This window comes from Mytilus edulis, chromosome 9 (genome assembly GCF_963676685.1).
Source record: "Mytilus edulis chromosome 9, xbMytEdul2.2, whole genome shotgun sequence".
NCBI lineage: Eukaryota > Metazoa > Mollusca > Bivalvia > Mytilida > Mytilidae > Mytilus > Mytilus edulis.
Window position 1 is genome coordinate 78,775,195 of NC_092352.1, and position 115,056 is coordinate 78,890,250.

The 115,056-nt window shown below is 32.2% G+C and overlaps 2 protein-coding genes across 3 annotated transcripts; one reads left to right on the forward strand and one right to left on the reverse strand.

Annotated features, from left to right (window-relative positions):
- Positions 1–19,103: 19,103 nt before the first annotated feature.
- LOC139490447 (angiopoietin-related protein 7-like) lies at positions 19,104–28,998 on the forward strand. The gene is made up of 5 exons (XM_071277235.1): positions 19,104–19,591; positions 23,499–23,659; positions 26,195–26,291; positions 27,063–27,227; positions 28,557–28,998. Exons 2-5 carry the CDS (start codon positions 23,507–23,509, stop codon positions 28,796–28,798), a joined length of 657 nt encoding a protein of 218 aa, XP_071133336.1. The 5' UTR covers positions 19,104–19,591; positions 23,499–23,506; the 3' UTR covers positions 28,799–28,998.
- A 22,362-nt stretch (positions 28,999–51,360) lies between these two features.
- Positions 51,361–112,815, reverse strand: LOC139489126 (QRFP-like peptide receptor). 2 transcript variants are annotated; one of them, XM_071275257.1, is made up of 3 exons: positions 110,874–112,815; positions 57,211–57,432; positions 51,361–51,864 (listed from the first exon to the last, which is right to left on the reverse strand). In XM_071275257.1, the coding sequence occupies exons 1-3, from the start codon at positions 111,606–111,608 to the stop codon at positions 51,481–51,483; spliced, it is 1,341 nt and encodes a 446-aa protein (XP_071131358.1). In that variant the 5' UTR covers positions 111,609–112,815; the 3' UTR covers positions 51,361–51,480. The 2 variants fall into 2 exon arrangements, with proteins under 2 accessions (XP_071131358.1, XP_071131356.1); XM_071275255.1 differs by lacking the exon at positions 110,874–112,815 and adding an exon at positions 65,322–66,969.
- Positions 112,816–115,056: the final 2,241 nt, after the last annotated feature.

The window sequence follows — 115,056 nt, forward strand, 5'->3', positions numbered from 1 at the left end:
CATACAAATTACATAGAATCTCAGGTTTAAACTGCCTTCTACACAGCTCTTAGATGGATTTTGATATGTCCAAACACCTCTTCAATTGTTTCGGTTCTTATATTTACTTGACTTTCAAATAGTCGTTACATACAAACGTTCACCTAAATTGTCCCAGTCAATGGATGAATTTAATGTGTCAATCAATGGCCACAGCCACACTGTTTTGAATTTCATTCTATTCAGTTTTCAGCGTTCTGTAGGTAAATGCTTTACTTAAAATTCAGCGTTTAACATTGTCCTGGTTTTCAAGAGCAGCAATGGTGTATGGCCAAACATTTTTAAATCCATCATGCAGACAGCGTGGCACTATATTTACACACCCCATTCTGACTTAACGTAACTGTCTCTTTTTCCTTTGCTCAAAGTTAATTGTCGTACGATAACTTAATAATGCACAAATAACAAATACGGAACTATCTGTTTATACAAAAAAAATCCCATTTTCTTTTATTTGCTATTTAAAAACAGGGTCGGATTTAGGACCCCAAAGGGAGCTGCGTATATGATAAATGCATATATACTTTTTATAAGCATCAGTCCAAACGTTGTCTAAGGGAGCAATCATTTAACTTCAAAAGGTGGGGTATGGTTGTTTTGTCGATGTGAGAATTTTTTACGCGCTTATCGCAATCAATTTTTTTAAAGTTTTTCAACGCTATTAAATAAATTATTTGGTTCAAAATTTAACAATATACATGTACGGCATGGGGGAAATTTGAATACAGAATGATTATTTTTGTCCTCTGCTTGTACAGAATATCCCCCACCCCACCCCCATAAAATTTTGGATCATAATATTTTTTGGAAAAGAAACCATAGTTTACCCCCCTTTAGAAGTTAAATGGTCGTTAACTGACTAGGCTCACACCTTTTCAAATTCATTGTTCCGCACCTGAAAAATGTACCATTATTGAAGCCCCTCGTGGAGGTATCCAAGTCAAATATAGTGTCACCTTATTGACAATATTTATATTTCGGATTCCCAAAAAGATTACCATTTTCGTTGATATGAACTTTTAAAAATGAATTTCATTTTTCAAAATGCCGACACTTACAAATAGATAAATGGGCGCTAAATGTACAGCGGCAACTATTACACAAGTTCGCAGGCTGAAAATACTGTTAATGGTATAAACGATGAGTTGGATGTTAACGTTTACTTTATCTTGCCTTTTCAATTTTATTTGACTTAATTGGTCTTTTTACCTTGATTTGATTCGAGCATCACTGATAAGTCTTGAGTTGGAAATGCGAAACGACATAAAAGCGAAACGAAGTAACAAATTGACAGTGTTCTAATTCAATGTCATAATTCAGCACCCAAAGTTGAGATATAAAATATTGTGTTTCCATGAGTTTGCATGCATAACTAAAAATATTTCCATCGTTTTTATTTTAGTGTTACCTACCCATTCTACAGTTACTGTTACCTAAAAGTTAATGTATAAAATAATACAAGAGGAAGGCAGTTGTAAGCCGTTGAAAATTGGTTTAACAAACAAAACATCTTTCAAAAGAGGAGAATTCATGTTAAAACAAGAAGCAGGGTCTGATTATTATCATTCTTAGGTAGGAATAAAAGGCACGAAATATATCAAATCATTTTGTTTAAAAAAACACTTCTTCTTTAAATTATTTATTTTGCAAATAAAAATGATTTGACATATTTCGCTCAACTTATATTAGAGATTTTTTTAAAGGTTGAGCGTTTCAGATAAATAGTTCTGAACTATTTGGTTTCCCCACCACCCAACATGTAGGAGTAACAGTAAAACTGACCAACTCGCAGAAGGCCACTAAAGGTTAATTTTTTTTTCTTTGCTCTACGACTTCTTTCTATTTGCAATCATGTCGGCAGGTGTTCATTCTGAACGATCATCTAAGTTAACAAATTTATCAATTATTGGGTTGTTTTAAATTGTTGGCCTTTAAATATTTGGCTTTTGAGCGTTTCCGATAAAAGTAAATCCAGAAATAGCGCTTCGATCGGTAGCAGTCCTATAGCCGGAATTTCCAAAAAAAAAAGGGAGGGAAGGGAGTTTACTTGCGAATCGAGATTTTTACAGTAACAATTCAAACAGAACCTCGACTTCAACAGTGCTCTTTTCGTTTTCCGGGGGGGGGGGGGGGGGGGGGGGGGTCGTACGAACCTCTCGAACAAACCTTGGCTACGTCTGTGGGAAGCATGCAATTTTTAACGTTTTGTTGTCATTTTTTATCGTTTGCATGACAATCACATAATTATTGTCTTTCATCATTGATCTCAGTTCAAGGTAATGATACGGAAGGAATTCGAAATGTATGGTATCGCAATGAACGTTGTGCTAGACAAGAATGTGAGAGGTTAATGATATCTGTTTGACACTGCTTTTCACGGTATTAGAGTCAGGATACATTCATACCATATACATGTAAAAGTAAACCATAAACATTATTTTAACCCTGAAAATTTATGTGATAGTTGCCCAAGCATAACTATCCATTTGTAGGTGTCGGCATTTTGAAATAGTAATGTTAAATTTTTTTAATAAGTTCGAATTCACATCAATGATAAAAATTTGATGAAGTAACACATGTAACAGTAACCGATCGAGATAATACTCTTTCTGGGAATCGGTAATATAAATAGTGTCACTATGGTGACCCTAGTATATTTGACTTCTATATCTCCACGAGGGGCTTTAATAATGGTATATTTTTCAGGTGCGGATCCTTGAATTTTAAAATGTGGGGCCTAGTTAGACAACGTTTGGTCCGGTGCTTGTAAAATGGGTATGCATTTATCATAAATATTGCTCCGTTGGAATGGGCGGTCCCCTAAATCCGCTTCTGTTTTTAAATAATGACTTAAAGGAAACGGGATATTTTTGCATCAAGGGATCGTATTTGTTATTTGTGCATTTTAAACAGGTCGAGAACTCTAGATTTCATGACGTCAGCATATATTGGCATAGTAATTTCCCAAACACAATACCAGTGATGGTTTTGAACAACTGACCAATCGATTCGATACATCGTGGTCTACTATGAGTTTACTATCAATTAAAAACACTTGGAATTAGTAGAAAAAGTGAAAACAAATATAGTGTGTGGGATTCTCAAAATAAATGTTTTGTTCTGCGACTATGTTTATTGAAATATATATAAGATAATCATCAATTTGCATGCTCAGATTAAAGATATATTGTTTACGGGCTTCACAATTTGACTTTCTTTTTCGCCTTGTAAAAGTAGTTGAACAGGTTTTTTCCACATTTATGCATTGCACCTGTGCACTAATTTCACGTCGTGAAACAGTGAAATTTCAGATGAATTGACCATGTCCAGTAATGTTTTAGGCTCTTAAAACATGTATAATGTCATCTAAAAACATTTCTGCCTCGAAAAACATGAAAACTGGCACACGTCTATATGTACTGGATGTGTAAAATTGTTATCAAGACCTGAACTAAAAAAGTAAGAACATCATAATATTCAGTATGCTAAAAAAAAGCTTTATAAAAGTGGGTAGGAATTGTGCTTGATATTCGAGTGACAAAGACATAATCTTTCAATCAGTTTACGGCCGATTGCAGGGAAGGTAAACTGCCATCCTTTGAGAGTAGCATAGTCCGATTATAGCCAATTTACATGACTGTAAGTCTAGACTTATTTGAAAGGAGGGTAGTATACTTTACATAATAACAACTTTACGGTTCAGCTAACAAGCAAGCTAACCAAGGATTCTAATTTTCATTACACGCTCAATAAAATCGGCTGTAATTGAGGTCTGAAGCTGGCAGGTTAGTAACTCCTAGTAGTCCTTTGTTAATTTATGTATTATTGTCATTTTGTTTAGATTCTTTCGTTACCTATTCTGACTCGGACTTCTCTTTAACTGTGTTTTACTGTGCATATTGCTGTGTGTTTGTTTTTGCTACATTGGATAGATGTATAGAGGGAGGGTTGAGATCTTCAACCCCACTGCATGTTTGCGCCTGTTCAAAGTCAGGAGAATCTGGCCTTTGATAGTCTTCACTGATTTTAATCTTATTTTTTTTTATATAATTCAGAGTTTAGTATGACGTCGATTGTCACTGAACTAGTATACATATTTGTGCCAGCTAAAGGACTCCTCAGGCTGCGGAGATTCTCGCTGTATTTATCCCAAAATATACCTCAGAGGTATTTTTATCGTTCGCCTGCTGTCCTATTGACGTATGTGCAATATCTCAAATTATTTAAACCCTGTGGATCAAATTGGATGCTATATTACCTTTTAAGTTTTCTAAAAACGGGCTTTGTATATAGAAAGAAGAATATGAGGTATGAGTGTCAAATGAGATCTCCTTCCATCTAAGACGCAATCTACTTAAGTAATAAATAAAATTGAGAATGGAAATGGGGAATGTGTCAAAGAGACAACAACCCGACCAAATAAAAAACAACAGCAGAGGGTCACCAACAGGTCTTCAATGTAGCGAGAAATTCCCGCACCCGGAGGCGTCCTTCAGCTGGCCCCTAAACAAAATTATATATACTAGTCCAGTGATAATGAACGCCATACTAATTTCCAAATTGTACACAAGAAACTAAAATTAAAATAATACAAGACTAACAAAGGCCAGAGGCTCCTGACTTGGGACAGGCGCAAAAATGCGGCGGGGTTAAACATGTTTGTGAGATCTCAACCCTCCCCCTATACCTATAACCAATGTAGAAAAGTAAACGCATAACAATACGCACATTAAAATTCAGTTCAAGAGAAGTCCGAGTCTGATGTCAGAAAAAGTTTGTCTTTTAGGTAATTGTGTTTATCATTGTTGTTTATTTGCTGTCTGGTGGACGAATACATGAAATCTCCGTGTCATCATCAAACATATTTATGGCTATATATCGGTTACTCCAAACACTTGTTTCTTCGCATAGAAACAACTCTTCGTTACTCGGAGCATGGAACGAATACTTTATATCACGAACTATACAAAAACTGAAAAACTAAGCAAAATTGTTAATCCCGCATTGCACGAAAAAATGTGTTTAATTTCAGTAAATAACACGTGTTCTTGTTTGATTGTAATCACGTAGTAGTCCACCATGCATTGTTTCTCATTTAGTGGATTGGTCAAAAACCCAGGTAAAAATAAATCGCGTCACACGTAAATAAACGATTACATGTGCGTGAACATAAATATGCTAATTTATGCATTACCATGTAAGGTAGTGTTCCCGACCTGTTAAAGATTTCGTACGACAATCAACTTTGAGCAAAGTGCAAGTACATGTACGAAGCTACGTCCAGTCATAATGAGACATGTAAAGAGAGCGATTTTGCCATTTTGGGCATACACCAATGCTGCCCTTGAAAAACAAGAACAAAGTAAAACGCTAACATATTTTAAATGATTGATTGTTGGTTGCCAGTGGCAAATATTTCCTGCATGTTCAAGAAGATAACAAGCTAACAATATTTCAGCAGATAGGTCATGCAAGAGCCCGTTCATGATGATGATCGGCATATGTATATGCCACTGAAAATGAGAGTATATTGGATAGGGACAGAAATATGTCCTTACAACAAAGCAACGAGTTACTGCAAGGGTTCTAAACGTATATATAGAAGGCTTAGCCTAATTCTGACTAGACTTCGCTGCGTATTTTTACTTTGCTGAAAGTTGATACTCGTGAGTTAACTTAAAAATGCACAAATTACAAATACAGAACTATCCCTTAATACCAAAAAACTTCTGGTACCTTTTATTGGCTATTCAAAAAAGTGGCGGATGTAGGAACCCTAATGAAGCTACATATATGATAAATGCAGGGGTGGGGTATGGCTTTTGTCGAAGTGAGAAATTTCTTTTCGCGCTATGAGCGAACAATTTTTTAAAAGTTTTTCAACGTTATCAATAAAATTATTTGGTTCAAAATTGACCACTATAAACAAAATCTGGATTCAGAATATTTTGTTGTGCTCTGCTTGGATATTTTTTTTCATCAAATTTGGTAAAAAAAAAACGTACCCCTTTTTTGAAACTAATGGTTATTTCCTAACTAGGCCTAACCTTTTCAAAATCAGCACCTTAAAAATGTACGATTATTGAAGCCCTCATTGAAGGATCCAATACAAATATATTGTCACCTTAGTGAAAATATTTATATTACCGATTCCCACATAGATATACCATTTATCGTTGATATAAACTTTTTAAAACTTAAAATTTCAAAATGCCTTCACCTACAAATAAATAGATTGGCGCTTAATGTACAGCGGCAACTATCACATAAATAAGCAGGCTGAAAATAATATCTATGGTATAAGTTTATACAAAACTAGAACGATGAGTTGTTGGTAACCCTTAGTCTATTTGGCCTTTTTGACTTTATTTGATTCGAGCGTCACTGGTGAGTCTTTCGTCATCTACCTTCACCAGGAACGTTCAAAGCCGAATATTTGAAAGCCAATAATTTATTTAGAACCAAAAAAGTTAATTGAAGGTTAAAATTAATCGTTCAAGTATTGTTAAAGTAAAACAAATTTTAAAATAATGACAAAAACAAACAAAATTTAAAATTAAGAACAGAGCCATTTCATTGGTTAAAGTTCAGTTGAAAATATATATGCATATTTAACCCTACCATACTATTCGGCATAATGCAAATTGTCTAGTTTTCACTGTTTCTTCTAAATGATGGGCACTGGGAAACCGAATAGTTCTGGATTATTTATCTGAAACGCTAAGCGTATAAAGGTTTTTTAAACGTAAATGAACATGTTCGATATTCGATGCAGGTTAAAATAGGTTACAACTGCCTGATTCTTGTCTTATTTTATACATAAACTTTTAAATACTAGTAACAGTAACTGTTCATTTAATTTTGTTTTGTTTCGTTCCGCTTTTCGTCCGTTTCTCAGTTTACAGGTACCCCTCTTTTCGCCTCTTTTTTAATTTCTATATCTTCATCAAAAACTTAAAACAAGGAAACTGTATATCTGTACACAATTTGTATGTTGTGACTCGCTCCTGCTCTTCAGTATAAACTAAATAGCTATAATTATAAATGGCAAACAGTTGGATTCACTATTTGGCATTTTATTCGAAATGTAAAGCACATTTTCTGATAGCTACAGTATTTGCAACCATAGGCGTTACTATTTTCACGATCAATCATCGGTCATCGATCAGTCACCGATTAGTCAAGTTCTCGACAAACGCACGTCACCAATCCCTCAGAATTTTAGTAAAAATATTTGACTGACCCGACGCATCGGACCAATTAACCTATCTGACGAATTGAACTCTAAGTACGTCACATGATGAACTTGGATAATTTTAAATCTTAGCTTCGTTTCATTTAATTAAAATGGTGTCATGGAAAATAGCTAAACATATCCTTTATTAAATATTTAGCAAAGTTTTAAGAATTCAGATTTGAAAAAAAGAGAAAAAAATAGATATAATTAAATCTAAATATGGCGGTCAATAATTGCCATCAAAATGAAGAATTGATTACATTCTTGTTCATAATTTGATTAATTTGTACGTTTTCGGTTAATGAATCAGGCACCTAACGATACGAAACAAAACAAAATATAATCTATCATTCTAGAGGGGGGATAGGACCTTTACCGGGACTCCGGGATCGAGTGTTTTTAAGCTCGGGATTTCAGGATTGACCCTTTAGGGATCCGGGAACTCTTTTTTCGAATCTCGGGACCTCGGGATTTCGTGTTTTTAAGCCCGGGATTTCGGGATTTCGTAATTTTAAGCCCGGGATTTCGGGATCAGGACCCCTCCTACCCTCCCTCATTCTAACTCTGCAAATTATATTTAAAGTGCGACGTAGATTTTTGAATACATTTAACATACCAAAGATGTATTTTCGGCACTACCTTACCTTAGGAAAGCATAAATTACTAAGACGCTGGTAGGTTTTTAATAGTGTTTTTAAAATCAAGACACACCTTTTCAATTTAGATTTGTTTACCGCAATTATGGATTCAAATAAGAAAACTAACGTCCGTATTTATCAAGTTTATGAACATGATGTATAAACTAATGAACGACTATACAGCATAAGAATAAACTATCAAAATTAATAGTAAAATGTGTATCTCAATAGATAGATACAAACCGAAATATATATAACAAAAACACAGAGTAGACGTAGCAGGGTACTACTTAATATGCAGCCCCTCAACAAACAGACACAAAGTACAGATCTGAGAGTACTCGCAGTTACTGACAGCTATTACAAAGCCACGAACAACTAATACAACATGTTAGGCATCTAAGGCGAAATGCATGTTTCCCTGATTGTTAATTAAAGTAATATCATACTGATAAGGATGTTTGAGATCTTATTTTTGTACCAGTTCCGATTCAGGAATCTCTTACTTTTTTTAGTCTTGAACATCTAAGTTTTTTTTATTTTAGTTCATTTATATGTTTTGCAGTTTAGTGTGACGTTCATTTTTACTGAACTAGTACCCAATTTTATCTAGGGGCCAGCTGAGGCCCACCTCCGAGTGCAGAATTTTTTCGCGGCGTTGAAGACCATTTGGTGACCTTAGGCTGTTGTCTGCTCTTCGGTCGGGTTGTTGTTTCTTTGACATATCCCCCATTTCAATTTTCATTTTTATATCATTGCTTATTACACTGAGTCTTCCTACGAAATTATATGCACATAATGTGTTCGATTGGTTATGTTTTCTCGTTGCCATTATACAGAATAAAAAAAGGTAATGATATAAACAAGTTTGATGATCCTTATGTAATTTAGGATATGTGCCTCAATACAAATTTTAACTATATTGCAGTCTTCGAACACGAGAAATCAATTATAATATAAAACGTATCAAATTTGACACTTCGCAGATTTTGATAAGACTTTTGTTACGTTTTACTTTCAAATGTTCAACGTATTTGGCTGTTCAATTTGATAGAAGCTTTTTGTGCTTCTTTGTTAAATATTTGTTTGTTTTGATATTGTGACACAGGGATGACGGCTGTGCCCATGTCTTGACCATTTTACCTATTATAATGTCTGTTTTGTTCAGGCATTGTTGTAAATGTAATGAAATTTGATGCGACTGTCATACAAGTGAGAGGTTTAGCGCTATACAACCAGGTTCAATCCACCATTTTCTACATTTGAAAAACCCCGTACCAAGTCAGGAATATGACAGTTGTCGTTCATTCGTTTGATATGTTTTATCATTTGATTTTGCTATTTGATAAGGGACTCACTGTTTAGAGTATTCCCCGGAGTTCAGTGGTTTTGTTATTTTACTTTTTCCTCCTACATTGTATCTTCTATCAAACATGATGGTATACCTTAATTGAATCCGTAAGGTTTCTCATATATAGATATCAAACCGTAAGAAGTAGTGTGTTCTATCATTTTTCGAAAACAAATACAGAAACATTTCACTACACAGAAAAATACGACTAACAAAAATAGATATCAAAGAAAACCAATGTGAACTCTATTACCACAGGGGATGAACAATTTTGCTTTGGTTTGCTCATGTGTAACTCTGTCAAGCTGTGTATTGAGTGATTTCATAATTAAAGAAAAGGGAACATGTCTTTTAAAAAGAGAAAATATCCGTGGCACAGATCCCATAACAATACACATGTTGGACATATATATATATAATTAAAAACTACTTTTTAGCCAATAAGCATGATAAGGACACTTACTTCTATGTAATATGTAGGCAAATCTGTAGACACATTAATCTTTAATTCTGATGGTGTGTAATCTTTAGAAAGTTGATATTCAAATGTTGCTTCCTATCTATAATGATTGTCCTGTTGCCATGGTGAATTGTTTGTAAATACCAAAAGGAACTGAACGTTACCTTTTTGCTACATACACGAATATTAAAGTTTATTTAGTCCAAACGTCATCACTCTATTTAATGATAAAAGATCTATCCATATATGTTATTGCTCTGTAATCCATATATACATATGTTGAAGCTCATTTAAGGTAGCACAACACAAAGAGTTTACACATCCAATTCCCAAGTTTTAAAATGCTGCAACTTTCATTATGATGCTTGAAATTGTTTTCAAGTGGTATTTATGGATAGCTAACAGATACCTCTTTCAAATTAATGCAATGTTAGTATGCTTTTCCTACAGCCATTATCTACAAAAGGTTGTCTCAGATTTTGAATAGAATGTATAGATCAAATTTTACTCCTTAACAAACATCATCTACTTTTATGTGGGAAGGATGTTAAATATTACACTAATTAAAGGTTTATGAGAGAATGGAATATGATAGCGATCATATGAGACACACTTTTGTAGCTCCTGTTTATGGCAAGCCGTTCTCGTCAAAACTATGTTTAAACCCCTTTTTCGAAAAAAAATACACACTGAGATTTAAAAACCTAAAATAACACACTGAGAAATCGAAATTACACACTGAGATTTAAAAAAATAAAAAACCAACACTGAGATTTCAAAATTACACACTGAGATTTTAAAAAGACACACTGAGATGAAATAAATTGAAAAACACACACTGAGAATTGTTAATTACCCACTGAGATTTCAAAAATACACACTGAGATTAATATTCAAATTACTAATGAATATTCATGAGATGAATAATTCAACAGATTAATATCTTGATCTCAAGAACTCTTGTCATTATAATGAAATGCGATTCCTTCAACCAACATTCGTAATAAATTTCAAGACTAAACATCGCTTATATTCATAAGTTTGTTTGTTGCCTATAATTCAGATCATTACTACCAGTAATTAAACATGGGTCCCTTTTCAAAAGTCTTCCAACTGTTTCCCTGATTTCGCTGGTTAATCTTTTATATTTTTGTTACGTTTATATGCTATAATAGACACTTTCCTTGGACGAGAGGAGAGAGTAAAAATTGCACTGCATTCTTTTGCAGATTGTTCCAATTTTTTCTTATAATTTTAATAAAGTTTTTCACCATTTGGTTATATTTTGTAATAAGATTAAGTGGGTATTTTTCTTGTTCTTGTATTTCTAAAGTTTTTTTTATTAATAATTTGGAACCAAATCGAAGGACTAACGAGTTCTGTCCCCTTGTTGTTTTAAGCTTGTAATAGATTCAGATTAAGTATGCTAATTAGATATGTGCGCATAAAAAGTGCGCACAAATCTCAGTGTGTAATTTTAAATTCTCAGTGTGTAATTTCAAATTCTCAGTGTGTGTTTTCAGGTTATTTATTCTCAGTGTGTCTTCTTGAAATCTCAGTGTGTAATTTTCAATTCTCAGTGTGTAATTTTCAATTCTCAGTGTGTAATTTTCAATTCTCAGTGTGCGTTTTTCATTTTTGTAATCTCAGTGCGTCTTTATGAAATCTCAGTGTGTAAATTTTTAATTCTTAGAGTGTAATTTTCAATTCTCAGTGTGAGTTTTGAAGTTTTTAAATCTCAGTGTGCTTTGTTGTAATTCTCAGTGTGTAAATTTTTCGAAAAATGGTTTAAACATAGTTTTGACGAGAACGGCTTGCCATACCTGTTGTGTTGATTAAGATTTCGTTAAAATTTCCTGTATAGTTATAGAATTGATAGAGCTAAATTAATTCCAGTGAACTGACCAAGAATTTGTCATTAATTGCATAATAATTGATCAAATAATGGTTGCATAACAAAGTATTGCATTCATTTAAAGTATTAATCTTTTATCGATCTATGTATACTTCTCTTATTAATTTATATGCAGAAAGTAACAGCATTTTAAAGGTTCGAGATTGGAAGTAAAAAAATCTTTGTATTGTGCTACCTAAAATTGGTGCAGGAAAATTAGTTACCGTTAATGTTATTGCAGGATAATGTTAATGGCCTTTTTTATTTATTTTTTTAAACATGTAATCCTTTTTTTAGAACTTGTTGTTCATGGTTTTTTTTTGTATCATGCTGAAGACAACATAATATTTGCTATGTAATTTAATAATTCAAAATGCGTCTGCCTTTGCTACATGTCCTAACATTAGTTATTTGACAAATCCATAAATTAATTATTTGAGATTACAAATTCATTGGTCAAAGATTTAATGTATTAAATTAATGTGTTGACTTACCTACTGTTCTTTGTGTAGCTGTTTACGGTAGAATCTATTTCAAATGAAGTACGTGTTAAAGAATGAGTTTTTCTCAGATATTCTACAGATATTTCAAAAACTTAATTTAATTGTAAAAAATTCTATAACGTAATATTATTTACAACGAAAATTACTTTTGAATGTAAATAAAACAATGCCGGCTTCTTTTTGATTTATTATTTCTTGGTAACATAATTTAAAAAACAATCAGCTTGAGTATTTCATGTTGCATTTGCTTTCAATTAATTAAATTTGGTAATCTAGAAATATAGTAAAAATTTTCAAGCGGTTTATAATCAATGAAGTCAAGCTAATTTTGCATTGTTGACTCGTTTAATTATGTTCAATGCATTTAAAAATATTGAGGTATTTAGGTTATCACAACGAATCAGTACAGGTAATACACGTACTGAATGAAGGCAACAATAGTATACCGATGTTTTAAAGTCTTAAGGTTGCAGTCTTGTAATTGACTGTTCCATAGGCTTACATGCAAAACAGCTGCTCTTTGAAAATAAGAAAATAAGAAATGCTACATAGACAAAATATTTCATGTTCATATCATGTATGTACTAATGTGAAATTGTGATTAAATCGAAAAAAAGGGTGTCATGCCACGAAGAATAAAAAGTTACGCAATCCTGAAGTCAAAACATTTTTTTTTCTACTTTCTGATTGCTATTTTTACTAGGCCGCACCACTTCCAGTAAACATGATATCCTTCCACTTTCCTGGATTGATATCCCGAAAAGATGCTAGATTTTTTTTAAAGCCTATATATATATGTTTCAATTCAGCATAAACCTATAATCAAACAGAAGAAATTGAGTTCAGAAAAAAATTCAGAAAAAAATGCACTACTTTGTTTCCCTCCATGTTTTGACTGGAGTTGTTATACAACACAGGTACCTTAAATCGACTGAGAGAAATCAAATCCGGGTTACAAACTAAAACTGAGTCATGCACCGGAAACTGGAGTTGTAATACAAGACTGGTACCTTAAATCGACTGAGAGAAATCAAATCCGGGTTACAAACTAAAACTGAGTGAAACACACCAACTAAAAGAGGAAAACAACGAAACAACATAAACACTTAAATGCAACAAAACAGTTAAGGCGTTTTCGTTATGTTCTTTCATACTTGTCATATTGTTTTGATATGTTATTATCAGTGTTTCACATTAATTAATTTAATAAATAGTAAATAGACGTTTCTAGATAACAATTAGCTTGGCACAAATACGGTGTGCTTGCAAAATCATGTAACCTACAATAAGTCAACGTCAAAGCGTAGACTGATGCAGAATGGTTAAACGTGCCTATTGCAAAAAAAAAAAAAAAAAAACATAACCTTCTTTGTGTATATAGAAAGTGTAATTACTTTTTTTACAGCATTCGTTTAAACGTTGTCACTACCTAATACATGTAATATGAATTGTTGGACTCCGTTACTTTGCATTTTGTAGTTATATCTCCTGTATATATATTCTTTTTATTTAATATCGCCTTAAAATTTGAAAAAGTGTATTTCCGAAATATCCTTTAATTCAGTTTTGGCTTTCATACGTCCTCCAATTAATCTTATGTCTTACCTAAAAAAAACTCTAAATGAAATGTAATGGTCAATGTTACGAATATTCATAGTCAATTTAGTGTTTCTTATATCACACAAAAAATCCATGGAAAGTTCAATAAAAAAGGATACTTAGAGCACGCAAACGATTAACAAAATGGCACAAACAGCATTCTAAGAAATAAATAAAGGGCCATGAAAAGGTTATATTGCATTGTTAAAGTATGAAGTGACATTTGTTGATGGAATGAGAGCTCAATATATCAATCAATAAAAGTGTATATATAATGTTTTGAAATATTTCAAGTTTTTCAATTTTCCGCCGGTATTTGTATTAAAAAGGTCCCTGGAAATATGCCATGCATAACACTGTTATCGTTTATTATATGAACTGAACATATGATGGATAAATCTGTTTCTTAAAGTTTTAAAGTTAAGAAAAAAATCCATTTATAGATGTTCCTAATTGAGAGCAGGCTTATACTAAGAAAAATAAGTTAACCTCCGGTTTACTGGTTTACTACATGTATTGCTGAATGCTTAACAAGAAAGTTAGTCGAATGACCATTTTAAAATCTTTTCACAAAACGGTGTCTTGTAAAAATCGAAACATTCAAAGAATTTAGTATCTCGATTGATTTTGTTTAACAGAGTAAAACGATATCGATCTCTAATAAAGCAGATGAAATTGATAATCCATGGTACTGAGAAATGCTCACAATCTTTTTGTTCAAATACTTACGGCAATTTTTCATATTTTTGAAAGATTTAAAAGATTTGAATCACCATATGAATCAACCTGTAAATCGTTCATACCGCATAGAGGAGAATAATAATATAAAAATAACAATTATCGAGTTAAATAAGCAAAGAAGAAATAAGTAGGGACGCACGCGCAAGCCAATAGTCCATTTGCCAATTACCGAGTTGATTCTGTTATAATACACTTCAAACTACTCCCCTTTATCAATTGAGGACTGGTTTTATACAGGTCAAAATTGGCTTTTGACAATGCAATGCATGATCAATTGAAAGAGGGGCGAAAGATACCAGAGTCACAGTCAAACTCATAAATCGAATGAAAACGGACAACACTGTGACAATGACTATAAAAAAAAAAAAATCAAACAGACAAATAATAGTACAAACGACACAACATAGAAAACAAAGCAATACGAAACATATCAAAAACTCGGGGTGATCTCAGGTCCTCCGGAAGGAAGGGTAAGCAGATCCTGCTCTACGTGTGGCACCTGTCATGTTGTTCATGTTATTACGAACCCGGTAAATGGTCTAATTTCGGTAGGTCACATTTGTGGTGGAAAGTGAAATGGATTGTAGTTACGACATACGGAACATATCAGATATTATTTGTGAAACGATTATTCCATATCGGTCAACCAAATGGTGATGGCGTCACTTAAATTATCAAGAAGAATTAAGGAAGAAATTACAACTTCACTATTTGGAACTCTTGGTGATGTATCGACGGCTTAACTTATTTGTCATGAATTTCTGATGTCAAAATTAATTAGCCTTACAACAAATTAAATTAATAACAAGATTTTAAAAACTTACTTTACTCACATTACGCACTGGTAAAATTGCTCTTTCTGCTAGCTCTCCATTGTTAATACAAACTAATGTCCCTCCTAAGGAAGACAACTGAAAAGGGGATCTCCAAATATAGGGCCAATTACCTGAATTGGCAACTAGTCTATTCTGGACTTTATACATCCACTTTCTTGCATTCAATCATTTGCGAGACAATGGAATCTCCAAAAGAAGTAAAAAGTGGGCATGGTGTTATTTATTATGATAATTAAAGAATGTAAAAGGCATGGCGTCATTCAAAAAGAGCATGGCGTCCATCCATGCTAAACATTCTTTGGGGAAACACTACAATCTGTTAAGTCAATGGTGTTGATTTTTTTATGTATTTGATGTAGTTTCTCATAAAAAGCATAATAAGATGACTTTTATGTTATGTTGTGTGTCAATGTTCATACAATGTTTATTTTTTAGTCTGCAGAAATTGTGAATTTAATACAAGTTCCTAACGTAAACAGGTTGAATCTACGATTTGTTTTGGAAAACAACTGTCATATTCCTTTATTTGGTTCAGGCGTCTCCTGATGAAGACAATCGTAGATCGAACCTGTTTTAGAGTTATCTGTCCTTAAAAGAATCGTGTGTAATTTTAATTTTAAATTGAATATAAAAAAAGAAGATGTGGTATGATTGTTCAATGAGACAACTCTCCTCAAGTGACCAAAAGACAGAGAAATTAACAACTTCAGGTCAGCGTACGGCCTTCAACAATCAGCAAACGCCACACCGCATAGTTAGCCATTAAAGGCCCCAAAATGACAATGTAAAACAATTCAAACGAGAAAACTAACGGCCTAATTTATGTATAAAAAAATAAACGAAAAACAAATATGGAACACATAAACAAACGAAAACCACTGAATTACAGGTTCCTGACTAGGGACAGGCACATACATTTGTACATACAGAATATGGCGGTGTGAAACATGTTCGCGGGATCTCAACCCTCCCCATACCTGGGACAGTGGTGTAACAGTACAATATAAGAACGAACTATACGTTGAAAAGGGTGTAACGCATCAGATGGATAAAAATACAAACAATGAAGTCTTGTAATTTCGGATTTGTTCATGTAACAATGTTGATCGCCATTAATAAGCTCAATTTGATGAAAAAAAGGTAAAGTACCAATTTTCACTTCATTATAACGACCCAGTGGACTGATAACAAGCAGCTATAATTCGCATGCAAAGTATTCCATTGAATCTCCAGCGTTGATGTTTAAAATACAACTGATGTTTTATAGTTTACTGTTGCGTTGAGCACGTGTACTTCGTGTTTTATCGAAATTAGAATTTAGCTTTGTCAAGGAAGAAAACGAGTTTCCTATATAAATTCTTAATAAACTTCATATAGAAAATTATCACATATGTTGTACTGATATAAACGTTTTTGCATGGCCAATAATAGCCGTTAGGTCAAGGTTGGTGATCAGCCCTTGAGGCCAATATCGATATCATTCCTCGAAATCCATATTGAGCCCCCGAGTTTAACTTCCGGTAACCTGTCAATCAAAAACTATTTGTGAATAAGTTGTCATCCGAAGCAGCTACACGATCAGGAGAGATTTCTCACAGGTCAAATGACGATGTATGAAAATTCATATAAAAAATGAGAACACAATAAAAATTTCGAAAGTTACGAATCTGCTGTAGTAGAAAAAAATGTAAAAAATCAACAGTGGAAATCACAAAAGTTCCCGCAAAATTTTTACGTCATAATTTTTTTTTCGTTAAATGTTTTTCTTTTTAATTTTTGTTGAAATTGTCAAACATAATTTGGTTTATGTTATCTGTTTTCTCTTGCTTGAAACTATGTGACAAATAGATAATTACATGTCATTTTCCATATGGTCCGTGGTATCAGTCCAGTGAGTCTATGGCTGATACCAGGGCCAATATGGAAAATGCCATGTAATGATAACTAATATCGTAGTGAAACCTCATCTCACAGAAAAGTAGGGAAAGTCTAACAACTATATCACTACTAGGCCTAGGAGTCCTTTGTTGTCAAGGAAGAAAAAGCTCACAAGCCCAGTAGTAAGCACTTTTTGTTCTGACATAAATTATCATTGATATGGTTATATTTATAAATTAACTGTTTACAAAATTAAGAATGTTTTGAAATACTAAGGCTTTTCTACCTCAGGCATAGATTACTTTAGCTGTATTTGGCAAAACTTTTAGGAATTGGTCCTCAATGCTCTTCAACTTTGTACTTTATTTGGCCTTTTTTACTTTTTTGGATTAGAGCGTCATTGATGAGTCTTTTGTAGACGAAACACGCGTCTGGCGTATATACAAAATTTAGTCCTGGTATCTATGATGAGTTTATTTACAACCACTGGGTCGATGCCACTGCTGGTGGAGATTTATTTCCCCGAGGGTATCACAAGTCAAGTAGTCAGCACTTTTTCTGCTAACATGAATTATCATTGATATGGTTATATTTATAAATTAACTATTTACAAAATTTAGAATCTTTTGAAATACTAAAGCTTTTCTTCCTCAGGCCTAGATTACCTTAGCTGTATTTGGCAAAACTTTTAGGAATTTTGGTCCTCAATGCTCTTCAACTTCGTACTTTATTTGGCCTTTTTAACTTTTTTAGATTCGAGCCTCACTGATGAGTCTTTTGTAGACGAAACGCGCGTCAAGCGTATATACAAAATTCTGTCCTGGTATCTATGATAAGTTTATTTGTTTATTTATTATCACTTTCATTTTGTTTAGTTTCTGTTGTTACCTACTCTGACATCGGACTCTGACTCCTTTTAAACGGAGTTTTACTGTGCGTCTTGTTGTGTGTTTGTATTTTCTACAATTTGGCTAGAGGTATAGGGGAGGGTTGAGAACTTGAAAACATGAAAAGCATTGTTGCCCCAGTCCCAAGTAGATGTAGCCTTTGTAAGTCGTGTATTATTTTCAGTTTTCGTATCTTTTTTATATTTCAAAGTCCAGAATGACAGTCATTATTAATTGTATACATTTTTGTTTAGGGGTCAGCTGAAGCACGGGATTTTCTCACTGTATTTACGACCCACTGGTATTGTGTGTCAAAATCCCTGTGTTGTATTTTATTACATGAACTATTCTCATATTGATACTGATACCGAGCAACGTCAACTACTGGAGTACAGGCTCATTGCGTGGGACATACAGAACGTAAAATTGCAGTCATGTCTGTTGCATAAGCAAGAGACGCATTTTAGTGAGTGAATCAAACCGACAGATTTAGAAAAATAAAACTTTTTCGGAAACATATGTAGGACAATAGTAAAAAGAACTGAAGATGCAAAAATTATCAAATGATAAAATGGAAGAGAAACAGTCTGCATATGCAAAACATTACACGTTAACAAAAAAGTCTTTCCAATTAAAAAAACATTTGTTTTTAATGAACAGGAATCAAACCCATAAATATACGCTATATATAGTAACCACATCTTTACATGAACCAACACATAAGCATATATCTCATCCTGATTAAAAAATAAATTATTTTACTGTATAAAACAAACAACTGGTAACCTTTTCACAAACAATCTAATAAAGTTCAGCATTTCATATTCCAAATGACGTCAAGGCAGTATTGCATACAAACAAATAGTCTCTTCCGATAATTAAGGCGATAACTTTTATAAACATAATGTTTTCTTGGTGAAAGATTTTTGATTCATAATGGTCTATCCTGAAACATGTTATATATCTAACAAATTTTGATAAGAACTATTCGTCTTGTTTTTTCAAGCAATCATTATCATTATTGTTTCTGATATTTATTACAACAAAGTTGTGGAACCAATTAGTTACAAGATTGAAGAATTAGCTTATAGAGTCAGTGCACCTCTTTCAAAATCAGAGGAAATATTTGCTTTAACAGTTACCACACAGTTTACTAAAAATGAAGAAGTGTCTAATTTTTATAGGAGTAATTTATTCCATACTTCTGTCAGGAGTAAAACCAACCAATACCAGTGATGATATGGTAGAAAATCCTGTGGTCAATAACCAGAATGCCCCTTTGCTTGCCATGTTTGACATGACGAATGTGAACAAGCGAATCAAGGCGTACATTTCCGAAGCTTTCGAAACGAAAATGTCAGAATTAGTTAAAATGAAATTACAAGAGGTTTTGTTGTCGATGAAAATTGAAGATGATGTAAAACAATACATCGAAAATGTGAAAGGAAATTTAACGCTGGACATTAAACAAGAAATTAAAGAATATATTGATGATGTGAACAGAATGTAACCTTGGATACATCAGAAGGTAAATTAATTGCATTGTTCATATTTTCTATAAAACGATATTTTGTGGTGATATGGCTTATTGGCAATTATACCATTTGTAACCATATTTTCTTAGGCATCGACCTTTTTTTTTGGGGGGGGGGGGATAGGCATTTAATTGACAAACAGTTTGTCAACCATTTATGGTTAAAAAAAAAAGCACATGTTTTTAATATTATCTAATATTATTTAATGTTACAAGACATTTTTATTATAATTTTAAAGGCTTAAATTATACTTTTAAATGTCTATTCTGATACATATTTTTTTCTTTACAAGTTATTTAAAATCGAGCATTTACTTGTTAATACGTGTCTAATATGATTATGTTAACGCGGTCTAAATGGAAAATGTAAACACACGTTTACCCAGTTACCGTTTAGTCAGCAGTCAACATACGTTTATTTTTACGTGCACTCTATAGAAAATGAAAGAACCGTTAACTACTGATTTTACAAGTGTATTTTCTGAGTGCACTTAAAAGTATTAAGCGTTAACTCATTTAGGTATCTTCGTATACATGTCTTTATTTTTATAAAATTACTTCAACTCAATATTTTACATATAATTTTTTTGTTTTAATACAAAACACTTATCAATTGCATTAAGTCAGTTTAATTACTTTGAATATAGGATTTACATGTAATAATGTCAAAATTGAATACTGAAACTTTTTATCATTTTTGTCAATATGAAGAATTGTACAAATGTTTTTTTTTTAAAACAGTAGCACGAGAAGATGGTCAACATTCTTAACACCTTTTTTTACTAGGTCGTGCTTTATAAAATAAAACAAAAAACAACATATATCACATATATCAGAGCTTACATGTGCCATGCTGTAGATTACATCTATTCATTAAAAAAATTAATAAGACGTCAATTTATATATAGAAATACATGAATACAGTTTATAATAGGAAACTTGCAATCAGTTTTGATTTTGAAATAATGTACATTTCGTGTGAATTACTGGTCTAATTCGAAAATAAAAACCTTATAATTTTAATTATAAACTTAATTTGTTACACCGAACCTATTTATTCCAGCGACAAATATTACATGCACTTATATTAAACGATTGTAATATCAAAAACATCAAAAATGAGCTCGATGTTGTCTTTTTAAATAAATATTTCGGTTATGCAGATCTAGTTAAACATTTTCTTCAAATCCGTTGATAATCGCTATTAAGCCTAATGCATTTTGTGGCATTCGAGGCAAAGATTTTGATATTACGTAAACAAAATATGGGTATAAAGATCATATGGTCGACTTGATGTTTGATTATTTTGCTTACATCCTTCCGTATTTTGTTAAATTGTAACACCTAAAAGTAGAACCTTTTTTAATAGTTGCATTTCGGTATTTGCATTACTCTTTTTACACTTACAACATTGTCGCGATATTTCCTGATTTCTATAGTGAACTTGCAGATATTATTAAGTTAACGGAACTAGCTTTTCAGAAATTAAAATACCATCATGGTGCATAACATTGAATTTTTAATTTTGACACTACTTTTTTTTAATCTCTCGGTGATTCACTACAGAAAATACAAAAATTAATAGCAAATAAAAGTATGTAAAAAACAAGACACTTGATTAAATGAAAGCTCATTCTCTTATACCTTTTTTACACGTTTTTTTCTATTTATTTGCGTAGACATTGAGTTCCATTGACTATATATTATAAGTACTGATTGTTTATGCAATTTTAATAAACAACAATTTTACTTTTTGAACATAAAAATTAAAAGATGTTGTATGATTGCCAAAGAAAAAACTCTCAACAAGATAGCCAATGGCACAGACATTACCACTATAGGTCACCTTATGACCTTCAACATGAACAAAGCCTATACCTCATGCATGTACTTAAAAGAACTCGAAATAACAAATGTAAAATAATTCATCAAAACAATTAACAGGCTGAGCCTAATCTGTGTACAAATGAACAAAAAAAAACGTATGTTACACAGCAACAAACGACAACGACTAAAAAAAATAATTACAGACTCCTGCATACGGTGCTTATATCTCCCAATTGATACGATATTCCCGTGCTTGCATTTCCTATCATGATTTTCTTGATAGAGGGTTTGAGCTCACAAGGAAGCTATAAAAATCAAGAGTTCCCGGCCACGTCCACTTGTATTTAGGTCCATCTAATGAGTTAAGCCTTTTTCAACTGATATTTATAGTTCGTTCTTATGTTGCACTGTTATACCACTGTCCCAGGTTAGGGGATGGTTGGGATCCCGCTAATATGTTTAACCCCGCCACATTATTTATGTATGTGCCTGTCCCAAGTCAGGAGCCTGTAATTCAGTGGTTGTCGTTTGTTTATGTGTTACATATTTGTTTTTCGTTCATTTTTTAATATAAATAGGGCCGTTAGTGTTCTCGTTTGAATTGTTTTACATTGTCTTATCGGGGCCTTTCATGGCTGACTAAGCGGTATGGACTTTGCTCATTGTTGAAGGCCGTACGGTGACCTATAGTTGTTAATGTCTGTGTCATTTTGGTTTATTGTGGATAGTTGTCTCATTGGCAATCATACCACATCTTCTTTTTTATATTCCAAATGGTGAAGTGTAAATCATCTCTTCGTAAATTTTACGGACGCCATCACTAATTGGTTGACTGTTATGGAATAACCGTTTCACAAATGATATCGGATATGTTCCTTACGTCGTAACTACAATCCACTTCCCTTTCATAAATGTGACCTACCGAATTAGACTATTTACCGGATTTGTTATCTCATAAACAACACGACGGGTGCCACATGTGGAGCAGGATCTGCTTACCCTTCCGCAGCACCTGAGATTACCTCTAGTTTTTGAGGGGGTTCGTGTTGTTTATTCTTTAGTTTTCAATGTTGTGTCGTGTGTACTATTGTTTGTCTGTTTGTCCTTTTCATTTTAAGCCATGGCGTTGTCAGTTTATTTTCGATTTTTGAGTTTGAATTTCCCTCTGGTATCTTTCGTCCCCCCTTTGGGAACAGACATTTACAGAATGTGGCGGGGTTAAACATCTTTGAAGGCGTCAACCCTCCCATAACCTGGGACAGTGGTGTAACATCAAAACATATGAACAAATGATAAAGTTACAAGGGAGTTTTTGACGTCAAACTGTGACATAACGAAAAAGGATGCATTTTTTACGTAATAATATCAGTCAGACTTATTAAACTCAAATTCGAGTTCATGGAAATTTTTTTTCTGATAACATTAGTTTGAATTATGTATGAAAATTGTTTGTGCCAATTTTAATTAAAAAAATCACCGATGATTTTTATGAGTTGTTTTACATTTGTTATGTCGGGTCCTTTTCCCTACATCTATGAGATAAAGGCTTTGCTCATGTTGAAAATCCGCTTGTGTTAATCTTTTTGATAAGTTAGGTATGTCTATCCAGAGGATAAAAAAAATCAATTAAATATATAATTATATATATAGAATGTCAGCCCCATATATCTCTTAAAGTTTCAACTGTCGGAACATCTTTTGTAACATATTTAAATGGTTTAGGTAAACAATAGCTTGTATGCAAATTCTTGTCAACAATTCTCCATTGGATCTAAACTGTTTCGTATGCCCTTAACTCAACAGATGGAAACAAACAGAATACAACTAACATAAACACAGAGTAAACGTGAAATGATACTAAGTCTTATACATCAAAACAACAAAAAGACCATTACTTCAGATTTGAGAGTACTCGCACTTACTGACTAGTTAAAAGATAAAATGAATAACAACTGATGAAATTATTATGATCATGCAACATAGTCTTATTAAATACCATAAAACTAACAGCTAATAATGTGTATATGTATATAAAAATAATATGAACGCTTATTTTTAATACATTTTAATTAAGGAGACAGCATGCATAGCCAGAATAAATGCGAAAAAACATTACATGATTGTGGTGATTTAAAAGACACAGGCTGCACAAGCGGCATGTATTACATGCTGGCAAACGGTTTCTCACCATTCAGAGGTTACTGTGATATGGTTACTTCCGGTGGTGGCTGGACAGTAAGTTGTTTATTAGTTATCTGATTGTAGCAATGTTTATACAATTAGTATATATATGATATATGTAATTGATGTCTCCTTCATTTTCTTTTTTGTCCGTTGCTTATTAAATGTCATCTACCAACTTCAAGTTAGATTATTTATCATCGGGGTTGTATTAACATGGCCACTACGCCGGTGTCAAATGGTATTTTGAACCCCATGGTAAATTGACCCCGGGGTCAAAATACCGCTATGGTAAATTGAACCCCCCCCCCCCTGTATGGAAAATTGAACCCCCATGGTAAATTGAACCCCCCTGGGTTTTTTTTTCATCCTAGATGATTATAAGAACATTTTACATTATTCTAAAGCTTATCATAGATTAAAAAATCATTCATACAAAAGGGGAAGGTACATTTTCCATGCTTAATTAAAAGAAATATCTTTGCTTGGTACAAGTGCACTGAAGTCTTTACCAACAAAATGCCATTCAAAATACTTATTGACACATTATAACTAGACCATATGTAGCTTGAATGCTTTAACTATGTTAAGGAGTTTGTATTTATTAAACTTGCTGGAAAAGATATTTCGAAATTTTACTTTGTCATGGTATTTTGACCCCCCTGCGGTATATTGAACCCCCTACTATAGACCTTGAATTTCAAAAATTCAAGCTATTCTAACTCCTTACCATAGTTCTAATACTCCAGTAAGTAGTTTGTATGTATTTAATATACTGGAAACGACGTTCTGAAAATTTTACTTAGCCATAGTATTTTGACCCCCCTGCGGTATATTGAACCCCCTACTATAGACCTTGAATTTCAAAACATCAAGCTATTCTAACTCCTTAACATAGTTATAATACTCAAATAAGTAGTTTGTATTTATTTAATATACTGGAAAATATATTTTGAAAATTGTACTTAGCCATGGTATTTTGACCCCCCTGCGGTATATTGAACACCCTACTATAGACCTTGAATTTCAAAAATTCAAGCTATTCTAACTCCTTAACATAGTTATAATACTCCAATAAGTAGTTTGTATGTATTTAATATACTGGAAAAGATATTTTGAAAATTTTACTTAGCCAGGGTATTTTGACCCCCCTTGCGGTATATTGAACCCCCTACTATAGACCTTGAATTTCAAAAATTCAAGCTATTCTAACTCTTTAACATAGTTATAATACTCCAATAAGTAGTTTGTATTTATTTAATATACTCGAAAAGCTATTTTGAAAATTTTTCTTAGCCCTGGTATTTTGACCCCCATGCGGTATATTGAACTCCCTACTATAGACCTTGAATTTCAAAACTTCAAGCTATTCTAACTCCTTAATATATATAGTTATAATACTCCAATAAGTAGTTTGTATGTATTTAATATACTGGAAAAGATATTTTGAAAATTTTACTTAGCCATTGTATTTTGACACCCCTGCGGTATATTGAACACCCTACTATAGACCTTGAATTTCAAAAATTCAAGCTATTCGAACTCTTTAACATAGTTACAATGCTCCAATAAGTAGTTTGTATTTATTTAATATACTCGAAAAGATATTTTGAAAATTTTTCTTAGCCCTGGTATTTTGACCCCCTGCGGTACCATTGAACCCCCTACTATAGACCTTGAATTTCAAAAATTCAAGCTATTCTAACTCTTTAACATAGTTATAATGCTCCAATAAGTAGTTTGTATGTATTTAATATACTGGAAAAGATAATTTGAAAATTTTACTTAGCCATGGTATTTTGACCCCCCTGCGGTATATTGAACACCCTACTAGAGACCTTGAATTTCAAAACTTCAAGCTATTCTAACTCCTTACCATAGTTATAATACTCCAATAAGTGGTTTGTATGTATTAAACATGCTGAAAAAGATATTTTGAAAATTTTGCTTAGCCATGGTATTTTGACCCCCCTGCGGAATATTGAACCCCCTACTTAAAACCACAAATTAAAAAAAAATGATAGCCAATAAATCCACTAAATTGTAAATAAGATTATCTGCAATACTATTTATCAAAAACAAGGGGATTCAAAATACCATATGTGAAAAATGACCCCGGGGTCAAAATAGGATCTGCTTACCCGTCTGGAGCAAATGAGATCAAGCACAGATTTTTGGTGGGGTTCGTGTTGCTAAGTCTTTAGTTTTCTGTGTTGTTTGTCTGTTTGTCTTTTTTCTTTTTGTAGCCATGGTGTTGTCAGTTTATTTTTTATCTATGATTTTGAATGTCCCTCTGGTATCTATTGCCCTTCTTTTTTAAACATGGTAGATGATGAATAATTATATTTAATTTGGTCAACTGCATTTAATAAGGAGATATGGGGTATACGTTTATTCAAAACGTAACAAATTGTAAATAAATACATAAGAAAGAGAATAATTATTTTATCATTTGTTCTACGTTTTGATGTCACGTTAAGATTTTAAACATTAAACAAAAGCTTTCGCTCTTCATAACCGATGTTGTGGGATAACCATTGCAATATGTCAGCAGTTAAAACATATTTACATGTATCGTTGTTTTTCTAGGTTATACAAAGAAGACAAGATGGTAGTAAGAATTTCTACCGAGAATGGGATGACTATAAAAATGGTTTTGGTAATCTGACAGGAGAATTCTGGCTTGGTATTTGTTAATTTGTTAATTTTGCGTATTTTTTTTTAAGAAAAAGAGTGCCAAATTGACTGTTCAACATGGTAACTGTTTTAGAACTTTCAGATATGTTCCTTACATTGTACTTCGTAACTACAATCGCCTTCCCTTTCATGAATGTGACCTACCGAATTAGACTATTTACCGGATTTGTAATCACATAAGCAACACGACGGTTGCCACATGTAGAGCAGGATCTGCTTACCCTTCCGGAGCACCTGAGATCAGCCCTAGTTTTTGGTCGGGTTCGTGTTGTTTATTCTTTAGTGTTCTATGTTGTGTCGTGTGTACTATTGATTGTCTGCTTGTTCTTTTCATTTTTAGTCATTGCGTTGTCAGTTTATTTTCAATTTATGAGTTTGACTGTACCTCTGGTATCTTTCGTCCCTCTTTTATAGGGAATCGTTTTCAACCTATTTTCTTTTAATTGTATTTTATAAGCAAAGACACGGTTTTTAATTTTTCTGCTTTTAATCTTTTTTTGTTTATATACTATCAATTCATAACAAATTTTTGTAAGTGTTATTTTTAAACACAAGAGCGAACACCCGTTAAACGTACGGATTTAAACTGTATGAGTTATTAATTTAATTTTTTTAATTTTTTTTAAACATAATTGAGTACTGTCCTTCATTTAAGCACTTCTAAGAAATACATTATCAACAACTTGAATAATTAGATACGAATTAAGTTATGAAATTATTTCACTAAAATCGTCTAACAGTTTGTACACATTTATACTAGGTAACAAACACATTTACAAACTCACGTCAGAAGGAAGGTATCAGCTCCGAATAACACTAGAGAACTGGAATGGTGACACGGTGTATGCTACATATTCTACTTTCAGTTTGGGAAATGAAGATTCTAGCTATAAATTGACGATTGGAGGATACAGTGGTACTGCAGGTATGTAATCAGTCAAATAGATATTTTGTATTTACATTGTTATCATAGATAAAATTTCTTCGTACAGAGTGTGCCCACTTGTGTTAATATGTCTTTTGATTATTTAAATGTGTCTGTCTATGATGTGATGATACACTATAGTTTCAGATACGGGTGAAGGTTTGGTACCATTAAAACGTTTGAATTAACTCACTGCAATTATTTGCACCTGAGTGTCCTTTAAGTCAAGAATCTGATGTTCAGTAGTTGTCGTATGTTGGTGTGGTTTATAAGTGTTTCTCGTTTCTCGTTTTTTGTTTTTTATATTATGGATAAGACCTTTGGTTTTCCCGTTTGAATAGTTTTACACTCGTACCTGGGGAGGGGGAGGCTTTATAGCTTTATAGCGGCTTTATAGCTTTATAGGCTCTGTGTTGAAGACCGTACTTTGAACTTTTGTTTATTTTTATAAATTGTTACTTGGATGGAGAGATGCCTCACCAGCTGTTCTTTTTTTGTTGAATTAATTGTAATTTCTGTTTTATATAATTGTCCTTTAAATTTGTGCATTTTATTTTTACAAATAAATTATATCTATCAAATGTTCATGAATGTAGAAAAAAAAAATTCATTGCTCCCTGTATATTTATCAAATTTTAAAAAGTTGCACTATTGATTTTTTTTGAAAATTGATACAATTAATCTTCAAACGTAATCAAACCAAATGTCATTTCAAAAACGAGGGGTCCATGAACTCGTTTTCAAGCTAAATACGCCGGGTTAGAATGATAAAAATCAGTCTAAAAATGCATCTTTTCCCGATATGTGATAATTGGACGTCGCAAAAATAACATTTTACGTTAATATCAACGTCATTACATGTTGTAACTGTATCGTATGCCCTTTAAAAGTAGTCCTGTTTTTTTTGCAATATTTTGTAATAATAAAGACTTTAATTTGAGCCCAATTTGGCACACTGAATGGTCTGAAAGTTAATATATGATGTTAAAAAAAGGATTTAAAAATTCACTCTCTAGTACACATTTGTGTTTACTTACTTATGAATTAGTTTCCTTATTCCTTAAATCATACGGGTATTATAAATATCTTTAATCCGTAAAGAAAATAGTAAAATAATAACAACAAACATAAATGTAGATCAATCCAATGGCATGCTGTTTCTTATGCCATAATATAAAAGCAAAGTCAAGTTAACATTGAATTATTCAAAAATCGAACGACATTTCTCCTACATGTACTGTTTCTTCATCAGAAACAAAGATTGTAAATTGGCAAATGTAGGTGTTCCAATATTTAAAATTATATCATATTTGTTATTATTCTTTTTAGGAGATTCAATGGCCTACAGCAATGGTAAAGTATTTAGTACGAAGGACAAAGGAAATAAATGTGCACAACAGGCTGTTGGGGCTTGGTGGTATGAAAATTGTAGTTTCTCTAATCTGAATGGAGAGTATCTTCGAGGAACGACCAGAGATAAAGATGCACATAGAGGTGTTGCATGGTATTACTGGAAAAATAGATGGAACTATTCATTAAAGAAATCTGAGATGATGATCCGAAAACGTTAAATAAGCTTGAATATACTTAATTCCGTCGCAGGCGTCTGTATCAGGAGCAGTTATTAAAAACAATGTTTCTTAATTTGTTTTGGTCGCCTTGTACTGGCATGGCGTTACATTAACTTTTTTATAATCAATTTCCTTCGGTCAAACGATTACCAGAATTTGGTAATATTTCCAGTATACTGTACAATAAATTGAAAGAAAAAGTATGTTGTCTTTCTTCAAAATAACTATATTATCACTTCATATCACAACGATAAACTGGTTATAATTACATTTTTTTGTAGTTTAGTACTGTAACAGTTAAGAATATTTCAAAATCAAATGGATTTAATCAAATACTTTCCTAAAACAAATGTTACTAGTAGTTAAATGTTTTATGTTGCATTAAACATGATAACAATGAAATTTATTATAATTTCCAAAACGGCAACTATCCACAAGATATAACATAAAATGAAAATTTGCAGATGTCAGACAAGCAATAATTATTAATCCCTCAAATTTAGAACGTAGGCCTACTTTGACAGAAAATAATGCATTTGATGTCATTGATTACTAAATAAACTAACCAACAAATTTGAAGAAATGACACTTTTGGTGAAAAAGAAATATGTTAAGTCCATTTTGAGCCAAACTTTACTTGTCTATGACCTTGCATTCAGCATTGGGAATTAATGTCGTACATAGTATACCAATTTAGATTTCCTGAAAACCAGTTTTTTTATTCAGTGGTACCTCCATTCGCGAGACCTTTTCTTTCTTTAAGATTTTAAAGGTATGTTGCAAATGGGCATGTAGAAAGGTGAAACATTCAGGATATACCTGGTTTCTATGAAGTTAAAGTCATATATATATATATATATGTCGTGTACAAGTTGCAATTTTGTACAGGTTATAACACGTACAAAAATATTGTACATGTTATAATTTGTACAATGACAAAATACAAGTTATAACATGTACAAAAAAATCTCGTACATGTTATAACCTGTACAAAATATTGCTTAAAAATGCTTTTAACCTGTACAAAATTTGAAAATGTAATAAAGCAGAATATATATGTATGGTTGAAATTGATTGAATAATAAAAAACAATAACCAAAAGCAAAAAACGGTAGATTATTTACAGCATGCATAAAATACTACATTTTCATACATTTTAGAAACAAGTTTTTGTTTTTATTTGTTGCTACAAGACAGATACATGCGACACATGAGATGAACAAAACTTTCATTCTTCTACATTTACACCTACAAGACTTACAACTGCCTTTCTTACACTGACAATGCACAAAACCTTGTCCTCCGCTCTATGCTAGTTTACGCACCACTATCTCTCTCACACTCATATCACTCACTGGGACTTTAGACACATTTAAAGTTGCATTTGCAAAATAATGGAACCTGGTTTCTGCTCAAGTATCCCTTTATTTGTCCAACTTTAGTTCCAATTTTATAGCCGCCATGTTCATTCACATTCATCACCACGCCTTTTATGTTTCTCGAATCGACAGGACACCTATCAATGGACGGAATATGGATGATAACGTCATTACCTTGGGAGAGAACATCTAATCGAGGTTATGAGGTTTTTTTTGTCAAGACATCAGCTTGTGTCTGCTGGTCAGAAAGGGCCCGCTTGCTTGCTGTCAATATTCGAAATTTCAGATAAACCCTCACTAGTATTGAAAGCAGGAATAACACCTTCTTAGCTTAAGAAAATGCCCGGTGACCTAAATGTATCATTTATTATATTCCTTTTTTATATCATAATATATGCTACGTTTTGGCAAAGTATTTTTAATTTAGACTACCATACCACCTTAAGGTATAAAGTAATTATAAAAACTATTTATCTTGTCATTAACTGTATCAAAACGATATCACACTAACATGAATGGACAATAACAAAAAAAAAATGAAAATATTATTGAGGTTAATGGCATGCTTTGTAATGAAAGAAACTTATTTATTTTCAAATTTTGTACATGTTACAACATGTATGAGGTACTTTTGTACATGTTAATTATAACTTGTATTTTGGCATTGTACAAATTATAACATGTAAGTACAACATTTTTGTACATGTTATAACCTTTACAAAATCACAATTTGTACAGGACATATATATGAAACGAGTGACCGGTGAAAAATAATGTTTATGCAATTCTTGAACCAATGCATGTTTATATCATTAAGTTAGTCTTCTGTGTACGATTTTATCATTTTTTACGCAAATATATCATATAATCGTATTTTTATTTCTCTCAGTCTGTTATGATTTAACAAATATGGCAGCTCATTTAATGCCGTGTTTTGTCTCCGAAGTTTACCAATTGTCACCTTATAGTTAACAATCAACAAAAACGCATTCATATTGAGCACGTGTTTACCATGTACAATCAGATAATAGTTTATTTCAGTGACAGACCCATGCGTATTGCGATCACCGAATTTTTACGATACAAGAAGGTTCACGCTAAAGTCACTTTGCATACGGAAAATATGTCGGCGAATTGCTTCCTGGAAGTAAGCAATTAAAAAAAAAAGTAAACTTCCTCTAAATGTGGACAAATCAAAGAATTTTCTTTAGAAAAAAAGTATATTTACATAAGTCTCATAATGAAAACTATCAATTTTGTTATAAAAAACATATGCATCATTTTTTTTATTTGAGGTTTCATATGACTTTAAACTGAAGGGGAAAAAATTAGAAACCTGTGAAAATTGCAAAATTTGGTTAAACAGGATAGGGGTTTTTAATTGGTGGTCTGACACCTGCAACTAATGATTTCCTACGGTATCGAGCAATGAGTTTAAAACTGTAACATACAGTGGACATCACTTCTAACCTCTCATTAAATCTGACAGAATCTGTCAGGAGAACTGTTCTAGGACAGTACGTAGAACTGTCAGCCTGACACCTTTTAGTCAGTTCTAGGTTAGAACTGTTCTAGCTAGAACTGATTTGGTCAGTTCTACCTAGAACTGATTTGGACAGTTCTACCTAGAACTGGTCCTGACAGTTCTACCCTAGAACAGTTTTAGACAGTTCTACCTAGAACTGACCAAATCTTTGGTCAGTTCTACTTCTAGAACAGTTCTGCGGTTAGAATTGATTACAAATTCTACGGCCAGAATTGATTTATAAATTCTACGGCTAGAATTGATTTATAAATCCTACAGCTAAAATTGATTTATAAATTCAACGGCTAGAATTGATTTGGTTTAAATTTAAGAACTCTTTGTCTAAATATAAAGGCTTCGGCAAAATAGCGATTAATATTATAAAGAGTTTTGCTATTTTGCCGGTTTTAACCCCGCCATATTCTGCATGTATGTGACTGTTCCAAGTCAGGAGCCTGTTATTCATTGATTTTCTTTTGTTGATGTGTTACATAAAGTATTTGTTTTTCTTTCATTTTTTGAACATAAATTAAGCCGTTAATATTGGGGGGGGGGGGGGGCATTATTATTTCATTTATTTTACATTTGTCATTCGGAGAGTCAGGATGACTCGTTTGACATAAAAAAATTATCTGACCTTAATGTAATACGCTATTCCGGCCCAAACCACCAGTGACGGATCCAGCAGTTTAAAAAAAAAGGGGGGGGGGGGTCCAACTAAAATTTATTGTCCTCATTCAAATGCATTGATCGTCCATAAAAAGGGTGCTGTACAGTAATTCAGTTATAATTTTAGGTCAAGAGGGACTGTAATTTATACAAGTTATAGCAATATTGGAAAACAATGACCTCAAACTTTTGTTCGCATGAATTTATAGTGCCAGCATGTCCTCTTTTTATTCAAAGTATTGAATCGTAAACAAATATCAGTAGTTTTCATACTTCAGACTGAGTCGTGTAATAAAATCTTTTGACCGCATCATTCCTAACTGACCATATTTGCTCTTTCTTTCTGCAAATCTATATAGCTGTACAGCAATTCAGTTATAATTTTAGGTCAAGAGGGACTGTAATATACAAGTTACAGCAATATTGGAAAACAATGACCTAAAAATTTTGTTCGCATGAATTTATAGTGCCAGCATGTCCTCTATTTATTCAAAGTATTGAATCGTAAACAAATATCAGTAGTTTTCATACTTCAGACTGAGTCGTGTAATAAAATCTTTTGACCGCATCAATCTAAACTGACCTTATTTACTCTTTCTTTCTGCAAATCTATATAGCTGTACAGTATTTCAGTTATATTTTAGGTCAAGAGGGACTGTAATATATACAAGTTATAGCAATATTGGATAACAATGACCTCAAAATTTTGTTCGCATGAATTTATAGTGCCAGCATGTCATCTTTTTATTCAAAGTATTGAATGGTAAACAAATATCAGTAGTTTTCATACTTCAGACTGAGTCGTGTAATAAAATCTTTTGACCGCATCAATCTAAACTGACCTTATTTGCTCTTTCTTTCTGCAAATCTATATAGCTGTACAGTAATTCAGTTATAATTTTAGGTCAAGAGGGACTGTAATATACAAGTTACAGCAACATTTGAAAACAATAACCTAAAAATTTTGTTCACATGAATTTATAGTGCCAGTATATCCTCTTTTTATTCAAAGTATTGAATCGTAAACAAATATCAGTAGTTTTCATACTTTAGACTGAGTTGTATAATAAAATCTTTTGACCGCATCAACCAAAACTGACCATATTTGCTTTTTTTATGTGAGTCTATATAGTTGCACAGTACTTCAGTTATATTTTTTTTTACTGTAGTATATACAAATAACTGCAATATTGGAAATTGAACAAACATCAGTAGTTTTCATACCTCAGACTGACTCATGTAACAAAAATATGTGTCTGCATCAATCAAATCTGACCATATATGACTGCATCAGCCAAAACTGATCATTTTGCTTTTTTTAATGTAAAAAAGTGCGAAGCGGGTTTTTTAATAGTGTGCACCATTTTTTATGTTATTTCGAATAGACAGAAAAAAAATGATAAGTCATTTCTTATAATTTAATTCTAAATTCCATTTTAAACCTTGCCAAACCATGAAAAAACGTTGATGACATTACGGTCACATGACTAACTTATGTCTATGGGCGCTGATAACACAATAACGACAGAAGACCCGTTACATCCAAACTTAAATTATTAAATAATGAACCGTCACAAAACGTGACTTTTTAAGTCAGTAGTTCATGATGGGTTTTTTTGAAACAAAACTATTTAACGGCATCATCCAACACTCACATCACTGATTCATATACTTTATTTTAAAATGAAAAGTACATGTATGAGAAGTTCTCTTCTTGGAAAGGTATACTGACTTTACTGTTAATATAATTTGAAGAAGGAAAATGATTGGTTTTGTTTGTAGCCTTACGTCCAGTGCCAAATATTTCATTCATGTTCAGATCGAGTATATTTTTCTGACGTTCCAGACTCCCAGATATTATTCATTATCGTTATGGATAAGTTTGGCAACGAGATAATGCAAATATGAGACCTCAGTGCAAATGTACATAGTTTTCTTGCGTTTAACAACACTGTGTTCATTACTATGATATCCCATATTTCATCCATTGTACAATTTTCGTTTGAACTTTTGTCAAAACAGAATCTTAAATCATGAATGTAAATCCAAGGCAAACAAGGTAAATTACGATTAAAATTCCATGAATTAAATGAAGAGTTATATTTACGAAGAGACTGTTAAAAACGGGGAACGAAGAAACGTAAACAATGATGTTTCATTTGCAATCTCATAAAAATATTTCTCCGATGAGTTGGATAACCTCCTATCCACTTCGATATTTGTACATGTAACTTTTGATCAGTAAAAAATATAGAAACATCTGCTATTATATATAGTAAAGTAATTGGAACTGATTTTTCTTCTAAATTCTAAATTGCCCTTTCTGCAGTGACGTCATTTAGAACTGTTCTACAGCCCTGACTGATTTAGTCAGTTCTGCTGACAGTTCTACTGTTAGAACTGATTTGGTCAGTTCTACCTAGAACAGTTTTAGACAGTTCTACCCTAGAACTGATCCTGACAGTTCTACCTAGAACTGATTTAGTCAGTTCTACCTAGAACTGATCCTGACAGTTCTACCTAGAACAGTTCTAGGGTAGAACTGTTCTAGCTAGAACTGTTCTAGGACAGGTTAGAACAGTTCTATGACAGAATATTCTGACAGTTCTAATGAGAGGTTAGAAGTGATCTCCACTGTACATGCATATGAATGTGCGCTAATAATAGGAATGTTGCGAAACAATTAAAAAGAGAAGCTAACGGGTGCCTTATTTGTTACGAACAATTCAATCTAAGATTCTGGTCTGTATTTATATCCTTAACAATAAATCAAAATTCAAATACATGAAATATGACAGACAGCAAACACTGAATACATGATTCCTACTGGTGCATGCTTTTAAAGAAAGTTGTTCGGTTAATATGTTTGTGACCGCTTAAACCACAAACTATGACACAACTCAATACAGTATAATGCAATACAATCCAATAGAATATATTTCATGTAACCAAAATACTGAACATCGGATGACCGCTAGTTCTTCACATCTCAATAACTGAAACTGAGGTTAAGGTACAGAGATATATTGTTTTTTTGAGACAAGTTCGTGCGTGGATGATGAATAAATGACGGGGAATTCAACCTCACCGTAAAAACTATTGTACTGTAGTGAAAGAAATCAGTATACTCTTGTTATTTTAATATAACAGTTAATACATGTTTATATAAAAGAGGGACGAAAGATACCAAAGGGACAGTCAAACTCATAAATCGAAATTAAACTGACAACGCCATGGTAAAAAATGAAAAAGACAAACAGACAAACAATAGTACACATGACACAACATAGAAAGCTAAAGAATAAGCAACAAGAACCCTACCAAAAACTAATGTTCATCCATTTGTATATCATTCTATTTCACTATTCTTGTAAAAGTGCAATGCACGTGCATAATGACATGTATGTAAGAATTCGACTTTTCTAATAGATTACATTTTAATAGGCATTCATAGTTTCCCTTAAAATCAATCTCCCATGCATAGTTATCGGTCCTTGATCTAATGAGATATTCTTCCGCATTTTTCTTTACATGTGCATAGATTTTTAATGATATTTTACTTATATATATATACCTCTAATGACAAAACATTTTCGTATTATCAATATCTGATCTAAAAAAATAATATTTTTATGAGTATTCATTAAAAATGAATTTATGACAAGCGCTAAGGAACATTATTTTGCACTCTATATTGTCCGCGTATTCATGGTATTTTTAGATTGGTTAATTTTCAAACACGAAAGTTACGTGAGAAGAAATCTCTGCGGCAACAATACATCGGAATGCCCACACGGTCATTGAGATGTAAAAATCACAATTATAAACTTGTCTGACATGGGTCTGACTCCCTCGTTTCTAAAGACTGCTTAATGAAGATTTCAATATGACAAATATGTTCGGTTGGGGAGGAGGGGGTTAAACTGTGCGTTAGTTCGTTAAAGGCGTCAAGATGTTAATGGTACATAGATTTAGATCAGCACAAAAATTTGCGCACAATGCTATCATGGTAATGTCACAATACATATGCACTGTTGAGTTGTGATTTGTGAGTCTTTCTATCTGACATATAGAAATGAAAGGGGGACGCGCCAATTAAATATATTTATAACTTAGTCTATATACATTTCTAAATAAAATACTACGCAATCTAAGCATACAGTGGAGATCACTTCTAACATCTCATTAAATCTGTCAGAAGAACTGTTCTAGAACAGTACGTAGAACTGTCAGCCTGGGTTAGAACTGTTCTAGCTAGAACTGATTTGGTCAGTTCTACCTAGAACTGATTTGGACAGTTCTACCTAGAACTGATCCTGACAGTTCTACCCTAGAACTGATCCTGACAGTTCTAGCTAGAACTGACCAGATATTTGGTCAGTTCTACTTCTAGAACAGTTCTACGATTAGAATTGATTTCTAATTCTACGGCTAGAATTGATTTTTATAAATTCTACGGCCAGAATTGATTTATAAATTCCACGGCTAAAATTGATTTATAAATTCTACGGCTAAAATTGATTTTTTTTTTTGGAAAAAAAAGTTTGTTTCCAGTTTTTGGTGAAAAAAATAATTTGTTTTGGACCCTGAGACAAAAAAAATGTTTGTTTCATCCTCAGCTGCGACTATATGTAATGCTAAAATTGAAAGAAAAAAATTGTTTTCGGTTTGTCGCTAAAAAAATAGATTGTTCTTTGCCGAAGTCGAAAAAAAAAGTTTGTACTGAAAAAAAATCATAGCCTCGAACCCCCCCCCCCCAAGAAAATCAAATGGTTGCTGGCTTAGAGAGCATGTAATTCAGTGATTTTCTTTTGTTGATGTGTTACATAATTTTTTGTTTTTCTCTCAATTTTTGTACATAAATTAGGCTGATTCAGGATGGCTCATTATCACATAACAAAATTATCGGACCTCAATAACCAATATAATATCTGTTTACGAGTAGTTTTCATACTTCGGACGACCTGTTTAACAAAAATCTTTTGACCGCATCAATCTAAACTGCCTTTATTTGCTTTTTCTTTCTGCAAATCTATATAGCTGCACAGTACTTCAGTTTTAATTTTAGGTCTAGAGGGACTGTAATATACAAGTAAAAGCAATTTTGGAAAAAAAATGTAATTGTTCACATCAATTTATAGTGCCAGCATGCAGGGGCAGCTAGATCCAGGCTGGGGTCCAACTATATGCTCCCATTCATATGCATTGATGTTAAAAAAAAAAGTAGGGTTCCATCCCCTTGATCCTCCAATGAGCATGTCCTTGTTTTATTCAAAAATATTGAATCATAAACAAATATCAGTAGTTTTTATACTTCAGACTGAGCATGCTGAGTCGTGTAATAAAATCTTTTGACTGCATCAACCAAAACTGACCATATTTGCTTTTTATTATGTAAATCTATATAGCTGCACAGCAATTCAGTTATAATTTTAGTTCGAGAGGGACTGTAGTATAAAAATAACTGCAATATTGGAAATCAGTGACCACAAATTTTTTTTCTAGCATTAATTGAGGGTGCCAGCATTTCCTATTTTTATTCAAAATATCGTATCAGAAACAAATATCAGTAGTTTTCATACCTCAGACTGACTCATGTTACAAAATTATTTGTCTGTATCAATCAAAACTGACCATATTTGACAGCATCAACCAAAACTGACCATATTTGACCACATCAACCAAAACTGACCATATTTGCTCTTTTTTATACAACTCTTATAGTCGCATAGTAAATCTGTAATATTTTTATGTAAGGATAGAGTGTATAATCATTATAATACAAATGATCTATATCACAGGGTTATTGCATGAATATTGGGGAATATTGTTCCGAGTAGAATTTTATATTGCGTGTGCTTATATTTTTATATCAGGATGGATTGTTCAATATAAACATGATACAGGAGAGCAACATTGGAAAAAAAATTATGCTCGCATCAGTTTAAAGTGCCAGCATGTCCTCTTTTTAATCAAAATTTTGAATCGTAAACTAATTTCAGTAGTTTTGATATCTCAGACTGACTCATGGATATAACAAAATTATTTGTCTTCATCAACCAAAACCATGAAAACTGACCATATTTGACCACATCAACCAAAACTGACCATGTTTGCTCTTTTTTATACAACTCTTATAGTCGCATAGTAAATCTGTAATATTTTTATGTAAGGATGGAGTGTATAATCATTATAATACAAATGATCTATATTATAGGGTTATTGCATGAATATTGGGGAATATTGTTCCGAGTAGAATTTTATATTGCGCGTGCTTATATTTTTATATCAGGATGGATTGTTCAATATAAACATGATAAAGGAAAGCAACATTGGAAAATAAAATTATGCTCGCATCAGTGTAAAGTGCCAGCATGTCCTCTTTTTAATCAAAATTTTGAATCGTAAACTAATTTCAGTAGTTTTGATATCTCAGACTCATGGATATAACAAAATTATTTGTCTGCATCAACCAAAACCATGAAAACTGACCATATTTGACCGCATCAACCAAAACTGACCATATGTGACAGCATCAACCAAAACTGACCATATTTACACTTTATAATGTAAATCTTAATATATATATATAGCCGCATAGTAAATCACTTATACATGTAGTTACATATATATATCACGATGGATTGTATAATTCAAATGACAGCAATATTGTAACACATTGGCTAAAACAAATTTTCACATCAATTTAGAGTACCAGCAATTTTCTGCAAGTCCTCTTTTCATTCAAAATATTGAATTGTAAACAAATTTCAGTAGTTTTGATATACATATATCAGACTGAGTCGTTTTAACAAAATTATTTGACCATATCAACCAAAACTGAACTTATTTAAACTTATCATGTAAATATATATGGCCTTGTAAACATTGTAAACCAATAATATTTCTATGTCAGGACGGATCGTATGTTAAAAATGACACCAACTTTGGAACACAATACACCTATATTGCTAATCCTGGCTGACCCGGCCTCTTGAACTTTTGAAGCATACAACAATCACTTTTCCATTGTGGCGTCAGATATTTTGTTTTATGATGTCAAATTTTTACGGGAACCTGTGCGATATCCAGTAATGGCAGACAAATAGCGGTAAGGTATATTTATACCATATAAAATTTTTAGCGCACCCTTATTTTCTCTCTGTATCCATAATAATGAACCGTCACTAAAGTGACTTTTTAAGTCAGTTAGTTTGTGATGGTTTTTTTTTTTTAAACAAGACTATTTTACGGCATCATCCAACACTCACATGACTGATTCATATACTTTATTTTAAAATAAAAAGTACATGTATGGGAAGTTCTCTTCTTGGAATAGTATACTGTTAATATAATTTGAAGACAAATGGAAGAAGGCAAAGAAAAATGCATGATTTTGTTTGTAGCCGAACGTCCAGTGGCAAATGCTTCATTCATGTTCAGATGAGTATTTTTCTGAGTTTCAGACTCCCAGATATCATTTATAATCGTTATGGATAAGTCTGGCTAAATTGACGAGATGGTGCAAATGTATATAGTTTTTTTTACGTTATAATACAACACTTTTATCAGGTCAGGAATAACCACCAATTGGTGGATTATACCTCAATTGACGTATAATCCACCAATTGACACATAATGAATAGACCAATTGGTGTATAATTCTTTGTTTATCAAAGCAAATTATTCCTCCAAAATGGAGCATTGTTTTCTTAAAACCATATTATGGTATGAAAACTTGTCAAACATTCCTAGTTTAGTATAGTCACATAACATATTGCATTTAATCAATAATTGTATTTGCAGTTTCTTCTATTGTTATCTTGTCTTATCACGTACAGTCTTAGCGTGGCGACATTTCATCGGATAAAGAATGACAACTCTAGGACTCGCCATTTTCCAAGTGTTAAAAATTGTACTTTACTATCAAACCTGATATACCCAAGTCACAGGAGTTAAAACTATCATAAGGTTCATAAATTTTCACTATAAACGTACAGTCAAATTATGTTGATGTTGTAAATGTAAGGGACGACATCAAAAGTTCAATGTAGGATAACAAACTTAATTCACATAGTTTGTTCACTGACCCCCCCCCCCCCCCCCCCACCTCTTAACTTAATTTGGGAAAGATTGATTTACCTATATGGATATATGTAAAATCGATTTTAAATTAACAAAACTTGCAGCAATGTTAACCCCCCACCCCAAACTATTTGATTTAAGTTTTTTTTTTATCCTGCATCGATCTTTAGATGTCGTCCCTAACAAGTACTACTTACGGTGTATCGAAAATGTAAACTATCTTGCTTATGTGGAGTATGTAATTATATTGATTTTATTTCTAGTTCCTTGTCCGATTTCACATACTTGATACGGACTTATAAATATCTGCTACAGAAAAAAGACAGAAACGTTGGTTTGAAAGGAGACGTAGACAAAAAAAACAACATCTGTTTTGCAAGCTTAAGAGAGTATTAAAATCTACTAAACTAATGCATCTTAGATATTTGCAACACATGAAGTAGCCGGACATATGTATTTATATTTTTGGACTTTATCTTCATATTATCATAAGAGCTTTAAACTTCTTAATTTAGTGTAAAACTGTCTACAATAGCCTCATTTAGAAATCTTAACATTAACATTAAAATTAAGATACGACATCTTCACCCTGTATCTGAAAGTTTACAATTTTGCACTTCCAGTGTTTATAGTGTGTCATTTTTTGTTGTAATGTTTTACTAGTACTTTTTGTTTCAGAAAAGGGAGAAGCTTTGGTAGTATTAAAACGTTTAATCCCGCTGCAATTGGTAAGTCAGGAATCTGATGTTCAGTGGGTGTCGTCTGTTTATGTGGTTAATAAGTTTCTCGTTTCTCGTTAAAATATTTATTAGAACGTTGGTTTTCACTTTTGAATGGTTTAAGACTGGTAATTTTTGGAGCCCTTTATAGCTTGCTGTTCGCTGTGAGTCAAGGCTTCGTGTTGACGGCCGTACCTTGACCTATAATGGTTTACTTCTATCAGTTGTTACTTGAACGGAGAGTTGTCTCATTGGCACTCATACCAAATCTTTCTATATCTATTATATAATTCAGACGTGTGTTCTGTTTCTGCATTAAACTATTTTTTATATATTTCTACCGCTGCTCTACAGAAAAATAGATCAAACAAAATATCTTTTCTATTACGTCTGCAGTGTTATACAGTGCTGAAAAATATCGAACTTGTTTATGCTATAGATTTACAGATTTGAAATGATCTCCAATATACATGATATAAGCATTTTATTTATTCGTAATTTTTTTTTTTTTTTTTTTCTTAAATTGTCAAGTGGCAAATCGATCATAAGTTATTAAAAAAAACATTCAATAGAATGATTCTGCATACTATGGTACGGAATCCGTTAAGTGCCATTTAAATCGTTAAAATGAGTTAGCTATGTCGTAAAAACGAGTTAACTACTAGTATGCCGTTATGAGGGGATGGCTTAATCATTCATTTGTAACTTTTTACTAAGGCGTTAATTATAACGACTTAAAATAAAATCTTCCCCCTAACACTAACCGGCTTCCTTAACACTAATACCGTTTCTAGGAAATGAGGAGTCAGGTGCATGAAAATGACTGTCCTGACATCATGTACGGGATGTGGAGATCAACTATGCTATATTTAATATGTTTATGTTTTGTTTTACTTTATTTATATGATGCCGACTGGATATAAGCATTGCAAGGAAATTCTCATGAAAAATAAAAAGACGTAAGTTTTGTCATCTTTTAACTGTAAGCGTCACTTGTTGGTTTCTTTTCGACTCTTTTGTACTGACATACCGGCGGGGAAAAGTCCTAAGAAGTTAAATCGACATTTTTTCTACCCGCAGCCAACAATTTAGATGAGTATGTGTAGAACAATTATTGTATTGCTTCTCGCAAAACAGTCAGGAAAACAACTCTTCGAAGATTTGAAGGATTATCGATAGACACTGTGACGTATTCAGAAAACATCTATCATAACAGAAAATCCTTAACATTTCCGAACTTCATTTCCGGTCATATTTATTATGGCGTCAATTAATCATCCTTTTGCAAATAGATTATGACGGAATGGCAATCAGAATTTTGAACGACGAAATGACATTTCAAACTATACAAACTATTCCACGAAATGAAAAGAATTGATTTTGATATAGATAATATTTATAAAGGTTTGATGAAACGAGTGATTAATTATCAGTCAGATTCACGATTTGTTTTGTCGTAGAACTTAACTACAGTCCGGTTACTGAACATGAAGAGTTGTCTCATTGGCACTCATACCACATCTTCTTGTATCTTTGAAATACATGTACATGTATGTGTAAGTTGATTGTTTAGAATTTATCAGGAACATGTCGATACACGAATGCAGACAGATTTATCAAAGTTATCAAGTCTTAGACATGACAACAGACAGATTCTGATCATCAAAGGTTATACGAATTCATTTTTCATTCACGAAATCAACAGTGTTGTATATTATTAATATAATGATACAAAATATATATTGAATAAACAACTTTAGATGGCAGCTTTCTCCATTGTACATTAACAAGATACCAGTGAACTCACTGTTTTATCTCTCGTATCTCTATATTTTCAGCGTTAGTTATGAAAGAAAGGCAACTCATAGATAAGCATCAAAATGATCGAAGTATTTTGTATTTGTTTTTTTTTAAATAGCATTATACTTTTTCTAGCATATTTTAAAATATGGGAATACACGTATTAGATATCCGTGAGGTACGGTCGAACATCCCTAAAAAAGGGGAGTGTATTATTAGTAAGATTCATAAACATCCATTGGCTTATCGATAATTATGTTTAGTTCATTTTGGCAATTCGAATTTCTATTCAGTATAAAAAAAGGAGATATTTAATTGTGTCATTGAATTGCCAGTGAAATAGCTATTCGCCAGTGTTCAAATTACGAAGACGTGGGTCGGTATATAGATGTAACTTTCGCGGAGATAAATCTGATGTTATATTTGTAGCCAAACAGCAACGCTCTCCGAAGTACTTTCTATTTTGATTTTTTCAGGATAAGAAGCCGAAAATTGTACTAGTTTATGAACTATAATGATGTCAACTTTCACAGATAAACTATATGTTGTTTTACATGTTGTGTCCAAATATTGCTGAAAATTAAATATTTGTTTTAAAATTCACATCTTCATAAACATCGATTGAACGATTCCTGGAAACTCTAGAAATTTCCTGAAGAGAAAAAAACAAACAGTGATATTAACCCTAGTTATTTGTTCCTCGCGGCTCGTACTTTAATAATGTCATCACCATGTGAGACGTCGAAAATAAAATACGGACGATGTCGTACGTAAACTCGATTAATACCTTGACATGCCTGTCTGAATATTCCGTAATGCAGATTCGAATGATTCATGACCATCGTTATCAGTCCCCAGGTAGTGTTCACTCTAATCAGCCCTAGAAGTGATGTAATAGTAATTAAAACTGAAGTTCACTCTAACTTATAGCAAGGCAAAATGACGTCAAACAATTGATTAATTATCTTTTTCGAACTGATATTAAGGATTTTGCAGAAAATTGTATATGCCATCAGGCTGCAATCTTGATTCAATTCCGTACCATTAAAAAATTTCATCTCATTATTCAATGATATTTCACTAAGATAAATTAAATGAAGTTTTCTTTGTTTGAATGACAGCATGAAATGTCTGACGGACATTTTCGCAATCATTTCTTAATTCACTTATATAATGTTAGATTACAAAGTATCTGCGCATTATTGAATTTGTACTTTTGGGCATTTTGTCATTAACTAATATTCCTAACCTTTACAGGGATACATTAAGATAAATGGTGTCACTTGTTTCCAGTAAAAATGTTGCATCGATTGAAATGTCACCTAGTTTAGAAATCTTCATAATGTATAGGCACATAGGAGAAAAGCACTAATGCATAATGCCATATATCATATACATGTAACGTGTTCGAAGTTTGAAGTTCGTTATACTGGTATATACATGGATATAAGAAGATGTTGTATGAGTTGCAATAAGGCAACTCTCCACCCAAGTCACAATTTGATAAAGTAAACAGTTATAAATGATGTCAAAGTACGGTCCTCGATATGGTGCCATAGCTCACGCCGAACAGCAAGATATAAAGGGGTCCAAAAAATAACTAGACTAGTGTAAAACCATTAAAACAGGATAACCAACGGTCGAGTGTATATAAATGAAGAAAAAAAGAGAAACACTAATGAACCACACCAACAAACGACAATCATGCAGGTGCAAGCAAATGCAGCGGGTTCAAACGTTTTTTAGGTACCAACCTTTACCCTTACCTGAAACAATAGTATATTATCACAACAAAGAAGGACGCACTACAAAATATCAATTAATGTAGCTTAACTCAATCAAAAGACAGATTAACACAAACAATTGAACATACACTGAACGAATACATTTGATCTATGACACAATGTAAAAACAAAATCAATAACATAAGGGATTAGTGGCAAATATCGCTTGCATATTGAGGACGAGAACATATTAACAGTAAATACATTAGATATGTCTTTCTCTAACTGCACGAGCTTTCGGATTTAACATTCCTATTTGATCGGACGGGTCTTTCACAATTCAACACAGCCAAAAGGACGCCAAACTTTTGCAAGGATTCAATTGTCGGTTGGAAGAAGGCCTTTAGTTATTAGCCATATTCCTTTTCTCCAGTCACGTTTGGAGGTTAGATGGTAAATTAAAAGGACTATATATGCGTCAATAAATGAAAAATAACCAAATTTGTTACACAATATTGGTTAAACGTTTTATTGTTGCTTGAAGCCCAAAACTTTTAATTAGCTTAATTGGATAGGTCTTTAAAAATATGGACAAGATTCATTGATTGTGCTTAAAAGGAAGCGATTAGGCTGTGCATAAACACGTTTGGGGAAAAGATCCGTTTTAATCGTTCTTAAAAAGATGGACACTTTCGGCGTTAATAAAAAAAAATGACACGTTTTAATTTTGATTTTGATTTAATGACGGGTTTGTCTATCATACTATGTCCTGTTGTTGGTCGAATCACTCTGCAACTGTTTCGGTTCATATACATGTAGTTACATATAGTTACATCCCTTGCGGTCATTTGATTGGCTTTGAGTGTTTTTGAATGTTGATCATTATGGGTGCTTGGGATGCATAAGATTTGTAAATTGTTGTTTTCTTTTTCTTTTTCTTTTTTATCATATTATGACAGTGTTCCAGTTCGGTACCTGAATTTCTTAGAATAAATATTTACATAAAGGGTTCATAAGTATCTTATTGTAAATTAATTATATTTTATACTCTCTTGTTTTTGTTTTTGTTTTTGTTTTTATTTATTTTTCCAATTTGCCTCGCCTAGAGGAAGTTTACCCAAAGAGGTTTTATCACTTCCATGTTCCATTTGCGCTTCAACACTGTTGACTTTTACGTGTGTGCAAATTTGTTCATTATTGGGTTTTAGATTATCAACACGGTTTATAACATTAGGCAAGAAGAATTGATATTTTTATGAAATATTGTTCATTAGTTTGGCAATTATATTGATCAAAAGAGGAGTATCTAATTTAATTCAAATCTTTCTGATGTATCTCTTTAGGCTTCGTGTCCGATGCATGACCCCTACTTCATACTTTCATGGCTAATAATTGACTTTCACTTGTACTAATTTACTTTAATGGTTCTAATGTGTGACAAACGAAATTTGCAGAATGATTTATTGTAGTACACTTGATGCATCAACTAGAATAATTTTGCTCCTGTGTAAAGCTTATGGCTGTGTGAATATTTGAAAGTTAGTATTGTAGACGTTAGACATTTAATTTTAATTTGTGTTTATCTTACATTGTGTGTACGCCTGTTTTTGAATTTAACTGTCGAACGATGTAAATATATCCGTGCACATTCAATCTTTGCATATTCTTATTTTCAATTAGTTTTTCTCGAAAAACTCCTTGGTCTTTTATATCTTTTTTAACGTGTTTTTGTTTTATTTTGACTTAATATGTTATAATATGTTTCTTTAATGTAAATTGAATTCTACCAATAAATAAGTATCAAGGTTATATATACATGTAAGTGAAGAGAAAGTCAAGAACAAACTAAGGAATTACGTCTAGCTATGAACATTTAAGGTCAGTAACAAACAATAGACTGAGCGTATACCGGGTATTTGTTCTAGAGTTCTACATGTGTAGCAAAACAAGAAATTATAAAACTCTTACAATTTGGAGTTTAGTATGGCGTTCATTATCACTGAACTAGTATATATATATTTGTTTCGGGACCAGCTGAAGGACGCCTCCGGGTGTGGTAATTTCTCTCTGCATCGAAGAACCGTTGGTAAACTTCTGCTGTTGTCTACTCTATGGTCGTGTTGTTGTCTCTTTGACACATTCCCCATTTCCATTCTCAATTTAATCTTATATATATGCTGGTACGGCGTGGTGATTTATTTGTGTTGTTAAGAATAGTTCAAGATTACTGTCCAGTTTCTGTACACGACAGGTTCCACATGTGGAGCAGGATATGCCTATCCTTCCGGAGCACATTAGATCATCCCTGTTTTATGGTGGGGTTTGTGTTGCTTAGTCTTTAGTTTTCTATGTTATGTCATGTGTACTGTTATTTGTCTGTTTGTCTTTTTCATTTTTAGCCATGGCGTTGTCAGTTTATTTTCTATCTACGAGTTTAACTGTCCCTCTGGTATCTTTCGCCTCTCTATGAAATCATTTACAGCATGTCCACAAGTGTTTACAGCTATATAACTTGACACTGTGTTATCCATAACAAAATGGCTTGTATGGTGACATGTGATATGTTAGAATTGTTCACGCCTTGTCAAGAGTGTCTTGTTTTACCCTGTACCATATTCAACAGTTGGTCAATCGAAATCTCTTATGCCGCCATCAAAAAGAAAATGTGTCTGTAAAATCTGTAGAAATTTCAAGGTTATGCTTGAAATATCAATCACTTGATATACAAAATTTAGTTACAAAGCTCAATAAATTAAGTAAATTTGTAAAATGTAAACTTTGTAACAGTTATAAAACATTTTTATTTACACAAGGTAATAGTAAATTAGAAAATTATTTCAACCTTAAGACTGACTTTGTAAAGGAGGCTTATTTATCAATTAAAGATTTTAGTATAAGAAGACCTACGTGTACATGTATATGTAAAATGAGAATAAGTGCTCATGATCTTAGAATTGAGAAAGATAGATATAGTAAAAAAATACATAGAGAGAACTCAACGTCTATGTCATCACTGCTTATCACATGGATCAAATTCTATTGAAGATGAGACCCATTTTACGGTAAATTGCCCATTATATAATAAACAGAGGAAATTGTTATTTGATAAAGAATGGCTATGGAATTTTTTTCCAAACAAACTTTAAAAAAAAAAAAAAATTTTGGCCACAACCTGAAAACATTTTTTTTCTTTCAATGTTAGCATTACATATAGTGGCATATAGGGTGAAACAAACAAATTTTTTTTCTCAGGGGCAAAAACAAATTTTTTTTTCTCCAAAAACTCGAAACAAACTTTTTTTTCAAAAAAAATCCATAGCCCTGTTACGTGTATGATGACATGTGGTCTGGGAGAATTGTCTACGCCTTGTCATAAGTTTCTTGTTTCACACCTCTGCTAACCCTAACAGCTAAGTCAATCGATAGACAAAAGAGTTATCCCAGCTGTGATTACCACAGTGTATACATATTTTTATGTAATTGATTGCCTTTCATCCGTCAGAAGAATAGCTCGTATATTTTACAGGAAATAACATCACTTCGTCCATTTTATTTATTTCTTATACTGTCATGTTCAGAAGAAAAATGGGTTTATTGCATGATTCGAAGTCTTTGATAAACATGACCTACTTAACGACTAGAAATATAAAGTTAGAAAGAATAAAGATGTGTACATGTGTAAAGAAATATGTTTTAGTGTCAAGAGTTCCATTCTTTAAGCACTAGAAGTTGTATTATCCTATTTGGGCATGTACACTACAGTTGACGGTGCAATTAATTCTCAGTTGTCAGTATTTCGGGGCTAGCATGATTTTTTAAATAGTAATTTCTAAATTCAAGGTCACTTTTGGTCAATAAGCTCCTAACGTCTAGCTTTAAAATGTATGTGTTTGAGCGTTCTTGATGAAGGAATGCACTCGACTACTATTTCATTTTTTATCTATTAACAAGTTGTTAGTTTACTCATGAAATGGCTTAATTAGGGCTCTTTGCTTGATGCCTGCATGGTCATAGATAGAATGTTACTCTAAACAAAACAAAAACAAAATTCTGCAGCTATCTCCGTTTACAACAGCAGCAGCATATGTAGTATATATCTCTCACTTAATACGATATTCCAGAGCTTGTATTGACTATAATATGGTCCATGTTAGATGATTACTGCTATACAGGGAAGTATTTGAAAAAAGAGTTCCAACGTGGTGAAGTTTAAAATCGTCCGTTCGGAACTTTTGGAGGCATCGACATTTATGATTGACTGTTTTTGCTGAAGACAAAAGACATTTTCTTATTGTCATAACCATCAATACATGCGTTGTTTAAATATTGCTACATGTATAAAGAAATGAAATGTTGCTTTATGGAAATGAAATGTTCACAATTGGGAAGCTAAAATCATCTATTTTGTTGTCAAGTTCTGTTCGCAGCCGACTTTCTAGATGTAAGTCAAGATATTAGGCAAATCTAATGTTACCGTATTTGGTGCATATTTTTTTCGTTAAAGTTCGATGGGATATGTGCGTTCAAACTTTATATAGAATTACCTTTTTCCTGTAATATGTTCTCTTGGTGATGTCTTCGAGATGGTGATTGTTTGGTCTGTTAAATGTGTTTTTAAATAGATACATGTGTTGCTTCAATCGGGATGTTTGCTGTATTCGTTGATATAAAAAAAATGTTTGTGTTTTCGTGTAAATTCATATATGTGTAAGGTATATGTACAAATGTACAATGTATCAAAACGATGTTTAAGAAAGAAAACGGCTTATGCTAAGACAATAGACATCCACCATTTAAATTAATAGGGATACAAAACAATATTGCTTTCTTTCAGATTATGAGTTATAATATGGGGGAGGGTTAGGAGGGGTCCTGATCCCAAAATCCCGGGCTTAAATACACGAAATCCCGAGGTCCCGATTTTAAAAAATCTAAAGCTGAAGTCCCGAAATTAGAAAAAAAGAATTCCCGGATCCCGAAATCCCGAGCTTAAAAACACCCGATCCCGGAGTCCGATAAAGGTCCTATCCCCCTCTAATATGATTTAAACTTAATTTAAAAGTTATAAGGCGGGTTCCGCCAGCGAAGCAGACATCGCGGTTCCTTTAGATCGCCGGTTTTCTAGATACCCAGGGTTTCTGAACTGTTGGATTTCTTCAAATGTTCCTTGTTTTGCTGTTCTACTAACTGTTGTACATTTGTAGGATCATGACATTGATGCAATGATATCGTACAATAAACACATCTCGATACCAGGACTAAGTCTCTACTCTAGACACATGTTCCGTCTAAAAATGTCTCATCAGTGACTTTAAATTCTAGATGTAAAGGTTTAAAAAAGTACGAAATTGAAGAGCAATTAAAGCCCAAAATTCCAAAAGGTTTTACTGAATATAGCTGAGGTTATCTATGTGCTATGTAATAGACCTGAGTGTACCATTAAACTTCATACTGTTTTTCATAAATTCCCGACGTCTTACTACAAAAAGTATATTGTGATATTTTGTGGGCGTTGTCATTTACGTCGACAGGGAATACTAGATAGTATAGAATCTACTGCCATCTTTGATCGTAATCTAGCAGAAACAGTTTTTTCTTAGAATAAGCATTGTTGTTAAGCTCGGTAATCTCTAGCTTTCATGTTTTTGTGACACATTTGTAATATATGAACTGTCAAGTTATAAACAAATCCATCAGTTTTGTATTAGAAAACATGTACCGCCATATAAAGTAAGTCTACCTTGATGGAATAATATACAATTTTGTAAAAAAATATAGAGTTCAAACGAAAAAATAACCCATAACTGTTTGTACAACTCAAATATTGCAATTCGACCAGTATAACAAGATTTCAAATAAGAATTATAATCACAATAAAGTCACAATCAAGCTTACTTTGTTATTTAGTAGCCATGCAGATGTATACGGAGCCGTGTTTGGAAAAAGATACTAGCATTTTATTTCTTGAGGATAACGTGCATTGGTACTCACCGTTTATCTTTTTCGAAAGTTTCATAATATTTTCAGGCATTATTTATATAAATCGGTATAAAAAAAAATAGTTCAACAAGACCAATCCATCTCGTCATTGACTGGACAGATGAAAAATTAATAATTCTACGAGACTACTCTTGCTTTTGACTTTTTTGGTTTGATATTGGGAATCCTCTAGTTTTATCATTGTTCTCAATTTAATGACATATATAGTTTAAAGGTCATCTTTGAAATTTAATTAAATCCTTGGTGGTTTTTTTTTTTATAGTTTTTGAAAGAAAAAGGAGCCAATGTTAAACGTGTGAAACTTCTACAGAGAACTATTTCCCGCCAAATGTTAAATTGATATGACTCAAAATCAAAGACACAGACCGGTCATTTTTCTTTTCTACTTTTTCTAATATCAATTGATGGCAGTCTTTTCTCTATATGCTCTTCAACTTCGTACTTTATTTGGCCTTTTTAACTTTTTTGGAATCGAGCGTCACTGATGAGTCTTTTGTAGACGAAACGCGCGTCTGGCGTATATTCTAAATTTAGTCCTGTTATCTATGATGAGTTTATTTTTAAAAAAGCTTGTTATTTTGAAACAGTGGAGAGAAATTTCTTTATGGATATCTTAATATATATACATTCAAGATTATAAAAATCTTATAATTGGCAACCATAGATAACAAAATCGTCTTTATTTTCATAATATTAAATAGTAAATCTGTTGGTTTTTGTTTTACTGTGCACGACCTTGTATAATTAATTAAATAGAAATATTTCTAGTACATTCAAGATTTTATAACATATCTTTACAACTTGATTGTCTAACTATACGTGTTTCAGTATTTCGTGATTTCTGATCACAACAAATTTGTATTCCATGTGTAATTTCTTTTTCTAAAATTTCCTCTAATTGCAATAATTGTCTTTCATTCTCTTCTTGTTTTTCACGAGAATCTTCTCTAATTGTTCCATTTTGAAACGACCCAAAGTTTCGTCGGTTATGATCAAATAATATTTGGCGCCGTGACCCGCCGAAACTTCCCATGCTTCGGCGTAACGTACTCTGTCGCCGAAAAATAAAACTGTCCTTAGTAGATGAGCTATTTGTACGGCGTATCATTGTCTTCAGACAAGTGCAACATGGAAACCAGATGTAAAACAATGTAAATAAATCAGCCTGAAATAAACAAAACAAATGAATTATTACAAATCAAATACTAACAAGTTACGTATGGTAAATATTCAATGCATATATCTGATGATTTCAATAATCGTCTTTTAACTCTAAGTGAAGTGTTTTCTGTTATAATCAATGGTACATGTACCAGTTCATCACATAAACTGTAGCATGCTGTATGCCAGGCACGCATTCGTTATCACGTATTATTTATGTGCTTTTTTAAAGGCTAAAGTTAATGTTTTTTAACACTGACATTGAGTTTATTTTTCAACCAATTTCTCAATCTTGTGATTGAATCGATCAAACATCAGGCTTTGAACATAAATAACACATTTAAAAACACCTGTAGTAGTTGATAGAACCATGTTTTGCACTAAAGTATCCAACGCCTCGATCAAGGAAACTGCATGTACATATAAAAAAAAATTAAACGTCTCGCTATCTCTATGTTGTTCTCTATTTCGTGGTATTTGCCAAAAACTAGTATAGTTATGCACTTTTATTCTTTATTTGTTCGCTTTTGATATGATCTTTTTATTTTTTGTTTATTTTGTGAAAAATACTAGTCAAGAGAAGATACAATTTCCTTTAGTTACTTCTCAAGACTGACAAATATTGCTTGATATAAATGTTGTTTGTTTCCTGGCCGAGTCAAATCAACAATTTTATATGTAGGTTTTGATATCTCTACAAGTAAGTACAGGCCTCTAAAGACCCGACCAAAAATGTATAAGATCAAGCACATTAAACGTCCTGTTCAGCGTGGCGGTCTATTCAGTAAATAACAAGATGTATATCCCCATGGAGACAGCTGCTAATCTACGGACCATTACATGAAGGTATTCGCATCCGAAATGTGCTTTGCATTTGTCGTTTGAAGTTAAAAAAAAACATGCATCATCATATATTGGTGTTTAGGTATACGTCTTTGACAAATATTAGGCATAAATATTTCCGCTAAATCTATTTTAGCCCAACTAATAGGCAATTCCTTGTTATTGCATAATGTCTTGAACACGTAATCCGATATTGCAGAGTATCATGTGTTCTAAGGTCGAGCACTTTTTACATACTCAGCAAGGCGTTCAAGAATGAAAGCACATGCAGATGGAGCTGTTTCGTACAGAGTTCGTAGTCAATGCTAAAGGATATTTACAGAGTCCGTAGTCAATGCTAAAGGATATTTACAGAGTCCGTAGTGAATGCTAAAGGATATTTACAGAATCCGTAGTGAATGCTAAAAGATATTTACAGAGTCCGTAGTGAATGCTAAAGGATATTTACAGAGTTCGTAGTCAATGCTAAAGGATATTTACAGAGTCCGTAGTCAATGCTAAAGGATATTTACAGAGTCCGTAGTCAATGCTATGCTAAAGGATATTTACAGAGTCCGTAGTCAATGCTAAAGGATATTTACAGAGTCTGGTTAGTCAATGCTAAAGGATATTTACAGGGTCCGTAGTAAATGCTAAAGGATATCTACAGAGTTCGTAGTCAATGCTAAAGGATATTTACAGGGTCCGTAGTCAATGCCAAAGGATATTTACAAAGTCCGTAGTGAATGCTAAAGGATATTTACAGAATCCGTAGTGAATGCTAAAGGATATTTACAGAGTCTGTATAGTCAATGCTAAAGGATATTTACAGGGTCCGTAGTAAATGCTAAAGGATATTTACAGAGTTCGTAGTCAATGCTAAAGGATATTTACAGGGTCCGTAGTGAATGCTAAAGGATATTTACAAAGTCCGTAGTGAATGCTAAAGGATATTTACAGAATCCGTAGTGACTGCTAAAGGATATTAACAGAGTCCGTAGTGAATGCTAAAGGATATTTACAGAGTCCGTAGTGAATGTTAAAGGATATTTACAGAGTCCGTAGTCAATGCTAAAGGATATTTACCTAGTCCATAGTCAATGCTAAAGGATATTTACGGAGTCCGTAGTCAATGCTAAAGGATATTTACCTAGTCCGTAGTGAATGCTAAAGGATATAAACGGAGTCCGTAGTCAATGCTAAAGGATATTTACAGAGTCCGTAGTGAATGCTAAAGGATATTTACAGAGTCCGTAGTGAATGTTAAAGGATATTTACAGAGTTCGTAGTCAATGCTAAAGGATATTTACAGAGTCCGTAGTCAATGCTAAAGGATATTTACAGAGTCTGTAGTCAATGATGCTATGCTAAAGGATATTTACAGAGTCTGTAGTCAATGCTCAAGGATATTTACAGAGTCTGTATAGTCAATGCTAAAGGATATTTACAGGGTCCGTAGTAAATGCTAAAGGATATTAACAGAGTTCTTAGTCAATGCTAAAGGATATTTACAGGGTCCGTAGTCAATGCTAAAGGATATTTACAGAATCCGTAGTGAATGCTAAAGGATATTAACAGAGTCCGTAGTGAATGCTAAAGGATGTTTACAGAGTCCGTAGTGAATGTTAAAGAATATTTACAGAGTCCGTGGTCAATGCTAATGGATATTTACAGAGTTCGTAGTCAATGCTAATGGATATTTACAGAGTCCGTAGTCAATGCTAAAGGATATTTACCTAGTCCGTAGTCAATGCTAAAGGATATTTATGGAGTCCGTAGTCAATGCTTAAGGATATTTACCTAGTCCGTAGTGAATGCTAAAGGATATTTACAGAGGGCGTAGTCAATGCGAAAGGATATTTACAGAGTTCGTAGTCAATGCTAAAGGATATTTACGGAGTCTGTAGTGAATGCTAAAGGATATTTACGGAGTCCATAGTCAATGCTAAAGGATATTTACCTAGTCCGTAGTGAATGCTAAAGGATATTTACAGAGTCCGTAGTCAATGCTAAAGAATATTTACAGAGTCCGTAGTCAATGCTAAAGGATATTTACAGAGTTCGTAGTCAATGCTAAAGGATATTTACAGAGTCCGTAGCCAATGCTAAAGGATATTTACAGAGTCCGTAGTCAATGCTAAAGGATATTTACAGAGTCCGTAGTCAATGCTTAAGGATATTTACAGAGGGCGTAGTCAATGCTAAAGGATATTTACCTAGTCCGTAGTCAATGCTAAAGGATATTTACGTAGTCCGTAGTCAATGCTTAAAGATATTTACGGAGTTTGTAGTCAATGCTAAAGGATATTAACGGAGTCCGTAGTCAATGCTAAAGGATATTTACAGAGTCCGTAGTCAATGCTAAACGATATTTACAGAGTCCGCAGTGAATGCCTAAGGACATTTACGGAGTCCGTAGTCAATGCTAAAGGATATTTACAGAGTCCGTAGTCAATGCTAAAGGATATTTACAGAGTCCATAGTCAATGCTAAAGGATATTTACAGAGTCCGTAGTCAATGCTAAAGGATATTTACAGAGTCCGTAGTCAATGCTAAAGGATATTTACGGAGTCCGTAGCTAAAGAATATTTACGGAGTCCGTAGTCAATGCTAAAGGATATTTACGGAGTCCGTAGTCAATGCTAAAGGATATTTACGGAGTCCGTAGTCAATGCTAAAGGATATTTACGGAGTCCGTAGTCAATCCTAAGGGATATTTACGGAGTCTGTAGTCAATGCTAAAGGATATTTACAGAGTTCGTAGTTAATGCTGAAGGATATTTACAGAGTCCGTAGTCAATGCTATGCTAAAGGATATTTACATAGTCCGTAGTCAATGCTAAAGGATATTTATAGAGTCCGTAGTCAATGCTAAAGGATATTTACATAGTTTGTAGTCAATGCTAAAGGATATTTACAGAGTCCGTAGTCAATGCTAAAGGATATTTACAGAGTCCGTAGTCAATGCTAAAGAATATTTAAAGGGTCTGTAGTCAATGCTAAAGGATATTCACAGAGTCCGTATTCAATGCTATGCTAAGGGATATTTACAGAGTTCGTAGTCAATGCTAAAGGATATTTACATAGTCCGTAGTCAATGCTCAAGGATATTTACAGAGTTTGTAGTCAATGCTAAAGGATATTTACAGAGTCCGTAGTCAATGCTAAAGGATATTTACAGAGTCCGTAGTCAATGCTAAAGGATATTTAAAGGGTCTGTAGTCAATGCTAAAGGATATTTACAGAGTCCGTAGTCAATGCTAAAGGATATTTAAAGGGTCTGTAGTCAATGCTAAAGGATATTTACAGAGTCCGTAGTCAATGCTAAAGGATATTTAAAGGGTCTGTAGTCAATGCTAAAGGATATTTACAGAGTCCGTAGTCAATGCTAAAGGATATTTAAAGGGTCTGTAGTCAATGCTAAAGGATATTTACAGAGAGCAATTAAAGCACTATAATGAAATGCTTGTATGTTTAACGTTACGGTGACATTTAAACTGACAGTAAAAATCAATTGTGTAAGATATAATCACTTATGTAACTCGTCTGTCTAATGAAGAACTGATAGAAATGACTGTTTAATGTCAAATTATACATACTATCTGCAATATCTTGTTTAATCATTCTGCCGTTAAATGAAAATTTCTGAAGGATCTAGATATAATTAGTTACATGCATGCTTGTGGTATTGATCTAACTATACTTAAATTGTAACAAGAATAGCATTGTGATGAAGTACCTACGGAGCAATTTTTTTTCTAGTGTTTCCTGCATAATGATGATCACGAAGACGCTTGGTGAACTTAAAAGAGCAGTGATACAACCGGTCCCCTCTGTCTGTTAAATAACGTCATTAATGCGTGCATAATGAACGAAAGGTGAAAGACATAACTCAAAGTGGTCTACTCCGATAAGTTCGGACGCATGGCATGTATACTGTTGTTTCCAGTTTTGTGTATAGTCAGTTGACACGCTTATTTTTGTCATTTGATGTGCACACAAACTTATTGGCAAAAACATTTTTTATCATTCGCTACCTTCTGCAGTGGAGGAATGAAAAAAGAGCATTGCAAAATCCTGTTAAGATTTTATTTTCATAAAACATAAAACATATTTGAAATTATTTATCTAGGGCATGCTATGCCTCGAAACTTTTCCAGCTGCATAGGTGTGTCTGCACTCAGAGTAAATTTTGAGGTGAAAATACGGTCATTTTAGCCAAAGGGTCCACATGAATCTTAATATTCTATAATTGTATATCAATCGTTGCAGGTACGTTCGATTGAGGCGTTCGATTTTTGTCGCAAATCAGTGACTCGGGTCACATATAACCTTATAAGGAACACAAATAATCGTTATTTCAGTATAATTTACAATCAATTTTAGTCATATACGATTTTGAGTGAAATGAGCCTCTAGTGGTCTAATTGGGAATAAGCATTCTTATTTAATTACCAAATTGAATTGGAATCGTTTCTACATTTGTTCTACATTTACAAGTTGCTAACTGATAATTACTATACCTACCCTAAAATTATCATTGGTAAAACTATAAATTATTGGATTTGCAAAACTGTTAGACATCGCTAACCAATGTACCCCGAGGTAGATGCCTAACAAAAGTTTTTCGTCTGCCTCCGTGTCATAATCTAGAACTTCCGGATGAAAATCTATAACTAATGTGAAGACGTGTAATGGAAGCCAACAAAGTCCAAATATTGTAACAACTATAACTAGCATCTTCACGACCTGAAAATACAGAAATAGAAAAATTGTAATCCTTAATTTTAAAAATAAAATTAGGAGACTTTTAGGAATACAAATTATTGTCGATGGAGATGATGAATAGCATCTGGTGTCTGCGACTTCCCAATATATAAGGGTGTGGATGGTCTTTACAGAATATATAATAATGGACAAAAACTGCAAAACAAATTGTAAAAACATTGTGAATTGAAAAAATAGTCCCAAAAATAATGATTAGAAAATAATGGGGTGTTAATTTATAAAGAATATACAATAATTGGCATAATTTATACATGTTATAAAGAATGAGAAAGGTTTAAATATGAAAGAAAAAGAAATGAAGAAACACCCATCCTGACCCTTATATTACATGCCATTTTAAATGTGTTCCCAATAGAGAAATACGTTTGTTTTTAATGTGATGGTGGTTTTTTTTCACGTCAATTTCACGACGAATTAAAAATATATCTTCCATGACTACTACATGTAGCTACACAACTTACATACATGTAACAATTATAAATTTGGCAAGTATTACAGTAAATGAAGCATGATTGGACCATGAGGATAGGACAAATGCACAAGTGCTTTGGGAATGGACCCACTTTTTGTCCTTTTTACCTAATTTAAAACATCAAATTTGTGTGAAACAATTTAAACAAAAAAACTGACTTAAAATAAATACAATCGACAAAAATATCAAGCATGGCTATGACAGATAACAGCTGAATTTCAGGTCTCATATGCGACAGGCATATTCAGAATATCGCGGTATTAGAAATGTTTGTTGACGCTCAAGTTCAAATCTTCAACTAACAGAAAGGTGTACATGAATGAACCTGAGTCTATTATAGTCAGTGGTTGTTGTTTGTTGGTGTGTTCTTTGATTCTCTTTTTTGTATGTAGATTAGACCATTGGTTTTCCTGTTTGAAATGTTATACACTAGTCATTTTAGGGCCTTTTATAAATTTTTAATTCTTCGGTGTTAGCCAAGGCTCGGTGTTGAAGGCCGTACTATGACCTTTGTATAAATTGTAACTTGAATGAAGAGTTGACTCATTGGCACTCTTACCAAATCTTCTTGTCTATATTACATGAAATGAAAATAGATTATCGTCTTACTGATGTTGTCATTAATTGGTATTTCATCAAGTTATTATTAATTTGACCATGATCTCCATGTTATTAATAATCCTCCATGTTCTATCATTGGAATATTAATAATTCATGCTAATTGACGTATCTTTTGTTTACGTTTTACAAGAAATTATAATTCCATTTCTTATAACTAACGCATATTGTTTGCTATTAATTAGTATCAAAGAGAAGAGGAGACAGATCTTTATAAATAGCACGACAAATGAAATAGATATGCTCTGCGCAGACGCTGTCAACTATGAAATACTAAGCAAACGACAACAGTGGAATGGATCATACCTTATTCTAAGTTTTGGGTCTCGGCAGTTTGTAAAAAGTACGTCATGTTATAAGTGTTGTTGTTTTGCGCTCTTTCGTAGACTCACGAATAACAGATTTGTGTGCATTAAATAAATAATAACAGATTCATAGTTAACAGACATACTATTAACCATTTTACTTGAAATCCTAATATTTTTTAAATCCTAATATCTATTTAGGGAAAACAATTTAAACCGTAATCCCTCCCCCTGGAAGTTAAATGATCGTCCCCATAAAAGGTACATATTATAAACTATAATTGTTTGTCTGTTTGTCTTTTTCATTTTTAGCCATGGCGTTGTCAGCTTATTTTAGATTTATGAGTTTGACTGTCCCTTTGGTATCTTTCGTCCCTCTTTTATAAAATAGAAACATTTATAATGATATTTAAAGTTAAAGTGAACAGTTTTTTTTTATTGGTCTAGGTTTCTGTGTGAAGAATGGTATGCTGATAAACAAAATTACTACTTAGTTTTTACTTAATTCCACCTTTTATCTTTTCGATTGAGCAACGTAACTTTCATTTTGTTTATAATGCCAAATTGTACAATTCGTTCATTGTAGAAATATAACAATAGAAAATAATTACACAGTCAAGTACTACAAAATGTATTTGACTTCAAATTAAAGTATATCTTAAAATAGATTACTGAAATGTTAATGTATCAAGTAATGCATCTTGATATTCTTATTAACAGACACCTGCATCTAAAGTAAGCAATATGAGAATAATGAAAGCCAATACACAAACCAATTATCATGTCTAATAATCGGTCAATCAAAGGTTTTAATGATGACATTTACATTACAAGTGATTCACATCCAGGAAGCTCTCATCTTATCCAAATGGACCTATATTTACATGTGTCTCAGTATTTCTTTGTTTCAACGTCATTAAGATAAGATCCATATTTGATTAGGACCTGGTCAAGGAGACAACGAAATAAACATTAGCATGAAAATAGATCAGGCAGCATCGTCATCAAACTTAGTAATCTAGATTCTGTCATATTATTGATATGTAGTTGAACTCTTTTTTTCTTCATATAAAGGACCACATAACAAGTACCATTATATATATATACATGTATATACATGTAATTGGCTCTATACTTTTAAAAGTAAGATGTTTCTTGATGAAACCTATTCAGATTACTAGTACTACATTTTCATTTTTTTATACAACCAGTATGCATTTATTATAATAGTCCAATTTTGTTATATCATAACGTTTTTTTTTATTATAAATAATGAAAACATTCTAAAATAACGGACTTCAAGTTGACCCTCTTAAGAAAAACATAAAAATTATATAAAATAAAACACGAAAAACGACTCCAAACAATTTTAGGTTTTCGAAGTTTTCGCCTCGCAATTCTTTGGGAAATAACTGGTTTTGGATCGTCATCTGATTATACTTAGCAAGGATTTCGAAATAAAGAATAACGCAAAAGAATAAAACATATTTCATTTAAAGCATAACAGGAGCTCGGTATTGTTGTTATTTTACTTTCAGTACCCCCCACCATCACCACCATCCCCACTCCCAAAAAACATAAAACAAACTTCCAAAAACAAAAACAGCATCATAACACTTCAAATAGAATATCGTTTCATATCACTGACAACTTTGGTTTTAGTCTTTGACTATACAGTTTGCTATTCTGCTGGTCGAGCAGTTTACGAAACAATGTTTCAGAAATCCATTAGTCGCCTGACAATTACATACTATAAAGTGATTTATCATTACGTCTGTCTGTAGCAGATTACATATAAATCCTACCTTTTTGTATATTAACAACATTTCTATAGTGTTAGTACACGTTTTTAATTTGCTTTAATTGATAGTCAACACCCCAGAACACACATTAAAATAACAAAATTACATAACATGTATAGTAGATTCCGAACTAAACTGTAACTAATCAAATCAAAATATTCTTGTAAATTACAAGAATATTTTGATTTAAATGTTAACAAAATTATAACGTGCATTTATATTGTTATAGTGTTTGAAGAGCGAGATGAATATTCCATATCAAAATAATCTGCATAACCGAGATAAGTATCAGATGACATTATGCGAATTCTTTTTACTGCGAACAATGAGACTGGGCGATATTTGCATTCAATTTGATAAGAACTTGCATACAAACCTTGTAATACTTTCTGACTTATACTGTATAGACGTAGGAACACAGACCACACAAAGGTATACAACAGGGAGCAGTACAATTTTTGCAATTCAAAAAATTGAATAAATAAACAACCCTATGGTCATCTAAAAAAAGACTTAAACTGCCAACAAAACACTGCAATTAATTTAAGGAAATTGGAACATGAACCCCGCCAACTACCGGAGGTAAGATCAAGTGTTCCGGTAAGGAAAAAAGTTCGTTCTCCACTAGAGATAGCAATCTTGTTGCTCATTTGTAAGTCATACACCTATTAGGGTCGGCAAACGCATGATGTTGTCGGTTCAAAATATCAATAACCCTACAGAAAATAAATCATCAAAACCTATTGACACTAAATAAAACTGAAGGGACCGTACATCCTAGCATTAGAAAGTGATAAAATAATGCAGATATTTCTTGTTGCTGAAATAACTTGTTTAAAGTCAAATGATTCTACAGCTTCTGATTTAAACTCGTTTTTAAATAGTTATTAAATCAAATTGTAAAAATAAGCGTTGCTACAATAATCACAAAAGTGTTTTCTAATTATTTAGAGAATCTTCGGAAACAGTAACAACATACATGTATATTGTTGCGCTTCGCTTTTGTAAAACATAATTTTGTTAATATGGACATCATTTTCATACAGTTATTGAATATCTGAATTTTTAAATCGGGGCACAGGCGTTAATGGTCAACCTACAATGCCATTTTCTAATTTTGCAAATCAACGAATTAAAATGACTTGTGTACAACATTTTCACTGGTTAATTTTATTGAAATACAATATATTTTGTTTATGTTTCCCTTTATATTTTATTTGTCTTATCTACAGATATACAAGTAAGTTCTGATTACACGTTTTTATACTTTCACTTTCGAAAAATAAGTTATAATCTGATGATATATACAGCAATTGAACAATTAACCATGAAAATGAGGTCAAGGTCTGATGGACTATGCCATGCAGACATATACAGCTGACAGTTCTTCCGTACAACAAATACAGTTGACCAACTGCTTTGTGTTGAAGCAAAACAAGCCGAAAGACAAAAAATTGACACTGAGTAATGAACCGTGAAAATGAGGTCAAGGTCGAATAAAACCTGCGAGACTAACATATACATTATAAAATATTTCTCACACCAAATATAGTTGACCTAGTGCATATAGTACTAGAAAAAATACCAAATCTAAAAAACTTTAACTTTGACCACTGAACCATGAAATGAGGTCAAGGTTAGATTACAAATGCCAGTTGGTCATGTAAACCTTACAGTCCTTCCATACACATAATTTACTAAACCTATTGCTTCTAGTATCTAAGATATGACTCAGTCGACCACCAAAAGTTAACCTTGTTTACTGATCCATGAAATGAGGTCGAGGTCAAGTGAAAAATGTCTAACGGATTGCAAGGTACGCACATTTTAAATATAGTTACATGTATCTTATAATTCAAAATAAAAGAGAAATAAAAAATTACAAAAATCTTAACTTTTTTTCCTGAAGTTGTCACTGATAATTGAGATCAAGGACAATGGACATGTGACAGACGAAAACTTCGTGAAAAAAGATATCCATATACAAAATATGAAGCATCCAGGTCTTCCACCGTCTAAAATATAAAGTTAGCTAACGTTGCCGCCGGCGAATCAGTATCCCTATGTCGAGCTTTCTGCAACAAAAATCGCAGGCTCGATAAAAATGAAATAGATTGAAGATTGCCAAATGTTTTTTTTTCTCCGCTCTTACTGTAAACAATATTTTAAAATCAACGTTCACAATACATGTATGTTTAAAAAGAGTAACAAGTCACTTATACAAATTCCTCTCCCTTCTTTTAAGTACCTTTTTTTCTGAAATCAAAATACTATACCTATCATTTCAAAACGGAATTTTTCGGTATCTTCAATATAGTTTAAGTATACACAAGTGGTTCAGTACAACAGACTAATTTATAATTAAATACCTACTTTTAGAGAAATGAAAACACAGATGTTCTCAAGAAGTCAATTATCAATAAGAAAGTGGTAATCTTTCTTATTATAAATATTAATTACTATTGTTAAGTATCAATCCCATGTTTTATGACAATTTCTGTCATTTGTTTTCTTTATAAATCGGCTATGGCATACATGTATATTGATTGTTACAGTATCTTTAAAGTTCGCCACCCTTTCATTTGATACCTTTAAATATATTCTACATACACTGTAGTTGTATACTTACATTTATGCAAAGGGACAGTTTTATTTTAAAAATGCATTACTTTTCAGTACTAGTATGATATTTTCCACCGGTCCCAATTTGGAGGTAATTAATCTTAAGTCTAATCCGAATCATTTAGCAAAAACTCTGCTCAATCTGATTCAATGGAATGTCGTAAACTTGCAGTTATAGGCGAGATTGTTTTCTCTTTTGCTCCGTGTTAAAGGCCTCATGCTCACTTTGAGATGAGAAACTGCAATAAAAGCGATGTTCCTTTGCTTTCATCGTGTCTGTTTTTTCCGGTGTATGACCTGATTTTGTGTCATGAATGGCTACACCGTTACGTTTCCTTTTTTTTTCTTAATCAAATATTCAAAATAAAATACAAATTTGAGAAACGTTATACCGTGCAATCTATGCGTGAGGATATATTACTGTTTTTTTTTATAGTTTTGTTTCGAGAATCTAATTATGATTCATGTACAAATTGGGAGGCATTTGTTTCTTATAGATACGTTAGAAACCATGTCGGGTTCAGGAGGTCAAAACGTTAGAAACCATGTCGGGTTCAGGAGGTCAAAACGTTAGAAACCATGTCGGGTTTAGGAGGTCAAATACACAAAGCTTTTATAATTCTCAAAGAAAAAATATGAAACACAAACAAAAATCCGTTCAGGATAAATTTATCTAAACACTAATTTTATATGGAAGATATCAATGTATTTAATTGCCGTTTATAATCGTATTTGCTGGTAAACAAAATGTGAATATGGATAATACTTTAAATAGCAGTGTCAATTCTTTTTTGCGGTACAGAATTGATATTGTGATTTTTTTATTTTTATTCCTAAATGTTATTTGAATGATTAAAAATTAAATATGAATATAGGCAAATGGGGCACGATAGCCATTGAAAAGCAACTACTTCATTATTATAGTAATGCTGCCTTTGTCATTGTCCAAAATGACTTGGAATAATATAAATGAGGTTTAGTTTTTAGCGCCCCCGGATGAAAGCAATATGTCATACAAACAGATTTCTTTGTGATGTCTGTCACGTAGATACTAGGGAATGATGCAGCAAAGACCTGAAGGTTACTGACACGTGTAAGCATGTGGTCATCCATGAATGTAATTGTATTTGTTACATGATATAAATTCAATTTTGTAAGACTAGAAATTCTCCCAAATTCACATGGTAACTTTTATATTGACTAACACATGACATTGTTTCATCTCATATATTACATAGATTAAATACTGAATGATTATAAATCAGATGAAAATACGCAAAATAATTATAACTTAATTTTATCTATTTGATGTAATTAATCTAACATCAATTTGTGGTTAAGATCTCTCATCTCTTCATAATGATTCATATTATGGTTTAAAATACAACAAACAAAATATGTATCAAATAGATCTGCTTTTAAGAGGGTGGTAAAGGGTTATTTTCGTGCAACGTATTTTGCCATTTTTATTTCACGTGCAGACGTGCAAAAAAGTTCGTTATTCACCGTGTTTCGTGAAATCGGTAAAAAGATCAACGTGCAAGAAATGTTTAATTGTTCGTTCACAGTGAAATGCCAATTTTATTTCGCGTTCTTCCGTTTAGATACCCCCTTTTATGTCCCTCTTTTAAGACTGCAGTTACAGAACAATTAAAACTAGAAGCAAGAAATATAGAAACTGGAGATGTTCTATAAGTACTTTAAGAAATAATCTATCTTTTTTTTGAAATATTATTATAAATATACATTTTCAGAGACCCCATTGGAAATAAGCTATACTATGTAATCTTTTGTTGGATATCCCAGGCTTTTTCTAAGCACTGTTTAAGATACTATTCTAAAAGTATATATCTACATATAATATACATTATTGTCTTGTCTTGTCTTGTCTTGTCTTGTCTTGCCTTGTGGATTTTTGTTTATGTGCTTAAATCTGCCCGAATAAAACTATACTATGCTATTCATATACAACACCAATGTGTTCATGTTGGATTCAAATTTACAAAGAAACCTCTTAATCAAAGAACATACCTTTATTTTAGAACGCCATTGTAGAAAGTCGCGAAAATGATCCCTGTTTCCGGGTGACGTTCGTTTCCATAGTAAAAAGGAAACAATTGAATAAGTGATCGACAAAATTATCAATGGAATGATATAAGTCAACACAAGAACAAAAATAGTATAGATTCTCCTTGAGTTAGTATTTGGCCAAATCTCATTACAAACGAGAACACCGGATTCAAAATGCATCGCACGTGCTACAAATAACTGAACAGAAGCTAGAAGTATAGAGCACGTCCATATAGCAACAATCACATATTTGTATCTCTGTATTGTAAATCGATGTTTTAGAGGATATGCAACAACTAAAAATCGGTCCATTCCTATGGCAACATTTGTAAAAACACTAGCCGCCACGGATAACATTTGAACAAACAAAACAATCGGACAAAACGGTTCAGAAAATATCCAGGTACGAAAAATTGCATCCGCAAATGTAAATGGCATACAAAACAATGCCATCAAAAGGTCAGCAATAGCAAGGTTAATAAGAAAAGGTCGCAAATCTGTCCTTGACCTTTTACCCTTCCTGAAAACGATCACAACTATTATGTTACCAACAATTGAAAGGAATGTTGTTAATGAATATAAGATAATTAATCCAATTAATGGCTGATTGTCTACCCTTGATGAAGAAATGATGACTTCATTTGTTGAATTTCGACTAAGGTTGACATCCACAGCCATACTTATAAATACTTTCGGAACTTTATAATTATCTGTTAAACCCTGCTTAAAACTACTTTCGGAACTTTATATCCTGCTAAAAACTACTTTCGGAACTTTTATTAACAACTGTTAAAACATATACTTTCGGAACTTCAGACTTTATCACAGCTTTTTGTGTACTGTCGTTGTAACTAATTCTCTAATATGACAGTCTGTTATCGACCAATTTTTAGTATTGTATCCTGCCATGAATGAATGACTGAACGAGCCAGAAATCTATGTTGCACGAACCGCTTCAAGATTCCATTAAACATTGATCATTCGTCATATAGTTTGGAAACAAAACGACATCTATTTCTGTAAGGCAAAAGAACAGCATCAACATTGTTGAAACATTGCCGACAAGTATAATTCCATGTTTCTAGACAATAATATTTTCTGTTTGAATCTGATGTTGTATAATATATTTCATAGTGAATCAGTGTGAGTCCATCTCAATTAAATATCACAGAATCTTTCTGAAAAAATTAATAAAGCAGATATTTTGCACTGAATGCATTTGAACCGTATTTAAATTAGTGATAACATTTATCTCCGGTGGTTAGCTATGTACTACATGGTTCAATTTGCAAAATTGATTTATATACGAGTACTTTGATAAATTGCCCCCTCAACTTATCGAGTTCTTTATTTACACGATATGAAATAGAGCCAATTTTAAATATCAATTAGTTGATAATCCTCTCAATCTGGTCAGAATTATTTTTCTCGTTTTATGTAAGTTGAGACAATCACACTATCATATATATAGTTCATATATAAGTTTAAACTTTTCATCTTGCGAACATCATTATCAACGCTTCAATCATTGCATATCCTTCTTAAAAGAACCAGCGATTCTCTAATCAAAACGAATGCAGAAATGACATAAAGCTCACTACTGCATACAATTAACAGAAATCACAACTTTATTAAAGCCATACAGCATAACGTAGGTAAATAAAAGAAATCAATGGAAACGCATGTATCTACAGACCGAAGAAAGAGACGCTATCATTACTATTGTGGCTCCTATGGAGCAAGAAAAACTCGATTACATCAACTGAGATGAACATGAAAGCTTAACTCTTAAGCAGCATAAATAAATTGCTGAATCTGATTTTATACTTCTTTGTGTTAGCTTGGCACCATTTCAAATTGATCTATGTCTAAAATGTACCTGTTCAAACCATGTATTTGATTGTTAGCGTTTGATTCTGTCCGTTATGGACCCCACTTCCCTTTTTTATGGAGTTACTTATTTTTGTAATCCTATTTTTTTCCTTGATCGTGTTTTATTTCGTTTTCGACTCGGAAACCACTTAAGAGACCCAATTTTCATCGCAATTTTACTGTTGGTGTCTCCTTTCGCTACATTTGTATTTTTTCAATTTATGGTTTCTGTGTTTTCATCTCCATTTTTAATGTTATTACACGACCGGTATTTAAAATATAATTGTGATACGTGTCTGATACACTAAAAATTGTTTGGTCTTAACTTATTAACATTATTCATCATTAATCAGGTTTCTTAATGTGACCTCTAACTTTCTAAACCAAGTTGAATACATATTTGGAATACATTTAAAAGCTATATTGTGAAAAGACACGATTTAAGAAATAACCAATCGATTGTGCTTCTTCACACTATGTCCAAATGCTGTACATTGACAAGTCTCGTGAAACAATTGGGTGTTAGTGCGGTATTCGAGTAAAGTGTTTGAAGAATGAATTAACACACCTACTGTTTTACATGTTATCCCTGATTTTTGTACATAATCTGAGAGATTATTATTGATACACGTAACATCGCATTTGTCAGTGATGTGATCCTCAAGATTTTTTTACATAAATATATGATCAATCGCGAAGAGATTTTCACGTTCAAAACCCAACTCATATTTAAATGAATAAAACAAAGAAAAAGCTTAAAATGAATAGGGAATAGGGAATAGGTAACCAACTTGACGCCCATTTAAAATGAACCATGGCAGACAGTGAGGATAAACAAAAGTCAATAAAACACGTCTTTAAATCGTGACAACATATATTAAAGGGACATTCAAACTCATGTAAAAAAATAAACCAAAACCACCATGGTAAACAAGAAAGAAAAAAAACAAACAAACGACAAACAACAAACAGTATACAAAACACAACATGTAATTGATTGATTGATTCATCATTGTTTGGTGTTTAAAGCCACTTTTAATACTATTGTGCCTTTTCGTCCATTTTTATTATAGTGGAGGAAGCCGGAATGCCTAGAAAGAACCACGCACCTTCGTTAGAAAAACTAGCAATCCTATTTAATTAAAATTGGAGTCGAATGCAGGATTCAAACTCACATCCTCATTGTCGACTGGATAGTGATATACTAGTTCGACTACTGAAAAATGAGTTGGGAATGTCTTAAACGGAGATAGCAACCCGACCAAATAGCAAACAAAAACCGAAGTCCACTCGGCTACCGAAGTCCTCCACAACATGTATAAAACTGAACAACTCGAATCCAAATAAATCTACCAGTACAGTATCAGTGGCAGAAAACAAAATTCAAATTATACTTACATGATACATTCTAACCAATTGGCTAGTTTGGTTTGAATTTACCCTAGGACCACGAGTGATATCACATAACAGATAAACGTACATGTATAGATACATGCATCAATTAAATGTCTAACTAATGAACATTCGTATGCATTTTGATTATACTACGTGATGTGATAGGTGTATATAGGTATTATTAGATATCATATAAATATGAGAACATCCGCGATGACAGTGTTTAGTTTCAGTTTATATCCGATAAGAGGTTATTAACGTCAAAACGAAGAAGCAAGATCAGTTTCATTAATAGGTGGAAAGTATTTACGTAAAACGTACGCCTTGACGGCCAAAAACGTCATCAATCGTGCGACACGGAAAAAGTGAGGGGGAATTCGCCTTATTCGTAGAGCAAAACTCCGATTTATCCGAGTACGGATAAAAAAAAATGTGATTAAAGAACTTATTTTCAAATATACATTTGCTTGTATATTGTCAATTGGATAGCAAACTCATTATGTAACAATAATAGATAATCGATATACATGTGCCTTCCAAACCATAGCTTTTTGTCGCAGAAATTGTTCCTGGAAAAATATGAAAGCATTTTTGTTCAACTTACTGATAAACGTTATTCTAAATTGTTTTTAACTGCGGTAGCAATAGTCATAAATATTTGCCGTCGTCTGATTGCTTCCATTTGCAAACTATTCATCAATATATCTTTTGGAGTAGTGCATTACGTTCATAAATTATCTTTTATCGCAAATACATTTCTGATTATTAAAACTGCAATTACTGTTTAATTGACAGCAATAACCGCAGACACTCATACAGTTATGATAAACACTCTAATAACAAAATTAAGCGGCGCAATTAATCTATGATAAAACGCAAATATGCTTTTAATTTTTTTCTGCCTTATAGATGTTTTTCAATAAAAGAAAAAATCAGCTTACTTTGAAAAAAAGGCATTTCTTTTTTTAAACCATATGAAGGCTAAAGCAAAAATAAAATTGTTTCAAATAGGCACAAATCAATTTGACAAACACATTTAATAGTACTGTATGCATTCCTTATATAACAGTTTGGGATACATGTTTACAGTAAACACAATTGATATTAAAAATAAATATACAATATACAACGGCTATTGATTTGGAACGTTTTGAATACCTTATTTATTGTGTCGGACATTGAGCTGTTCAAAATGAAGACATTTTGGAAGACCAATCTAGCAAACAAGTGGCATTTAAACGGCAACAGACTCACAAAATTTGCACTTAAGTCCAAACATATGAAATCAAAACAATAATTAAAAATAAGTAAGTAGTGCGAGCGGATTAGCTATTGCATGATTATTAACTAGATAGAGTTTTATAGTAAATTTTCAGTTTAATAAAATTATGTTTTTGTACTGAAACTTTTAAATTTCAACTAACTACCAGATGATTTCTGTACCTTTTATCAACTTGGTACGTTTACCCTGAGATAAGATCGTTTCTAATATTAAATTGAAAAATTTAAATTACTTTTCATATCAAATTTAAACGTTATTCATCCAACTACTTTTAAACATTTGAAAGAAGCTTAAATCAACGTTTGACACGTGTCTACATTTTATGTGCATTGAAACCTAATCACGTTTATGCATTAAGCATCCACATTTTCATGATAACAAGTAAATAAATCGACTATAATTGACAATGAATTTCATGTAGTTTTCGTATTTAGCATGCACTGAATATAATAAACATCGGCTACGAGTACTGAAGGTGTAACTGGTACCATAGATACTGAAGGTGTAACTGGTACCATAGATCGCTGAAGGTGTAACTGGTACCATAGATCGAACTCTGCTGTCCACGATTGCAAAATATATTGTAGAGGCCCCTCATGGGGGGGGGGGGGGGGTCCTAGTAATCACATAATCACCATTTTTTTGCCAATATAATCACATAATCATTAAATATTTGCTTATCTTTAGTAATCAAATAATCATGAACTAAAAATACAGTCCTAGGTAATCAAATAATCATGAAATATTTGGCTTAATAATCAAATAATCATTAAAAAAACGGCCAAGTAATCACATAATCAAAAACCCCATGAGGGCCCTCATTGTATTATACAATGTTAATCCGAACGGAGGAACACGATAGCCAAACCAATTGTTTCAAATCAATAGGGAACACAAATCCTAGAGGATCTGCCGTTATAGTAGCCGTTAATGGAGTTTATCCAATGCAAGGTCTTTCTCCGAACAATCCTATATGTATTAGCATTGGCAAAGAAAAACTAAACACAAATATTCATCCAAGAAATATAACATTATATGTTTTCTGCTCATGCAAATTTATTCATTACCTAGATTAGTTTCCACACTTAAATGTATTTTTTACGGGTTTTTATTCTCTGTGATGGGTTTACTTGTGACCTATTTCATCTTTTTGAGGTCTTGTAGATAATTATAATTTCTTCAGAGCTGCAGCAATGGTACAGCAATTCTTAAAAGTATTAAATGTAGTAATGTTTCCGCTCTACAATTAAAACTTTGACTATACCACAAACATCTCTTACTACAACACAGTTGTATTTCCCGAACGAACAAGTCTTTACAATTGAGGATTGTGATTGTGTTGAATAAACTACAAGGTCGTTATATCGTATATACTGATTACTATCTTCGTCAATTATATTCCGTTAATAAAATTGAGAATGGAATAGTAGCTATATACAACTGTCGTACAAGAGGGAGGTTTAGCTACAGTGGAGATCAGTTCTAACCTCTCATAAATTCTGTCAGAATCTGTCAGGAGAACTGTTCTAGAACAGTATGTAGAACTGTCAGCCTGACACCTTTTAGTCAGTTCTAGGTTAGAACTGTTCTAGCTAGAACTGATTTGGTCAGTTCTACCTAGAACTGATTTGGACAGTTCTAGCTAGAACTGATCCTGACAGTTCTACCCTAGAACTGATCCTGACAGTTCTAGCTAGAACTGACCAGATATTTGGTCAGTTCTACTTCTAGAACAGTTCTACGGTTAGAATTGATTTCAAATTCTACGGCTAGAATTGATTTATAAATTCTACGGCCAGAATTAATTTATAAATTCTACGGCTAAAATTGATTTATAAATTCTACGGCTAGAATTGATTTATAAGTTTTAAGAAATATTTGTCTTAATATAAAGGCTTCGGCAAAATAGCGATTAATATTATATAGAGTTTTGCTATTTTGCCGGTTTTATTTCAGATTAAAAATTATAATCGGCAAGAGAACATGTTTAACCTCGCCATATTCTGCATGTATGTGCCTGTTCTAAGTCAGAAGCCTGTTATTCAGTGATTTTCTTTTGTCGATGTGTTACCTGGTTACATAAATTATTTGTTTTTCTTTCATTTTTTGAACATAAATTAAGCCGTTAATATTGGGGGGGGGGCATTATTATTTCATTTATTTTACATTTGTCATTCGGGGAGACTGCAGGATGACTCGTTTTACATAACAAAATTATCTGACCTTAATGTAATACGTTATTCCGGCCCAAACCACCAGGGACGGATCCAGCAGTTTAAAAAAAAAGGGGGGGGGGGGGGGTCCAACTAAAATAAATTGTCCTCATTCAAATGCATTGATCTTCCATAAAAAGGGTGCTGTACAGTAATTCAGTTATAATTTTAGGTCAAGAGGGACTGTAATATATACAAGTTATAGCAATATTGGAAAACAAAATTTTGTACGCATGAATTTATAGTGCCAGCATGTCCTCTTCAGGCGCGGATCCAGAGGGGGGGGGGGGTTCCGGGGGTTGGAACCCCCCCTTTTTTTTGGCCGATCAATGCATTTGAATGGGAGCATGTAGCTGGAACCCCCCCTTTACTCTAGGTTGGGAACCCCCCCCTTTTTTAAATGGCTGAGTCCGCCCCTGCTCTTTTTATTCAAAGTATTGAATCGTAAACAAATATCAGTAGTTTTCATACTTCAGACTGAGTCGTGTAATAAAATCTTTTGACCTCATCAATCTAAACTGACCTTATTTGCTCTTTCTTTCTGCAAATCTATATAGCTGTACAGCAATTCAGTTATAATTTTAGGTCAAGAGGGACTGTAATATATACAAGTTATAGCAATATTGGAAAACAATGACCTCAAAATTTTGTACGCATGAATTTATAGTGCCAGCATGTCCTCTTTTTATTCAAAGTATTGAATCGAAAACAAATATCAGTAGTTTTTATACTTCAGACTGAGTCGTGTTATAAAATCTTTTGACCGCATCAATCTAAACTGACCTAATTTGCCCTTTAGTTCTGCAAATCTATATAGCTGTACAGTAATTCAGTTATAATTTTAGGTCAAGAGGGACTGTAATATATACAAGTTATAGCAATATTGGAAAACAATGACCTCAAAATTTTGTTCTCATGAATTTATAGCGCCAGCATATCCTCTTTTTATTCAAAGTATTGAATCGTAAACAAATATCAGTAGTTTTCATACTTCAGACTTAGTCGTGTAATAAAATCTTTTGACCGCATCAATCTAAACTGACCTTATTTGCTCTTTCTTTCTGCAAATCTATATAGCTGTACAGCAAGTCAGTTATAATTTTAGGTAAAGAGGGACTGTAATATATACAAGTTATAGCAATATTGGAAAACAATGACCTCAAAATTTTGTATGCATGAATTTATAGTGCCAGCATGTCCTCTTTTTATTCAAAGTATTGAATCGTAAACAAATATCAGTATTTTTCATACTTCAGACTGAGTCGTGTAATAAAATCTTTTGACCGCATCAATCTTAACTGACCATATTTGCTCTTTCTTTCTGCAAATCTATATAGCTGTACAGCAATTCAGTTATAATTTTAGGTCTAGAGGGACTGTAATATACAAGTTACAGCAATATTGGAAAACAATGACCTAAAAATTTTGTTCGCATGAATTTTCTAGTGCCAGCATGTCCTCTTTTTATTCAAAGTATTGAATCGTAAACAAATATCAGTAATTTTCATACTTCAGACTGAGTCGTGTAATAAAATCTTTTGACCGCATCAATCTAAACTGACCTTATTTGCTCTTTCTTTCTGCAAATCTATATAGCTGTACAGTAATTCAGTTATAATTTTAGGTCAAGAGGGACTGTAATATACAAGTTACAGCAATATTGGAAAACAATGACCTCAAAATTTTGTTCGCATGAATTTATAGTGCCAGCATATCCTCTTTTTATTCAAAGTATTGAATCGTAAACAAATATCAGTAGTTTTAATACTTCAGACTGAGTTGTATAATAAAATCTTTTGACCGCATCAACCAAAACTGACCATATTTGCTTTTTTTAAGTGAGTCTATATAGTTGAACAGTACTTCAGTTATATTTTTTTTACTGTAGTATATATAAATAACTGCAATATTGGAAATTGAACAAACATGACTAACTTATGTCTATGGGCGCTGATAACACAATAACGACAGAAGACCCGTTACATCCAAACTTAAATTATTAAATAATGAACCGTCACAAAAAGTGACTTTGTATTTAGTCAGTAGTTCATGATGGTTTTTTTTTAAACAGAACTATTTAACGGCATCATCTAACACTCACATCACTGATTCATATACTTTATTTTAAAATGAAAAGTACATGTATGAAAAGTTCTCTTCTTGGAAAGGTATACTGACTATACTGTTTATATAATTTGAAGAAGGAAAATGATTGGTTTTGTTTGTAGCCTTACGTCCAGTGGCAAATATTTCATTCATGTTCAGATCGAGTATATTTTTCTGACGTTCCAGACTCCCAGATATTATTCATTATCGTTATGGATAAGTTTGGCAACGAGATAATGCAAATCTGAGACCTCAGTGCAAATGTACATAGTTTTCTTGCGTTTAACAACTGTGTTCATTACTATGATATCCCATAATTCATCCACTGTACAATTTTCGTTTGAGCATTTGTCAAAACAGAATCTTAAATCATGAATGTAAATCCAAGGCAAACAAGGTAAATTAAGATTAAATTTACTTGAATTAAATGCAGAGTTATATTTACGAAGAGACTGTTAAAAACGGGGAACGAAGAAACGTAAACAATGATGTTTCCGATTTGCAATCTCATAAAAATATTTCTCCGATGAGTTGGATAACCTCCTATCCACTTCGATATTTGTACATGTAAATTTTGATCAGTAAAAAATATAGAAACATCTGCTATTATATATAGTAAAGTAATTGGAACTGATTTTTTTCTTCTAAATTCTAAATTGCCCTTTCTGCAGTGACGTCATTTAGAACTGTTCTACAGTCCTGACTGATTTAGTCAGTTCTGCTGACAGTTCTACGGTTAGAACTGATTTGGTCAGTTCTACCTAGAACAGTTTTAGACAGTTCTACACTAGAACTGATCCTGACAGTTCTACCTAGAACTGATTTAGTCAGTTCTACCTAGAACTGATCCTGACAGTTCTACCTAGAACAGTTCTAGGGTAGAACTGTTCTAGCTAGAACTGTTCTAGGACAGGTTAGAACAGTTCTATGACAGAATATTCTGACAGTTCTAATGAGAGGTTAGAAGTGATCTCCACTGTAGCTATGCTCCAGTTTTAACTCACCATTTTCTGTGGCAAACGCCGGTACTACACTTGTGTTCTAGTCGTTTATATAGGTTGCATTTCTGTAAATATTGACAATGCAATTTCCCATAGGAACTCCTTTTACGGCTAAAACGGTACCACTTTTACTATGAAGTTTTGAAAAAAATCTTATCCTAGAATTGAAAGTTCATATGCACCACAATTTTTTTCAAAGGTCAAAATATAGGGCTGTGCGGCATATTTTCAACGTTTATATGTCCGGAACTTCTCAGAGTTTAAACTTACACTAATTTTCTTAACTACCCCTACCTCGAATGAAAGGTTACCACAGATTTCAATGTAAACAATATGCACGTGTTTATTTACTGGTAACATTCCCAAGTTCTGTCTCTGCGATATGGAACACAGAGAGCATAACTGGGAACCAGTATGTAAACAAAATGAATTTTCTATGAATATTCAATTACTCCCCAAAAGAGGCGTGTATTGAGAAACAACTGTATTTACAAAGTGCAACCTATAGTGTGAGCTATTCTGGACTTTTTTAATTTCACCTTTACCATCTGTTATTCTGACTTGAAATATTTTTATTACGACTCAAAATAACCAGTGAAATCAAAATTCAAAGCATTTATAAACCACGGTAAACAAACCCGACATGAAACATGGTTACAAGAAGGGCGGGAATAACTTTAAGCTTTTCAATTGTTGGAAAGCGGTTTACATGTAAGAACTATTTTTATCACCAAGTTGTATCAAATTTTATCAGATTGAATATACGAACAGACTGCTTTGTAATTCAATGAGGAAAAACGGCTATTATATAATTACCATTAATAGTGCCGACACAAAGGGTCTGGCCTACTGGTAAAAGTTTATCTAATTCAGGAAAAGACAAATGAGATATCGCGTTGTAAAGAATGACATGTTTTGTGTCTTTTTTCTTTCAAAATTATCAAATAACTAGAACAAATTACCTCAACATTTCTGAAAGAAAAACTATCCCTGTTGTATACATTTTCCAGAATTAAACTTCTTTTTTGGGTCAATTTAAACCAGAGTCAAACTAACATAGCGATAGACGTGATCTATTGTCATTAATTTGTTCACAGTGAGTGACTGAAGCATTTGATGTCCTGTAATCTAATGCTGATATCTGCAATGGTTCTTGATGTCTGATAAAAATTGTTATTTCTCTCATGAGGGTCTTGCTGGCGGTAACAGGATTGAGATTACTGGACAAAAGTGAAGAATAAAGGGCAAAAACAGTGGGAAAAACAGTACAGAATAGAGAAAATAGGCAAAAGTAATGAATTATAGAGAATAATGCGGTGCTATGAAAAAAAAGGGGAGGGGGGTAAAAGATGAATAAAAAAATAGAGAAAGATGAATAATAAAGAAACGAGTAACACCTAATTCAGACCCTCATATAAATAGTTCATTCGCTCATCCCCTTTATATCAATGTTATTGACTTTTGATATGTAAATTGAGTTCTGGTATCAATTTTATTAGTGTTTTGAAATGTTAAAGAGGATACACTATAGTATATATAAACAAATAAAGCAATTGAAAACAAAATAGAGTCAATTAATTCGTGTTACATATATCGCACACATGCGTCAAAAAATATTATAAATAAGAAGATGTGGTATGAGTGCCAATGGGAAGCTCTCCATCTAAGCCACAATTTATAAAAAGTGAACATAATAATTTTCTATATATAAAGGCAGGTTACAGAGTTCACATTTATTTAATCAAATGATTAAAAAAACAAAATCATAAATCTTAGATCATAAATTTTAAATAATTATACATGTACATTTGTAATGATTGTAATTTGTAACTGACTGAAGTTAAGACAGAAAGGGCAAATCTATTTTTTAACCTTTAATTTTGTAGACATAACCCCAGTTGTTCACTATATTTTTTTACCTTAAAGTTTATATTACGAATAATGTAACCTAAGTTTACCCATGGAAGTATTGTTTTGCCGATATAAGTAAGAATAATAATATGTGTAGTTACAATTCATTGGCAGCATAAAATGCATATACACTCAAAAGAATATACTATATTATATGAAGTACTATTTATAGTTCTTCCATGGTCGAACCATTAGACTATACGATTTTGGAATAACGAATCTCCCAGATTCACGCATTGTTTGATTAATAGCAAGATGATGATATTGATTTTCTTAATATGCTTCATTTATCACAAAATGCCTCACGAAACAAAAGAGTAATAAAATCATAAATATATATAAAATCTCGTGAAAATTCATTTCCTTTGATCTTATGAACAATAAACAATAGAATTGTCTCGCCATTTGACTTAGCCGTCAGATAATATTAGTATTTTATTGCTAATTAGACATTTACTGCCTTTAGTTTCATCCATTTTCGTTCTATAATGGGGAACAGTTAAAATCTATTATTGAATCACAAATATGACATTTGAAACAAATAGTCCTTTTTCGCTTGATTTTTAGTTTTTGTTAAAAAAATCAATGAATGATGAAATGAAAACTTAACAGCGTCAAGTGATAATGTCTTTGACGGAACAATTAGTCATATAGATGTACATGAATGAAGCAAATAAGCATTACGGAAACAAAATAAAACTCCATCACATATTTAAAGTTAGCATGTTAACAAAGTATTGCAGAAAATAAACAACAATCGAAAAATTAGTTTCAGCAGGAAAAAAAAAAGTTTCTGAAATCTTTTAATGTATAAACACAAAAAATAATACATGAACTACATAAAGGCATCGCCAAGATATGCTACTGCTTGCTAGTCAATAAAAAGCACTCAGCTAAAAAAAAAACTATAACCCCCACCTCCATCCCCCCACACACACAACCCGTTTTTGATCACGAGCAGTTAACTACGTACTTGCATTGTATACGTCGAATTTACATGGAGTTTGGTATATGTTGAAAAGATAACAATTATTGATAGCGGATTCCTTGAGAAATGATACTTCTGTCAGGGGTATCATCAATAGAATTAAAAGAATTAACTAAAAAAGAGAAGTGGTTAATGTCAGTGCAACAGTAACCCAAATAACGAATAATAATTGTTAATGACTTCTTTTGCTTTTGAAATCTCATCAGTCCTCATGTTTTATTGCCAACGTTAGCACAGTGTACATTTCAGTGGCAAATCTAGGGAGGTTCCGAGGGTTGGGCCCCCGTTTGTTTGAAAAAATGCTTTTAATGGGAACATACATGATATCCCCCTTTTTTTTTTTTTTAGCTTAAATTGTTGAATACCAACCCCTTTTTAATGACTTATATGTGTCAGAAATCCCCTTTAAGTATGACTTGAATGAATTGGACTCCACCCCTTGTTATATGACTCGAATCTGTCGAAATTCCCATCTTTTAGAAATGGCTGGATCCGAGCCTGTTTTTACTTTCAAAAAGGACATTAAGAAGTACTTTTTTCAAACACAGGCTGATACATGTAGTTCTTGGCGTGCTATTATTAAGACAAACCGTCCTTCACTGTAACATCGGTTGTTATTAAGAAATACCGTCCTTCATTGTAACATCGGTTGTTATTAAGAAATACCGTCCTCCATTGTAACATCGGTTGCTGTAGATCTAAATAGTTCACTACAAAGCAATGTCATGAAAAGCGATAATTACATGTTTTTATGAATCTTTTACTATATGCCAAGAAAATCTTAAATATATACAGAATTTCAATACGTTAACACAAAAGTGTAATTTTTGAATTTACCAAAAAAGAAAAGTTTAATGGACAATCCATCAACTCGCGTGCTTATACTGAAACAAATCCTACTGGTTGAATTTCGTCTTCTCAATACATATGCGTAAATAATTGGTGATACAATTGATAAAGATATATTACACAAGTGTGATATATTAATATAATCTTTTTATAACTTGTTTATTTAATGAAAATATTACATTCATGGTAATGTAATGCGCCATTGCAAACACTCTCAAGTTTTTGCAGGAACCACATAATAGCATGTCAAAATTACTATCAGTACATGACAGACGCCAGACACTATATAACATAAACGTTTGCAATTAGTGTATAAAAAGCAACGGTAATAACAATCAATTAAGTGTTTTCTTTAATAATGCATTTGATGAAAATTAAGTAGAATTAAGTAATTCTGCTTCATCATATATTGTATTTACGTTTGGTTTTAAACTGTATTCACAGTGTAGATACTATTCTGTACGCTATCCGGAAGTCGCGATTTTCGAAGCGAGGATTTCAAACTGGCTAACAGAACGGTTTTGTTTTGGTGCTTTTTCTCATCATTTGTTTACTCCTATATCTATAAAGTGCTTTGCACATCTTAAATGTATGTATAGCATCATAAATATGAGTAACTGTAACAAAAACATGCAGTAGAATATAAAATATACGTGTGCATCACACCAACTTCATAGAAAAAAGTGAAATCGATTGACAATTTTGCTCTCGTAGTACAAAGCAAATTATCTTTTATTGCAAATATTTACACCAGTTTACAGTTAAATATATACTGTTTCAATATTCCTATCGTATTAAAGTAGAATGTTCGTATTTCAAATAAAAAATATGCTTTCCTTGAGGATCCCAAAATAAATTACTGTACGATCAGTCTAAAACTGACTGTATTCTAGTAGCGATTTCAGATTTTTTGTCTGTATGACCAGTCGTGATTTTGAAGAAAAAAACAACAACAAATGGAAGTTTTTAACGACATTGACTGACAAACAACGGCAATTTGAAGGTGTATACGTGTCTATGTGAAATTATGATTGTGTCCCTGGAACTATAACGTGTAATTTCTTTCATCAGACAATACAAATATATTTCTGATGATTTTTGTAGACGGCAAAATAATCATATTTTTGTTCCATCAGTCTTTATACTTATTTTATCAAATGCCTAAAAAGCAATACATGATTTGCTTGTGGACTTTGTACTAGTGTGTCGTTGCAGTTATCTGTTTAACTATTACATTTTTAAAGACTATTTACACCGTCTGCCGTTGACCAATTGGTGATAACATACATCAAGCCTGTCTCTTTTAAAATGACAAAAAATAGATAGAGAAAACTTTGTTTAAAAACTTTAGGTATTGAGGAAAGAATTCACGAAATTATACCCCGCCACTTCTATAGTCCATGTTTTGGAATAAAATAAACCACCAGAAAAACTAAATTATAGGTGCACAGGGGCATCATTTAATAACGAATACGAGGAAGTTTTATTAATACTAGTATATGGTAAGTTTTTGAAAGTTGCGTATAGTAAACGGGTACCACCCAATAAGGTAGTGGAAAAGTCCTTATCATGGAAATAAAAAACTGATGATTTTTCGAAAAACCAAATAAGAGGTACACAATTGAATTAAATGATAAGGAATCTGAAAAAGATTCATTAAGTTATGACACTTGTCTGAAGGAAGTTGTGAATATAAAATAGGTACGCCCAATATAAGGTTATGACAAAGTCCGTATTTAAGATATAGAAACATCAAAAATATTTTTACCAAAAATTCGAAATAGAAGCTCCATATTATACATTAATTGATTAAAAATGGAGCAATTTTAGAAAAGTTTAACAATTGGTTTTGAGGGTCACGGTTGGAAATACCTGATGGGTGCCCCCATATAATGCAATGTTCAAGTCCGTATCTTATATAAAGAAACCCCATAAAAGATTTTTAATAAAATTCGAAAAACATTCCTTTTTTTTAATAAATAAGGCCGTTAATTTTCTCGTTTGAATTGTTTTACATTGTCATTTCGGGGGCTTTTATAGCTGACTTTGTGGTATTGGCTTTGCTTATTGTTGAAGGCCATGCGGTGACCTATATTTGTTAATGTCTGTGTCATTTTGATTTCTTGTGGACGGTTGTCTTATTGGCAATCATACCGCATCTTCTTTTTTATATTATAATTTATGATACGGAATCCGAGAAAAAAATTAATTAACAGTTGTACCAGTGAAGGATTCAAGAAAATTGGGATCCGGCGGTTTGAAACTTTTTTTTAACTTTCAATGCATTTGTATGGGAACATATATTTAGAATCCTCTTTTCTCCTGGATTGGAGCCCCTCTCCATTTAAAAACGTCTGGAAACCCCAATGTATATTAAGTGGTTTATGAGGAGATGCGCTTGCAAAACCGGCGAAACATGTTTTACCGGTCCAACGGACGAACGGAAAGACGGACTTCATTATCACTATAAACCATCGCTTTACAAAGTGGTGTACAATTGAGTGTGAAAGAGACAGATCTACATCCAAAACAAAGTGAAGGAACTGTATTCAATTATAGGCTACAGTACGGCCTCGAATGTTTGTAAATACATGCATTTTTATATAACAATTAAATCTGTATGTTTGTACAATTTTAAGTATAACGGAGGACATTTCTGAAACTTATATAAACAAACAAACCTTCTTCTTATTTCAGCCACATTCAAACATCCTTATAAGAAAGCTGGTTAGCTAGTTTAGAAAGCAATTCTGGGAAGTGTTCTTATTTACAATCTGGCAATAAATTAAGAACTTACAGAAAATTTAAAAATATTTTTATGTTTGAACCATATTTAAAAATAAATTCAAAAAAAGACAGGCAAATAATCACAAGATTTAGAACTAGCTGTCATGATCTTGAAATCGAAAGAGGGAGGTATTTTGGGATTAAAGCTGAAGACAGAAAGTGTAAGCTATGTAAGAACGCAGTTGAAGACGAACTACATTTTCTTTTAAAATGTCCTGTTCTAAAAGATACTCGATCTCAACATCTATCTAATTTAAATTCCAAATTCAAAAATTTTTCAAGATTATCTGATGAAATGAAATTTGTTTGGATTCTTTCATCTGAAGATTTGTTTGTAACTTCAAACTTTTCTAATTTATTGCACTCCCTTTTTGAAGAACGAAAGAAAATTATAGAAAATATTGTTGTTTAAAAAAAAAAAAAAAAAAAAAAATAGAAGAAAAATATAGATAGATATATAATTATAGGAAATAAAATTGATCAGGAGTTGTCTCCCATAGACCTAGTACTATAAAGAATTATGTTATTTCTCCAGGTCACAGTGGCACCCTTAACAACTATGTTTTGTCAATAACTTGGTTTATATCAGGTTAATTAGTGTAAATGTGTATTCATGTGTTGTTTTTGTTTTTTGTTGTCTAAATGTACTTTAATCATTCTAATCATTTTCTGTGCTTTATTTTGTAATTCATTCATTTGATTGTATAGCTCAAATTTTGGGCACCATGATTGGTTAATAAAAATTAAAAATTATCTTAATGTAGTAAGTCGAGTACACCCTATCAAGCTAAAACATGTTTGAAAAGTTTACAGGATGTGAATTTATTAAAATACATTTGTGTTATTTAGAAAAATGCCATCTTCTAATGTATCGTAAATAACTTTGAAATCACTACTAGAATACAGTGAAATAAAGACTGATCATACAGTTTCAAAATATACAAGCGAGACTGATCGTACAGTGCGAAATTCGAACAAGTGTAATTTTTTTTATTTCTGGCTTCAAAGATCTGGCTGAAACTTTTACCACCACTTTAAATATACTTTATTTAGTAAATTAAGTCTGGATTTTACGTTAATTTGTACAGTAAGGGTGCAAAAAGATTGTTTTTAGGTTCACCGACTGATTTTCCTTAGTGATGCACTTGAAAATCTCTTGATTAAGGCAAAGATACGAATAATGAATGTGCTAAATTTAATTATAAACCATTTGTGAATATCGATGTCAGCTGAATTAATCATTAAGCAATGCACAGATGAACATCTTACCGTTTAATATAGTATATCTGATAAATTTAAAATGTGATCCAAAAGGTTCTCGCTTCGAAAATCGCGACTTCCGGAAAGCGTACAGAATAGTATCTACACTGTGGTATTGGTTTATAAATTGTCAGATGTCAGATCGCGATTTCATAAAATCACTTTGTGGTTCTTTTGTTGGCAATACTGAATCGTTTGGAAAAAACATCTAATATTTAATGCACTATTATTATACATTCTCGCATATTTTGCATTGCTGAAAGCTTTACCAGAAAAAGGACTGATGGTTTTGCTTTTTTTAAAAAGACATACGGTGACCTATATTAAATAACTTCTATGTCATATAGTCTTTAGTGAAGAGTTGTCTGGTCCTTACATGCTTGCCGGCATGTAGAGGATAGGCGAGGTTAAGGTGAGGAGAGTAGAGTTGTGTCATTGGCAATCGCAGTACATTTTTATATTTGTATAAGCTCGTTTCTGAACAATGCAATAACCGTTTATACAAAATCTTATTAAAATGAATTTTGTTGATTTGTTATCTTTGATCAACTCTATAAAAATTACGTACTAAAATCAACCGATGTTCTCTCATCTTTCAACAGTTATGTATATATCTCTGAGGCTTGGAATCTTATATGATTGTATCATAAAGTAAGTCGGAAGATACATTCATTTGACTGACGCATGTCTTTCTTCTTCTCCTTGACTTAACACATTACATTGAATATAAAACGTTAATTACAAATGTTTGTCTTATTATAAACTAGCAGTTTCTATCATCAAATAGTCTAAAGATATTTATAGCATGTCTTATGTTTGGTAAACACCCTTTTCAGCATGAGATATTTCCTCTGGAAATGTGTATTGACGTCAGCCACGTAAAACATACAGGTAATTAAAAAATAAAAGCTAATGATCGTACCTTTGACAGATTAGATTAATTCTTACGTCCTGTTTAATCAAATTTTTTTTTTTTTTTTTTTTTTTTTAAAGTTAAGTGTAAAACTATCCTCAATCTGTTATCAGTTATACGATTTTATTGTTTCTTAATATTGTACGAAGATGCCAAACTACAACAAAACATATTACTAATTTCGAAGTCTGTGGTATAATAACAATAAATTCAAATCCAGATATTTAGTAATTTTTTATAAATAAAATAGCTTTAAATTTTTTTTACAATTAAGTCATAAAACAAACCTTGAAGTAAAATACAATTTAAATGCAAGATATTTAGCTCTTTCTTTATTATTAAATTAAGTTTCATCAGAATCATTAGAAATACCGCGTACACAGTACTTACATGTACAAGTAGCATCACCACATTAGCATTACGGTTGACGGTTATATGTATACCGATTAAACAATTCAGTGCAGTGTGCTTGCACGCCAATGATACATCTATAATTAAATAATTAATTTAAACCCCCACAAAAATAAATATATCTAAACATGATAAACGTTTTAAACGTGTTAAACAAAGGAATCTGATTTTGAATACAAATTTAATAATTTATGTGTCGAATATGAACTAAATAATATCATTTCATCATATTCTGTCAAGCTGACTTTAGCATAATTATTTCTGTAGGAGAATATTAAATGCTTTCATTTACCCAATTCCATTAGTCGGTCTCCCATTGCTAAATAGTCATGAAATTTACACGGAAATTGATTTCCACAGTAAATTCTTCATAATGACACGATTCTATTCTGAGCATTGTTTTCCTACCACTACAATACTATTAAAACTTGTTTCTAATCGTGTTTAATTCTATATTCAAGATCACATTTGTGTTATTTTTATGTATCAATTATAACATTTTGGTATCGTGATAGAAATTACGTAATTCACTACTAGACCTCTTTTATCAAAAAAGCAAAAACGTGAATTTTAGAACGTAGGCTACAGTGTTCATAAGGTAGATTTAGGTGCACATCTTTACGTTCTGACAATACTTAAATGTTAAATATAATCCTGCGTTTGGAAAATTCGAAAATCATTTATTTTATAAAAGTCGTTTGTTTTCTCGTCAAACATTGAAGCAATGTTTCTTTACAGATTGTTCAAAAGTATTTCAGAATCTAGTTTGGATACTATCAGTAGGGGTCGTGGAGATCAGAATCGCATTCCCTTCGCTACGCTCGATGCTATTTAAACCGTTACGGTTTAGTTGAGTATCCCTTCTTAAATCCAAACAATGGAATCACATTGCCTTAACTGGTCGCGTAAAACTTGCTGAATTGAAGCATTCAGATAGATATAGGAAGATGTGGTATGAGTGCCAACGAGACAACTCTCCACCCAAGTCACAATTTATAAAAGTAAACCATTATAAGTCAAGATACGGTCTTCAACATGGAGCCTAGGCTTACTGTGTTTTTTTTGTGGGGATGTAGAAGTCTCCATTGCAAGCATTTACGTCAAGTTTTTCTGTAAAACCTTTAATTTTACCAATTATACATGAATACAAATGTAACATACATTTGTATTTTTAAAAGAACGCATTTAAAACAATATTGCGTTTTTAACGGTACATGTATGTATATTGCACTACTATGAATTCTAATATATGCTCGTCTTGTTATAAATGTAATAGTTGCCACCTGATGACATCAAACGCAAAATTATCAATTATAATTTGGATAACCTTGGTAAAACAGTTTAAGTGCATTTGTTATTTTTCTAATCATCAGTACTTTTTCAACCCGAAATATTTCAAGGATGGCGATCGATATTTAAATTTAATGTTTATTCAATCACATATTAATCTAATGGGACAACACGTATAGTAATCATCCCATCACTATATTGGCAATCAGTTGATATCAGGATAATCATTGCATGAACAATTCGCTGTTGTTGATCTGTTGTTGATCTCTTACGATGTGTGGTTAAAAGATCAAGCGAGGGAAATTGCACTCTATAAAGTTCATTTCTTTTTCCTCGAAAAAAAGAAGTTTACTTCTGGAATTTAGTTCTGCATATTTTAGATTATTAGAAAAGCAGCTTAGATTTCTACATAGCAATGTTCTTTTATTATGCTCCATTACATAATTTGATCAAAGAGTTTCCCTTTTATGTTTCACATTGGTTGCCAAACAAGTAATGTAAAGTATTTAAAATTCTTCTATCAAAAACAATTCCATCTACTGTAAACGCCAGTGAAACTGTCATTTCATTTCAAGTTTTAACATGGAACTCAATACAAGCACTATTTTGTATTGGTATTTATTTACAAAATGATATTGTAATCAGAGACTATAGTATTCTTTCAGTAATATTACAGATTAAAATACATGAAACGCATCCACGAAAGTAAAAGGTAAATGTGACCACTAAAATTCTACTTTGGTTAAGCTGTTTACTAAATACTCTTAAGGTTCGAAAGTTTGGATTTTGTACAGTCAATGGTTTATAGGTTCTGTTATGTTATCAGTTATTCTACAGGTTATTCTAGAAACCTGTGTTGGTCACAAGAGATTTTTTTTTCACATTAAAGCTCCGAGTCGGTACTACTGCTTGCTTACTATAAACCGAATAGGGTACACTTACGCCCAGAAACAAGTACATTGGCGGTACAAGATAAATAAATAAAAATTTTGTTCAAAACATTTGCTAAATTTAAGGTACATGTATCAACGACATCGGGCAAGTTGAACGACGAAGGATTTGTCTGTTCTGTTTAACTCATTTTGGAATTGTACTCACAATTTTCCCTTCATAACTGTTCGTCTCGAGCAATCAGCAACGAGTTTCTCTGTTCTATTTGAATCATCTGGGATTTTGCTTTTACTTTTATTCGTTTATCCATCAAATTATTTCGTAGATACATTTACTCTGTTTTTGTGCAAACTTTTGAGACTACAGAATGAATTTGTTGCTTGTTCACCTCTCTCAAGAATTACAAATGTATAACAGCAATTAACGACGAGTACTTGGACATTTAGAACTCCGGACACTCCAGGAACGGAGAAAAGAGTCAAAACTGCCGATTGATACACCTCACAATATCACCGATATCAAAAACAAAAGACGAATTAGATCAACAATTGAATTACAAGGCCTTGTGATTGACCCTTTAAATTCTACATGCTCTGTCATTTGCGTGTTTTTATATACCAAGTATTTTGATCAACAAAGTGTTTAACAGATACAGATATATGTGTACTATTAAGGTACTTTTCGTCTACGTTCTTTATTTGCCATATGATTGTCAGTTCACGCTAGCTTATAAGACTTGACTTGTCCCTTGGTATCTTCCGTCTGTTTTGTTTCTTCTCAATATTAAAAACGCCAGAATAACATAGAGAATTAGACAATATTGGTTTCAATTGAACATACTAAAATGTTCGTAACAGAACATATATAATAAATTGGACACTTTATTATCGAAACAGAATATACATCACTATACCATGAAACATATGTCAGTCTGCCTTTTAAAAGTTTTACTTTGAACGTAAACTAGATGATATATTGTAGTATCCCTGTTCAGTTGTGATGTAACAGATTGTTGACTAAAAGTACCTATTTCTAGTAATGATTGACGGAAAAGTAATTACAACAACTTAAGCATAGCATAAATCGTATCGAACATTCAATTGTACTTTCATTGTCAGAGTTCTTGTCTTAGATGCATTTGTAACAAATGGGATATTGAAAGTGTGGACCTGTTGAATAGCTTAGAAACAGAAAATTGATGTATCTGTTCATGATAATGTAGCTTTAACAATTAACTGTTTTTTAAAAGCAATACAGCTTACGGAAATTAAGTTTACAAATAAATGTATATTTAAGAAGATTAATACATTATTGAGCTTTATTGTTTGGTAATTAATAGCAACAAAAAACAGATGCAGTTGACGAAAAACCGAATAAAAGGGAAACCGTACGAACTTTTTAAATTAAGCTCTTGAAAGTTAAGTTATATTATAAATAAAACACTTTTGATTCAATTGGCTATTATCTTTTGTAAAAAATCAAATTCCACTGAAGTGTGTTAATCACCATCGATTATGTTCGAATTATCAATCTTTCTTCAGAGTTATAAGATATTTTTACAGAATTTATTTGTAAAACATTGAGTTTTCATACACTTTACCACAAAGTTACCAATGTATCAACAGTGCATTAATAATCATATAGCATTTAAAATACCAACATCTCGACTTGTTTGGGATGCCATATATGATATAGTACATTGTATAGATTAATTATGCAATATGTCAAACATATGTATCGTTTTATTAAACATTTTTGGTTTGATATCCATCTGTTGCAATACAAACAAAAAATGAAGTCAATATGCGATATCTGCTTTCATCGTAACAAGGCAATATCAACTATCTCGTGCGATGACGTAGCAAATTACCAATATCCGGTACACTCTAATCAACGCCGCAGTGCATTAGCTGTACATTTGAATGTTTCAAACATTGAACAATGTTAAGTCATGAAAAAATATCTGTTTGCCCCCTCTTTCCCGGGCCCATTTACCCTCAACAATTGGTATCGCATGCTTCTTTGTTCGTTCATATTATGAGCATATGCAGACATCTGATTCAATAAAGATGTTGTGAGTATAGATATTATTTAGTTTGAATTAAATTCAAAATTAGTGTTAAGAAAGTCTATTCAGTTGAAACATTTTATATATTAAAAAATTTCAGAGGTTTTCGATTCTAACCAATAACAAAAAAAAAAAAACCAAGTAAATAATATGCTACTTTGCATAATGTCATATCCAATATGGCCTTTACAATTTTTATGCTACAATATGGCCTGCAGTACTTAATTGATTTTAAAGTGTGCACCTCTTTTTTTATGTTATTTCGAATAGACAAAAAAAATATGACAGTCATCCTTTATTATTTAATTCTGAATTCCATTTTAAGGGCATACGATACAGTTACAGGGGAGGTAATGACGTTGCTAACGTAAAATGTTATTTTCGCGATGTCAAACTGTGACATATCGGGAAAAGATGCATTTTTTGACTGATTTTTATCATTCAAACTGATTTAATTTGAAAACGAGTGCATGGACCCCTTTTCTTTAAAACGACATTTTGTTTCATTTACCAGGGATATTAAGTAGACCAAATTTTATAAAACTATAAAATAGTGCAATTTTTTTAATTTTGATAAATGTACAGCAAAAAATTACGTTTTTTTCTCAATTCATGACCATTTGATAAATATGAGTTATTTCTGAATAAAAATTGCATAAATTTTTGGAATACTTATGAAATACAGAAATTACAAATTATTTAACAAAAAACAATTTGTGTTTATCTTTTAAAACAAAAAAGTTATGTCTTTCTTTCGAAAAGAAAAATACTGTCACTAATCCGAATGTTGAACAAATATACAAAATTTCGACCTCATTTAACTCAAAAAGTAGCACATGGAGGTATATTTTTTAACAAAAAACAATTTGTGTTTATCTTTTAAAACAAAAAAGTTATGTCTTTCTTTCGAAAAGAAAAATACTGTCACTAATCCGAATGTTGAACAAATATACAAAATTTCGACCTCATTTAACTAAAAAAGTAGCACATGGAGGTATATTTTTTATTACATATTTGATTTATTCAGGCAAAAATAGCCTATATGGAAATTTTAATCAAACTGTAAATACAGGATCAAAACTGTATCGTATGCCCTTAAGACGGAGTAAATCATGAAAAGACGTTGATGACGTCACGGGCACACGTATACAAAATAATGTCTATCAGCGGGGTTGCGTTTAATATCATAGCAGGTAGGCTAGCTACACCTTCAGTATTAAAAAATCTACGTAGCTCTATGTAGATCTATGTAGCTGCTACAATATTGAACATATTGAACGCAACCCCGATAGACAAAACACTGTCAGCAATCAGAAGACGCGTTTTGTCCAAACTAATAAATTATATCAATTTAACCTCCAAAAGCTAGCACGTGCTATTTACAAAAATACATTTACAGGTTTCTAACGGTTATTCAAACGATGATTCTTTGTCAGAACTGTTGTTATTCTTTCTGGTTTGTTTTATTCATTGTTAATTAGTAATTACAATCAAATGTTTTTGGTTAAGTTTAGTTTAGCTTTACAAGATCAATGTATTCATTATGTAACATATTGCAGACACAAATACATAAGTCTTATGATACGGTTACAAATATATACCATCACCATAATCATTACTATAACAGTACAGTGTCAACTTGTAGCTCTTTAACTAAAAAAAAAGAAACAATCATGTAATTGATATAAAAGAACGTTTTTCTCCTTCATGGACAGTTATAAAGTGCATTAGGAATTGGTTTTACGTAGTTTGTATGATGTCGCTTCGTATGTTGAAACACATATAACCATTATTCTTGTGCTATCCTTTGAATGAAGCGATGAAGCATTTTATTTCTCACGAAAGTAACAAGTATTTAATAGCGTTACAGTTTAACAAGTAACTAAATGGAGCGTTATATTACTGTTTAATAATAATTAAAATCCAATTAGGAGTCATAGATATGGAAGTGGTCACAGAATAACAAAAGTAGGCTTCAGAAGTAATGTCAGAGCAAAATCATTGTTTATCTCTTTTACAAATCCTTCCTTTGAAATTCGTACACAGACATAACAATCAAACCAATAAAACTGTGAAAACTCTTACACAAGAAAAGGCCTGTACAAAGTCAGGAATATGACAGGTGTTATCCATGCGTTTGGTGTGTTTGAGCTTTTGATTTTGACATTTTGTTATAGACCTTCCGTTTGGGATTGCCTCAGAGTTTGACAGTTTTTTAAGTTACGTATATACATGTATAGCTAAACCTGCATGTTACCATCACTTTGTGATTTAATTCTTAAAAGCTAAATTGGTAAGATGGTATTGATCAAACTTTAAAACAAAGAAAATTATTTATACAACCATATTGAATCCTTTCACGGGTAAAAATATAAGGTTTGAAAGTTTTACTGTAATTGTAAATAATTTATTCCAAACTAATATTAAATCCTTATGTAAATGGGGATGCTTTTTTCTATAGACCGTATATTTAGCTAGGATCCATGTACACGTATTGATCCATTAAATACACTAAATGCAAAATGTAATCGTTAACAAATTGTTGCAATATCTCTAGTGTCCTTATCAGCATTTTACATTGGCTTTATTTTTTGATTATTATAAAATCGATACTAAAAAGTTATTGTTACTGTTGATTCATTATAATTCGTTGGATACCAATTATCGTGGGTTTCGTTGGACCAAGTGAACCACGAACTTAATTAACGAATTACGAATTTTGAATAGGCTATGTTTTCCGAGGTTGGCAAACCACGAAATCAAATATAATCGAAAATGTTTCCCTCAATCCAAGAAAATTGATACCAACGAAAATAAATGAATTCACAGTATACAGTTAATATGATCATACTGTCGATATTATCGGTTGCAATTCACAAGGTCATGATTTACTTTGTTTTATACGTCTTTTAATAAATTATCGTACTTCAATGCGCCTATATCAGTCGCCCCGTAATTCTCTTATCACGGATTTAAGACGTGAGCAGACATTGTTGTCGCTTTGACACATTCCCCATTCCCATTCTCAATTTTATTATCAGCGGCGTCACAATGTCTGAGGATAAGGGATTAGTGACGTTAGACGTTATCAATCTGACTTTGATCAAGCACAAAACTTTCTAAGGGAGGAGTAAAAGATCTAGAATATATAAACACAATAATGGAAGTATTTGTAGTCCATTTTTAGCGCATTCATAACAAAAGGAAGGATTCTTTTGTAGCTAAATTATTGTGACAAATAAGTTCAGTACGTAAAGACCGGGTCGATTCCATTGCCGTTCGTCGTCTGTTGGAAAAAAGGTTTTGTGTAAATGAAACAAAACTAATGGTTATATTAATAAAACAAAAAGAAAGTTTTTAACAAACTGCACAAACCGATTTGAAATAACAAATTGGTATTTTTTAAATATCAAATAATTAGAGCATTTTATTACACCATCGATAACATTACAAGTTAAAAGTGAGTATATAGTGTACTTAATACAAATAAACAATTGTGATCTTATCAATCAAGAGTTAAATGCAGTAAGATTTTCGATATTGATATTCAATAAGTAAAAATAACACTTCATTTGCAGTACACAATGTCACGTTATCAAGGTTTTGTTATGAACTTTTGTGGGAAATAAAATAAGAATTCAAATGTTAGAAGATTGATTCTATTTGTATCTTTCGTATTTAATTATCAGCTGTATTTATTATATAAAAGAAATCACAAATGCACACCATAACATGCCACTAAGTAGAAGGTGCATTTCCTGTGCACTTACATCTACTGTATAAAGCCGATTCAAGTTCCAGGAAAGTATTTGCTAATGATTATTTTATCTTGATTTTGTTTAAAGAGCAAATGCATGCACACAGCTTGTTTTCCTTTGTTAAATAATTCTCTGTAGTCTATAAGTTGATTTTATCAAATTAGAAAACATTTTATTTAACAAACGTAAATGCAGTGATTCAAACCTAAAACAGTTGTAGATAAAATAAGTTAAAAATATAATAACTTTTGAAGGATGAACAATGTGATTTATATCGATACCATTGTTTATCTTTTAGTCGGGTAAAGGTTTTATAATTATTATTTCAGTACATTTACAAGTGCAAATAATGTGTAGAAGCTAGATAGCGGTTTGCTTAAATTATAGGTCATTAAGTACGGCATTCAATACACAGCTCTTGATCACACAGAACAACAAGCTATAAAGGGTCTCAAAATGACTAGTTTAAAACAATTCATACAGAACAACCAATGGTTTATCTATATGAGAAATGCAAAATACTTACGAACCACACCAATAAATGACAACCACGGTACAATAGGTTGCTGACTTGGGACAGGTGAAAACAGGTGCAAACAAATGCAGGGGGTTTAAATGTTTTAACAGTCGTCAATCTTCACCCTTACCGGAAGTAAGGATGTAACATTACAACCTTGAAAGACACAAAACTTTATTAACATGAAATTTTAATATAATCGTACTGCTTCCGATTAAAGGATTCAATACAAAATATGATGTTGTTAAACATTGATTAAGTTAATCAATTATCAAATGATTATAAATACAAAAAGTCAAACGTGTTTTGAACATTTTGTTATAATTAATGATGAATTTATAATTTGATTTGCAATACATGGCTTAAATAAGAAAAAGAAGGACGAAAGATACAAGGAGGACATTCACACTTAAAGATCGAAAATAAACTGACAACGCCATAACTTAAACAGAAAAACGACAGACAGACAAATAATAGTACACAAGACACTACATAGAAAACTAAAGACTAAGCATCACGAACAGTAGAATAGTAGGCTTATGCAAATTTTATAATAAGATACATGACAAAAACGATTATTTTAGTCCAATATAACTGTCAATATCTTAATTCGGGCTTGAAAAAAGTATTTTCAGAATAGAGAAAAAAATATTTTTAAAAATAAAATTAATTGAACATTACACAACAGACTGTTTTTATAATTAGGATCAATTATTACTTAACTTTGTTTGTGTTTGAACTACACTTACGAATTTCTTCTTGTCTTAAAACTGGGCAGAACAATATAACACTTGAAAAATGGTTTACTATTATAGTGAAATTTAAAACAGAGTTTGGTACGCCAACGCGCGTTATGTCTACTAAAAAGTAAAATTAAAACAATACTGAACTCTGAGAAAATTCAAAACGAAAAGTCCTAAATCTTACATGTCTAATGGAAAAATCAAAAGCTTAACCTCTCACTTGTATAACAGTCGCATCAAATTCCATGATATTGACAACGCCATGAGAACTAAACAAAGAGACATAATAGATAAAAATGTCAAAGTATTAAAGACTTATCAATAAAGTACGAAGTAAAACAGCACTGAGAACCCAAAAAATCCGAAAGGTTTTGCTAAATACAGGTATTGTATTTCTGATTTTATTGTTTGTCGAAAATGTGTTCCTCTTACTATTTGTTTTGCCTTTAAACAACAAAGAGTATCTGATTTGTTAGTATCATATAAAGATTAAACCTTTTCAGAAAACGAGAAAAGATGTCCGTGCTGATGTTTAGCAGTATAGGATTGGTTTATATTTCGATTAATTGTATCGGAAGAAGGTGACTGGTGGAAACATAACAGGTAAAAGACATGACATGAACTCTCCGTTAAAACATATGGTGTCAAGAACAGTTCCTAAATACTTGACTTTGTTACATAAGGGTTGATGGTTACAACTAACATTATAACAAGTTGTATAATGAACAATTATATATTTTTTTATTATGCAAGCAGATGCTGCTTTGTTTGTATTGGACCATTTTTAATAAGGTAATTCCTTTTATATGGTCTTTTCAGTAGAACAGTCTCATTTTTGATAAACACTTAGAAAGTGCAATATACTGACAATTATCTGAACTTATTTAATTAATCATTCATATGCAAAAGAATTATGCCAACTTTATTGCGGAAGTAGAATTTGCATTTACACACTTTTTAAGCATTGAATTAATCATCGCATAATTATGTAACTATATGGGTTAAGTTCGTATTGAAGCTAATAATCATTTAATATCCAATCCAAATTAATTGCTTTGAATACAAATACATTTATTGCCAGACAATAATAAAATGTATGTTTTGTACTGTTTACATGTTATACCTGCTTTATTAGATACATCCAATCATAAGTTAATTGCAATTATGTAAACAATGTTTCACTGAACTACTTTTAACTTAATTGGGTTTTTTTTTATTTGAAGTACCAGGTATGAACTATCAAATGATATTGAAGGACGAATGACTTATTTATTCAATTTAAAAAGCATAAGGCTTTTGTTTGCTTTTACATCTCCAGGTGTTTTCATAATCACAATGATAATACTTGTAAATAGTGATGACTTGTAACTCTTAAACATCCGTTAAATGTAAACTACATGATTGTTACACCACTGTCTAAATAGAAAACGTAAATTCAAATCAGAAAAACAATTCCATATCGCAGATTTGGTACAGGCATTTTCTTATGTAGAAATGGTGGACTAAACATAGTTTAATAGCTTTGACTTGTATCACAGTCGAAACAAATCCCATTGTACAGACAAAAATTAGTGAACAAAACGAAAAGACAGTTTGAAATAATAGGGGTACAAAAGTCAACAATTTGTTACAATCTTAATCACTATACAACAAACAACTATGTCAACAAAGAAAATCAAAATGGTATAATGATAGACAAAATTATTTAAAAAAAATTACCATCACACAAAATTCTGCTCATATAAACTGACACACGATTCGTGGCTATGATGACATATTCGTTATTTCATAAAAAAAAAATCGTTATAACTGCCCGTTCAAACGTATAACAAAGCCGACTATTTTCATGCAAAGTGCATCACCGTACACCAAAAATAGTTATTCTTTTTAAAAATCATAAATTTCACACACGACTAGAGGTCTTATAGGCACTTAAAATAATTTGTTGTTGTCTTAATTGATTTTTAGTTTCAAAATCGAATGTTTTATATTAATGTGAAACGATTGGTCGATTAAATAAGTTGAAATGCAAAAAGGATTTATTTGTTTTTACAAGTCACCATGAATATGATTAGCGATGAAATTTCACTTGTAATTATCTATAGATAATTAATGCATCAAATTTGTTACAACGCTGTCAAGAAGTAATCGTATTGTTATTTTAATCACAAAAACGTCAAATCTTTAATTATTTCCTCAAATGTTTGACTAGCTTTCTTAACTTTCACCAAACAAAACCATTTCAAATTTGTTTAAACAATACAATTCTCATTTACCACTCATGAAAAACAACAACATAATCGTTGGTACCGGCCAAAACATTTTTATTTGGGAAATGATTTATGAGAGCGGCACATATCTAAACTACTCTGATCTCTTATTAAATGCATTGATTACAAAACGAAAATTTAAAAATCGCTACATTTGATCTTTCTAAAAATTCTGGAAAATATCTAGCAAACGGGTCAATCCTAAGATCGAGTGACTGCGATTATCATTTTTGTTTGTCTTGTCTATTTAAGCAAAGTGTTCTTTGTGGAGAAAGTATTTCTCAGTTTCAAAAGGAACACGTCTAAAAAAATAATCAAAATATGTATTATGGTTGCATCATCTCTGACAAAACGTGTTTGTTTGAAAGAGAAGAGAAGAGAGGGACGAAAGATACCAAAGGGACAGTCAAACTCATAAATCTAAAACAAACTGACAACGCCATGGCTAAAAATGAAAAAGACAAACAGAAAAACAATAGTACACATGACACAACATAGAAAACTAAAGAATAAACAACACGAACCCCACAAAAAACTAGGGGTGATCTCAGGTGCTCCGGAAGGGTAAGCAGATCCTGCTTCACATGTGGCACCCGTCGTGTTGCTTATGTGATTACAAATCCGGTAAATAGTTTAATTCGGTAGGTCACATTCATGAAAGGGAAGGGGATTGTAGTTACGACGTAAGTGACGTAATGTCACAGAAGTGATGAAGAAAACTCAGACACGACCTACCACACTGAGATATGTATGAGTCTAGAAAACTCAGACACGACCTACCACACTAAGATATGTATGAGTCTAGAAAACTCAGACACGACCTACCACACTAAGATATGTATGAGTCTAGAAAACTGAGACACGACCTACCACACTGAGATATGTATGAGTCTAGAAAACTCAGACACGACCTACCACACTGAGATATGTATGAGTCTAGATGGATATTACTTGTTACATAGTGTGTTAGTGACCTAACAAATTTAGAAAACTCAGACACGACCTACCACACTGAGATATGTATGAGTCTAGGTGGATATTATTAGTTACATAGTGTGCTAGTGACCTAATACGGTATATATATGGGGTCAGTAAATTCCATATGAGGTGAGAGCGAAGCTCGAATCCCCATATGGAATTTATTGACCCCATATATACCGTATTACGTCACTAGTACACTATGTTACGAATTTATCTTACCGACTATCTTAACGTGTCAAATTAAGACTAGTGATTCTCAAAATGAGCAAGTCTTCAATACTGTTAGCACTAAGAAAATACTTCCATTGATCCTACAAAAACAGATGCCAACAATAACGACTTGTAAGGTTTAAATGAATTTATTTCAATCTTAATCATCAATTTCTTCGTCTGTTGGAACTTTTAAGATTTTTTCTCAGTACCGTTTTGTTTTTTATAAAGGGACATAACACCATTACTAACCGTGTATGAAATAAGCCCCGCCCCCTTCTTACCTAATAAGGAATATAAAGAGACGTAACTCCACTACTAACCGTGTATGAGATAAGCCCCGCCTCCCTACTAACCTAATATCAAATATACACGGTTTGCACGCGGACGCTTTTAACCAATCATATTCCTGGAAATGTATAGGAGGTAAGATAATACTTGTTACATAGTGTGTTAGTGACCTAATACGATATATACGGAGTCAGTAAATTCCATATGGAGTGGCAACGCTCGAACCCCATATAGATTTTGCTGACCCCGTATATATCGTATAGGTCACTAGCACACTATGTAACGAATTTTTCTTAACAACTATCTTAATTTATTGAATATAAACTATAGTTGTCTTATTTGCAAGCATACCATATTTATTCATTGCTGTTTTCCAGTGGTCAATTTTAAGCTCTTCAACTTTGAACTAGTTTGGTTTTATAAATATTTTGATATGAGCGTCACTGATGAGTCTTATGTAGACGAAACGCGCGTCTGGCGTACTAAATTATAATCCTGGTACCTTTGATAACTATTAAGAACCTTCCTCTTCGTCTGAACAAATAAATTAATGTCAACAATAACATGAGGAATACTAAGTAAAAAGCTGGAAACTAAGTAAATTGATACAGCAAATATGCATTAAAGATATTGTTACGTTGAACAAAAAAAAAAACCAAAAAAAAACAGTAACAATTTAATATCAACAACCTTGATATAACAATAATGAATAGAACTTTCAATACGTTTAAGTAATCAAATAGTGCCAAAGTCGTAACTTAACTACGGTCTTCGGCTGTTGTCTGCTCTATGGTCGGGTTGTTATCGCTTTGACACGTTCCCCATTTCCATTCTCAATTTTATTAACCATGTATTGAAATAAGCCCTAATATGGAATATACACGGTCCAGGCCGACGCTTTTAACCAATCTTAAAATGTATAGGAGGTAAGATAAAATTAGGACGCTTACGAATAATGCCAGTCTATTTAAAACTAAAACGGTGATTGACACTTTAATACCGGTATATCTGTTTAGAATAGAAAATAAATCTGCCCATTTTATCAGAGAATTTTATTTTATAATTGCTACTTGCTTTTATCAGTGGAATGCACTGATATAAACCATGTTTTATCAATCTACTTAAATCTTAATTGATTTTTTGTTTGAAATGCTCGGTACTAACCACAAAATGTCATTTCCTCATTCAAAAGGAAGAACTCTTGAAATGAATTAAATGTTGCAGAGGCCTACTACTTGTTTACACTAGTCTCTAAATCGTTTCGTTTTGAGTTATGAGAATGTTCATGACATATGTGGTTAGTGATGAATTATAACTCATTAAACATCCGTGGAAAATTAATACATCAAACTTTCTATGCCGCTGTCCAAATGTTAACTTGGTGTTATTTTAATCAGAAAACTTCAAATCATTTCTAAATATGTCTGCCTTGCTTACAGAGCTCTAATTTAAAGAAAAAAATCAATTCAATACTTTTTACAATCAAATCTCCATTTACCACTTTAGGAAAACAACTATAATCTTCGGTGTCTGTGAAACAATTGATAGATAGTGGCGATTGGAGACAACAAATACAAATATTTTCATGTTTCCAATGGATGACGTTGTTTAACAGAAATATAAGTTTAGATATCAGATAACAGCCCGATGGTACAGAATACAAATAATTGTAATTTTGATCGATATTAACGTCAAATTGGTAGCTGGATACAATTCCTAGTCCATCTGTTGAAATAATTACGAAAATCGAATGAAGAAATAATACAGTTGTTAAATGCTTCATTTTGAAAAGATTCAACTAATCATTATTGTAAAGATCCTGTTTGATCCAATAGACCATTTTCATATCACCGACTTTTTACTTCATGTTTTCGACAGGTTACCTTCTATATGGTTGGACATCCTGGTACTTGGTCAAGAAAGAGCAAGGAAAATAAGTAAATTGAAGATTTTAATCGGTACAATTGTGAGGGAAAGGTTTTCTATACATACCTTATATCATTAGAAAGCAGTAAACCATTCCCAACTGTCGACAAAATATAGAACCTAGAGTCAAAATTCGGTAATATGAAACAGACTATTACAGTACAGAAATCAAAGTATAAAAGTCAGATGTTTAAATTCTGTATTAATGATAATTTAGATAACTTTATTCACGGTTCAATGATCCCGCGTGTATCAGTGGTTGTTTCTCCAGAAATAGAAACGTAACATTATTTTAATTTTCGTGTTTTAAGTGCATTCAAATTCTAACTATTCATATCGCCCAATCAGTAAAATTTTATATAGGAATTTTCTCGATTCTCCAAGAATCTGGACTATTTAGGGAAATAAAGTTGTATGGTCTATCATATAAACCTTTTTGTCGATCTCTTTTGTGAAGTTGTGTTGCCTACTCGTTTCCTTTCATTCGTGGTTATAGTTTATAATAAATATGTTCTGGACACTTTGAAAGAAAGAGTTTAATGAAATAAAGAGCTAAAATTTATGTTCGCAGCATGTGACTGTACACCATTGCAAAACTGTGTTATTGTAGCTTTATAAACCTGTGAATGAGAGCATGTTCTGATAACCATCGGATGCAACAAGTGTCCCATGAAAACCTCCAAGATTCATAACTCTTTTGGCAAAAAGATCCAAATATCATCTTTTCTTATTGGTACGTATACGGTATTCTCAATTGTATTCAAAGATATATACTTTTTATTGTTTGAACATGTTGAATTCATTGCCAATATATTGCACTAGTCATTTACATGGTCAAAACCAATTTTATTAATTGGAAAACTGCGTGCATACTATAATTTGTTCTATGCCTGATGCTATAAGTAGGCTGGCTGGAACAATAAAGTCAAGGTTTGATGGTAGTTTTAGACGGTACAAGGACACTGAACATATATAGCAAGACACTGGCGATTCATGTCTTGGATAGTTTTTCATGAATATCACTAATTATACCAAGTTATGTTAAAATACAGAATGTAAAATAACTCTTATATATATAGAAAGCCTATACTCCATTTGTGTAGTACGTATTAGGATAAGTGCAAAATCATATTATACATTGAAATGTACATGTATAATGCAATAATCATTAGCTGAGGAATATTCCCTTAACCTGTGAGAATTAACATTAACATAGCATTAGGACATTAGATTCAACTTTTTAACTCTTTCAGTCAGCCGTTGTGTTTGTACACGAGGACATAAGGGAAATTGAAGTTACCATCCACAACGCTGTTTTTCTTTGAAAGCAGACCATACAAATCTCAATTTAAACGCTACACATTTTTTAATGTTTTTTAACTTACAATAACCAAGACTTTTGGGATGAAAACTGTTGGTATCAAAGTATTTAAATTCGTTGATTCTATCTGTTTTTACTCAATTGTAAAAAGTAATACAATTAATTCTTATTTGTGCCACTTACTATGTTGGAACTACTTGTACTCTGCGGGAGCGAATGTTGATATGTGAAATGAAAGAAAAAGATAAAATAAAAACTAACTATTTCAAACCAAGAGTTCCAAACGGTCAAGTTGAAATCATCACTTCGTAAATTTTACGGACGCAATCACAAGTTGGTTGACAGTTATAAAATAATCGTTTCACAGATGATATCGGATATGTTCCTTGTGTCGTTACTACAATATCCTTTCCCTTTTCAGGAATGTGACCTACCGAATTAGACTATTTACCGGATTTGTAATAACATAAAAGAGGGACGAAAGATACCAGAGGGACAGTCAAACTCATAAATCGAAAATAAACTGACAACGCCATGGCAAAAAATGAAAAGGACAAACAGACAAACAATAGTGCACATGACACAACACAGAAAACTAAAGAATTAACAACACGAAACCCCACCAAAAACTAGGGGTGATCTCATGTGCTTCGGAAGGGTAAGCAGATCTTGCTCCACATGTGGCACCCATCGTGTTGCTTATGAGATAACATATCCGGTAAATAGTCTAATTCGGTAGGTCACATTTATGAAAGGGAAGGGAATTGTAGTTACGATGTAAGGAACATATCCGATATCATTTGTAGAACGGTTATTCCATTACGGTCAACCAACTCGTGATGGCATCCGTAAAATTAACGAAAAGATGATTTCAACTTCAACATTTGGAACTCTTGATTTAATAGCTTTCTTGTGAGCAACAACCCTCTATCAAGAAAATCATGATAGGAAATGCAAGCACGGGAATATCGTATCGATTGGGAGATGTATACAACGTATGCAGGTGCTGCTGGAATGTTGCTTCTTAGAAATGGAAAGTTCACATTTGGAAAGCTGAAATCATCTCTTTTGTCGTAAAGTTTTGTTTTCAATCGACCCTCATTGTCGATTTCTAGAGGTAAGTCAAGATATGAGGCCGACTTAATTGTATCTGTTGTATCCTTTATCTCTAGTTCAATGGGATAGATGCGTTCGAAATAGTCACCAAATTTTGAATTATTTGGTGAAAGAACATCATCTATATAGCGAAAAGTGACGTTAAAGGATATTGCTAACTTCTTATCTTTTTTCCTAAGAAGTTCCTATATGAAGTCAGCCTCATAATAATATAGAAACAAGTCGGCAAGAAGAGGGGCACAATTCGTTCCCATTGGAATGCCGACAGTCTGTTGAAAAACACGTCCTCCGAACGTAACAAATATGTTGTCGATCAAGAAATCAAACATCTTGAATTATTTAGTGAAAGCAGCAACACGACGGGTGCCGCAATTGGAGCAGGATCTGCTTACCCTTCCGGAGCACCTTAGATCACCACAAGTTTTTGGTGGGATTCGTGTTGCTTAGTCTTTAGTTTTCTATGTTGTGTCTTCTGTACTATTATTTTTTTGTTTGTCTTTATATTTTTAGCTATGGCGTTGTCAGTTTATTTTCTATCTATGAGTTTGACTCTCCCTCTTGTACCTTTCGTCCCTCTTTTGAAGTATCGTCATTGTTCGACGACTGAAGTCAACTAACACAAAATGTATCGGTTGTGGGGAACATTGTCATTTAATATCATATTTCATTACGTTAATACTAACAACCGTCCAGTTGTCATTAAAGAGCGAATGTTAAAACTTTAGAACAAAAGAGATAGTTCAGCTCTCAACTTGAGAAATTTGCATTTTTATGAAGCAACATTCTAGAATCGCGCCTGTATACGGAAGATACATGTCTCAGTTGATACGATATTCCCCGGCTTGTATTTCCTATCATAATTTTATTTGTATATGGTTGCTACACACGAGGAATCTATCATTAAACCAAGAGTTCCAAGTGTTGAAGTTGAAGTCATCCTTCAGTAGTTCACGGGTTGGTTGCCCGTTATGATATATCCATTTCACAGATGATAACGGATATATTCCCAATCTTTTAAATACAATCCCGAACCCTTTCCTGAATGTGACCATCCGAATAAGACTTATTACCGGGATTGTTAAAACACGATCAACACGATGAATGCCATATATGGAGCAGGATCTGCTTACCTTATGGGAGCACCTGAGCTATTAAATTGACAAAAAAACAACATCAAAGTAAAATTTTATCAATGTTAAACGTCCAATGCGTCTTTTTAATATACCTTAAAGAGGAACGTTTGAAGTCTAATATGTTAAGTCAACACCTGAATAGCAATACGACCAAAATGTTATGGACCTGACAAAAAAACTAAACCTACCTCTATGTATATTGTCCGAAAGAAATTGTAACTTTTTTCCATGTTTAACTTTGAAAGTTAACAACGAACTAATATTATGATTCCTGTCGATACAGACGACAATTGTTGACTATATATTTATGCATTTATCTGTGGCGAGAATTTTTTTCTCCTGTAATATAATATGGCAATTTAGCATTTGTTTACTGATTCAAAATACTGATATATTTAGCAAGTAAACCAATTATTGTTACTAAAAAATCACTAGTTGATCTGATAGTTATATTGACAAAAGACAAGACAATAAATAATTAATTTGCCTCACGGTCTTCATAAACCAAGTATTATTTCTCTTTTTATCTAGGGGTAAACTAATGTTGTTTAACAAATTAAAGAGTTGATCATCAAAAATATGTTTTCAAAATTATAACTTTGCTAAAGTTCTACGACTTGCACTATGCCTGCTTATAGACTTATTCAATACATTTGTACAGCATATATAGCGTCAGTACTCTTAATTATAAAATGATCTGATACATTGCATCTGGGATTCAGAAAATACCGTTAATAGCGAACCTTTCAAAATAAATTTGCTTTTGAAATAAATGAAAAAAATCGTTCTTTCTTGTGAATACAAATAGATCGAAGTACGTTAAAGATAATTAATTTCAATCTTGACTGTGAATTCTACTTTATATAGTTATCGTATTACACAACCTGTGCTGGTTCCAATGGTACACAGAAATCTGTTTCATAGAGACAATTAAACAAGCAATTTAATTAAATATAACACAAAAAGATCTGTATCAGCTTATAATGCGTCCACTGAGAATCCATTTCAAAGGCAGTGAATTTCAAGATCTTATCTTTACGACAAAACATCTTTGTTTATCAACGCCTACAAATTAATGACAAAAGAGACAATATTTTAAGTATGTTATGTAATAAGAGATGCAGTTAGAGTTTGATTGAAAAGACATTATCAAAGGTGTCGATTCCTTTGAATTCCGAAAAACGATTTCAGTTCAAGCTTTCTTTGGGAATTAAAAACTCTATGAGGTATTTCAAAAGGTCACCTTTGGAACATTTTGAAGAGTACATAATGTTCACATTTCATGCTTTATACAGAATTATCTAACAAAAATCTCAAGATTATTTGAATAGAGTGAGATCACATGACTTGTGCATGTGCTTAATGTTGGTTTGAGTACAATTGTGTTACACGGTCAGTGATTGTTTTCATATATTTTATAATTAAACGATTTCATAATATTTAACTAACGATTTTTTTTCGTCATTTTAGATCTGTGTGTATTTGAAATATTTTTTTTCTATATTAATCATGTCATACACGATTTAAAAATAACATTGGTTTGAAAGACTTTTCAATTTTTATTGTATACGTTTTATAAAATAAATTTATAAAGGAGACAGAGTCTACTAAATTGACTCTGTCAGAAGCAAAGTACATTGTCCCTCTGGTATATTTCGCCTTTGTTTTACTTGATACATGACAGTCCAATTTAAAACATATTATATTAATTTTATACCGACGCACGTGCAACATATGCATTTTGCTAAAGTGTACTTATAAACTATAACACAAAATGTCTGCCTCCAAATAAAAAAAATCATAATTATGTATATATACTCGTGAACGAACTCTATTCGATATCTATCCGCTCACAATACTCATTTAAACATGTAACTATATGCTCAGACACTAGACCTTTAAATGGATTTAATAAATCTCATTCGTATATAAGAATCAAACCGTAACACGTTTTAGTATCAACTTCAGAGAGAGTTATGTAATTATTGTTTCTCTTTATCAATGTAGCGGCAACATCTTGATATGTTATTTATATATCATGTATTTAACGTATATAATGTACGAATAGTGTAGCTTAAGGTGATAAGATTCTGTTAGAGAGTAAGGAGTGACTTTATACATGATTTTTTATTTTGATTGGCAATGACACATGTATAAGGTTAAAATTTAATGCTGTCCTTTTTTTAGAAGAGGTCAACAGCGGAATTCAAAAGTGCTTTTACTCAATAAGAAATTCTCTTTATGCATTTCTCTAAAAATAACAGAAGTTTACTCATTCGAAGACCAAAGGTTAATTACCATTCCTGTTATAATATATTATATAACTTTATCATCTTTTTCCAGTCAAGCTTAAACCTAGCTGACGCACAATCCTATCATCTGTTCAGTCGTCAAATGTGCATCGATATCATATTGATAATCAAACAATTATTAGCAAACTGTTGGAAATTCCACCCAAAGTTTCTTTTTTTCTCAATGAACATTAAATGTAGTTGTAATGAATAATTAAGACATAATTTAAACGCATATTGGTTTATAGATTCTGATTTTTTAAAGATAACCGAAGCACGAAAAGACGACGTTGAAATATCGGACATTGGGTGTTAAGAACAAACGGTGTTTTATCAATTTCATTTAATCCCTATGTTTTGAAAATAATATAGAAAGTTTCGATTTAAATTAAGATGTGGTGTGGTTTCAAATTAGACAACTATCCACCAAATTTCAAATGAAGTGAATGTCGGTAAGTATAGACATCCTTACAAATTTCAGTAATGAGAACAACCTAGGTCGTATAGTCAGTTATAAAAAAAGCAAAACTAGATTAACAACACACATTTAAATGGCGAAAGCTAACGGCAGAATCTATAACATAACAATTTGCCAAAAACAAATATGACAGACATGAATCAACTGGATACATGGTTCTGACTTAGGATAGGCGATTTCAATGTAACGGGGTTAAACATGTTTGTGAGTGTTCAACCCTCCCATTACCTCGGACAATGGTGGTAAAGCAGAACTTAAGAACAACCTATGAAAAAATAGTTGAAAAGAGCTAACGCATCAAATCGATTCAGAGCAGAAAAAACAAATTTAAATAAAACATAGTCCGGACTGGGCGGGGTATTTATACATCTCTAACAATAAAAATACAAAGTGCAGATCTGAGAGTATTCGTAGTTACTGACACCTATATATAGCTAGTTCAAAGCCGTTAACAACTTATAAAATCTTAAGACTAAACGTATCAACAAATACATCCATAAATCTAATAAAAAATTAATTATCGTGTCATTTTTCGAAAAACTAAGGATTTTCTTACCCCAGGAGTAGATTACCTTAGCCGTATTTGGCACAACGTTTGGGAATTTTGGGTCCTCAATGCTCTTCAACTTTGTATTTGTTTGGCTTTTAAACTATTTTGATCTGAGCGTCACTGATGAGTCTTGTGTAGACGAAACGCGCGTCTGGCGTATACAATTTATAATCCTGGTACTTTTGATAACTAATTAGAACATACCCAATGGATTTACTGTAAATACATCATTGGTAGTTAGGGAAAGACATGCCCTTGTACAATGCTAATATAAAAGTATCAACAGATTGTAGAAACATGAAACTGTACGTGTCTATAACAATACTATTTAGTATGATTTTATTTTACTGATAACAAATTCAATTTTTATGCCAATACACACGATATTCAAAAATCTAATTACAGTGTTGAAGTGGTGAAATTTTATGATGTCCTTTAAAACCGTTATCCTCCGGTCCATCCTTACTTTAAAACCAAATCTTTGGAAGAATTTAGTAAAGGTGTTAGGTAATGTGTGGTATTGAAATCTCTGACTTGATAATTCACCAATTATACATAGATTGTGCTCCTTGAAATCCACATATTACTATAGATATCAGCATAGCGAAAACGTTTAGATATAGAAACACCGTAAATCTATGCCAAAGGAATTTCACTATTTAAAAAAAGGAAAATTAACTAGAATTGCCATTGCAAGCAATAGCGGATGGCACCCTTCCCCTATTGCCAGGTGAGCGGTAGCCATGGTAACGGCGGCCATTTTGGAAATTCCAAACTCAAAAGTCAAGTCTACATTAGCTGAGCAACATTTGTTTCAATAAATTTGTAGCATTTTGAAGTTTTTGGTATTTTTGCTGTTTCCATGGTAACGGCGGCCATTTTGAATATTCCAAAGTCAGACCCCCGCTGCAATTTGTTTCCTCCATAATCATATACCATTTAATGTCTCTAGAATAAATTTAACTTTGATGTTCTGGAATGTTCTGTGAAAATTCAAAGTTTTGACCTTTTTGCATTGTTTCCATGGTAACAACAGCGATTTTGGAAATTCCGACGCCAAATTCCACATCTTCCAATGTTGCTCATCGTTACTGTGAAGTTTCATTAAGTTTGGAGCATTTTGAGATTTTTGAAATTTTTGGTGTAGTTTCCATGACAACATAGTAGTTCCAATGATCGTCAAAATCATCCAACACCTGTATATAGTGGGCACCTACATTGTATTAAAATATGATGATTCTGAGTTAAAGCATTACCATACAGTTCACCGAAACTAAAAACTGTATTTTTTCACATTTTATCAGTTTCCTTGGCAACGGCGGCCATTTTTTACCATTCCAATGTCTTTTGCACTACTTCACATGGCGGTTCATATTATGGTATAGTTCCATCAACATGGGTCTGACCAATCCAGAGAAATAGTATGGACAAAATGTGTGGAAGAATAAAAATAATAATAATAATAATAAAAAGTAGATTTGCCATTGCAAGCAATAGCGGATGGCACCCTTTCCCCATTGCCAGGCCAGCGTCAGCCATTTAGAAAATGTTTGCTGTTTCCATGGCAACGGCGGCCATTTTGAAAATTCGAAACTCAAAAGTTAAGTCTACATGAGCTAGGCAAAATTTGTTATAAGTTTCATTAAATTTGAAGCATTTTAAAGTTTTTCATAATTTTGCTGTTCCCATGGTAACGGCGGCCATTTTGAATATTCCAAAGTCATACCCCCGCTGCAATTTTTGCCCTTCATAATCATATACCATTTAATGTCTCTAGAATAAATTTAACATTGATGTTCTGGAATGTTCTGTGAAAATTCAAAGTTTTGACCTTTTTGCATTGTTTCCAAGGTAACAACAGATATTTTGGAAATTCCAACGCCAAATTTAACATCTTCCAATGTTGCTCATCGTTACTGTGAAGTTTCATGAAGTTTGGAGCATTTTGATATTTTTGAAATTTTTGGTGTAGTTTCCATGGCAACATAGTAGTTCCAATGAGTGCCAAAATCATCCAACACCTGTATATGGCCGGCACCTCCATTGTATCAAAATATAATGTTTCTGAGTTTAAGCATATCCAAACAGTTCACCAAAACAAAAAACAGGATTTTTTCACATTTGTTTCGTTTCCATGGCAACGGCAGCCATCTTGATGGTGCCATACCCCACTGCACTATAGAATGTGCCGGTCTACATTATGGTATAGTTCCATCAATATTGTTCAAGCCAATTCCGAGAAATAGAATGGACAAAAAAGTGTGGAAGAATAAAAATAATAATAATAATATGAAAAAAAGAAACGAACAATAACAATATGTCACCCCAACTCCGTTGAGGGTGCCATAAAAAGAAAAAAAAAGAAACGAACAATAACAAGATGTCACCCCAACTCCGTTGAGGGTGCCATAACAATAGAGAAAGAACAATTATTCTTTTTTATGTAAAATTTTGTGCAGAACTTTTGGTGAAAATCTAACTGAAATATCGTGAAATAAAAGGAAAGTTATTGCTGTTTATCTTTGAAATTAAAGAACGATTCTTTGGGTAAATTTTGGCAGTGTATTTATAGAACTCTGGCTTATTCATGTTATTTAACGGAAACCTATCATCAGAATAACGGCAAGTGCTGTTGAATGTAACAAGTAATTTAATTTAGGCTGGTCTTTGTAACATTTAGAATCAAGATTGGTTAAACTAATCGGAAGATGCTCGAACCATATACAAAGCTTTAACAAAAATTTCAAAAGACTAAATGTTTTATAATTCATTTAAATCTAATCATCGTTAAATATCAACACACAAATAATGAGCAAATAACTTAAATGGACTATGTCGTGGCATTCACAATATGATGGCACTGGCTGTTTTGAAATGATATTATGACCATTTGATTGTCATACAGATGTTTTAAGAGATAATTTTTATATGAAATATATAGTTTCGTTAGATATTTGATGAATATTTGATTATACAGTACAATAAACTCATCATAGACATGATAGATACCAGGATTAAATTTTTGTATTGAAATTTTGCGCTAGACGCGAATTTCGTCTAAGAAAGACTCATCGTTGACGCTCGATTCCAAACAAAGTTTAAAAGGCTAAATAAAGTACGTAGTTGAAGAGCATTGAAAACCAAATATACCTAATACTTTTGCCAAATACAGCTAAGGTTATATAATGGAGTGTAATCCAACATTTTCCACATAAGAAAAAAAATATACCAAGCAGTCATTACCATTCGTTTTGATGTGTTTGAGCTTTTGATTTTGACTTTCATTAGGGACTTTCCATTTTGAGTTTTACTCGGAGTTCGGTATTGTTGTTATCTTACTTTTTCAAAGTTGTAATGCAAGGTTATAACAAACCATGGTTTGAATTACTATGAACTAAAGAGGGGAAATATTAACAAATAACATTTTCGTTAAATTTGAATATGAAAGATTGTCATATAATATAATGTATATAGCTTTTTTATATAATTCTTGTTGCTTTGCAAGCTATTCTTTTCACAAGAGCAATTTTGCGTCAATGTTTTCTGAAAGTCAATAAAATATTGCTTACATATTTATGCCGCTACTCTCAATTTATCAATTATGTTTAACGGTCAGATTACAGATATAGAACACATGACTTCTGTCTATGTTCTATCTTCATTCCTTTTACTGTGGATTCATTATTATATGTTAGATTCCAATTTTCGTTGGTTTCGTGGGTAAAGATGAACAACGAATTCAAATGTTCAACAAATATCATATTTTCAATAGGATTTGTATACGGAGATTGGCAAAACCAAGAAATCAAATATTTTTTAGCAATCCCCGATATTGATACCCACGAAAAAAAATGAATCCACAGTATATCACATGATTCTAAACGTATTAAGGGATTCCATTTAAGAGAATTGGGGCAATTATGTTTTTTGTTATATTTCAGCATAAATGACACATCTTTAAAAACAAGACCGAATTCTTCAAAGTATTAATTGGGTAATGGATGTCTTCTCAATACCAGGAGCAAATTTGATGTTTTGGGTGTACTTTGATTCTTAAATTCGTTTGATATATAGGTAAATGTTATTGCAGATGCGTTTTAATTACTGTAAACTAACTTATTTTTTACTTAACTAATTTCGCGTTGTGTACTTTTCTTGTTAATTCAACATAAATCGTTTTGTCCCATTTTCTTGATACATTAATATTAAGGGAAGATCCTTAATTCACATATTTAGGACAATTTGAGTTCGCATTATACTTGTCCCTGCGAGAGTATCGACAATTAGTTGGTTCACACTTTGTACTTTCACGTAATTTGAAAGCAAGTGAAAATTCGAGAAGCTCATCGTTTCACTTGTTTGGAGCTTTTATTGTAGAAATATAATTTTGAGTAGTGAGATGATTATACAATTATGAAAATGATACAGTGATAGATCAATTTAAATAATAATCTGAGTAGAGGTTATATTACGCGCGAAACATTTAAGAAACAATAATAGCGAAACATGCTTCTCCCTCCAATATATTACCAACAAACAAAATAATGAATAATTGTGCCCTGAAATATCAGGATTAGAGAATAATGTTTCGAATAGAATAGACAAATAAATATTTAAAATACAAAACATGATGTACTTTCAACACAGACCCCAATAAGGTCCAAAAAGGAGACAATTTATGACAATCTTACCTTTATTTTTGACTTCCATTGCAAAAAATCACGATAATGATCCCTGTTTCCTGGTGTTGTTCTTTTCCAAAGTAAAAATCCAACTACAGAATACGTAATTGTCAAAATGAATAAAGGAATAATGTAGGTAAACAAAAGAAGTATAACGGTATAAACGCGCCTAGAATGTGTATTTGGCCAGACCTCTTGGCAAACAAGATAGCCCGGTTCATAAGTGATTGCTCGTGCTACGAAAAATTGTACCGAGGCTAATGACGTAGAACATATCCAAATTGATATAATAACATATTTGTATCGTTGTTGAGTAAACCGATGTTTTAATGGGAACATGACAACCAGAAATCTATCTATTCCTATCGCCATATTTGTGAAAACACTTGCCGCTACCGACAACATTTGGATAAAAAGAACTAATGGACAAAACACTTCAGAAAATATCCATGTACGAAATATAGCGTCCGCGAAGGTGAAAGGCATGCAAAACGCAGCCATCAAAAGATCTGCAAGTGCAAGGTTAATAAGGAAAGGTCTCAAATCAGTCCTTGACCTTTTACCTTTTTTGAAAACAATCACAACAAATATGTTGCCAACCAGAGAAAGTACAGTAGTTAAAGAATATAGAACTATTAATCCAACTAAAGGTCCTTGGTCAAGTTTAGGTGTTGTGATCTGTGTATAAATAATTGTTGAATTTTTTGTCAAATTTGTATCCATCTTTAAGAATGGAAAGTGCATTTATTTCTTTCGCTTGACTAAAGTTCTGCACTACTTATTCAAAGCTTTCCAAAGACTTCATAAGTTTCCAATATGTTCTGTCGACATAGTCTGTCCTTATTTGCATACATGTATCAATTCTTTGTCGTCAGAGGGATCAGTATGATTATTAAATATTGATATATATTTATAAAATGTCATTGATTAAGTCATTGAAGACGTTAACTAGCTCACGTGCTTCCATGGAAATTGATCGGAGTAGAATCTTGTCTGATAACACTTAATTCTAACTTCACTCCTATTGGATAAATTCAACAATCTTTCAGCCATCAGAATTGTAATACTCTTATCTGATAAATCGTTGATTAATATAAAGTACCAGTTGATTGTCTGAAGTCCTGAATTAAATCACAATCCTAGTATCTAATATTAAACTCGTCTAACAATGTCATAGTAATTTAAAGTTAAGTCGACGAATGCTGTAAAGTTGAATTTCCTTGTTGAGTGTTGTATCTTATAATGTTTTACAAATTGAATCAACAGGCAGCTATTACGAATTCAAATATATGTTGCAAAGCTTAAACGGGAAGTCTTTTTTGTTACTTTGAACATTTTCCATTACATTTCACAAACTATGTATAAAACTGCAAACTTTTACACCTTATGTGCTACGTTTCCATTAATCTCGTTATTTCGCACTATTTCAAGAGCAGGTTATAATAACGGATATAGCAATAAAGCTTCAATCTTAAACTATATTGTAATTAACACTAAAATTATCTTGGTATAACCATTCTGATAATGATTATCTCACTAATGAAGTCAATGCATAAAGCATATGCTGCAGATTATCCAATCTTCTTGTTTGATCCGAATCTTAAAAGCGTTTTGTATATCTTTGTGCCAGTTTTGTATTGTTGCTCCTCATTCCTGTCACAAACGATGTAGCATCGTGTAAATAAATTGTTGAAGTAATATGTTTAGTGTCGTATGCAATATTAAGAATAAGGTTAATGTAGTTTTCCAATTAATTAGTCATTTTATTATACGTTTAACGCACCTTTTTTATAATTAAAGTCACTTTCTCCGTTGTTGTAAAGTCGATTTATTTCAATTTAAGAAATTCATATTTCAAGAATATCAATCATTCTTGCTAAGCTTCATTTCAAATAGATTTTCGTTTGCAAATCTTTTTCATACACTTACACTTTTATAACACGACTTAATGGATGAATAAATGAATGAATGAATTATAAATAAGTAAACAAAAAGTCATGTTTATTTAGAGAATAGGTGACCATTGAGCTATTGGTTACATTTCTAATACAGTATCATTTAAATGATCAATAGAAATTTAACCTCATAAGTAAATTAACGTCTCTTGAGATTTTATGGTAGAGTAATTAAATTTAAATTAATTGTGAACAATGAAACTTTATTTCGTACATCGTATTTTGTAATATATTTGAGTGCATGTACACCTTTATATTTTTGTATTTTATATATTGTGTAACTCAGGATTTTTTTGTAAAAATTCTTATTATTTGTGTTTATGAAATAATTATCATTATGTATCCTATAAGCTGTATTGCTTCTGGAATAAAGTATACTATAGGATATGCATGGTAATAATGATCGAGTTAGGAATTTTCCTACTGTAATGTTTGAGCAATTTTATAATGTGATTAGAGTCCTATTATTTGAATAATAACAAAAGCATCAATTGATTATAAAAAAAAAATGTTAAATCAACTGTAGTAAGATTAAAGGTATTATTTATAAATGTTTCAAATAATCTAAACTGTAGATAAAGCATATGTTGTACACAACTACTAATGTTAAGTAAATTGAATAATAAATCTTTACGTATGTAAAATATATAGTATTAATTAAAAATGTCAAGAATTCATTTGGTGTGCTATTGCATTTCACATTCGCCATTATTTTATATATTTGTAAAGTTAATGACTGTTTGTCGAATTCATGTATCTGAAATTTACTCAGATATTAACATCATATTGTCATTACATACGAGATATTCATTTGTTTTCTTTCTTCTAGACAACTTTATTGATTATTATTTTTTTATAATATTACAATTTACTTTAACTTGCACAAACACATTTTTATGTTTTTATTTATTTCGGTGATTGTTTGAAGAAGAATATCCAGTTGCACGTATGTGACCTGTGCTTTGGACATATTCTTGATTATTGATATTTGAACTGCAGAGCACGACAGGCGAATGTGACATTTTTGTATCACTAATTTATTTAAATTCACTTACAATAACATGATATTTCATTTTATAAACAATTTATAAATCTGTCGTTTTCATGTAGTAAATGTTCGGTATCAGCTATCCATGATAATATCGATTACCAGTCGCAGTTGCTCAAGTTATGTTGAACTCCAATAGAGTTATATCGAGAAATGCTGTCTGGATTTTATTGGTGTCTCGGTTTTTCAATATCACAGCTCTCGGGATTATATCGGGGTCTCGAGTTAATACAAGGAGTTATATAGCAAATTTAAAGCTATATAACATTTTCTACATATTGAATGTTCTTCACTTTGCCTTGTGTAATAAATCGAGATCAGTGTGTTTTAATATGCATAATGTTGCAAACTAAAACAATAGTTTTTAAAATACAGAATAAGAAGATAAGATATGATTTCAATAAGACAACCAAATCTTGAGACAAAATGACGGTCAATGAAGCAACTATAGGTCACTTTTTGGCCTTTTACAATAAGCAAAACCCATACCAATTATGAGACTGAAACACAAAGATTAGAACGATCATAGTTCAATAATGATCATAGATAATTTTTTAATCGATCATAACTTGTATTCAGAAACTAAATTATTTATTTGTCTGCACCTAAAGCAAGTTCAGAGGTAATCTCAAAGTTCATGCTCTTGTTAACAGTGATAAGTATTCTCAAGTTGTCTGCTGTTTTATCACAAAATTGTTAACCATTGAGAAAAATAATTATATTTAATGGTTCTTCAAATGTATAATTGTTTAGTTTATTGGTGTTTATTGTTATCTGATGAGAAATTAATTAAATTTAACACAATGTTTGTCCTTGCAATAAACTTTGTTCCTTCATTGATAGGTATAAAACTACCACTAGATGTTAGTTTAACGACCTTGACTACCCATGAGGGTCTCGCAAGGTCAGTATAGTCACTGCGTTATTCCAACTCAAAAACGCTCTGACAAGACATTTACTAAAGACCCTTTATATTTTTGTTTGTTTGTTTTGCGCATTTGGAATTGGAAAGCTGTAAACAGCTGTTATTTTTCGGGGAAAATGTTATCGACCAAGCACTAATAAAAAAAACCAAATGCAGTTGTTTGCAATTGATATTCTTGTACAATGTAAGGATGTAAAACAATTCCATAGGAGGAAAAGTCTCTTTACCAATCAGGGCAACGAACAATTTAAAAACAGGTAGATG

What these genes read in the sequence shown, in the direction of transcription:
- LOC139489126 (XM_071275257.1), bottom strand. Translation starts at nt 111,608, where the DNA reads ATGCACTTTCCATTCTTAAAGATGGATACAAATTTGACAAAAAATTCA. An exon ending in AATGGAAGTCAAAAATAAAG is followed by an intron (nt 57,433 to 110,873) that starts GTAAGATTGTCA and finishes CTGTATTTTCAG; the next exon opens with GTCGTGAAGATGCTAGTTAT. An exon ending in TTACCAATGATAATTTTAGG is followed by an intron (nt 51,865 to 57,210) that starts GTAGGTATAGTA and finishes TGTTTATTTCAG; the next exon opens with GCTGATTTATTTACATTGTT.
- LOC139490447 (XM_071277235.1), top strand. Translation starts at nt 23,507, where the DNA reads ATGCATAGCCAGAATAAATGCGAAAAAACATTACATGATTGTGGTGAT. An exon ending in CTTCCGGTGGTGGCTGGACA is followed by an intron (nt 23,660 to 26,194) that starts GTAAGTTGTTTA and finishes TTGTTTTTCTAG; the next exon opens with GTTATACAAAGAAGACAAGA. An exon ending in GACAGGAGAATTCTGGCTTG is followed by an intron (nt 26,292 to 27,062) that starts GTATTTGTTAAT and finishes CATTTATACTAG; the next exon opens with GTAACAAACACATTTACAAA.